Raw genomic sequence first — 144,179 nt, forward strand, 5'->3', positions numbered from 1 at the left:
TGTAGAAGACTTGATATACACTCAGTCAAGCTTTTCTTTTTGAGATTATACTGCACTTTGAATAAAGACTGAATTTCTGGCACAATATGTTGTGGGGTAAAACACTTTTTTTTTCTTTTTGGGAATTGAACTCAGGGGCACTTAATCACTGAGCCACATCCCAAGCAAATTTTTGTATTTTATTCAGAGACAGGGTCTTGCTGCGTTGCTTTAGGGCCTCACAAATTTGCTGAGGCTGACTTCAAACTCGAAATCCTCCTATCTCAGCCTCCCAAACAATTGGGATTACAGGCATTGTAATGAAGCAAGACACTTCATTTTTGTGGGCATAGTAAAACCCACCCTATATTTGCCTCCTGCCATATAGGGTAAAGAGGAATATCATAACTCCTGACCCAGGTATTTAGATCTCTTACTAGCCAGAACAAAAGGCTAAGCTTATTGTCCTGATTATATCCTTGCATTTCAACTCCCAAAGTTCTTCATAATTATGTTTTTACAAAATTGCCAACATTATTTGAACCTATTCCTGAGTTTATTCATTATTTATTTATGGAATGAAAAAATTATTGTTTTCTATAACAACTGTTTTGATTTTTTGATTATGGGTTTTAATTTTAACTTTATAAAATTCTTGTCAGTGATTATTGGTAATAACCGTATATAGGTTACCACTACTTTTCAAAAATTAACACATCTTTCTAAAGGATATTTCAATATAATTATAAAATTTTAACACTAAGTGTAGTGATGAACATAAGTGAACATATAAGATTATATATTTAGTATAAGTCAGGCTATCAATTTCTTATACAAGTCTTCAATTTTCTTTTCTTTTTTTTGGCTTTTCAAATTCATAAAGTTATATTTCTGTTGATTGCATCCTCCCAAGATTTTTCTTGGTTATAAATAGTATTATAGGTGAGAGTATTTTGTACTTGGCTATCATTTTTTCTTTCTCTTTTAAGGCCTTGTTTCTACATGGATTTTACCCCTTCCCAAGTAAACTACCACCTAAATGAAAGGTTCTTATAATCAAACTATAAAATATTAGCTTTTGAATTTTAAATATTAAAGAAAGACAAAAAATATTAGGTATGTGGGAGAAAATATGTGAATTGTGGGAAGTTTTCTGTCCAAATAATAGAAAATGAAGATACTGTGCACTGGGGAAAGGGTAAAGTGGAAATCAAAAATTCTTTTTCCTTTGTGTTTCTTAAAGAAGAGATTCTATGAACTTAAATCCCAATATAGTGGGGGAAAATACATGTTGGGTATTTCAAGAGTGTCTGAGGTACTAAAATAAAAAACTATATGGCTTAAGTATTTTGACTTAAAATATAGATTAGTTGTGAACTACCACTGGCTTCTTCACATGACACTATTTTCCCCAGGCTTTGGCTAATTGGGAAACAAACTCTTGGGCTCCAGGCAATAGACCTCTATTAGGTAGGTGCTGATGGGATAAATTAAAGATAGAGAGGGGTCAACTTTTTGAGGTGAAAAATTTCAGAAATGAAAATCTAGAATTGGATCTCATTCATATATAATTTCCATTGTTGAAAATCATGTTTAATATGTCAGCTCTGTTCTTCTTTCAGCATGTTTTCCCCCTCCCGAATGTTGTCTTTTTCTGGTTTATATTTGTCTTTAAGGATTTGTCTCCTTAACAATTTTAGGCATATTTTAGGAAGCAAAGGCATCTTGGGAGGTGAGTTGTCAGTTACATTACTCACTGATACATTTTAATTTTCTAAAGGTTCCATGAGATGAAGTTCATGTTTTTAAAATGTACTTGAGTGTGTGCCAGCAATATCAGAGTAATCAGTTAAATCCAATCCTATTAAATATCCAAATTTAGGACATAACTCTTATGCCTTTTAGTACTGTATCTTTAATTTGTGTATGAAGAAAATAGCATTTTCAATGAGGTCAATTTCAACCAAAGAAGAAATCACCTTGCCAAATACTATTCTGCCAATTTTCTTAATTCATTCAGAGGTTTTATCAGTTGGCTCAGATTTTCATAACAAAATACCACAGACTAGGTATCTTAAAGAACAGAACTTCATTTTCTCAAAGACCTGGAACATGGAAACCCAAAATTAAAGTGCGAGTAGGATTGATTTGTGAAGAAGATTCTCCTTTTGGTTTGTAAACCAGTGCCTTCTGGTTGTGTGCCCGTGTGACCTTTTCCCCATGCTGTCAGAGAGAAAGAAAGAGATCTCTTTTATAAGAATGCCAGGCCTGTTGGATAAGAAACCCTCACCCTCACTTATGATCTCTTTTAACCCTAAATACTTATAAGACCTATCTTCAAAAACAATCTCATTGGGCTGGGGATGTGGCTCAAGCCGTAATGCTCTCGCCTGGCATGTGTGTGGCCAGGTTCGATCCTCAGCACCACATACAAACAAAGATGTTGTGTCCGCTGAAAACTAAAAAATAAATATTAAAATTCTCTCTCTCTCTCTCTCTCTCTCTCTCTCTCTCTCTCTCTAAAGAGAAAAAAAAACCAGTCACATTGGAGGAATTCAATATATGAGTTTGGGGAAAGCAGAATTCAGTCCACAGCAGGGAATATTTCACAGTTGATAGAGATCATGACCCTAGCCATTCAGTACCGGCAAGAATGACCACAGCAGTGTCAAGAAGGCCTAGTGAAATCTTTACAAAATGATTTTTACTTTAAATATAATTAGTTTAGTGACTGTTTTGGCCTCATTAAGCCATAGTCTAAATCTTTTAAAAATTGTACTCTATTAGTTCTCAGTAGTAATATTTAATTCCACAATCTTAAAACTTATCAAATTAGATTTACAAAAAAAATTATATATAGAATAAAAGTAATAACTCGAATATTTCTCAGCTGGATGCTGGTACAATCTACAAGCATTAGCTGTCGTCTTCATGAACTATTGTTCTTGAGAAAAAAGATCAACTGTATCAATGTGGATTAAATGAAGTGCAGACCATAAGAAAGCTCTAATTTCTTTTCATTAGTTGAATATCTAACTTTCTAATTAAAAAGTGACCTTTTTATTACTGATATAGCTTATACTATTACTGATTCTTAGAATAGTCTTATAATTTTCCTTTGTTTTGGTTTACTATGATCAGTTCATCAAATTTAATGTATTTCCTATTTAAATATTCAACACAAATGTTGGCATTTATTTACAAGGTTAAGAAAACTCTCACATTTAAGAAAATACAAAATTATTTATGCAAATACTTAAATGTCTTTAAAGACTTTAACCCTACTGATGTTTCAGTTATGTTTATGAAAGTTTCTTGTCTGAAAATAATTCACCATCAAAATAGTTTTTCATCATTTGCCTAACTCAAATCAATGTAGGGCAGATGAGGCTGGACACCTGAGGAATTTTCAGGAAGCAGATTCATTTAGCTTCACTGGTCCAGAGCGGCTATTGCCTAAAAATAATTCTGGACCCTGTATCTGGAAATTCTTTTAGATTTATATTCAGTGGGGTGGTTGTGTGTCAGGGGGTGGGAACATAATAGTTACTCTTTGTCCCACATTTTTAAGCTAGAAGAGGTTTCACAAGTTTTGTATGCAAACTTGGCATTTACAAACTAGATTAAGCTAGGAAACATAATGCCTTCTGCAGAAGTTATTGCTGATATCCAGTTGACACCCTTTGAAAAATCTTTCTGATGAGAAGAGAAGCTTAATTATAGCAAGGGTCTTTTGGGTGGGGATACCTGGTCTGCTTCAAATTCAGCCTGCCAGTAAAGAGAATGAAGCTGAACAATATTTGTCAAAGAGAGTAAATTTGTCAAAGAGAGAGCCTTTGAACTACTGACCTAGTCACTAAACATAGGACATACTGGGTAGAAGCAATGTTTCTAAAATGATATCTGAATTTTAAATCAGAGGAAACTGAATAAGGTGAATTTTAACCTATTTCTGACCATGTATTGGATACATGACATGTTATAGATACTGTGGCAGTTGAAAATGTTATTTTTCTTAGTCCATAAAGCAGCCAAGCAAGAAAACCATCATGATCCATTTGGCAACTATGATATCATGTTGCCATGAATAGCAAAAGAAACATATCATTTTGAAATCTAAAAGTCTACTATTTCTAGCTACAGATGTTACCCTCGCCCCCACCCCCCACCACCAAACTTTGCCAAATTATGTGCCTTTACTTTTAGTGTAAAACACATATTCATTATTTGTGTTCATTAGTTACTTGGTATGCTATAGACAAGAGGGGAAATTTTCAGTTACAGTCCCCACTACTGTAATGGAACATCAATTCTATTTACTTACTGTACTTGTACTAGAAAATGCCCTAAAAAGAAGAAAAGGATAGGAGTGGAGTAAGAAAAAGAGGGATGAAAAGACTAGATTAGGAAAGGGGAGTCCAATCATTCAATTAGAACTTTGTCTAATTTTACTCATGGCAAATTTCGAATAAAGATCTGGGCAAGGAAAAGTATTAAAAGTAGTCTAAATTCCTTTAATAAATATTTTAAATATGAGAAAATAGTATGGAGAATATAAAGTTGATATAATATTCAGAGTTCAGTAATTACAATTGGATTTGTCCTTTGTAATTAAGATTCATTTTTTATCTACCTTCTTTTTATAATAAAAGCCTATTATTTTTATGATATTTAACAAAATTCAATTATCATGAATACTTTAGTAAACCAAATTTTGAAGTAATTAAACCTCATTTAAAAGACATATCTTAAAGTCTTGATATAAATGTTTCAAATTTTAAAAAGATACAAAAAATCAGAATCCTTTATATTGCTAAAAGGATAAATAATTTTCCTTACTGAGATATGAGTTAAAGTGAGCAAAATAAGCATTGAGATTATAATGTATTATATATCCAGGTATTTATATTTTTCATTATATTGTATACATTATTTTTTTATATACAAATCTACATACTAATGCTGCTATGTGTTTAGAATATAAGTCTTCCACTTTAACAGATGTGGCTCTTAATTGATAAAAGAATAATATGGAAATTGGGAGAACCTATAACCAAATCTGAGTTCCAGATTCTACTCTTTCAACTATTTACTACAATGGTACAGATAGGACAAGTCAACATATTGAGTTGTTTTATAAAACTCTTAATGGTAAACATTCACCCAGAATCTTAGCTCTGACTATTAATACAAACTACCTTGGACTAGGTGTCTTAGAAATAACAGAAATTTATTTCCCACTGTCTAGAGGCTGAAAGTCTGAGGTGAGGGTGAAAGTATGAGCCTTTACCAGTGAAGTCTTTCTTCTGGATGACAGCATCCCATCTTCTTTTATCCTCACATGACAGAAAGAGATTGAGAAAGTCTTCTGGGTTTCTTTTTATAACAGTAAAAATCTCATTCATGAGGTCACTACCTTCCGTTTTCTCCCTAAGAACTCATGTCATAATATCATCACATTATTTTTTTTCAGCTTTGAACATACCAATTCTTAGGGGATACACAGATTCAGTCCATTGCACAAGCTATTATAAGAACACAAGAAGACCAGGGAAAGCAGTTATTACATTTCTGACACTCAAATAATTTGATTGTTTTCTTGTTTCCATCAGCTCACATGATTTCAAGACACCATACCCTTAAACATCTATAATCTCTTCATTGCTTATTTCTTTAAGCTATTTCTAAAAAAGAAAAATAAAAGTATTTATTGGTTCAAGATTTTTACCTCACATTATAAACAGAGCTTTAAATGTGATTATACATCTAAACCATTCAGCAAAATTAAAAGAAAGACATTTTTCTTTTGCCCATTAACTGAGATCTAAAAAGTTTACTGAAATTCTCCAAGTTAATTTAGCCAAAAAAGCAGTAAAGGTGGGTGTCATCTCAATTATTTGGCTTCAACTAATTTCTTCAATTTCTAATGCTTTATCATCCAAGCAGATCTAGTGCTCTCTAAATAATGGAAGAAAATATGTGTGAACAGTTAAATCAGATTAAAGAGAATTAAGTATGATTTGAAAGTGGGGATATAATGAGTCAATGGAAACTGGCATTTTCTATCAGAAATGCCATTTTTAATGTATTTTAAATGATTTAGGGTTGTTAAAATTGATGTAGAAATTGGATACCTTGGTAATCATTTTCTTAGAAGAAATTATGAGAATTATGGATCAGGCACTTCTTGGTAACAAAAATAACAGGAAAGCCCTCACTACCTTGTATATCATTTAGTAGGAATCTAGCCTGATATTTTCCATAAAATTCAATAGTGTTTTTACTCTCAAAACATTAGCAAATGGACTGATTTTGAGGACAGTTATAATCATTGGGCATTTACCTGATAGACCTCATTAATTTTGAGAAAATTAGATTATGCTCACTAGTAAGGCTGCACCACTTCCTTAATTACAACAAAATTTCTTCCATTATTCTCAAAATAGTTAACTATAAAATAATCTCTAGAAAGCATTAGACTTTTTTGAAATCCATATGAATTTTATTTATCAAATATGTTCTAACTACTAACACTTAAATTTATTATTGTTCAAAGAATTTTCAAAATGTTCACTGAAAGCAATATGCTGCTAAATATATTTAGGTAAATTTTGTTGCCTTCAACCATTTTAAAATAACTTTTCCTCAGTAAACTTTAAATTACCAAATATTTATACAGAACTTTTCACTGATAAGATATTTGTTATTATGCTTTTGATCGTAAATATGATAAATACAAGAAAGAAAAAATAAAAATACAAAAATTAAATTATATGAAAATTTCAATGGGTTCTCTACCTCAACAAATATTAAACTGTGAATAGGTACTAGAAAATAATTATAAAATAATATCATTATGACTATGAGGCAAAAATATTCTTAAAATTCAAAAAACAGAGAATAGAATAAATTAAAATAATAATTAAATATTTTAATAAACTAAAATAATAATAATTAAATAAATAAATAAACTAGACATCATTACAATTTCAACCCCGTCTCAAAAGATATCATGAAGCAAAAGAGCACTAGAATAAAAAAAAAACATTGACAATGCACATATATGAAGAAAAGAGCTTATTAATTTTTTAAATTTAAAATCATATAAAATAGTCACCTTTGTGTATTATTCCACTCTTATAAATTATACCCTGAATAAGTAGAACATCATTTTATCCTTGTGGAATAGTTTTTAGCCCTATGATCCATCCACATTTAAATATAGCTCATAAAAATTATGCTTTATTGTTTATGATAAAAAATAACAAAAGTTCAATTCAAATTTGATCTTTGGAAAAATTTGGATTACAAAGTTAATATATTAAAACCCCAAGGTTAGATAGATATTGGCTGAATAATCACTTGAAACAATGTATTTAAACCTTGAGTTTGACCTTATTTTTCATAATTATAGACTCATTTTTTTTAGGAAATTTAAGTGATGGGAGAATGAGAAGTAAATAGTGTTTATTAATTTTCCAATGAGTTCTCTGTATTTACAGGTGATGGTTAATTGAAAGGTTTCCAGTCATGACAAAGGAAATAACATACGTTATTTTGATAAAAATTTGTGAATTTTAAAATTTTAATTAGTATCCTGAATGTTGACCAACTTAAATACTAATTTAACTTTGGCCTTTTAATCTCAGATGTGAACAACATGCTAGAGTGAAATTTAATTCCAATGTCAAATTTTTAAAAATTAAAATATATTTTTAATACAAAAATTACTTGTATATGTGCAGAATTTTTATTAAGAGCCATGAGAACACTGAGGACATCATCTGAAGAAGAACATCTAGCTACTCACACTTATGTCTTAAGGAAGTTATCAATGATCAGATAGACATTTAGTTAGGACAGGAAACTCTACTATGCTAATTTCTATTACTGACACTAAGAATTAGATGAAACATCTGAAAGAGAGTTATTATCTGAGGTAAAACTCACAAGATATGAGATAGGTTAAGCAATCTGAATGTTATTGATAATTATTCATAGTTATTCATAAGTGTTTTTTATAAGCTGCATGGATCAACAAATAGGTATTGAGCTGAGAATCAGAAAACAAACAAACAAACCAAAACCTCACATGAAGCAAAATAAAGCCACCAGGTTGTAACATTTGGAATAAATTAACGTAGCAGAGTTTAACAGACACTTAAAGGCCTATAGGGAACTTATCCAGGAAAATAACTGAATGTGCACCTATCTTTATTTGCTTCTGTGGCTCTTCAAAACATGTGTGGATTTTATCTACCTCTTATTCTAAATTATTTAGAGGCTTTTAAAAATCTAATTAGTCTGATAAATTAAGCAACTTTATAGTGTAGATCTCTATAGGTCCTAGAGATGTCATAGACACAAGGTTTTAAAATCTAAATCTCTCTTGTTATTTCACATACAAACTTTTGAAAGTAATATATACATATCAATTTTTTTCTCTGAACAAAGAATTTTATAGTTTTATTAAATTTACATGAGATCCTAAAGTTCATAATTTAGATTTAATATAACTTCAATATATATATCTGGGTTTCACAATTTTAATTTCAAAGGGCAATCTGATTTGCTTTGTCATCGAAACCTAATGGAACCTGTGGTTTTGTCCTTTGCATTACTTAAAAATTAATAATTACAAAATCAAAATTATGTTTGGCTTTCAGAAATATTTGTATTAGTTTTCTGTGGCCTCCTAACAATTTATTGGAAATTCAGTAGCTTAAAAAGGAGCTGTGAATTGTCTCATGGTTTTGTAGGTCAGATTTTCAGTGGGTTTGGGTGGTTTCTCTGCTTAGTGTCTCACAAGACCTAAATCACAGGTGAGATTTATCTGTAGGTCATAAGAAACAATCTACTTTAAGTTCAGTGATATTGTTAACAGAATACAAGTTAAGAATCTGTAAAGCAGGCATATTGTTATCTCTACACTCTTAAGGTTTGGGGAAAATTGAATGTATATAATACAGAATAACAGAAAAAAAGAGTACACACACACACACACACACACACACACACACCCCTTGGAGCTGCCCTCAAAGGAAAAGGAAGACCTAAAGAAGTAGCTAAACCTGTTTTGTTTTTGTTGTTGTTGTTTTGTTTTGTTTTTAACTTAGGTTGAACAAAGGGAAGCAGTTGTTGAAAAGTAACTAAATTATGTGAGGTGGCCAAAGGAAGACAAGACTTATTTTAAGAAATTCAGTATGTACAGAATTCTCCTGGGTGCGAATCTCCATTGAGAATATTTCTCTTCTTCCAGTATAGGGAAGGCATCTATTTTCACATGCGAGTTATTTTTATCTTTTAAAATATTTGATGAGAATATTAATAATTTTTAATTAATTTATTATGATACATATTTTTTTATTATATGATACATAAAAGCATACGAGGAACTACGCCTTTCATAGTCCAATAGATTTCAAAGAGAACAACATAAGCACCTTGAGATGGTGTTTGTGAAATAAGGTTTAATGAAGAATTTTTATGTTTTCATGTCCCAGGTCCTGTGATGACAGTCTAGACAAAAAGCACCCCAATTCCTCATGGTGCTTTGCCAAACTCTTTCTCTGAACTCTTTTGAGGTGAGTGGATACAGAAACTGAGAACTCTGATCTGGGAAAACAGGGCTGGCTTCCATACACAGTACAGGTAGACACCAGCCACATGAACTTAATTGAGCCTAAAAACATATGAGGAGGGATGGGGTTGTGGTACAGTGGTAGATCACTTGTCTAGCATGTGTGAGGCATTGGGTTCCATCCTCAACCCCACATATAAAAAAATGAATAAAATAAAGGTCAATCAATATCTAAAAAAATTTTAAAACAACAACAAAAAAAAGACATCTGGAGAAAATTAGGCATGGAGAGTATTTAACTCGGGGAATACAAATCGGGGAGGCTGGAGAGAATCCGGTAGTAATGATTAATACTATGGAAGCCAAAGATGACACTTATTTTTTAAAAATTTTATGCCTGCAGCATGCAGGACCAGGCATACAAATTTTGAATCTGAACATGAGGACCATCTATGTGTAACTACTGAACCAAGAGCCTGGGAAACACAGGTGTTGAGAATTTGAATGGACAAGTGTGTCCATACTCATGCTCAGACATTGACCTGGGGAGGTTGGGAAGAATGCAGGACCAGCTGCAGTAGGTCAGGAACCTGAATTGGCAGGTGCAACTGGACTCAGGGACAGGCCTCAGGAGGCCATGGAGGGTGGAATCTGCAAGGAACAGAGGCAGTGTGGAGCTGGCTTCTCCATTTTACCAGTGGATTCCTGGGGACACTCCTGAGGTATAGTCTTCCAGCATAGTTAAGCACCTGATGAGCTCTAAAAGTACCTGGATTTAATATCCTGAGAGAAATAGGTGTGCACTAAAGTACCTGGGGCCTCACTAAACCTAAGCCCCATGAATAAGGGCTCCACCTACAGGTACTTATCTCATGGAATCTAGCTGTGGCTTCACCCTGGAGCAGAGCCCACAGTATTAACCATTCTAAACTTCATCTTCTCACCGAGAAGGGAAGCAGAGATTTTTGAAGTCCAACTGGCATCTTGGTGAGCAACATAATAAAAAGAAAGAAGTTGACAACTGGCGGCCCTTATTGTTGTGTCCAGTACATACCTCCAAAAGAAACAGAAAGACAGACAGTTGACAGCTGAGTACAGACATCAAAGGTATATTGTCATTGACTTTTTGTCCACCACAATGGGAACAAATCCTTAATTTTGCACCAAAATTTTGTTTTGTTTAAATTCTATTTTTAGAATTTAAATTCTATTTTTTCTCCATAATTCTATTTTTTTTCCTTCCACATGACTGTCACATAATGTCACTTTTGCATTTCCCACATTCACATATTGAAATTGCAAATCCTCTTTTGCCATCCTATCTTTTCATTTTACCTCTTAATTGTATTCTTAGCATCTTTTAGCACTAAATGGTTTATAGAATGCCAGACCCCATGACTAATACTGTAGTAATGATTAATACTATGGAAGTAAAAGATAACATTTATGTTTTTTATAGCAGACATAATTCATGATTACTTAATATTTTTAACAAGGAAAACTGCTGATGCTACCAATTTAGTTTATTGTACAAATTACCACTGCAGATGTCATAATAGAAAACAAGTATTTGGTTTATTGTTATATATTGTTTATATAGGTCATTGCTATTATTTGACTCCCCCTAATCTGTGTGGTACTGGAAACCAACAGTGAGTTCCCAATAGAAACCTGCACAACAAAACATACTCATAAAATATTTCATGAAGAATATATTAAGAATAAAAATGAAAATCATGATAAGGAAAAGGTACACTACAAAAATAGTCAAAATAAATCAAAATAAGAAAAAAATCTTTAAATAATAACACTTAATTGGACTAAATTTATTAATCAAAATACATAGGCTGACAGACTGGATTCAAAAACAAGGCTCAACAATATGTTGTCTCCAAAAGACTTAGCACATACACAAAGACATTCACAGAACAAAGGTGAAATAATGGGAAAAAAACATATCACACTTATGGATCTCATAAAACAGCAGGGGTATTTATTCTCATATTAGATAAAGCAGACTTCAAGCCAAAGTTAATCAGAAGAGACAAGGAAGACCACTTCTTATTACTTAAGGGAATCATGCAACAACATAAAATAACAATCATATATATTTATGCCCCAATCAATAGAGCAACTACATACATGAAACAAACCCTTGACAATTTTGAGAATCAAATATACCATGACATAATAATACTTGATGACTCTAACATGCTTTTCTCATTATTAGATAGATCTTCTACACACAGACACACACACACACACACACACACACACACACACACAAAGAAAATTCAATAAAGATCCTAAAGAGGTAAAAAAATGTTATTAATAATTTGGATTTAACAGATTTATATAGAATATTTCATCAATCAATGATTGGATGCACTTTTTTCTTAGCAGCAAATCATATATTTTCTAAAACAGACCACATCTTAGGCCACAAAGCAAATCTTAGCAATTACAAAAAAGAATAGACATAATAACCTGCATTCTATTGGATCATATGGATCATAATGGAAAGAAATTAGAAATTGACTATAAGATAAAATACAAAAACTATTCTAACACCCACACACTAAATAATTCACTACTAAATAATGAATGGATAGCAAAAGGAATCAATGGTGAAATAAAAAAAAATACTTAGAAGCAAGTGAGTATAGACATTCAACATATCAAAATCTCTGGGACACTAATAGGGTAACTCTAAGAGTTTGCAGCATTGAGCTAATTCATTAAAATGTTAAAAAAATAACAAATAAGTAATCAAACATTACATCTGAAGGCAATTTAAAAAAAGAAATCAACATCCAAATCAATATAAAGTAGGAAGTATCTAAAATCAGGGCCAAAGTCAATGACATTGAAACACAATTATTCAAAAAATAAAAATAAATAAAACAAAAGTTTGTTCATTAAAAACATTTAAAATTTATAAATCCTTAGCTGGGCTAACCAAAAATAAAAAGAGAGAGAGAGAGAGAGAGAGAGAGAGAGAGAGAGAGAGAGAGAGAGAGAGAGAGAGAACCATAAAATTTTTAAAACACATTTTGAAAATGCAATTATTACCACAGACACTACTGAAATAGAGTATAATCAAAAACTAATTGGAAAATTTATACTAAAAAAAGAGAGAACATTAAGATATTGGAAAAGTTCTAGAGACATACAACCAACACAAGTTGAACCTGGATAATATAGAAAAATTTAAATAGACCAATTTCAAGTAAAGAAATTGAAGTAACCAGCAAAAGCCTCCTCACAAGCAAAAACCTAGGACTGAATGGATTCTTTGCGAAAGTTCTACCAGACCTTGAAAGAAGAAATAATACCAATCTTCTGCAAACTATTCCACAAAATAGAAAATAAGGGAATTTATCTAAACACATTTTTCAAGGTAGTATCACTTTTATACCAGAACCAGGCAATGATGCATCAGAGAAAGAAAACTTCAGACCAATATAATTGATGAACATAGATGCAAAAATTCTTAATAAAATACAAATTGCATAAAAACATATTTAAAATAGTGTACTATGATCAAAATTATTTCCTTACAAGGATGCAATGTTGGTTCCACATACAGAAATCACAAAATCATCTCAATAGGTGAAGAAAAAGCATTTGAAAAAAATACAGTATATATTCATGTTTAAAATCCTAGGAAAAATAGGGAAAAAAGAAACATCTAAATATTATTAAAGATACACACAATAAACCCAAGGTCAACATCATTCTAAATGGAGAAAAATTGAAAGCATTCACTCTAAAAACAAGAATAAGACAGGGATGACATCCTTGACCAGTCTTATTCAACATAGTCCTTGAAACTTTACCCAGAGCAATTAGGCAAAAGAAAGAGATTAAAGGGTTATGAAGAGTAAAGGAAGAGCTCAAACTATCCCTGTTTGCAGACAACATAATTCTATATTTAGAAAACACTAAAAACTCCATCAGAAAACTTCTAGAACTCATAAATTATTTCAGCAAAGTAATAGGATATAAAATTAACACCCATAAATAAATTATATCCCTATACTCCAGTGATGAATCAGCTGGAAAAAAAATAGGAAAACCATGCTATTTGCAATAGCTTCAAAAGAAATAAAATATTTATGAATCAACCTAACAACAACAACAAAAAAAGGTGAAAGACCTCTACAATGAAAACTACAGCACACCAAAGAAAGAAATTGAAGAAGGCCTTAGAGGATGAAAAGATTTCTCATCTTCTTGATAGGCAGAATTGATATGATCAAAATGGCCATACTACCAAAAGAGCTATATTGATTCAATGCAATTTTCATAAAAATTCCCATGATGTTCTTCATAGAAATAGAAAAGGCAGTCATAAAATCCATCTGGAAAAATGAGAGACCCAGAATTGCCAAAGCAATTCTTAGTGAGAAAAGCAATGCAGGAGCTACCACAATAACAGACCTTAACTTATGTTACAGAGCCCTAGTAACAAAATCAGCATAATATTGGTACCAAAATAGGCAAGAAGACCAATGCAACAGAATAGAATACATGGGGAAAAATGCACAAAAATAGAGTTATGGTGTAATAGACAAAGGCACCATAAACATATATTGGAGAAAAGGTAGATTCTTTAACAAATGGTGCTGGGAGAATGGAAATCCATATATAGTAGAATGAAATTTAACCCCTTTCTCTTAACCTGCACAAAACTCATCTTAAAGGGAATTATATACTTAGAAATGAGATCAGAAACACTGCACCTACCAGAAGAAAATATAGGCCCAAAACTTCAGCATATTGGCTCAGGAAGTAAATTCCTTAACAAAAATCCCAAAGTACAAGAAATAAAATCAAGAATCAACAATTGGGAATGGCATCAAAGTAAAAACAAAAAACTTCTTCACATCAAAGGAAACAATCAAGAATGTGGAGAGAACCTACAGAATGGAAGAAAATCTTTGCTGCCTGAACATTACATAGAAGGTTGATTTCTAGGATTTATAAAGAACACAAAAAAAGCAACACCAAAAACTAACAATAACCCAATCAATAATTGGGCAAGGGAACTGAACAGATACTTCTCAAAAGAAGAAATACAAATAGTCAACAAATACGTGAAAAATGTTCAAAATCTCTAGAAATTATAGAAATGCAAATTAAAATGACACAGGGCTTTTATCTCATTCCAGTCAGAATGGCAACAATCCAGAATACAAAAGTAACAATAAATATTGGCAAGGATGTGGGGATAATGGTACACTTATACATCATAGGTGGGACTGAAAATTGGTGCAACCACTCCAGAAAGCAGTAAAGAAAATATGGTACATATACACAATGGCATATTATTCAGCCATAATGAAGAAAGAAAGTATGGTATTTGCCAGTAAATGGAGAATATCATGCTAAGCAGTAGAGATTCCTGATTGAAAACTACCCAGGTACCTCTTTTGGTGGAAGCAATATTTCTAGAAAACTAATAATTCAACATTTTTGTGAAATTCTGCAAAATTTACAGTTACATCCCAAGGCTGGTTTTAAGTTCTCTTTACTTATTGGCTATAAGAGATTGATATTTCCTTAAATATTCTGAAGCAGACCTTGTGGCTGTCACATAACTTTAGTAATAATTAGTAATAATTAAAAAGTATAGTAATCATTAACAGATTTGAGCCTATCATTTTCTGTCTTCAGGTTTTTGTAGAAGCCACCTATTTTTCCCCATACATCGTACATGTCAGAAACCTTGCACACTAATATAAATGCTTCATGTGGATATCTGTCATTATTAATTCAAACATACTTTAATGATCATATAACTACAGAAGTGTAGATATAAGCTGTATTCCCCTAGTCTTAAAGTGTTGGAGTACAGGGGTAATAAAGTCCTTATGCCCATGTCATGAAAAGTGATACAACTCCAGAATCCCATTCGTAAGAAGTATTCAGTAGTAACTCTTAGGTCAGAGTTTCTAGATGATTTTTAAATGAGAATTCTAGTGTTAGTGATTTCTGTGGTATTTTTCTTAGTCGATATTGTAAAAGGGTGAGAGGAGCATTGAAAATAGTGAGGAAAATTAAATGGGGGTATGATTTAAGATGAATTTAATGATTAGTATTGGCAAAAATCTGGAATATTTGTGCCAAAAATGCCAGATACATTAACAAATGTCTTTTCTTTCCTTGTTTCTACTGATAAAACCATGGGCTGCCTTCCTCTTTTGAACTTTTAAGTTTGTTACTCAGTATTCCAAGCAATTATAGATTGCTCTATTATGTCATCTAGTAGTCTATCTCATGCCCTAGTTCAATGTTTTTATTATTAATTTGGGTTTCATTTCCCAAAATGTATAAATGTCTATGGCCTTAGCAAAACTTTTGTTAGTATATTACTGTAATATGTTCATTGATGCATTGTCAGATTAATTTTTATGATATTATTTTGAGAGAATATTTGATTTTGAATAACCTCAACTATATTTATTATTATTTTTGGCATTTCAATTTAAAAAAATAGGTTAAGTAAGCTAGAACCACTCATAGGAAATGTTGATAGAAAAAAATGGTATAATATGCAGGTTTTACTATGAAACAAATTAGGAGTCAAGTTAATAGGGAAAAGATAAAGGTGTTGTGATTGATGGGCAAGTGAAAGACTACTGCGCTATTCTCTCAAATTCTGTGTATTTTTGAAATTTTAAAAATAAAGTATAAAATAATTGTAATCATACATGTTAAAATATACTTTAGAAATATTTCTGATTGTTTCAAAAGTATTTTTATCTTTTGTTGCATTATATTGGAAAGAAATATTTCAAAATTCATGCTAAATGAAGGCTAGAAGTCACTTTTTGGCTTCCTGGAATAGTTTTTATACTTTATATTGATTTGCATCATGTTTTCTACGAATGTATTCCTCTTATTCTTTCATCTAAGCTTAAATTATAAGAATATAGAGTCAGCTATTAAGAAAAGTAATGTATCTGTCTGATACTGAGAAATATAATTATGTATTCCTATGCTCCTGTGCACACCAAATTAAGGACATTAGATGTATATTGTACAGAAACAGATACTAAAACATAAAAATAGGAAAATCTATTTTTTTTCAAGTTATTTTATTTCTTCCCATTAAATAAAAATTTATAGTATTTATGTGTACTGGAGGCAAATTTGTACATTTCCCCTCTTAATATCTCTAGCTAGGACTGAGAATTTATTTGTTATAAGACAAATTGTCAGGAGGAAAGTGTAGAAATGTATTCAATATAATTTTATGTGGTAAGAGAGCTGTTATAATGAAGTAAAGAAACATGGAAGCAGCATTAGATGCATTTTTTAGATGCATTTATGTACTAAGTTGAATAAAGAGAGGTGATTTTGGAAAATAAATATATGTGGAGATTAAAGAAGATAAGACTTTAACAAATTCTCTTTGCATAAAATTTTCTGTTTTAACCTTTCATTCTTGATATCCCTTTCTCTTTGTAGAGGGAGGGCAATCTCAGAGAAGGATTTTTAAGAAAAAGAAGGCAGACCAGGGTATCCTTCCATCAGTGTTTTTCACATGCTTTGAACTCAAGGGTCAATATAGAAAGTCTGACCTAGTTTTGGGTGGAGTATTCTGAACTCCTTCACATGCATTTGAAGGATTTTTGAAGACTTATACATAGATAATTTCTCTTGTTTTGGTTAAATGTTTAATTAAAATATGATGAATACATACTCCTCTCCCTATTCAATTAAGATATTTTATAATGTATTCTATGCTTTATGCTATATTTTTCCAGTATATGTTATACATTAAGAAATGATCATTAAGTTACCTTTTAAAAAAATATTATGTGGATTTTTTAACCTTTATTCATTTATTTGTTTTTATGTGATGCTGAGGATGGAACCCCATGCATCACTCATGCTCGGCAAATGCTCTGCCACTGAGCTCCAGTCCTAAATTATTTTATTTTTATTATCTTATTGTTAAAAGTACTATTCATCCACATAATTACATTACTTTTAATTACAATAATTAAAAGTCTTTATAAGTAAAACACATATTTACCCCCACTTTTGTTTCTATTCTGTGAATGAATTTATCTTGCAATTCACAAAGTTATGTGAATATTTTGTTGCTTTTGTAAATCTAAACAAAACTTTAGACCTATGAATGGTATTTCCAAACTCCTCTTATCCTGCAGAGAACAAATATTTAACAATAAACTCAAAGGAAGAGACCATAAAGAAAGTTAGTTTGAGTATAAAAATACTTTCTTTATTTTCAGAAATCACAAAAATTAAAACTCACATAAAATTTGGAGAAAAGTATCATTAATTTATATTTATTTTTAGATGTCTTTCATGTCAACTAAATTGTGAGTTACTTGATATCAGAAACATATCTCTATCATACTATATTTGGAAACAATGTTTTTGCTACTTCTGCGTGTCTTATTTTAGCTGATGTTCTAGGCTTTCTTTCTTTACAAGTATAGTAAGATAGCAAATGATCTTGGAAGATAGAGATATTATTCCCCTATGAAGCAAAGGTATACTTTTTAATATTAGGGGAATAAAGATAATGTCTCTTTCTAGACAAAAGTCAGGTAAGTTTGTTAACATCCTATTAAATGATCAGGAGTTTCCAAGTCTCTGGGTTTTCAGTTATTACACAAACTCAATGGTGATAGTATCCACCATAGGCTTGGAACACATGTGAGTCAGGGGAAAGTAATGCAAACATAAACATTATAATACTTACTATGTTTGGAAGCATAAGTCTTTTGGCTTGGATCTAAGAGTTTCATATCTTCTGGTAATATCCATAAAAAATGTTAAGTTTATTTGATACTTTACAAGCAGAGCAAAATAAAAGTTCTTACCAAAGCACATCTTCACCAAGTAAATTGCATATAGCATATGTTGAACAAAAAGCAAATTTTAATAAAGAAACAAACACACACACACACACACACACACACACACAACACATACACACACAACACACACATGCACACACACACATTGAGGTCAAGAATTTTGGGTTTTGCTCAGTTTTCATCCATAGTAACTGACTGTGTCTGGGCACACTGGGAGTCAAAAGCGACAAAACAAAAGAAACAAACAAACTAAGAAACAAAAGCAAATCAGCCACAACAAATGTGTTGAATGAGCAAATGAACTAGAATTCAGCTAATTGTATCATCTATTTCAACTGTTTTTACTGTCCAATAAAAATAGATAAACTTAATAAAGAACAAAAAAACGCTTTTAGTAAATTTGATGCTCAGAAAATATGTATTACCATTTCTTTGGACAAATTAATTCAATCATTGATGGCTTTTATTTCATTTTTGTATGCAATGAATGGCATAACTGGAATAAGTTATATTTGAAAACGAGCATAAAAAGAAAAAAGATAGCTGTCAAAATTTTTCCTTTGCATATAAAATGAAGTAATTTTTAATCCTTTTACATTTTTAATATAATTATATGAATAAATTAATAAATTATTTTGTATTTTTAACTCTTAAACAAAAGCATTTGTCTTTTTAAAAGGAGCAAAGTGATCTCAGTACTAAAGGTGTGCCCTTTACCTCTTTGTCTTTTCATGCTTTTGCAATGAAATGAAATTGAATGGAAATTGTTTTCATATCATATCTAATACAAAGTGGAAGTGAGCTCTCCCAATAAGTATGTCTGAGAAATAAGTAGGCACATCAGAATAGACACATGAAGATCAGAGTGTGAAATGAGAACTAGCGATAGTATTTAAGAATAAGATTTTATGAAATCTGCAAAACACTAAGATAGTAAGAATCTTCCAGTGAGTAATGAAGATAACTGCAAAAAAGGGTGAAAATAATGCTGAGAATGGCAAAGGAGGTCATTGAAGAGAGAAATGAAGCCTGTTCAGAACACTGAAATATTTTCTTTCAAATTAATTGTGTTCTGCAGACATTGTCACTTCATATAACAAAATATTAATGTATGCTCTCTTCCTTTCCTACCACCAAATATCTACAGACAATAAGCCTTATCTTAAAAAAAATGAAAGCAAAAGAAAAAGGGGCAGAAGCCCCCTTATAATAATTCTTTTTTTATTTTTATTTTTTTAAATTGGTTGTTCAAAACATTACAAAGCTCTTGACATATCATATTTCATACATTAGATTCAAGTGGGTTATGAACTCCAATTTTTACCCCAAATACAGATTGCAGAATCACATCGGTTACACATCCACATTTTTACATAATGCCCTATTAGTAACTGTTGTATTCTGCTACCTTTCCTATCCTCTACTATCCCCCCTCCCCTCCCCTCCCATCTTCTCTCTCTATCCCATCTACTGTAATTCATTTCTCTCCTTGTTTATTTTCCCATTCCCCTCACAAGCTCTTATATGTAATTTTGTATAACAATGAGGGTCTCCCTCCATTTCCATGCAATTTCCCTTTTCTCTCCCTTTTCCTCCCACCTCATGTCTCTGTTTAATGTTAATCTTTTCTTCCTGCTCTTCCTACCTGCTCTGTTCTTAGTTGCTCTCATTATATCAAAGAAGACATTTGGTATTTGTTTTTTTAGGGATTGGCTAGCTTCACTTAGCATAATCTGCTCTAGTGCCATCCATTTCCCTGCAAATTCCATGATTTTGTCATTTTTTAGTGCTGCGTAATACTCCATGGTGTATAAATGCCACATATTTTTTATCCATTCATCTATTGAAGGGCATCTGGGTTGGTTCCACAGTCTAGCTATTGTGAATTATGCTGCTATGAACATCGATGTGGCAGTATCCCTGTAGTATGCTCTTTTAAGGTCTTCAGGGAATAGTCCTAGAAGGGCAATAGCTGGGTCAAATGGTGGTTCCATTCCTAGCTTTCTGAAGAATCTCCATACTGCTTTCCAAATTGGCTGAACCAATTTGCAATCCCACCAGCAATGTACAAGAGTACCCTTTTCCCCACATCCTCGTCAGCACTTGTTGTTGTTTGACTTCATAATGGCTACCAATCTTGCTGGAGTGAGATAATATCTTAGGGTGATTTTGATTTGCATTTCTCTGACTGCTAGAGATGGTGAGCATTTTTTCATGTACTTGTTGATTGATTGTATGTCCTCCTCTGAGAAGTGTCTGTTCAGGTCCTTGGCCCATTTGTTGATTGGGTTATTTGTTATCTTATTGTCTAATTTTTTGAGTTCTTTGTATATTCTGGATATTAGGGCTCTATCTGAAGTGTGGGGAGTAAAAGTTTGTTCCCATGATGTAGGCTCCCTATTTACCTTTCTTATTCTTTCTCTTGCTGAGAAAAAACTTTTCAGTTTAAGTAAGTCCCATTTGTTGATTCTTGTTATTAACTCTTGTGCTATGGGTGTCCTATTAAGGAATTTGGAGCCCGACCCCACAATATGTAGATCGGAGCCAACTTTTTCTTCTATCAGATGCAGAGTCTCTGATTTGATATCAAGCTCCTTGATCCACTTTAAGTTAACTTTTGTGCATGGCGAGAGGAGGAGATTCAGTTTCATTTTGTTGCATATGGATTTCCAGTTTTCCCAGCACCATTTGTTGAAGATGCTATCCTTCCTCCATTGCATGCTTTTAGCCCCTTTATCAAATATAAGATAGTTGTAACTTTGTGTATTAGTTTCTGTGTCCTCTATTCTGTACCATTGGTCCACCCACCTGTTTTGTTTTTGTTACTATTGCTCTGTAATATAGTTTAAAATCTGGTATCGCTATACTGTCTGATTCACACTTCCTGCTTAGAATTGCTTTTGCTATTCTGGGTCTTTTATTTTTCCATATGAATTTCATGATTGCTTTATCTATTTCTACAAGAAATGCCATTGGGGTTTTGATTGACATTGCATTAAACCTATAGAGAACTTTTGGTAATATCGCCATTTTGATGATGTTAGTTCTGCCTATACATGAACAGGGTATATTTTTCCATCTTCTAAGATCTTCTTCTACTTCTCTCTTTAGGGTTCTGTAGTTTTCATTGTATAAATCTTTCACCTCTTTTGTTAGGTTGATTCCCAAGTATTTTTTTTTTTTGAGGATATTGTGAATGGAGTGTTTTTCCTCATTTCCATTTCAGAAGTTTTGTCACTGATGTACAGAAATGCCTTTGATTTATGCATGTTGATTTTTATATCCTGCCACTTTGCTGAATTCATTTATTAGTTCTAGTAGTTTTTTTGTAGACCCTTTTGGGTCTTCTAGGTATAGAATCTTGTCATCTGCAAATAGTGATAATTTAAGTTCTTCTTTTCCTATCTTTATGCCTTTAATTTCTTTCGTCTGTCTAATTGCTCTGGCCAGTGTTTCGAGAACTATATTGAATAGAAGTGGTGGTAGAGGGCATCCCTGTCTTGTTCCAGATTTTAGAGGAAATGCCTTCAATTTTTCTCCATTCAGAATGATGCTAGCCTGAGGCTTAGCATAGATAGCTTTTACAATGTTGAGGTAAGTTCCTGTTATCCCTAGTTTTTCTAATGTTTTGAACATAAAGGGATGCTGTACATTGTCGAATGCTTTTTCTGTGTCTATCGAGATGATCATATGGTTCTTATCTTTAAGTCTATTGATGTGGTCAATAACATTTATTGATTTCCGTATATTGAACCATCCTTACATCCAAGGGATGAATCCTACTTGATCATGGTGCACAATGTTTTTGATGTGCCTTTGTATCCGATTCGCCAGAATTTTATTGAGGATTTTTGCATATAGGTTCATCAGAGACATTGGTCTGTAGTTTTCTTTCTTTGAGGTGTCTTTGTCTGGTTTCGGAATCAGGGTGATGTTGGCCTCATAGAATGAATTTGGAAGAGCTCCCTCTTTTTCTATTTCCTGAAATAACTTGAAAAGTATTGGTATTAATTCTTCTTTAAAGGTTTTGTAAAACTCCGCTGTATACCCATCCGGTCCTGGGCTTTTCTTGGTTGGTAGTCCTTTGATTGCTTCTTCTATTTCATCCATTGATATTGGTCTGTTCAAATTGTGTGTATCCTCCTGACTCAGTCTGGGCAAATCATATGACTTAAGAAATTTATCTTATCGATGTCTTCACTATCTTCTATTTTATTGGAATATAGGTTTTCAAAATAATTTCTAATTGTCTTCTGTATTTCTGTAGCATCTGTTGTGATATTGCCTTTTTCATCCCATATGTTAGTAATTTGAGTTCTCTCTCTTCTTCTCTTCGTTAGCATGGCTAAGGGTCTGTCAATCTTGTTTATTTTTTCGAAGAACCAACTTTTAGTTTTGTTAATTTTTTCAATAGTTTCTTTTGTTTCAATTTCGTTGATTTCCGCTCTGATTTTAATTATTTCTTGCCTTCTGCTACGTTTGCTGTTGTTTTGCTCTTCTTTTTCTAGGGCTTTGAGATGAAGTGTGAGCTCATTTATTTGTTGGTTTTTCCTTTTTTTGAGGAATGACCTCCAGGTGATGAATTTCCCTCTTAAAACTGCTTTCTTTGTGTCCCATATATTCCGATATGTTGTGTCTGTATTTTCATTTATGTCTAAGAATTTTTTGATTTCTTCCTTTATGTCTTCTGTACCTGAAGCTAAATTTTGCTGGATACAGAATTCTTGGTTGGCATCCATTGTCTTTCAGGGTTTGAAATACGTTGTTCCAGGATCTTCTCACTTTCAGCGTCTGTGATGAAAAATCTGTTGTTAACCTTATTGGTTTGCCCCTGAATGTAATCTGCCTCCTTTCTCTTGTAGCTTTTAATATTTTCTCTTTGTTCTGTATATTGGATATCTTCCTAACAATGTGTCTTGGCATTGGTCTACTGTGATTTTGTGTGCTCGGTGTCCTGTATGCATCTACAATTTGTATATCCGTTTCCTTTTTCATTTCTGGAAAGTTTTCTGTAATTATTTCATTCAGCAGGTTACTCATTCCCTTGGTTTGAATCTCTGTACCTTCCTCTATCACGATGACTTGTAAGTTTGTATTTTTTATGTTATACCATATCTCTTGGATGCTTTTCTCATGATTTTTTACCAGCCTTTCTGAGATGGTTAGACTCTTTTCAAGATGATATATTTTGTCTTCATTATCTGACGTTCTGGCTTCTACTTGCTCCACTCTGTTAGTGATACTCTCATTTGAGTTTTTAATTTGGTTTATAGTTTCCTGCATTTCTAGAATTATTGTTTGATTTTTTTAATAATCTCTATCTCCTGATAAAGATACTTACCTTCTTCTTTTATCTGATTATGTAATTCATTTTCAATGAGTTCTTTCACTGTTTGAATTTGCTGTCTCGTATCCTCTTTAAGGTTCCATTCCATCTGTCTAAGGTATTCCTTGAGTTCTTTATATGACCATTTTTCTGCTGACTCTAGGTCCTCCTGAATATTTAGGCTGTCCTACATTGTTTGTACTCCTTTTCTTCCTTGCTTTTTCATGCTGCTCATGATATTTCTTGTTCTGTTTGACTGCTGAGTTACTGTTTATTCTTATAAATTTATTTGATGCTTGGGAGGAAAGATATTAGAAGGAAAGGGAAGATGTCACTGTCACCACTGATTTCAATGAAGTTATCTCCTCTGCCATGTTTTGGTGGCTTCAGTTCTCTGCCATGGTGGTATACCATGCAAATGGTGACAGTTCATTCCCTTTTGCGGGTGACCAATGCAACGGGTGGGTCTTGACTGTCTCTCCCAAGCCCCGTTTCAATCCTCTGGCCACTGCCTATGAAGGCTCGGTTGGCTTTTACCTCCGCAGTTCAGAATGGCCGAGCACTTGTTTCAGCGGGCTCGTTAGTGCTGAGTCACAGCAGTATGGCTGCGAGAAGTAGGCGAACTGGAGCTTGAATGCCCCCCTTATAATAATTCTGCCAAACCCCTGAGGATGTGATATAGCTCTGAGACTCTAATTTCAAATCAGAAGGTACAGGTTCTTTTCCAAAGCATAACTTGGAATTCTTCTTTTACAATTACAAAGTAAATAAATTAATGTAGACCAGATAAAAATACAGTGGACATTTTTAAAGTGGTATTAATGAACAAAGTCTAGAAGGACAAAAGATACAAGAACTCTGCCAGAAATGAGGTCTGCTAAGAGTTTTGTTTTTCTACATCACCATGGCTGGTTTCTGCATGAGAGTGGATCTAACCCATTTACTAGGTTCTTATCCTCTAGAAACTTTTTTCCCCAAAATATACATAGTATGAAGAAGACTCAGAAAAAGTAAAGGGATTTTATAATTATAATTATACTAGTTGTCTTTTTGTTTAATACTTAAATCCTTTAAATTAATGCATGTTAAATACAGATAGATCAAATAAGTACTAAGATCAATATAAGCACTATTATAGAAATGCCTCCATTTCTTTCTTCAGTGAAATTTTTGTCTCAAGATAGAATAACAGATTGAGTTGGTATAGCATATTCTTGGTTATCAAAAATACTCCTGTTGTTTTGGGATTTTGAATTGGTGAATATTCACAGTGTGTGGAAAAGCATGTTACACGCTGGATCTCAATCACACAAATGGAGTATTGTGTATGTATACGCATGACCTGTTGGGACACATCCACTTAAACTGCTTGTGACTGAATGTCTTTCTTCTTTGCCTGTGTTTTTATTATTCCTGTAATGTTAACATATTAACTTTAAAAAAAAATAAAAGGTATTTTAAACCCCCCTCCAAAAAAGGAGTGCCTCCAATAATCCCTAATAAAGAGACTGCATAATACTTTCCATCTAACAATTTTATTCCAATTGCCTTCCAGGTCCTAGAATGATCACTGAAAATAAAATGACAAAAAATATATGCCCTTTAAAACAGATATTAAGTAAAGAGATAAAAAATAGATACAAGCACAATGCAAAAAGTGACAGTTTGACATCAGTGTTGTAAGATACAGGACGATAATTGATAAGGAATTGTTAGTGGTTTTGAGTAAAATATTATTTTAAATGGGCTAGAATATAAAAATTTTTTAAGGTGGTGACATCAAAATTGAACCATTAGCAATAACACATTTCCATCCATGATAGAATATAGAACAAATAGATTGGAATGATTGTAGAAAATATAAAAATAGTGGCACCAGGTAAGGTTGAAAGGAGAGAACAGGCACACAAGATTGCAGTGTCTTTTTTTTTACCAGACATGAATGATTAATGCACCAAATATTCAACAAACATTTATTGAGTACATATAGGCAATAAATGCTTTGGACAGAAATAAAACCTTGGGAGGTAAAAATAGAATAGCTCCATGGGGGAATGATTTGTAGCTCTTATTAGGGTTCTAGAGACACATTACAGGGAATGTAGCATAAAGTCTTGAGTAGGTTTCTGGTTAATGTTCAGGCATTACATTTCTAGCATGTTGAGATTGAATTTTCTGCTGTAATGATCATGGTGGGCAGGGCCTGTTTGTGTTACAGTTCAGGACTGTTTGTGTTTTTTTTTAGTTCCACAGCAGGCAATGTCTGTTGGTGTTACCATTGGGCATCAGACCACTAATAATTTTTTCATCAGATTCTTGTCTCACAAACTTGAAGAATGAAATACAGGGGCAATGGAGGGTGAGCATGTAAAGTTAGTGAGTAGAAAAAAAACAGAGCTCTTGCCAAGTGAGGGGGTTCTGAGAGGGTTTTCTCTCAAAAGTTCTAGTGTAGAAGAGGCTTATGCTGATCTGGGTAAGTTGTTGTTCACTATGTATCCTACTCAAACATCACAAGAGTGTTTACTTTATGGTTCACTAGATTAATATTTATCCTGATCAAGGATTAGAAGTGTGTTAAGTTTATTGGTCCACTAGCTCATGGCGTTTTGTTCCAAACAAAATGAGGAATCTTTAGATGACTATTTTACATTTTTGTTTTTTCTCAGTGCTGTAGCAAGGACATTCTGGATGACTGTCAAAAGACTCCAGGGGTGGACGCCGACTGAAAAACCACAAGTTGATTTAAGATTTTTTTCTTCATTAGGGAAAAAAGTACAAGACCTTACTTAGTATAAGCAGCATTATTTTTAGAAGACCCACAAAAACCAGGAAATAAAAGCAAAAATAAACAAGATCAAAGTAAATCCAGAGGCTTCTGAACAACAAAGGAAATATCCAACTTAAGAGACAACCTCTAGAATGGGAAAAAATTATACAAACTATTCAAAGTCTTACACTAAACTTATATTTAGTGTAAGTATATAAGTGTGTTCAGTATAAATTTATACTTAAAAGTAAAAATGCAAGTTTCATGGTTAAAATAAATAGGTGGAGAAGCCCAAAATATATTCAATAAACAAAAATATTGATAGCCAATAAATTCACAATAGCATATTTAACTTATCAATGTATAACAACCAATTTAGAGAGGAAAAAATAAGGATACTACATAAATAGATTTGTGTAAATTTATGGCAGAATTTTGGTAAGAAAAACAAAAAAACTTATGTCATAGTTTTTTAACCAAAACATAATACATGTACATATTTATTCCATGGAAAAAAATTTTAAAAATGACAGAAACACTTATTTTATGCTATTCATTACACTGTATATTAGAACAATGAGATGAACTCTTAATTTTTTACTTTAGATAATTGAATTATCTGATTAGACAAAATATTTCCACACATTGACTTTGGAAAACCTACACTAGTATAGCCTGATAAACCTAAATCTACCAAACAAAGTCTATTTTTAAAAATATTTTGGGAGTTGGATCTGTACCTAAGAGGTAGAATGCTCACCTACCAAATATCACCCATAAATGCAATTACAAAGAATATGTTATGATGTCAACATTATGAAATGATAATTAATTTTGTATATAGAAAAGACTGTGAAAACAGATCAATAATATTCTTTATGTAGTGTTGTAAGTGCTTTGAATTAACATGTTTCTCTAGTGATAGAGAGTAAGTTTCCAATCAAATTTGATAATTGAATTGACTGAGACTGATGTATAAAAACTAAATTACCAAATATCAAATAATTACTAAATATCAAATATATAAATGTGAAATATGCAGGACTTTAGCTTTCTTTTTTTACTAGGTTATACTACAACTTTTTTCTGAATATGTGTATTAGTTTGACAATCTGATAAAATATAATGTTACAAATAAACATATGTATTTAATATTGATATCTGACTAAAAACATAATATTTTTATAAATACTAGCAAATATTCTCATCTCAATATTTTATTTTATTTTACTTTATTTTTTCAATTTAATTTTATTTTTTATTAGTTGTCCAAAACATTACATAACTCTTGACATATCATATTTCATAAACTGTAATTTTATGTTAACTAAATTTCCTAGGGTATTATTACACAATTGCATATAAAATATTCCTACCAAAGAAATAGTAATTCAGAATATTTTGATTTTTGTTAAAGTTTGAAGAATTAAATAGTTTATTAATTTGATTATTAAGGACTAAATGAATATTTATTTATTTATTTTTTTTTTTAAATTTTTTTATTGCAGAATCACATCAGTTACACTTCCATTGATTTATATATTGCCATACTAGGGTTTGTTGTATTCTGCTGCCTTTCCTATCCGTTACTACCCCCCTCCCCTCCCCTCCCCTCCCCTCTTCTCTCTCTACCCACTCTACTGCAGTTCATATCTCCCCCTTGTATTATTTTTCCCTTTCCCCTCGCTACCTCTTGTATGTAATTTTGTATAACCCTGAGGGTCTCCTTCCGTTTCCATGCAATTTCCCTTCTCCCTCCCTTTCCCTCCCACCTCTCGTCCCTGTTTAATGTTAATCTTCTTCTCATGCTCTTCGTCCCTACTCTGTTCTTAGTTACTCTAGAGTATACAAAGAACTCAAAAAATTAGATAACAAGATAACAAATAACCCAATCAACAAATGGGCCAAAGACATGAACAGACACTTCTCAGAGGAGGACATACAATCAATCAACAAGTACATGAAAAAATGCTCACCATCCCTAGCAGTCAGAGAAATGCAAATCAAAACCACCCTAAGATACCATCTCACTCCAGTAAGATTGGCAGCCATTATGAAGTCAAACAACAACAAGTGCTGGCGAGGATGTGGGGAAAAGGGTACACTTGTTCATTGTTGGTGGGACTGCAAATTGGTGCAGCCAATCTGGAAAGCAGTATGGAGATTTCTTGGAAAGTTGGGAATGGAACCACCATTTGACCCAGCTATCCCCCTTCTCGGTCTATTCCCTAAAGACCTAAATAGAGCATGCTACAGGGACACTGCTACATCGATGTTCATAGCAGCACAATTCACAATAGCAAGACTGTGGAACCAACCTAGATGCCCTTCAATAAACGAATGGATAAAAAAAATGTGGCATTTATACACAATGGAGTATTACTCTGCATTAAGAAATGACAAAATCATAGAATTTGGAGTGAAATGGATGGCATTAGAGCAGATTATGCTGAGTGAAGCCAGCCAATCCCTAAAAAACAAATGCCAAATGTCTAAATGAATATTTAAATACAATGAATATTTTATTATTATCAGAAACAATACATTAATCCCCTATCAAATTAGAACTTCTCATATTTGCTTGTCTCAAATAAATTTATGTCTCAGGTATAAATTCTAATGTTTGGGTGATAGGGTCAATTACAAGAATCTAAAACATTAAGAGACAATTGTAGAAAAGATTTTGAGTATTTTTAGGTGAAAAGTCACAAAATCTTATACTAAATATAAATAAGATAAACTGCATAAAGACCTGATAAAACTCAATATATATATTTTTTCCTCTGAGGAGCAGTCATCATTCTCTGGGTTAAAAAAAAAATATGAAGAAACTCATGTGATCCAGGTAAACCATGCTTCAGTATTTAGCAAAAAGAAGTAGGGTCAGCATTCTATAGAGATATATGTTAATAGTAGTACAATCCATGGTAGTCAAGTTTTGGAACCAGCCTAGGTGTGCATTAACAGATGAATGGAGAGAGAAGATATGGTATTTATACATAATGGAGTTTTATTAAGTAATTAAAAAGGGGATTTATGTTATTGCAGGAAATTGAATGGAACTGGAAACCTCATGTTAAGCAAAATAACTCAAGCTCAGAAAGTAAAGGGTCATATAATTTTCTCATGTGTAATTGCTATAAATAAAAATAAGAAAAAAAGAAATCTAATGAAAATAAAAGGGATACTAATAGAATAGAGGAAGGAGACCAAGAGGAGAGAGAAGGAGGGGTAAGAGGAGGTATTGAAGATTGAAAATTGATCAAATTATGTTTATGTGCAAATATGCCACAATAAAATCCACTACTCTATAATTATTATGCATCAATAAAATTAATAATAAATTGCAGACAAATTTTAAATCATTTAATATTTTTCCATACTTTGCAAAAATACTAGCCATCAAAAGGTGATTTTTGAACTATTCTTGTCAGAGTTTAATACAAAGTCACCCAGACCATTACAAATTCAACCCACTGAGATGGTTTGTTAATAAGTGAGGAAATGAAGTGCGAACTTAAGAGCTCTCCCCAATTCCCTAAGACAGAGTTATTTTAGTATCTTCCTGGGAAATGCCAAGGTATCACTGAATGATGTTCATGAAAAAATAAATTCTGGTGAAATTTAATGATTGGAGATTTTGTAATCTCTAAGTAATCACCAAGCTACCTCCATATACTTTTGATTTCTTAACAATTCTATACAAACTTCCCACCTTCAGTGAACCAAATCAATTGAAGGTTGAAAATGAACCTTCCAATGTTCAGGAAGTTTTCTTTCAGTTCGTGGTATATTATTACTCAAACAGGCCCTTTTGGAATTATTTTAAAATGAGTCGATTAATTTTTGCTTCAATACTTCATTTTGACAATTTCCAAACATATTCAGAAGTAGAAAGAATATTAAAGTTGTCTTCTATATGCACATCTTCCAGTCTCCCAGTTCCAAAAATTATCAACCACCTTTCCTTCCTTCCTTTTAAGTTTATCCCCCTCCCTCCCTCCCTTCCTTCCTTTCTTTCTTCCTTCCTTCTCTAATGGCTTCCATTTAGCCTGTCCCTTTATAATAGCCCTCACTCCACAGGCTGGAGAACCTATGTGGAGATTCTGCCAAGGGCTAAGTACATGTATTCTGTGACTGTAGAGATAACCATAAGATGAGTTCAGTGACACACAGAATGCATTGAGTCAGACCTTGACTAAAACTCCATTGATCACTTGACCTCTCTATAAGGCCCTACTTTGAGTGGAGAACCACAATAATTTTTGGATCTCCTCTGTGGGGAGCCACCCTGAATGAAAACACCTTTAAGTTTTGATGCACCCGGGGCCTTGAACAATTATTGCTTTCCACAGTAACTTGGGGCGTTACCCCAGCTTGGATAACAAGGCATGGCTCTAGGTGTAGGAGTCATCTGCTGGGTGTGGAGTTACACTCACCTGTTCCTTTGTAACCCTACCCCTTCTGCCTTTTTTTTTTTTTTGATAGAAAGTTCTAAGAAACAGGGTCCCCCCAAATAAAAGCCCACTTCCCAATATTCTCTCTCTTTGTGGACCTTCTCTTGCCCTGCTTTGGGGAGCCTGAGGCTGGGATACAGGGAAGACATCCTGAAGCTCATATGAAAGGTATTTTGTTTGTGTCTGTGTGGTATTTTGCATCACCCCAAGTTGACATGAGTGACTTTAGTTCCGCTGCCTGAGTGGCACTCCTGGAACCAAATGAGCTTGGAGTCAATGTCTATGAGTCTCCAAAAGGTGTGATCATTGCCTTTCTCCAAAATACAGTTACTCTGATTAAATGCCAAAGATTCCTTTAGGGAAAGATGGGACAAAAATTAGCAATAAAACATTTTGGTTCTATATAGGGTCCTTTCTCAAAGGGACCTGGCTGCCCCTTCATTCAAGGGTTTTGGGGGTCTATAAACTGGTATAAGTTTGAATATTAATTGAGAAGCTTTGATGTTCTGCTGTTATGATTTAAGGCATATATTGGTACTTTTGCCCTGGAATTTTTCTACTTTAAGAATTAAATGTGAATTTTGTGGGTTTTATGTCTATTTCATCATGGCAAACACTATAGTTAATCAACTAGCATGGTAAATCTATATGAGCCAGAGCATTTTGTTCATTTGCTGCCCATTATGTACAAATGAAGTCATAATTAGAGACAGGTAGTCAGTATAGATAGGTAATTGAGTTGGAGAGAATGAAGGCCAATTTGGGTTCAGGAAGTTGGAGGCCACCTCTGAGGAGTTTAAATGTTAATGCCTTTAGAGCCCTTCCTCCATCCTTAACAAGATAACTTGTCCCTGCTCCAACCTGTTGCTAAGGTAACCTGTCCCAAGAATTGCCCCATCCATACAGGGAGCTGTAAACGTTGTGAATTAATGTCTCCTGGGCTGCTTCCTGCCTGGATCGCTCCATTTGGCCCTTTCTCATGCCCATCTGCTTCTCACCTTTTGACCATCCTACCTGGCCATCTCCTAGGTCTAGTCACATATGCAGGAATAAGAGAGATAGGGGGAAGAAAGCAGAACAACAACAACAACAAAAGCTAGGATGTGTAAAAAAGGCAGAACACCCTCAGTTCTTGGGATACTAGGATACCAACTATGGCCTCCTTCTCCTTCCTGGGAGAAGTCTGTATTACCCCTTTTTAAATAAACCCTGGTTTATATACTTGTCTTAGCTTGCTTCTCTAATATTATACTTCAACCTGTCAGGAAACAGAACTCATCAGCAATGAGCTGTGGTATCACCACCATCTTACCTTCGGTGATTGAGTGCTTCCATTTAGTCCCTATCACCCTGGGATCCAATTATAACCATCACATTTAAGTTTCCTGATTGAGTGACTGTGTCCCATGGTAAAGTCTAACATACAGAGAAAGTAATAAAACAGTTCTTCCATGATGCTGATTCACCCCTCACAAATTTGTTTCTTAATGTGTTGGTAAATAGCCAATCTCCTGGACCCTTTCAGTGTGAAAAAGAAGGTCTTACATGGCAAATTCATTACAGGATCCTGTCTCTTTGGGTCTTTGAACCACATCATAAACCATAAACCAGAGGATATCAGGCATTGCCAGCTCATTCACAGTGGGCCATCTTTAAATCCATATGTTGACCAAACAACCAAATAAATATTTAGTAACACATTTTAATTCTGCAAGCTCTTACATTAAATGCAGAATTTCTGTTTAATTGGCCCATATTAATCAGTTCAGGCCTAATTTTATGTTCCTTCCATCATTTCCTCACATCCCTAAAATCCATTCTCCTACATGTTCCCTGGATCTCTGCTTGAATGAATTAGAAAATTCAAAAAGTTGTTTGCCTTGATAGCACATCTCCTCATGGGTTACACTCTATACCACACCTCTAGAGGCCTGCTAAGATCTAATTATAGCTCTAGAGTTTGGTGAGTTTAGGTTCTGAGGACTATCAGCATTATTATGCCAAGCAATTGCATCATGGAAGGTCATTACTATTTCCATAGGCAATGCAGGATTAGTTCACTCCAGAAGTGGAAAAACTAATATCACAGAGGATGGGAGTGTGGATGTTGCTGCCACTGAAAATGGAGAGGTCACTTCCTATGGAAAAGTAAGCACAATGGAATTAGGAGTTCAACATCCCCAGTCTGCTCAGGGTCCGCACACAATTCTCTATCCCAAATTACAGTATGCTGGTTTTTCCAAGCAGTGCCCACACTTTAACTGCAAATTCCCTTCAAGGATAGGAATTAACTTTGCCTTGCAAATCAGCCGATTTCAGGATGCATTTGTTTTTCAGGAACCTTAGCCCTATGACCAAAACAGAAGATTTGCGCACACTGAGAAGTCCTTTAGATTAATTATGCACATCTGAACCTGATAAATTTAATCTCTGAGCTCATTCTTCTTTTTTGGTGCTTGACGACATCACTGTATTCCTCAGTTTTCTAGAGGTGTTCACAAGATTCATGTATAGATTCAATAGACTCTTCTTCTTACAAGTGGTAAATTGAAAACATTGAATGCACTCACTTGGTGTAATCTTTTAAATAGTTCATATCATGAGCTATCAATTCTTATCATACTGCTAAAAGGAGAGAACTTAGCAAATTTAAGCCTAACCAATTTAGAAAGCCAACTCTAAACCCAATAAAACTGCAAAGGAAATTTATTCTTATAATTCTGTTTCTCTAGAGTCTCACTCCTGGAACCAGAATGTGTATTAGTTAAGAGTGCTCTAAAGTAACAGAAACAGTAACATATGTATATCTAGACTTATTTAGATTTATTTATTTAGAATGTATTAGATTGATTTACACACTCAGAACTAGAAGGAAAGGCCTCAGTTCAAGACTGAAGGCCTGGAAGCTCCTAAGAAAATCACTGGTGAGAATACACCATGGAAGAATGTAGAAATTACAGTCCATTGTCCTTGGGCAATTGCAGGAAGCCACGCATGACCCATGCATGGACCCAGAAATGTTTGAGCCATTCGTCAGGGGAGCCTGGTATCAGGAACTCCCAGCAGAAATCCACTGGTTTGAGAACTTGATTCACATGGTACCCTGTCCTAGCTCACAGCTCAAGTTCTAGGACAGCACTGGAAATTGGAGGAACTCACTAAGAACTAAACAGCCTGCTTACCCCCACCCATATCCTCCTTTTTCTAAAGACGAAAGCAAGCATGGAGACAAGACTCCTCACACACTGAAACCTTATACCTACCTAATTCCCTTTGATCTGTATCACTATAAATAAAGCAATCATGGGCTCCATCTTTTTTGGAGGCCATCACCCTCTGGTCGGCTTAACTCATCACTGCTCCCACTTTATAAAATATATATTCTGGTCTTTGGTGTCTATTTCATGGTTCTACTTTCATAGCTTTTATTTCCCAGCCACCCCATCCCTCTGACAGGAACCCATTTTCTTGCCTATGCAGAATGTGAGCATAGAGGCAATGGGAACAGCAACAGAGGACTACCCACTCAAAAAGAATCAAGTTTGCCTGCATGAAGCTTCCTCTTCTTACTTTTTTTGCCACATAAAGCCCCCAGCTGATTGAATAGTGCCACCCACATTCAGGGTTGGTTTCCCTCCTCAGTTTTCTCTGCCTCAAAATAATTATCTCTACACAACCCCTCCTCCCCACATATAGAAATCTCTTAATCCTAAACCCCTCTCAACCCAATCAAGTTGACAATCTAAATTAATCATCACAATGTTTGACTGTTAAAAAGGTATAAAGAACTATACATGTAAGTGGAGGAATATATAATATATGAATTCCCCATTCGCTGCCTTCCTGTGTACATATAGTATTTTCAATGTCCTATGAATACTCTTTATTTGTAAAATCCTTTAATTTTTCTATGATTGGTCTCAGGTATTGAAGATCATGGATTGATTATTCTAGGTGCAGTCTAGATCCAATCAATAATTATATATTTGAAATAAAATTTCCTTGATATAGGACTAAAAATTTCTTATTTGTTTTGTTCTTTATTTGGTGAGATTAGTCCATTTGGGGGAACTCTTTTTAAATATATGCCAGACAAAATTATCACTTTTTCAACTTATATCATTTTTTCTTTGAAATCTTTTCAATCCTTACCCTATACCTATAACTTTATTTTTTCCTTTTTATAGCCTGCTTCTTTTATATGGTTATTTTTCAGAAGTGATATATTTGTTTTTATTATTACAAAAAATTCAAGATGTGTGATGAAATTGAATTATCTTAGTGCTTTTTAAAATCTATATTTTCTCTTTGTTTTATATCAGAACACTTGCATGTTTTTTGCTATAAGCTGAATTAAAATTTTTGCCTATCTTATTATAGGCACATATTTCTTAAATTTATACTAGCTCTTTCTATATTAGAGAAATTGACCTGTGTAATCTAAGTTTTCCTTTTAAAGAACACTGTCAACTATTCTTTCATCTGCTATTATTTTCACTTTCAAAATGGTCACAAGTGTTTATGCATAGATAATTTTTTTTTATTTTGTCATGAGAACTTCCAGAAGTATAAAGTGTCTCTTTGTCTCTCTTAATATTGGGAATAAAATTTCTTCTAAGTCTAATTAAATTTTAATTTCTGAATTTCTTTTCACCCACTTCATCTAGTTTATAAGAAGAAATTCATTGGATTTAAAATGGTGCCAAGGTTGTTATCGTCATTGAAACTGGACCACTATGAATTGTATTATGGGATTCTTGTATTTTTAAAAAAGCTAATTAGCTTTGTGAATGACAAATATGTGGTTATTAAAATAACTTAGGGGTATATAACACATTACTGATAACACAATTCTCTTTTTACCCAAAAACCTGAAAATAAATATAACTAATGCTTATTTCCAAAGCCCATGATTTGTATAAGAATTGTGATGCCTTCACAATGGGTTAAGATATCAAGTCTTCAAAATTCAGGAAGACAATACATCTTAACCACAAATAGCATTTTCTAATATAAAAAGGAACTCTTTTCACTCTTGTTCCTTCTTTTAATTTTGTTCGTTTATTCCATTCTTCTCTTTCAGAGGCACCAGCATTAGCTGATTTAAACTGTTTTGTACCATGAGAACACTTTTATTTTTAATTCCTCAAGTGTTAACTCTACCTTACCTACTAAGGATAACCATATTTACTTAATTTCATCATCTTCAATGAGTACATTTCAATGTAATAGCACTTAATATTTATCAATTTTGCTCTTCAAATTGAAAAATGGGTCAAGCAGAAAACCCTCATCTTAACATTATTTTTGATGGTAACTAGTTGTAATTTGATCATTTTTAAAATAATTGATTTATAATTTTTCCATGAATCAAAAAATGATTCAACATGGATCAACATATTTTTTTATAACCTTACTGAGAATGATGATGTGGCCAGACACAGATTTAGATAATTTGAGACAGGTGCAATAATATGTGTATAATAAATCTGTTCTATAAAGACAATGATGTGAATCAAACAAGCCAGATATCAAGAACAGAATACCAGCTTCAACTAGGAAGACAAGTTTGGAACTGATACTATTTGAACAGGTGCAGAATATCTACAAGTATAAAACATGTCCATCTATTGAGTGGAACATATCCAGTTGGAATCAGTACTGATTTGTAACAGACGAAGAGAATCCACAAAACACCTGTTAGGTTTTCAGAACAGAAAATATGTTGGTGGTGTTAACTAGGTTGTCAGGTAATTATGAAAAACTATTATAAGGCAACAGAAATTTAATTTTAATTTTACTGTAATGCATCACCACACTGAACTAATTTCTCTAGAGATAAGGGTGATATGAACTTGCCATCAGCAAAGCAAATTTTCCATACAGATGTAGGGGGATCACATTTAACACAAATTGAAACTTCAAATTTATGGGCAAAACCATAAATTGCTCCATCAAATACAACCAAGTTGGCTAATTTGAGTAAATTCTTGTAATTGCTATTCAGTTCAATGTTAGAACTGAATTATCTGGTGATATACTTGCTCAAAGAAAGATGTAAATTGGATGTTAAATTTTCATGTTGTTTGTTTCTAGACTAATTACTTCTAAATACAATGCAACACAAAAACAAATAACAAAAGCATATATGGAGATACCAGACAGAAGTTATATAAATCAAAATCATTCTATTTTCAAAATAGAAAAAAATATATATTTATTCTTGTAGGTACTCTGAAATACTTCCAAATATGCAAATTTGTGCTTAATTTGAATACAAAAATGTTTTATGTTTATTTTAATACTATATCTTAGAACTATATGCATGTGAAATCTACAAAACCAAAGCTATAATATTACCAATAAAGATTTCTCAATTATTTCTATAATGCACTTAAAGCAGGAGAATCAGTCCCATTTCTCAAATATTATATGACAAGCATATAAACAAATATTTTTGAAGTCATTCTGAAATTGTTTTTAAAACATTTAATTTAAATTTTGTTTGAAAAATGAGACTGTTAAAAGGACAATGTACATGTTTGGAATCCTTATCCTAAAACTAAAACCAAACATCAAATTAACAAAAAATGTTTAATAACTACCAGGCAAGGATTTGTCTGGATACCTGAACAAAATTATTAAATTTCTGTGAATTTATAAGACATACTCGTTTGTGACAGGTGTGTAAATTCTTTTTTTAATAGATTTAGCCTCTAAAATTCTTGCTGCAAACAAAATGAATCACACAATCAAGCAATTAAATTCAAGATATTATAACTTTTGCAAATATGAAAGGGTATATTCATTTCAAAGTTGACTATCTCTGAGCATCTCTACTGTCAATTTTTTTTCTTTAGCTAATTATTTTATAATCAGAAAATTCACATGAAGACAGCCATAGAACCAGAGTTATGTAGTAGCATAGGACCAGAGTTATGTAGTCAACATTAAAATCCACTCCTGTTTGAAGCTCCAGAAACAAACCAAAGTACAACAAATATAAATAAATCAATAAATATATGCAAGTATAAAAGTTGCTGCTATTGTGAATGATCTGAGAAAAACTCTGATTGGCTGAGTCTAATTATAACCCATCCGTGGGGAACCACCCACTGGAATCTGTGGCCCTGCAGATGATAAATACTCAAAGTAAATGTTTTGAAGGGCACACACTTTCATCTGTGTAGTTCATTTTTAGTGTATGGAAAAATGTGTATTAATGAAGGAAGATATATAATATTCTTTTAAAAATACACTGAATGTTCCTTGATATCTGCGGCCTTCCTTTATTTTGAATCCCCACCTTTTTGTATTTGACAACCAGCCACCAGATTATCTCAAGTTATCTTTAAAAAAATAATCACTTAGTTGTTTAATCTGCTATATGTACTACTTTAATTTTAAATACTAATTATCATAAAAATTTCAACAAAAAATCTCAAGAATCACTGAATATGATGAGTTGAAGAAAGACTATGGTCAGACACATGTGAGAAGGTCAGAGTGCCAAATACCTTCCAGATTTTGAAAAATAAACTCAGCATAATAGGTTCAAATAATATAACCTCTTTAAAAATCCATTTTTGAAATTTCTTTCTTGCTTTTGGCATCCTATTTATTGTGAGAGTTCACCCTCCATGTAGTTATAGATTTCAGGAAATCATTCTGCTTTCTCTTTCCAGAGAGGTTTCACAATTGGTCCCAGCCACAGTCATATGATTATCTTTGAGAGTGATTTGGTTTAACAAAGGCGTGTATACCTTCTCTGTGGGATAGGACATCAATTATTTTATTTTTGCAGTCATAAATAAGGTTTGCCTCTTTTATAAAAACAAGTACTTGGAAACAATTTCCTGTCGTCTTTGCTGAACCAAATAATTGCAAGTGATAACCTGCAATTGCAGCAGTGGTCTCCTAACTGTTGGGAGGGGCATGTGAGAGAAGTTAACACCTGTGGTATTGACAGAAGTAGGCAATGAAAAGCATCTGAGTGCTTTATATATAATTAAACCAATGGCTCTCAATTTCTGGCAACTTGGACTTCTTTGTAACCTTCGATGTTATTGAAAAATCCAAAGAACTTCTGTTTTTGTGAATTGTGTTGGTTAATATTTACTGTATTTGAATTTAAAAATGAGAAATGTCAAACATGTTAATTCACTTAAAAGAAAATATATTCATTACAAACTATCATTAATAATGTTTTCCTGGGAAATAAGATTATTTTTCAAAATCAAATAATGGTGTGAGAGAGGCAACATTCCTTTATAATTTTGCAGATTTATTCAATACTAGGTTTATATCCAAAGGATAGATTATCATTACTCCAATAGAAATATCAAAGATAATGTAGGCCCTGAAGAGTCACTGTAAACTCCAGAGTAAAAGAGAGTGATACTAGTATTATTAGAAAAATAATTCTATGACACAAACATATTTTTTTGAAATTCCCAAGCATCTTTTATCTACATTATGAGAAATAGTTTTTCAAACTTCCCTTAATTAGGTACTTTGGAATTATTATTTTCGAAAAACTAAAAAATTTATTATGTATGTAACTTTTAATTGATATTTTGTTGTGACTGAAATAATTTTAACTAAAGTAACAACCAATATTATTTCCAGTCATGAGTCACAGAATTTGTTTTAATTTTAAAAGGTAGTTGCTAGGGTTGGAAAAATCTTTGCTATGTGTTCTTACTGTCAACTGTGCATATTTTAAGGTATGTGGCTATTTTCACCATGTTCACAAAGTTACTAAAACTGTAGGCAAGAAGAGGCAGTGGATTAAAAGCAAAGTGTAAAATAATTTGATTTTATTATGAATATTTAAAATTATGTGTTTACTGAATTATTTATTATTAGTGGGTGCTAAATAAAACACTTATTAGTGCTTATTAGTGTACTAGAGGAAAAGTCTGAATTGTCCTGAAGAAGGGGATCAAAATCAACATATACAGTAATAAATGCATACAACATTTACAGCAGCATAATTTACAATAGCCAAGTTATGGAACCAGTTTAAGAGTATCTCTCAACAGACAAATGGGAAAAGAAAATGTGGTATGTATATACAATGGACTTTCACTCAGCAATAAAGAATGAAATTGTGGTATTTGCTAGTCAATGGATGGAACTGGAGAACATTACACTGATGAAATAAGCCAGACTCAGAAGTCAAGGGTAGAAATCTCTCATATGTGGAAGACAGAAAAATTTTATAAAGCAATAAAAAAATGCAATCTCATGAAAATCTCATGAGATCAATAAAGTCCAATTAGGGAATCTACAAGGTGGGAAGAGAAGAAGGCATGCAACGTACTGGGGAATGAAATCTACCAAGTTTGCTATGTCCATGTATTAATATATTATAATAGATCTCACTTTGGGAATGAGATTGATAAACCATGTTATGTGCATATATGAATATGGCATAATGAATACCAATATTATGTAAAATAATAATACATCAATAAAATGTATTTAATCTAAATATCTGACTAGTGCATGTTTATTCATATATGTATATTGTTATTTATTTAAAGTTATTTATTTATTTAAATTATTATATAATATGATTATTACCTCAATTATTTTTATATGTTTAATTTGTTTAGTTGGAGACAAATAAAATTGTACAGCTAGATATAAGCTTGATCTCAAAACACCTCTAATTAAAAAAATATGTGAAATGTTTCTAAATTTTTAAATTATGCAAAAATAAAATGAGTTTAGAAATGTATAACTAAGTCCACTCAAATGAAAGATTCTCATCTGTATTTATGTCCTTTATGTTTCAAATTGCTATGAAATACTAAGTTACATGGATGAATTTTCCTGGATACAGAATGCTTTATGTTGCAAGTCTAAGCTTAAATTTTAAATCTTGTAAATTTGAATTTTAAAATAGCTTAATCACTACTGAATAATGAATTCAAATTTACAAATGTATATGTCATATATTTGCACATAATAATGTTCTGGGACTGGTAAGCTTTGTTGGAAAATAGAACAGCAAGGAGCAAACACCTCAATGTTGGCAATTAGTGCTCTTGTAAATTACATTAAATATCATTTGAAACAAATGATTTCTTTTTAAAAAAAATGTTTTAGTTGTAGAGGAACACACAATATCTTTATTTATTAATTTATTTTAATAAATAAATCAGTGCCTCACACATGCTAGGCAAACACTCTGCCACTGAGCTACAGCCCCAGCCACACTGAAATCAATGATTTCTTAACATAGAAAATCATAGTTAAAGTGAAAAACAAATATTTGCATATTAAGGACAAAAATATATTTGATTTATGATTTTTATATTTTACATTGATTTTATTACTTTAAAAGTATTGCATTACTTTGATATACAATATTGTTTAATATTTTTGAAGTCTCTTTTCTGGAAATAAAATAATAAACTAATTACAAAAAGTCAGATTTATGTAGAAAACTGGTCTCTGAAGTATTTCTCCAAAGTAATTTTGAAACCTAAAGATGTCATATTTAATTGAATATGTCACCACTTATTTCAAATTTGAAATAAACTAATTCTTTATTATGCAAAATCAATAGTGTCTATCTTTTCCTGATTTGACTGACATCAATTAATATAAGCAAATTAGGAGAAAACTGTTAACAGCTGCAGTGAACCTTAAACTAACTTATCTTGGACACTTGAAACTCATCAAATTGGTGACCAAAATAATGCTTGCTAAATATTAAGTAAAATAAATGTATTTTAAATTTTATTTTCTAATGTGATTTTTGAATTAAATGTTTATATAAAGGTTTTATGTTGGAAATTTTATTTAAATAATAATGAAATATATGAAAGCTTTACAATGTTCTGAAATTCTGGCAACCACAAAATTATTTCTTTATAGAATTAATGGCAGTGGGTTTTTTAAACAATACCATTGTGATACTGTATCATTTTATCTTGCTCTTTAAATTCTTAAACATCTACCAGAATTCACAAGGTTTCTTTTTGTTATGTATATTAAAACTACCATCCTATTTCTAGTTTTGATGGCTGCTTCATTGTTTTGACCAAGTAGAATACTCTTCCTCTCTGGAATGTTTTACTGAGTGCACAGTTTATTTGATTCCATCTAAAAGCAAATCTCTGTCTTTACTTTCATGCATCTTTTCTAAAAATCTATAACCTCAGTCTGATCTAAATTTTTAATGAGAAAACATTAGAAGAATCTTAATTGATGGACATTCTACAAAATATGTATACCTAGTACTCTTCAAAAATGCCAACGTCATGAAAATCAATAAAAAATTGCAAAATTTCCATAAACTTAAAGACATGAGACACAATGGCTAAATGTAATGTAGTCTCTTAAACTGTACCATGGGCCAAAGACTGGACATAAGTAGAGCTATAGTTTGCAACTGGAATGTCCCCCAGAGGCCATGGTCTCTGTCCCTAGTCCATGATGCTATTGGGATATAGTGGAACTTTAGGAGGTAGGGCATCTTGGGAGGTTTTCAAACTATTGGAGGAATGCCCTTGAAGGGAATAGGAGGACCCTAGCCATTTTCTCTTTCTGTATTTTCCTTCTTAGCCATTAAGTGAACAGCTTTACTCTGCCAAATGCTCCCCACTCTGATCTGACACCTTGACACAGGTAGAAAAGCATTGGGGTCAGCAGCCCATGGTCTGAAACCTCTAAATCTTAGCCAAAATAAACCATTAAAAAATCGGATTATCTTAAGTGGGTGTTATAGTGACATAAATGACTAAAATAAACCATTAAAAAATTGGATTATCTTAAGTGGGTGTTATAGTGACATAAATGACTAAACTATCGAAAACTTGGTGGAATCAATAGCTCATTAGTATTATATGTCTGTTAAATTCTTACTCTGAAGGAATATACTAAGAATATGGCTACTGAAAGCAAAGTTAAGGGTACAGAGGAGTTCTTTATTATTCCTGTAACTTTTTTGTAAAGTCTGAAATTATTTCAAACAGAAAGTATAAAAAGGTAGCTACAAATAAAGTAAAAATTTCCAGTCTTGCAACTTTTCCTAGGAATTTATGCCATCTCTAACTCTGAGAATACCAGAGGTTGAGAAGAGAGGGATAAAATGAACATTGATGTATGACTTTTTCAGTGCCAAAAACCTTGAGTTTTCTTGGCTAAAGTCTATTTAATGTGGCAAAAAAGAATTATAAATCTTTGCACACTTTAATATCTATATTTTGGCAACTTTTTTTAAAAATTCAGACTTTATTTTTAGCATGGGTAAAATACTGGAGAATAAGGTAATCAAATCCCCTATCCCTATAATACTTACATTCTACTGGAGGAAAGAGGAAAAAATAAGCAGGCTGATTACTGATAAAATTATGGAATTCTAATAACTTGCAGAAAGAAAATAGATTCTTAAAAGGCAATGAAAGAAAAACATTTCGGACCTATATTGAGACTCTATAGTCTGATAAGTCAGATAAGTTTGTAATTAAAAAACAAGATATTTGTGATGTGCATAAAAATTCATAGAATGGAGAGAATATTTTCCCTGATAATACATTGTGATCATAAAGTTTACTTTTACTTAGCTCTTAATAAGAATTCAGGATCTGAGAAACAAAAAAAAAAAAAAAAAAGAAAGAAATTCTAACACAGAAAAATTTTTGGTTAGAGTACAGAGAAATTGAAGGGAAACAGTGGGAGGTATTTGAATTTGCTGCCATTCCTACACAAAAATTTACACAGCTGTTGGATAATAGATATAAAGAAATAATGACAAAATACAGAACTATAAATTCAAAATATACAGAAGTCTTTAAAACCTGACCTAATGAATATGATTTCATCTATATGTCATATTAGTATAAAGGTTTTAAAGTACTAGTTTCAAAAGATATAGTTAATAGTGTGATTTTAAAAAAGAATGAAGACAAAGTCAAATATGTACATGACAATAATAATGACAATTTACCAATCAATATTTATGAATTAACTCTATGTGCAACAGTTTTCAATGTCCTTCATGTTTAATAGTATACTTCTGATATAGGTATATATTACTAATTTACATATGTCCCATATCAATATTATATCCATGAGACTGACAATAATTTCTATTATTTTCTTAATGTAAGAAAATAAATCCAATGATGGCTAAGAAATTTTTCCAATATCAAATTTACAGTTTGTCTCTTAACCAAGAAGAAGTGTAGTGGGAGAGTATGTTTGATCCAGAATAGTTACAATAAGAATGGAAAGAAGAGCAAATTAATATACTGTTATAGATAGAATTAGTGGAATGTTACAAATTAATATACTGTTATAGATAGAATCAGTGTAATGTGGTAAACTTTTAGAGTTGAGGTTGTGGGTAAATTCTTAAGAGTTGAAGATGAGAAGGAACAATTGATGACACCAATGTTTGAAGACTGTGATAAAACCATCAGAACAAAGAATTTATTCTGTTTTGTGGGACAAAAGATAATAGGCTCTTGCCTAGCATGCTTGAGGCACTGGGTTTGATCTTCAGCACTACATAAAAATAAACAAGTAAAATAAAGGCGTTCTGTCCATCTATAACCACACACAAAAAAATTTAAAGATAATAGGCTCATCATAGCAGAGGCTGAACTAATGGGGTGAGTTTATTGCTGAATGTCTTCCTTAGATCCCTCTGTAAGTCAATAAACGTTCAGACATATTTGTGAGTTTTTTAACCTCATGTCATATTGTAAGAGTCACCCATTTTGGGAAAAATATGGCTAAAAAAGTATGTCAAATTTATGTTTTTTGAAAAAATAATTACAATGTCATCTTATTTTCTTTTAAAGTATAAAATCTTCATGAGAGATAAGGTAGTAATAAAGATCTCATTCTTCTTTCATTTCCTGAAGTATTTATTCAGTGTTAAAATATTAAAATAGGCTGGTGCCATAGTCTTAATGCAAGCTGTAATTTAATAGAGAAGATATCAAAAAGTCAGATCTCATCCTCTATTCACACCCTTGCATTCCCGTCATTAATAACCTAAGAAGCACACATGATATATGGATTAGGAAAGATGTGCTAGACCACTGAGCTCATCCGGAACACTGTGTCTTTCAGGAGTGATATCTTAATTGATTAATGGATATTTCAGAATTTGAAAGGTATATTTTTAATCATTTACAAAAGGAAACTCTATAATTGTAAAACACCTGTAAATTCAATATATACCTCTTTTCAAATACTATTCTGTTTTTTTTTGTAATTTCTATTTTTAGGGAACTATGTCTATAATAAGACAGATTGATACATTAAAATTAATTTCAATTTACAAGGAATTTCCATTGCAGGCGATTTATTTATTTATTTATTTTTCATACCAGGAATTGAACCCAAGGGCACATGACCACTGAGCCACATCCCAGTCTTTCTTTTACTTTTTATTTTGAGACACAGTCTCATTAAGTTGTTTAGTTGTTGAGGCTGGCCTTGAACTTGTGTATCCTCCTGCCTCAGCCTCCTGATCCACTGGGGTTATAGGAGTACATCATCATACCAAGTTCAGACCTCATGAAGTAAATATTATAATGAGGTTTCAAATGTGTTAGTTCATTTTCTTATAACATTCTTGGATCTTTGAATGTTTTAAATTTCACTAGTTATGAATATTATATGCATTTTTATTTTTATTTGTATAATTATAACTTTTTAACCATTTATTTGCCTTCAATTTTTTTTTGCTGCATAAAATATTCCCAAACATTTTTCACAGTATAAAAAGAAGAGAGGATATAATTGTGTATGTCATCCTCTATCAGCTTGATGAAAGAAATTGTAGAGGAAAAGTCAAACTTCTTTCTCTCCTCTTCAGTCATTTCAATTTATCAATGGTAAATCTTATTTTAATGCATAGGGACAGTGCAAAAGTTTGAGTTATACTGAGTTATATTAGTCTATCTTACATTGAGATTGAACTCCTTTTTCTCCATTAAGCATATTTCAATGTTCTTTAATGATGCTATTCTGGAAGAGCAAGATCAAGGATAGTCCAACATTGTAGGTTATAGAAAAGATTCATAGCTCTGGACCAATAGTCTGAAGGCTGATCATGAAAGTCCTATCCTTCTGTATAACTCTTTTCCTGCAGAGCACCACATAAAATGATCTCCCTTGCTTGCAGCTTTCTTGGATAAGTCATATCATGTAAAGAAATAGCACAAATTAACTCATTTAATTCCTACAAAATCATAGAAACGTGTTTTGGTCCCTCTTTGCAGAGTAGAAAAACCATTGTGGCATTATTTTTAAAAAGTATGTTCATAATTTTGCTCTCAAATTTATTTAATGGTAATGTCTATTCCCTTTTTGGTACCTCAAGTTATGGTAATCCTGTTATTGTCTCTGATGGCACACTCCAGTAAGACATTGAGAAAGTTATTTTCAAAATATTTGGAAAGTTTGATTGTTGCTTTAACACTAAGTTAATGATGTCCTACTGCCCCCATTTAAATAGGATGTGAGAGTCAAATATCAGTATTACTAGAACTTATCTCTCAGGAAGCATTAATCTCACTTTAGTAATATTATGTTATTTTTGTTGTGGTCATTGCAGTAAGATAAAGGTAACTCTAAAAATCTGCTTTCTATCTATGTCCAATGAGGTTCTTGTTAACCTAGATTTTACAGCATTTTGAACACTTAATATTAAAATCATTTCTCTAACTTGAAATAAAACTTCAGCTGAAAAATAAGCGTATTTAGGTAACCTACTAATGTTAGAGTGACTCTACATCAACATTATTTCCAGTTTTTTAATGGGGAGTTTTTTTTCATAACATTATAAAGACCTTTATATCAACAAGAGTTTTAATAAAACAATAATAAAGCATTTTCTTTGAGAAAGGAAAGAAAAACAAAAACAAACAAAAAGACTAATCTCTCTGGCTCCTGAAACTAGATTAAAAAATTGGTTTATAAGGCCAGATAATTCCTTGAGGCCACCCCTCTATGATAGCTAACCAGTGGGTCCATTAGAAGGCACAGGCAATGCAATCATCAAAATATTTTTCACTAGATTATGATCATTGAATTACAAGTGGAAAAATATCATGTTTGTATATTGGAAAAGGAAGCATGAATAGATAGCTAAATAGATAAATTTGACTTCTCTAAAACTAAATTTAATTATGAGAGCATGAATATCTGCTTTAGAATTGCTATGGATTTTTTCACACAGCTCTTTTCAATGTAAGAAACAATTGAGTAAAAAGAAACAAATCATGTCAGAAAACTTACTAAAAAATTCAAATAGAAAAAAAGATGAAAGAGCCTCATTAAAGTCAAAATGCTATTCTGAATTATTTAGGATTTAAAAAGACTATACATGCCATTATCTTTGTATGGCCAAACACTGAAAAATAAAAATCTCCCCATGAGTTACATTAAGTTCTTTGAAAATGTTCTGCAAATAGAGTATGGGTATAGTATTGTTATGAGTCATTACTAAAAACCCATGTCCAAAATACTAGAAAAACATTTCTCATATTTATACAATAGAATGATAGGTGACATAATCCCCCACATTTGGGTAAACAATTTTAGTTATTTGAATGAAAAAAATCATGCAGGATATATACAACTTGGTATAAGTGTGTGTGTGTGTGTGTGTGAGTGTATGTGAGAGAGAGAGAGAGAGAGAGAGAGAGAGTGTGTGTGTGTGTGTGTGTGTGTGTGTGTGTAATCAGGTTCTTAACAACTGAACTTAATGATCCCAAAGGGAGATTTACTGTTTGAAATACCAGGATTTATTACTTTAAACAAGTTTTAAAAAACCGCATAAATTCTGCAAGAAAATTAGTATTGGAGGATTTGAATTACAATGTTATTTCTGCCTCAATACCACCTAGCATTGTTTATATTCATAATATTTAAAAAAGTAGCACTTTCCAGGAGCACTTCTACATATATCAGAAGATGTATAAAAGTAAGTAAAAACACATTTAATCATATCACTGTGATATACACATCATTATAATTATAGTTAGCATCTGTTCAGTTATTTCATCATGTGTATCCTCCCATAGTCCCACTGATAATTTTAGGTAGTATATCATCAATGTTGATCGACACAGGATAATATAATATGTGGTCCTTGCTCTTCACTACATCAAATATTCACTTGGCCTCAAATTGGACAAGTGACAACTTCCAAAGAACAAACATAGTGATGCTACTACTTATATCTCTTTCACAAATATGCCCTCTGCACTTAAAAATATTGGTTAATTTGTCATTATTTGGGTAAAATGAGTTCAAATGGCATGCAGTGGTAAGTATGGAACTTTTCTTCCTTATCAGGGCATTGTGAAAACTTCCACTAGATTCAGTTCTAAGGATCAGCTGCACAATATATTATGATCATAAAATACTTTCTCAACCCCTCTATTACTTTCCTATTAAAAGGTTTTCATTTTCTTTCTAGTTTTTTTCTTTTGCCTTCACTAATACAAATAATTCTTGAGAGTGTATAAAATGCTGAGAACAGAGCTTTTCAATATGATATTCTTTTGTTGTTGTTGTTAAACAACCAGAGTAATTGAATTTCTGAGAGAATAGGTACATATTTAATACAATAATTTTTTAAAATATGTTTTTATTTATATAAGATAAAGTCCTAAAAATGTGATTGCTCAATCAGTAAGTACATTTGTAATAAAATTATTTTTAAATTATGTTTCTATTTCTATAGTGCAGAACTCCCATGATGTTATTGCTGGGTAAATGTGTATATTTCTTAACGCAAAAACTTCCAAGTACTGTGCCAAGAATATCTAGAATTCAGAGAAGGTTTTGAGTTGTTATTTGTGTTGTTTTTTAAAACGGATGAGGGAATATTTACAGTGCAGTTCATGTGGGTTCCTTTTCATGCTTCAACCATAGCAGGTCTGCTTTTTAAATATTTTATATATTTCTCTGGCAACTGTTGATAGCTACTCACCAGAATATATTTCCTTTTCCCTGAGCACACACCAACTCCATATTTCTTTGTTTTTCTGGCTATTACTTGTGACCATATGACAGAGTTATAGATACTGGAATGAGAGCAGAAAAAAAAAAAAAAAAACGAGAAAGGTAATTTCTAACCCCACCTTACAGAAGCCTCTTGCACATACTCTATGATCTATTAACCTTTGGGCTAACCCAAGTCATGATGGAATTCGAAGCTACACGTTGTAGGTTAGAGAAGCTACGTTAGCCTAAGTGATTGTGGAGAGAATAGTCACCATGCTGACCTGAGAAACTCATAGAATAATGTGTAAGCAAAGAAATACATTATGTTTGAGTCAAAATGCATTTTGGGATCAACTTGTTAAACAGTTAATGCCAGCCTAACTAATAATTGCTCTCTAAGATTTCACCAGGGGAAAAGCTTTCTGAAGTCAAATATTCTGTTTTGTTAATACTCTTCTCAGTGTTTAATGTAAAATAATCAATAATTGAATTGGGTAACAGTAGTGATTACAATGATGATTTAGAAATCAAATGAAGCAAGCATTTTTAAAAATTGCAATTATATGCAAGGAGATCCATGAAAGTAGAAGGGAGAACAGTGGAAGAGAGTAAATGGATCAGGTGGAGGAAGGGCTGATAGGAATGAGGAGGAAATGTGAAATGAATTTGACCAAATTATGCTATGTGCATGTGTGAACATATTACATTGATATTCATTTTTATGTATAACTGTTATGGTTTATATATGATGTGTCCCCCAAAAGCTCATATGTCAAACAATACTAGAACAATCAAAGGAGAAATGATTGGGTTGAGAGTCTTAAATTAATCTCTTTTTAATCCCCTTGTAGGAATTAGCTGGGTATTAACTCTAGGCATGTAGGTTGAGTGTGGCTGGAGGAAGGAGGTTAGTATCATTCTATTTGTCCTTGGTGAGAAAGAGCTCTTTTTGTTTCCTTTTGACTATGTTCTGAGTTGCTTTCCCCTAAGATGATATTCTGCTTGACTTTGGGCCCAGATCAATTGGCATCAGCCATCTATGGACTGAGCCCTCTAAAACTGTGAACACAAATTAAACTTTTCCACCTCTATAATTGTTCTTATCAGGTGTTTTGGTCATGGCAGAAAAAAAAACCCTAAAGTAATAACTATAATTGCCAAATAACAATAAATAAACAAACAAAAGGAAGACCAGTCCTTTCAGGAAAAGGATCAGGAGCAGGAGAAAAGTACAAGGTATTGAAAAGGATAACATTTTGTTATATGTGTTTATGAATATGTCAAAAGAGCCTCACTATTTTGTATAACTACCACACCAAGAACAATTAAAAAAAAACAGTGCAGTGTGATCGTATAAGATAGAGATGTAGTAATTGTTTCCATCTGGGTACAAAAAAAAAAAAACCCAAAAAATTTATTAATTTTTATTTTAATTTTTATTTTACTATCTTATGAAAGATATCAACATGGTCCGTATTTTAATAAATTGTGTTTTGGAGGTTAATAATTGTGTGATATTCTTATATAAAACACAGGAAAATCAAGATTAACATGTGAACACTGTTAAACCTTGTCACATACCTTAATAGAAGTGAGAGTAATATTTGGTAATAAAGATGAAAAGAAAATCTTATCTGTCTCCATGAAATATAAGTAGATTACAGCTTATATTTGGTAGATTACAGCTTATATTTTTTTAATATTTTTATTTCATCATTTATTGTGTAATGGAGAAAAATTAGATTTGTCTCCAAAAATTTGGAAAAAGAAAAGTATGATGATCTTCTCCTTCTTTCTTTTCTTTTTTTTTTTTTCTTTAATAATGTCATCCAAAAGACATGAAAGAGATACAAGTAGAGAGGGAGGCTAGGTGAGACTTGAGGTTCATGTGAGGAAAGGAGCTAAATAAGGTGTCAGCTGCAGGTATCAAGTTAGGTTAGATATAGGGGCATTGGAGATATTGGTAGACAGAATCTCAATGATGGAGAAGAGTTACAGATATGAAAAGGAGAAAACATAAGATGAATACTGCAGTGCTGAGTTTAATTGGAATTATTAGTGTGAACTCATGGTTTTACACACAGAGATTCATAGTCGGCACATGTGAAAACACATACATATGTGCTATTCATAATTATGCACATTAATGTTTGTCTATGTATATGTATATAGATGAGCACACACACACAGAAACATGCGTAAGAACATTGTGTTCACTCTGTTCAACAGAATGGACACAGAGCACAAAGCAGCAGTTAACAAAGTAAGTGCTGAGATCTTGGTTTCTGAATTTCTCTCCCCAAAGGAATCAGATCTCCTTGAAGAAGAGTCTATTTCTAATACTGAACAAAAAAAAAGTACAATATTAGCCTGCTATATCTCATGCCAAGAAGTATAGACATTCTCAAAAGAAAGAAAATAATTAAAGTGTAACAGAAATACATAAATCATTTTAAAATGGTTGTTAAAGAAATGTTGAACTTGAAATTTTCTTTAAACTATTATAATATACATTGCAGGGCTTAAAAACTAGTTTATATTAATAATGTGTTCTACATAAAAATTGAAAATAATATATAAAAATTATTTTCCAAAATTGAAAATTATTTCTACTTCTATATACCTAATAAATTATAATTGTCATGTTTTCTAATATGGAAATAGTAACAAAATATATAATTGGTATTACATTAGGATAATCTTTTAATAGGGTCAAATGAAGGTTGTCAATGGATTAGAAGAAAGTATCTAAAAAATCAACTATACCTATATGTTCACTCTATTTATGGCAAAGGCAATAATGCAGTGTTAAAGGGAAAGATGAAGATGGTATTTTTAAAGAAAGTGTTTTGATTCCCTATCTGCACATCATATACAGAATGAATTTTAAAAAACAAAAATAGTGGGCTGGGGATCTGACTCAAGTGGTAATGCTCTCGCCTGGCGTGTGCGGGGCGCTGGGTTCAATTTTCAGCACCACATAAAAATAAAATAAAGATGTTGTGTCCACCAAAAACTAAAAAATAAATATTAAAAAATTCTCTCTCTCTTTCTCTCTCTCTCTCTCTCTCTCTCAAAATAAAATAAAATTAGTAAAAGAATAAAACTTTCAGGGGAAAATGTAGGAGAACATCTTAAGGACCTTGGGATAAAAATTGCTTTCAAAAAGGGCACAATATTTCTGACAATGAAAGAGAAAGATAAACTTTATTAAAATTATTGAAAATATTTGACATAAATTACCATTAGAGAATAGAATACCAAAAGACTAAAAGGAAGAAATACTAAAAAATATGTATATTATTCAAATGACTTAACATGAGTTTGAAATTATCTACAGATCAATAAAAACAAAAGTTACACCAGAGAAAAAAGTACAGAATATTTGACTGAATGCTTCATTAAGATGATATCCAAGTAACCATGAAAATATGAAAAAATTTTCAATATCATTATCTGTTAGAGAAGTGCAAATGAAAACCACAATGTGATACCACTACATATATTTTTTTAAAGAGAGAGAGAGAGAGAGAGAGAGAATTTTTTAATATTTATTTTTTATTTTTCAGTGGACACAACATCTTTATTTTATTTTTATGTGGTGCTGAGGATGACCCCAGTGCCCCGCGCATGCCAGGCGAGCGTGTTACCGCTTGAGCCACATCCCCAGCCCACTATATATACTTTTGAGTAATAAAAAAGCAGAAAATGGGAAATTAAGCAACCAGCACTCTCTTGTGCTGATGTTGAGAATGTAAAATGATATAAACACTTAGTAAAACTGTGTATAAACAGACAAATAAAAAAGCATAGGTGTTTTTAGGCCCTTTTTTCGGATCCATTGATTACCTTATGAATCTTTAACGTATTAAAAATAATGTTAATATAGGGCTGGGGATGTGGCTCAAGCAGTAGCGCGCTCACCTGGCATGCGTGCAGCCCGGGTTTGATCCTCAGCACCACATACAAAGATGTTGTGTCTGCTGAAAACTGAAAAATAAATATTGAAATTCTCTCTCTCATAAAAAAATAATAATAATCTTAATATTATACCAATAATGAATTCTTATCATTTTCATATTAGAAAATATGACAATGTTAAATACATACTAGGCATGAACTTATACACAAGAATACCTAGCAATCCATTTCTAGTTATATGCCCAATAGAAATGCCTGTGTATATGCACAAAATGACATGTATTTAAATATTTATAAGCAGTGCAATTGTATAATCCATAACTGTTAACTATGTGTATCATTAGGAGAATGGATAAATAAATTATGGTACATTGATAAAGTGAAATAGTATGTATCATTGTACAAAAATGTTACATAATATTATGAGATAATAGAAATGAAATACATACACTCAAAATTCAGCAAATGAAGCTAAACTTTAAACAATTCGTTGCATTATTTCATTTATTTAAAGTATAAAAAAGTCAAAAATAATCTACTGGTTATAAGGCAGTAAAGTGAAAACCTCTTTTAAAGTATAAAAGAGTCAAAAATAATCTACTGGTTATAAGTCAGTAAAGTGAAATTATTGAGAAGAAGGGGCATGAGACCTCTACTCTACTATGTTGTAGATGATGATTATTCTCAATTTAAGGGCTAGTAACAGAAATGTCTTTATTCTGTGAAAAAAACATTGGAATGTATAGTTATATATGTAGATTTTTCTATTTCTACATATATTTCAATAAAGATTTTTTTAAAAAAATGGAAATAGGATGAGAATTAATTATTATTATGTACCAAATGAGTCCCTACTATAAACAAACACAGAAAAGTATGAGTCCTACACATTTGAACTCTAACATTATCTATAATTATTTAATAATATATTTGATAGTCTTATATGATATGAAAAAATTCATATAATTAAATTATTTATTTTAACATTTTCATTCAATTTTATTGAAAGTTTCTCTTTTATAATTGTCACAAAGTTAACTTAAGAAAATAAATTTTTTTTAGTATTTCTCACTATAACATTATATTTCTTCTATAAAAATGTATTATAACCAGTAAATGATATTAAACAATCTACACTAGCAGACACTAACAGCATATAAAATTGGCGTAATATTAGGGCAATTTTATAACAGCTTAAAGATAGATAGTTAACCAATAGATTAGAATAAAGGGTCTAACAATACCAGTATAGTTTTGTGATACATACCTTTTGTAGCTATGACATTTAATTTTTAAATATAGATAATTAAAAATCTAATGGAAAATGTGACTTTACTTTTAGGAATTGCATTTATCATCTATTAAAAAGCAGTAGAATTGACAACTTTAGTGAAACATTATTTAAGCTGAACATATTTATGCCTCATGGGCTATTTTGTTTTTCATGCTTATAGAAATTAAATGCTAAAATTAACCTTTCTCTTTTTGAAATCTTTTATAGTGCATGACCCCAGGAAGAAGTCAATTAACTTCTTTGAGAAAGAAGATAAGGTGAAAGAATTCTTCAAATTTCATACTAAAAAAGGGAAACAAAACTCCTTGATCACTTGATTTTACCAAGCTTATGGAAACAATAACAGTCATAAACTTTCCAAGCAACTTGGACAATTAGGCATTTTAAAGAATTCTTAATAAAGGTTTCTAATAAGTGCCTTCTCGGGAATTCAGGTGACATCCTGAGTCAAAGTCTGACATGGAAATAGGGAAATTGCCATTGCAATCACTCCCACATAAAAGATAGCTCAGGCCTCTACCTAGTTCACATCAACAGGACAGGAGTACATAGGGGTTTTGACTGCAGCTGGCAAAGACTTGGAAGATCAGTGTTCAATAGCATCACATTTTGATAGTTGGATATAAGAGCCAAGGACCTAAAGAGACATTTCTCAGAAGATGATATATAATCAATCAACAAATACATGAAAAAATGTTCATCATCACTAGCAATTAGAGAAATGCAAATCAAAATCACTCTAAGATTTCATCTGACTCCAGTCAGAATGGCAGCTATTATGCATATAAACAATAATAAGTGTTGGAGAAGATGTGGGGGAAAAGCTACACTCACACACTGCTGGTGGAACTGCAAATTGGTGCAGCCAATATGGAAAGCAGTATGGAAATTTCTTGGAAAATTGGGAATAGCTCTCCCCGTCCTCAGTCTATACCCAAAGGACCTAAAAACAGCATACTACAGGCACACTGCCACATCAATATTTATAGCAGCACAATTCACAATTGCTAAACTGTGTAACCAACCTAGATGCCCTTAAGTAGACGAATGGATTAAAAAATATATGGCATATATACACAAGAGAATATTACTCAGCAATAAAAGAGAACAAAATCATGGCATTTGCAGGTAAATGGATGGAGTTAGAGAAGATAATGCTAATTGAAGTTAGACAATACCAAAAACCAAATGCTGAATGTTTTCTCTGATATAAGGAGGCTGATTCATAGTGAGACAGGGAGTGGGAGCATGGGAAGAATAGATGATCTTTAGATAGGGTAGAGGGGTTGGAGGGGAAGGGTGGGGTCATGGGGTTATTAATGATGGTGGAATGCGATGATCATTATTATCCAAAGTACATATATGAAGACATGAATTGGTGTGAATATATTATGCATACAACCAGAGATATGAAAAATTGTACTCTATATATGTAATAAGAATTGTAATTTATTCCTCTATTATATATAAATAAAAAATAAAAATAGAATAACATTAAAATTAAAAAATCACATGGCATTTAAGAACACAGTCATTATTATTTTCTGTCTAGTAATTCATGGAATCTGGCAAGTAGTCTGAATCACCTTTATTCAAAATAAATATTGAAAGACTAAGATGAAATATATCAAAATAAAGAAATGATGGCAAATAGATATAATTGAAAAAGGGTGGAATAGTAGAGGCATTTGACTTCTATCAGCCATACATCAGAATATGCCAAATTACATATGCTTACTGCAGAATGTTTAATAAAAGTAATGTAAAACACAGCAATAAAAATTTTTCACATGTAGAAGTCATCTCAGAAATTGCATATTAAAGTAGATAAGTTGAGCAATATGCAGGGTTTTTTTGTTTAAAAACTCTGCCAGAATTATTATACTTAATGATTGAATTCTCTACTAGGAATTTAATGCTGTTATCAGTTGTTCCTAATAATTTTCTCCTAGTTTATTGATTCATTTGTTACCCATAACTTTAGAATAAACATTCTAATCAGCAATAGAAAAATAAATTCATTTGGTCTCATTCAAAACATATTCATCATATGTTAGGAAATCCAGAAGGCTATAGGAATTCACTAGAAATGAAATTGTAATTAAAATGGTAATGGTGTTAATCCTATATTTTTAGAGCTCTGTCACTCTCATTCCTCTCTCTGTCTTTGTCTCTCCCTCTATCTGTCTCCCTATACAAATATATAGATGTGTTTGCATTTATATCTCTATTTATCATATTGTACAAGGTCAGCAACCTGTTGCTCATAAGTTAAGATTCTTACATTTTTAAATGACTAAAAATAATTTTGAAATGAATGCTATTTTCTGCCTTGTAAAAATTATGAAAAACCTAAATGTCAGTGTTGAGTAGTTGCAAAAGTGTAGGTATCCTTGAAAAAACTAAATTATTTACTACCTATTTATAAAAGTTATTTGCTTCTGATATAATAACTCATGATTCTATGCCCTGTATCACAGTGTTCTGGATCAGCCAGGAATAAGCTCTCTAAATAACAACCCAGAAAAGGAGGTCAAAGAAACACTTAGTGGGTTTCAAGAGATACGCAAGACAATTTCTTCTGACACTGCAAAGTACATAGTAGAACTTATTTTCTTTAAATATTTTTTGAATTATTGATGGAACTTTATTTTATTCATTTATTCATATGTGGTGCAGCGCACATGCTGGGCACATGCTCTACCACTAGGTCATAATTTTTTCTAAGCACTTTTCTAAATTTAAAAAATTAATTTGAAGGCTACAAAATTTATAATACATAACATTGACAAATAAATATTTATATTTGTTAAACATTTTCATATGTCATTGTAAATTAATACATACATAATTACACCTATCATACAGAGAGCAGAGGACATGATGGTAGGTGTGATAGTCTAAATAATAGTCATATGAAAATAGATTATATATATTGAAAGATTTTATGCAAATATAAATACACACACACATACACACACACACACACACACACACACACACACACACATATATATATATATATATATATATATAAACATAATTCACATCAAAGAGATCATTATATTCTATAACACTAAAATGGAGCTGAAGAAGTGACAGGGAAGCAGAAAGTGAGTATTTATAAATGCATTTATAAAAGTGCAAATAAAATAAAAGCAGCATTATATAAATTCCATATGGTGGACTTTAACACAAACATTTTTATTGTAATGATTTTGTAGTTAAAGTTTATAGAATGATAATATTTAAAATTATTACTATCTATTTAGTCATTGTTTCTTACGTGAAAATACAATCCTTTGATGGATTTTTGAAGGTCCACCCTATGATTCAGAAATTTTTAGGTCAGATTTCATAAAACTTTACATATATTATAAAAAGACACTTTAAGAAAGGTCAACAGTGATTTTCAAGTATTCAAGAGTCCCATTCTTTGGCTATTAGGAATTGACAGAAATAGTGAAAGCTGTGTGCCAGTATATAATGTTGGTATGTCACATGGTTTAGCTCTTTGCTATAATAATGGTGTTTTCATTTTAATATGTACAATAAAATGCAAAAATGACTCACTAGTTCTTCTACGTGATAATGATTAGGTAATATCAAATCACATTTCAGCTGAACTCCCAAATGTTTTATGATTACTTTATGGTTTGTCACCTTATTCATGTTCACACTTTGTCATTTTGCTCCTTAGACATTCAATTTCCTTTTGTCTTACTCTGTTAGTCATATTACCCTTTAAATTAGTAATGTAATTGGATAGAGTAATAACCAAGACCATTTCTTCAGAAATGAAATTGTACATGTTGTGTTTTAAGTTAGTTATTTGTAAGTTATGAGTTTTATAGAAAAAAGAAAGCTATCACACATTAATAGTTTATTGCTGTACTTCTGAACATTTTCGTGTCATAATATGCTTTTAAAAATACATCATTTCCACATACACTAGGTAAAGAGTTGATCCATTTTTTATCCATAGGTGATTGGCAAGGGTTCTCCAGCTAACCAAGGACTGAATAAACCACACTGAAGACTGTGGGGGCATAAATATTGACAGTCTTAGACTGAAATCTTCCAAATAAATCCCAAGAAAAAGGCTTGAAGGTAGATAGTTTATTTAAGAAGAGGCATCAATGAATTGGAATGAGGGACCAGAGAATTAAAAGGGAAAAAACGATGCATTTAACTTTGTTGTACACTACTGTAAGCCCTTGGGGCTTAGTCACACAGCGCACACCTGATGTACAATAGAGAGTAATGTTCCCATTAGTCCAAGGTATCATCATGGGCATTAGCAGCACTCACTGCTCTATTGTGCCTTCCATGAGTACTCAATGGATTTCCATACCCCTTAGTTATATTCAAGAAAAAGCCTATGATAGGAAGGGAGAGGTATAAAATGAAGCCCTGAGATGAAGTTACACCTATGCAAGGCGGGTTGGAATATTTCAGTAACTTCTCCCCCACAGTGGCCACTGTTAAGAGGATTTGCTATTGCATGCAACTTCATCACTGTTCCTTTCAACTGAGTTGAAAATATCTATGCTATTGCAACTTTTAGCAACTGTCTGTAATAAAGAAGCAGGGCTGGGGATGTGGCTCAATGGTAGACTGTTTGCCTAGCATGTGTGGGTTTGATTCTCAGCACCATATGTAAATAAATAAATAAAAGGTCCATCAACAATTTAAAAAATTAAAATAAGCAATGAATAAATGTTATAAAAACACATAATTCATTTTCAATTTCTTGCCCTTGTACTTAGCCACAGATAGGCTAAAATGGTTGAGTCAGGTTTCAAAAGTGTTACAGATTTGAAATGTCACATTCTGTTGCAATAAAACTCAATAAATTTTTGTGAAACCTTATTAACTACATAGTTATCTTTGTGTCAAAATAAAAGATTCCTTTGTGTTTTTTATTAGTTGTTCAAGACAATACAATGATCTTGACATATCATACATTTGATTCAAATAGGGTATGACTTCTCATTTTTCCATGTGTACAGATTGCAGGATCACATTGGTTATACATCCATGTGTATACATACAGCAATCCTTGTTTGATGTGGCAATGTTCACAATTTGATATTGAATGAACATACATGGTTTTAGTATTCCTCCTATCTCGTGTGTGGTTTGAGGAATTGTGACCTGTAATATCCACTGAGCGCTTAGAATCTTGTTTATGATTTTAATGTATGTTAAAATTTCTCCTATTGTCATGTAATCCCTAGGTAGTTTTAATTCCTGCAAAGTTGCTGCATTCAGTCAACTTTCTTGGCAGTAGGTCTGCTTCTAAAACTACTGAATTTTAAAAGATCACCACTTGATTTTTGTTTTCCATTTTTAAAACTCTCAGGTAATAATTCTTACTCATTAGAATCACCTCTTGCCTCATTTCATAAAAATAAGATCTCACTAAGATAGCATATAGCGTTTTAAATGAAACAATGCTTCCAATAAAGATTTACACATTTGAATTTTTGAAAAACAGGCGAGTATAAGTAATGAAAATACACTCAACGCATTAGAAAAATACTACTAAAATGGAAAGAACACTAAAGCAGAAGTCATAATAGAGTTCTAATTTTTTTACATAGCTAAAAGTCATAAACACCGCATACTTCTTACATAGCTGAAAATTTTAAATGTGATATATACTTTCTGTATATAATTCCCTTCTCATAAAGTTACAGTTATGATAGATACTTTCTAAAGACTTGCATAATATATATTCATATATTATCAATTTATGATTATCTACAAGTGAAACGAATCATCTAGTCTTTATCATCTGTGAACACATGAAAGTTGTACCTAACAGTGTATAGACTGTTCTCATCACAAATAAGATAGATTCATATATATAGATACATATTATATACATGAATACATATTCATTCTCTATATTCATCTCTCTATATATTTAAAGCATATTATTTCAACTGACTGAATTCTAATAGTAATGATTATTGAGCACTCACCAAAATTATAATTCATAGAGTAGAAGAAGACAGAGCAAGCAATCTATGTGAAATTCAAACCCAATAAAGGAATTCTTTATACAGTGCTTCCTATATTAATTCTATCATAAGTAATTTTCATTTAGCAACTCCAGTGATAGAATTTCACTTCTAACAAGAAGAAACTTAGCTAAGGCACAGGACAGCCTATCCCATTCTCAAAGAGCTTCAGCTGTTTGATCCAATCAAGTGTATTTGTTGATGATTTATAGCAGTCCCAGAATATTCCTAAGCATTTGTAATATTAGTCCCTATGTTGAACTTCATAGGTACTGGGTTCATTTCTTTCCAATTGTATTATTTGATTAATGACTGAAATTGATAGGCCTTCTGATAATAAGAATTTTTTTTCCAAATAAATTGAGATAGTGACCCACACATCTTTGTTAGAGTCTTCATTGTTAATTTTCTGTTCAGAGAGGTAATCTGAGATCGTTTTGAATTCTCTAGTGGCCTACTTGGCATAGAGGAGAAAATGACAAGAGTATAGATACATTCTCTGTACAGTTGTCTTTCTCTGCAATTTCTCAGTGTAGCTTTGACAGGTAATGTAAGTTTGCCCTATTCTGTGGGTAGTTAGACGACACTTGCTTCATAAATTGTCAGCATGTTCTCTCTTCAAAGTTGTAAGGATGACCTTAAACAAAGACAAATGTCTTGTTAGAATACTAAAATTCTTCTACAAAGCTTTAGCCTTCAAAATATCAAAATCTTTTCTTAAGAACACATCCAGAACATTGAAACTCAAACAAGTTAAAAATAGATCTAAATTAGTGATTTCCTGACTTTATATAATACACATTGAAGTTTTCTTAAAATTCTACAAGGTTACTCTAAATACAATTAACATTAATGACATTGGGTTAAACTATTTATCAAACCATAAGAAATCTATATAACAAAAATACTTTGGTATGTCTCTCCAATTTACAGCTCCCTTCAATCCTAAATTACTCTGGAGCACTCCATAATTTGAAACTTCCCAGGACTTGTTAATAGTGCTCTACATTCTCTCTCTGGACTAAAATGTGTCTCAATTTGGGATTTCAAATTTTAAAAGATATTGCATATTTTACATATAACGATACAGGATAAATTAGATACAACATATGAAAAATGTAAAAAAGTCTCTTTACTCCTAGACTGTGTGTGTGTGTGCAGTTTATTAGTGAACATTGTGGATACTGCTCTTAGTTCCTCAAAAGAATATCTTGTCTATTAATAAGTGCACAGGTAATTAAGAGAAGGGCAGGGTTGCATCATAGTTTTCCTTTCTGCAGTATTTTTTAAGTGTGATAGAGAAACCACTAACAGCGTTCAAATTATATTGTACACTAAAGGAGATGAATATTTAATAGGAATTTAATCCTTAAAGTTGTTAATTTGCTACTTCAACTAATACTTTTTGAAGGCTACTGTGTAGACTGCACTGGGAATACAGAATTGAAGAGAAATATATTTACTTTGAAGGTACTTTTATTCAATTTATTATAAGCAACAGCCAATAAAGCTGTTATCCATAAAATAATCTATGATTTTCCTGGTTTTTTTGTTTTGTTTTTGTTTTTGTTTAATTTGGTAGCATCTATAGTATTTGACTATACCATATGACAAGTACAGGGAAGGTAGATATTCTCTACAAATTGTCAGCATAAATCCAATTTATTACATATATATTTTTACTTTATCTTTGCTTTGGGGAATTACTTTCCTTGTGGAGTGATAACTTTGCTTGTAAGATTCACAGATAATCACTCTTGATCTACAAAATAACTCAAAAGCCCTTAAGGTATTCGAAAATTTCATTACTGCATAAAATTCAACACAATAAGAGTGCAAAAATTCAAAGCCAACAATATAGCTACTAGACAGAAAAGAAATACAGAGAATCAGGGAGTAGTAGGATACAAGATTTCTTTTATACTTGGGTCATTTTTTCAAAAGAAGAATTATGCTTTTGATAGAGAACTGGTATTACCAGAGCAATAGGATAGAGGTTAGACTATTTATTTATTTATTTTATTTTTTTAAAGAGAGAGAGAGAGAGAGAGAGAGAGAGAGAGAGAGAGAGAGAGAGAGAACTTTTTTTTTTTCTTTTTAGTTTTCGGTGGCCACAACATCTTTATTTTATTTTTATGTGGTGCTGAGGATTGAACCCAGTGCCCCGCACATGCCAGGAGAGCCCGCTACCGCTTGAGCCACATCCCCAGCACAAGGTTAGACTATTTATAATTGAAAACTTAGATGCTAAATATACTTTTTCTACATTGCATGATATTTTAAGTCATTTATACACTTTGATAAATTTGAATATGACTACTTTGATACTTTTAATATAGTTGCATTTTTTGTATCAGTGTTATTTTATTTTGTTTTGTTTTTAAGGAAAATTCAAATGTTCTAGTTTTTAACAGAGGGTTTTGTTTCTTAGATACAAAAATTTGGATTAGTTCTCTAGAAGTGTTTTCCCTGAGACAATCAAGTGGTCTGAAAATATGATAATTTTACTCCTTAGAAAATAAAAGCCTGTGGTATAGAGTAGGTGTCAGGAAGTTACAACTTGCTGTCTGTTCTTGTAAATAAGGTTTGATTGAAGCATGATTATTTAACCAAAGGCAAAGTTGAGTGTTAGGAGAGTGATCTTTTGGTTTAGTCTGGAAAATCTAAAGTATTTACCTTTACCTTTATTTTCGGATACTTTCAGTAAAAGCAAAGAAGTGTTTATTGCCAAAGAATAGAATAGAAATGAATGTGTTGAATTTACACTATTAAATAAAAGAAGAAGAAGAAAGAACGGAATAGAGAAAAGAGGAGAGATCACGAAGTATGAGGTAGACTACATGTAGAAAATGTTCACCCACTTGTGACTTTCAGAGTGAAGGGCAACTGGTAATGAAAGCCACAGTAAGACACATTCTTTAATTATACATTAAAATTAGAGACACTTTGGATGCTATATATAAATGCTAAGAGTGAGGCAGAATTTTGATTTAGTAAATAAACCTAATATGTTAAGGCTACCCTGAAAACTAACCTGGTTTTAGGGAAAACAATGAAAGCACAGTTTGTATATAGGTCAGTACTTAAGAAATATACAAGTCTTAAACATGAATTGGAACAGGAGATTTAAAAAAAAATACCAACAATTGACAGCAATATATTAACCAGTGGGTGTTAGCAAGCAATTATCTGTAAGACTTCTACTCAGAATCCATCAACTCCTACTCTGCTGGATTGCTATACAGAGCAGTAAAATTCCACAAAATTGTATTCACAACAGCAGCCTTCCATGAAGAACTGTGGCCCATACAGGGAGAAGGAGGTATAACTTGGGATACTATTCATATTCAGCTTCCCACAGAGCCTTACAGAAAAACTGGTTTAGTTCTTTGAATTGACAGCATCAAAGTTGTGAGCATCGCAAATCAATGTTGTATTTTGTGGCTTTTAAACATCATGTAAAGTTTGATACTTTATGTTTTTGATCCTATATGGATAAACAAGGTTTTTATTACATAATTTCAAACATCAAATATAATTATAAATTATTAGTATATTGTTATGTCAAAAGCTGTCCCTGGTATTTTAGTGATTTCATTCTCTGCTGACTTTGATCATTTTAAAGAACTTCTTTTAATACACTTAAATATTCTTTTAAAAATACTTCAAAACAAATTACTGTTCACCTTTTTTTGATTACAACTAGGAAAATTTGCGACTTTTTGAGAAATAATTCTGAGCTCCTGGCTCTAAAATTAGGTCAGCCTGAATTCTCTTTGGTATGGTAAACTCAGGGAAAAAAATTAAATTTTACTTAAAATAAAATATTTTTAAGAGCTAAACATTAATTAATCATTTAAAGATATACAGAAATATTAAATTTTTATTAAATATATATATATGTATATATATTCATCTACTCAGAATTATCTTCTCCTAGATTTCCATTATAGCTTAATTAATAGCTAGCTCATATATCACTAACCCATTTGTTTTATTATTACATTATTTGTTTATGTTCTATCTTTCTGACAACTGAGAATCTTGAATTCATTTACCATGTCTTATTCATCTTTGCAGAATACTTAGAATATTCGAATTCAAGTATTGTTTCTGAAAGAAATGCAGTTAACTGATGCAAAAAGAGGTACAACTAAGGGAGGCTTCAAATTCTATTAATTTACTTCTTTTTTCATAAATGTTAAACATTTCTAAAAATTCTATTTGTGGCTTAATCTACTATGCTTATAAATAAAATAAAATGTTTTCTTCTAAGTTTAAACCATTCTCCATTAATTTAACTTCTCTGTCACTTAAAATGTCTCCCTTGGTTACACTACAATAAAAAGTATCTATCACATTGATAAGTACTTAAACATTTTTAAATATCTCCTAAATTAAGTAATATCTTGCAGAAATGATTTGGAAATTTGGAGATAAAAAGTTCCTTTTTGAGTAATGACAACAATCTAATATTGGATATTATTTTCACATTTAGGTTTGTTATTATTATTCTAATTTAGTAGTGGAAATATATCTCCAGAAATTGATTCTAGATATTCCAGGCTTTCAATAGAAAATACTAACATTTCTTTTACCTAATGGTGTCTCCAGCTGGCACAGCCAGATACCTGAGCTGACACTGGGGACTGTCTGCAGGTCCTGCACTCCCTCCATAAATCAGAGAAGTCCCATTCTATCAAAATAAGATGGACTGTAGCTTTGATTGTGAATGTGGTCAGCTGGAGCTACCTGATCACTAATAAAAGGCATCTGTAATCAACAGTCACCATGGCCTCTTGTTGAAATATATAGCAACAAAGGAAGAAAAGAAGCAAAATGGAAATAGTGTTTACCAGCACCTTAGAATAACGCTGCTCAGGACCAGTTCAACACTGAAAGTGTTTACAATGTGAGGAGAGTGTTCATAGAAGCCCATTGTGTGCATATCCATTCACATCTTTGTTAAATCATTTAGCCCAGTATACTTGAGTGCATAGTATATTGCATTTCATTCCCTTCGAGTTTCCTCAATATTGTCTTTAAATGTCTGCAGAGTTGCTGCCCCTTTCTTGAACTATGAGTACTGCAATCTTTTTTAAGTCTCAATATAAGCAGAGCTTTTTGAGCTTTAAATCTGAGGGGAACTCAACAGGACTGGTTGAAATATGCAATGAACATCGAGAAAACATCTTGCTGTAGAAGCATAATTATTTTTCTTCTCCCTTTTAAAAGATTTTTCCTTTTGATGCTAGTTTCCTTCCTTGTTTACACATTTTCAACAGTTTGAAAGGAAAAGACAATAGTAAGGATTTCAAAATGGCAGAGAAATTTGAAAATCTTATATACATTTATGGTTTTGATCTGGGCTCTGGGTATATGAACTTAAAACCATAGGGTTGGGGAGGCGATGGCTTGGCTTTTTCTGCTGTAGATAATGACTGTGACAAAACTGTAGCCATCAAGAAAATTGTCCTTACTGTTGTTCCCCAGAGTGTCAAACATGCTTTCCATGAAATCAAAATCATGAGAAGACTTGGCCATGATACATATTGTTAAACTGTTTGAAATTCTTGTCCCCAGTGGCAACCAGTTAACCGACTGTGGACTCTTTTACTGAACTGAACAGTGTTTACATTGTTCAGGAGTGCATGCAGACAGACTTGGCTAATGTGCTGGTCCAGGGCCCTTGACTGATAGAGCATGCCAGGGTTTTCATGTATCAGTTGTTACGTTGGCTCAAGTGTATTTATTCTGCAAAATACTGCACAGAGATCTCAAATCAGCTCATCTTTTCATTAATACTGAAGAGTTGGTGCTGAAGATAGGTGACTTTGGTCTTGCTTGGATCAAGGATCCTCATTATTTCCATGAGAGTCGTCTTTCTTAGGTTTGGTTACTAAATGGTACAAATCTCCAGTCTTTTACTTTCTCCTAATAACTATACTTAAGCCACTGACATGTGGGCTGCAGGCTGCATCTTTGCTGAAATGGTGGATGGTAAAACCCTCTTTGTAGGTGCAGGTGAACTTGAACATATGAAACAGATTTTAGAATCTATTCCTGTGGTACATTAGTAAGATCATCAAGAGCTTCTCATTGTAATTCCAGTTTATATTAGAAATTACATGACTGAGGCACAAAAACCCTTCACTCAGCTCCTCCAGGAATTAGTTGAGAAGCAGTGGATTTCCTGGGACAAATTATGACAAATATTTGAGTTGGTTGACAGCAGAAGAAGCATTCTCTCATCCTTACATGAATATATATTCTTTTCCAATGGATGAACCAATTTCAAGCCATCCTTTTCATGTTGAAGAGGAAGTTGATGATATTTTGCTTATAGAAGAAACTCACATGGTACATGGGAAATGTACCATGATTGTGAGTTTTCAGAGTCTGATTGTCCTATACATAACAACTTTGATGGTAATGAAGTTTTTAGCTTGACACAAGAGCTCTGTCTGATGTCACTGATGAAGAAGAAGTACAAGTAGATCTCAAAAACATTGGGATGGAAATCAAGAAAAATATCTAGAGGATTCTGCTTTTGATACCAATTACCCTACTGAGCCTTGTTGGCAGTACATAGGTCATTGTGAAAACAAATATTGTGGTCTAGAGTGCCACCATGCTTGTAACTACAAAATAAGGTCATCATCATATTTAGTAATTTAGTTTGGAGAATAATAAAGTTATTCATTATTATGAACCCAAACTTATTATAGATGTTCCCAACTGGAAAGAACAAAGCAAAGAAAAATCTGATAAGAAAGGCAAGTCAAAATGTGAAAGGAATGGAATGGTTGAAGCCCAGATAGCACTACAGGAAACATCACAGCAACTGGCTGAACAAGAATCAGAGAATTGATTTTGATTTTTTTCTTGCAGGAACTATTCAACTTAGTTCACAGCAGGAGACTACTAATAAATTAAATGACTTGAATAGCTCAGTGTCCCAACTAGAGTTGAAAAGTTCGATATCAAATTCAGTAAGCTGAGAAAAACAGAAAACAGGAATGACAAACTTGGTTCAGTTAGAAGCTTTGTATCAATCTTCTTGGGACAGCCAGTTCGTGACTGGCAGGGAGCAATGTTTTCTCGTCAATCAGTTTTTTTTTTTTTTTTTTATTGGTTGTTCAAAACATTACAAAGATCTTGACATATCATATTTCATACATTAGATTCAAGTGGGTTATGAACTCCCATTTTTTACCCCAAATACAGATTACAGAATCACATTAGTTACACATCCACATTTTTACATAATGCATTATTAGTAACTTTTGTATTCTACTACCTTTCCTATCCTTTACTATCCCTCCTCCCCTCCCCTCCCATCTTCTCTCTCTACCCCATCTACTTTAATTCATTTCTCTCCTTGTTTTTTTCCCATTCCTCTCACAACCTCTTATATGTAATTTTGTATAACAATGAGGGTCTCCTTTCATTTCCATGCAATTTCCCTTTTCTCTCCCTTTCCCTCCCACCTCATGTTTCTGTTTAATGTTAATCTTTTCCTCCTGCTCTTCCTCCCTGCTCTGTTCTTACTTGCTCTCATTATATCAAAGAAGACATTTGGCATTTGTTTTTTAGGGATTGGCTAGCTTCACTTATCATAATCTGCTCTAGTGCCATTCATTTCCCTGCAAATTCCATGATTTTGTCATTTTTTAGTGCTGCATAATACCCCATTGTGTATAAATGCCACATATGTTTTATCCATTCATCTATTGAAGGGCATCTGGGTTGGTTCCACGGTCTAACTATTGTGAATTGTGCTGCTATGAACATTGATGTGGCAGTATCCCTGTAGTATGCTCTTTTAAGGTCTTCAGGGAATAGACTGAGAAGGGCAATAGCTGGGTCAAATGGTGGTTCCATTCCCAGCTTTCCCAGGAATCTCCATACTGCTTTCCAAATTGGCCGAACCAATTTGCAGTCCCACCAGCAATGTAGAAGAGTACCCTTTTCCCCATATCCTCGCCAGCACTTGTTGTTGTTTGACTTCATAATGGCTGCCAATCTTACTGGAGTGAGATGATATATTAGGGTGGTTTTGATTTGCATTTCTCTGACTGCTAGAGATTGAAAAAATTGACAAAACTAAAAGTTGGTTCTTTGAAAAAATAAATAAGATTAACAGACCGTTAGCCATGCTAATGAAGAGAAGAAGAGAGAGAACTCAAATTACTAACATACGGGATGAAAAAGGCAACATCACAACAGATACTACAGAAATACAGAAGATAATTAGGAATTATTTTGAAAACCTATATTCCAATAAAATAGAAGATAGTGAAGACATCGATAAATTTCTTAAGTCATATGATTTGCCCAGACTGAGTCAGGAGGATACACACAATTTGAACAGACCAATATCAATGGATGAAATAGAAGAAGCAACCAAAGGACTACCAACCAAGAAAAGCCCAGGACCGGATGGGTATACAGCAGAGTTTTACAAAACCTTTAAAGATGAATTAATAGCAATACTTTTCAAGTTATTTCAGGAAATAGAAAAAGAGGGAGCTCTTCCAAATTCATTCTATGAGGCCAACATCACCCTGATTCCGAAACCAGACAAAGACACCTCAAAGAAAGAAAACTACAGACCAATATCTCTAATGAACCTAGATGCAAAAATCCTCAATAAAATTCTGGCGAATCAGATACAAAAACACATCAATCAGTTTTATTGTGAGGTCAGGAAGGATGAACAGGCTGAGAAAGTAAACACTTATACCAGTTACTTGGACAAGTTCTGTAGCCGAAAAGAAGATACTGAGATGCTAGAAACTGAGCCAGTAGAGGATGGGAAGCTCGGGGAGAGAGGAAATGAGGAAGGATTTCTCAACAACAATAGGGAGTTCCTCATTAACAAGCACTTTGAATCCATAGACCTCCTACCATTTCATAGTTCAGTGGGGTCACCACTTAAATCAATCCAGGGCATATTAACACCTTTTCCTGTGAAACCTTCCCCCTTGAATTTCTCATAAAACATACTGAAGCTGGGTGCAGTGGTGAATGCCTATAATCCCAGTGGCTTGGGAGGCTAAGGAAGGAGGATCACAAGTTCAAAGCCAGCTTCAGCAAAAGCAAGGCACTAAGCAACTCAATGAGACCTTGTCTTTAAATAAAATACAAAATAGAGCTGGGGATGTGGCTCAGTGGTTGAGTGCCCCTGAATTCAATCCCCATTACTCTCCCACCACCACCAACAACAAAAAAATAGAGAAGCATTCTGAAACATATGAACTAAAACACTCAGCAAACATTTCTCTTTATATTCTTCAAGAAGTGTGTTTGTCTTTTTTTGATTATTATTATTACTAGTATTTAAGTTATTTTCTACTTGAATCAGATGGTCTGATTTTGTAAGGATTTTTATTAGTTCTTGGTTTTAAAATCCAGAATTTTATTTACATGAAGTAGTTTTCATTTTAATTGCCATGTATTTTGCACACACAAAAAAAAGAATAGAGAAAATAATGCAATGCTCAAGGAGAAAAATAAAGGTGCTAAGACAAGTAAAAAACATTCTCTTATAGGACAATGATCTGTTTTACAGCAAACAAAAATCTCGCCTTGAAATTTACACAGAGAGAATGTGCATAATTGCATGAATATATTTATTTTTTCCCAAAATATTTTTTATTCATTAGTATTTTCCAGTTTTCCATACTGTACAAATTTCTTAAAACACAGCAGCAACTAAAAATGAATGCTGGATTTGGTACACATGTTATCTACTTCAGGGTAACAAAAATTTATGGCAAAACATATACCACCCATAGGGCTTCACAATATGCACTTCTATTTAGCCATCATTTATTGTAGTAAACTATTAAGGCACATTGTTTATAAATGATCTGGTATTCATCCTTTACAGTGAAGTGTTAATACATCACATCTTATTTAGTTTAGCAAATCAGTAAATTTTCTGTATTTAATTATAAAATTCGTTTAGTTTTAAATTTTTATTTATAACTACACATTTTTTTGGCCCTATGGCTTGTTGCCTACTTAGCTGAATATATAAGATTAGCATATCCTAAGGCTGTTCACACACTTAATTTACTTAAGTATTCATTTTCAGTAAAGTACTCACTGTGTATAGGAAAAATTAGGAATTAATTTATTATAAGATGGTCCTAAAAGTTTTAATTGTGTTTATTTTTTAACAACATTGTAATGTTAGACTTGTATGCATGGAAGTAATTAAGGTACATCATTATTGTAGCTTAAAAGTTGTACATGAGCCAGGCATGATGGCAGAAGCATGTAATACCAGCAGTTTTGGAGGCTAAGGCAGGAGGATTTTGAGTTCAAAGCCAGCCTTAGCAACTTACAGAAATCCTAAGTTACTCAGTGAGACCCTGTCTCAAAATAAAATACAAAATAGGTTGGAAATATGGCTCAGTGGTTGAGTGCCCCTGAGTTCAATCCCTGGTACCCATCCCCCCCCCCCCGAAAAAGTTGTACATGATAAGTCTTTTTTTATTTGCTTGTTTTTACTGTATGTTTTTACCAAATTATTTATTCCCCATCCCAAGACAAGTGTAAGTAAAATGAAATTAGATGTAAAAAAAAAGAAAATTCTATCATTCAAAATGCTATTTAAAAGGCAATTGTATGAAATAAGAGTATACTTAAATCACACTGGAAGCACACTATTTATTGGTTGAAAACTGAAAATCTATGGAAATATTTCTTCTTAGTGGTAAAAATATAAGTTTTAGAGTAAACCTGCCACTGCTTAAAAGCCACCAGTTCTTACTTGTGTGAACTTGGTTCACTTTACCTATAAGCTACAGGTCCTCCTTTGCCCTTAAAGGGGTATTGAGAAATGATAATTTCACAAGACTATTATAAGACTTAATTGACAAAATATTTTTATTTATTTATTTTTATTAGAGCTTCATAGTTATAAGTAGTAGTTGTGTTCATTATGACAAACTCATATATGTGGAAATAGTATTTTTTAAAGGGGTTGAAAATGGCATACAGTATATATATAAATATTTTTAATATGGTAGCTATTTTTGCAACTGTTGTATCTTTTATTCTGATTGGGCCACTTCATGTAAACTGTCAATGTTTCTCATTCCAGTTAGAAAATGAATCAATAAACATTCATTGGCATAAATGAAAGTAAGAAAAGTAATTTCATAATAACATTTTAAAATAAAACCAATAAAAATGAGAGCAAGAACCAGAAAAATAAAAGTGAATTTAATATTTACTTTGCTGAATTTATTTATTTATTTGTATTTTATCTATTTATTAAACAAAGTAAATATAATACAAAGAATCATTTATGCAGGTTTTTGAAATAATTGTTTTAGGTGGAAGAAGAGGTAAACTAGATAGTAACTGAGGATGCAGCTACAAATCCTATGATTTAAGGAATAATAAAAGCAATAGTCTTGAGTACTGTTGCTTAGTTGGGAGACCACTACCTGTGATGATGCTATGAAGTATCTCTTTTCTGACACCTAAAGGGAATGGCATCAGGGTGCCTATAGACTGAGCCTAACCAGTCCTGGGCTATAAAGAGATGTCTAGCACAGATAAAAATAGAAGCAATTACCTGCTGGCCTCCTATTTTGATTCAATCTAACAGAGGCTCTGATTGGTCAAAACTAATAAGAAGCTAGGCAGTAATAGTGTTAGAAAAATGTCATTTTTTCCCCTCATTCTCATTTCAAGCATAGAACAGATTCGAATGAAATGATGTGGAGTAGAAATAAAAAATAATAATCAGTAGTTTCTTGTAACCATTAATCAGGGAAAAAATAATAAATAGGCTCTATGTTAACTAAGAAAAATTTTAAAAAAGATGAGTTTTATTTTAGCAATCATAAAGCAATCAGAGTAGAGAATAAGAACTGAAGAAATTCAAGTAAACTCCATTTTCCTTGAGAAATCACTAACACAGGCCCATGGGAAAGTTAGCTAATTATGTAGGAAGTACAAAGGACAACAAGCTGTCGAATTGGCATTCTCCAGAACTAAGGAAACAAGAGAGAGAAATAAAAATAATCCTGAGACAGGAAATCAGAGCACATCACAAAGGTAGGATATGAAGAAAATGGCACATGTTTTAAGAAAAGCCATTGGAAATCAGCACATACAAAAACAGCAATGTGGCTTAAGAACCTCCCTGAGAGCTCTGAAAACATGTCACCCAACTGTGTGAGGTACAGCTATTCACCAGGAAGAATATCTCATCTCCTGAGAGAAATAGCAATACTGGCACATGAATTTATCCAAAATTTATTATCTTTTTAATGAGATGACCACTATTTTAATTATTTGTATATTTTTGTGAAAGGTGAGGTTTCTTTTGCAAAAATAAACATATAGAGCCTAGAAAACATATTATAAACACAAGCTAAACCTTTGGCAATGTTCAAAATCAATATTCTTTGGGTTGTGTACCATAGAATTCACCTATAACAGTAATTAGCTCTTATTGTAAGGGGACAGATAGATGAGAATAGTGGGAATATGAGACTAAGACAATGAGTCTATAAAATGGGCCCACTGTGCTGAACCCCCACATGCTTTCTTTGCCAAAAACAATCTGCTTGCAGCCCCACCTGGCCTAAGCAGGAGTGAAGGTCAGGAAGTCAGTGTACATAATGAATGAGGGGATTCGAGAGAAGATAAGCTCTGGTTATCAAACAGAGAGAATAACGCATTGTTAACCTCTGTGATACTGCTCCCAGTACTCCAGGCTGCTAACAATTAACCTCTGTGTCTCTGTCACATGTAAGGGAATGAAAGAAAAGACAATCATTAAGCCAAGGGTATCTGAGTTCTATAAAAGAGCAAGTCCCTCCCATGGATACCCAGCTCTGGGGCCCCTTCTCTTGGAAGAAGAATGTCTCTGTCCTTTTCTTAAATAAAACTTGATTTCAAAGCTTGCTTCTGCATTTCTTGGGTATTTAACCTTCAACACCAGGGGAAAAGGACCTCTTCCTGACCTGCAAGATCAGTATCATTATCTTTAAGACCCTTGGAAGACAGCAGAAGTCACTAAAGTTTATTCAGATTTGAAATCACAATAACAAAAATTTGGAAAATATAAAATTATCACTTAGCATTTGGGAAGTTCCCAGAAAAATACAAGAAACCAAAGAGTAGGGACAATGTTCGGTAAAAAGTAACACTTGAGAATGCTTAAATTTAATTAAAAATTGATTTTTGTAAAATGGTAAATAAAGCAAAACATACTTGTGGAGAGGTAGTTATGAACTTATATGTTTAAGCGAAATAACAAGGGTTCAGATCTTAGTACCTGCCCTAAATATTTGTGTGAATTTGACTGCTTAACTTTCCTGTCTCTCAATTTACCATTAGGCTAGAAATAATCAGCCAAAATGTTCTTATGTCATGATTCAGGATCCTGTTCCTGATGAGGGTCCAAATTCAGCTATAGCAGATCTGCTTTGGTTGGACTTTTAATCTTTTCTGGAGCTTAGCTACTCTCAATAAATTTCTATTCCAATCCTCTCCTTTCTGTCCTTGATACTTGCAGGAGACAAAAATCTTTTAATACAAGGTGAATGAAGCCCTTCAGCTTTCACAGTTCACTTTCAATGAAAAATTTGCTGTCCTTCTCTTTCATTATTCTTTATATAACATCAAGTGATCTTAAAAACAATCACACAGTTCTACTGCCCTTTTAGTTACATTTTCCCCCATCTCATAATTCTCAAAATTCTAATAAAACAAGTAGTATATTTTTCACCTCTAAACACACCATCTCAGTGCATTACTAGTAAAATTATAACAATTGCCTTTTTTTTGTTATACAACCTCTGTGGCCTATCGTTAGTTACCCAGTCCTTCTGCCAGGGAGTGAAGTGACCATTGCCAAAATACCAACTTAGCAATTGCATTACACTATCATTTCTGCTAATATGTGTGCCAACTTGTTTACATTCATGGGAGACAGATGGGGAGCTTTGAACTCTGCACCAAAGAGTAGCCCATGATTGAGATATGGCAATAAAGCATCTTACCAAATCATTTCTTTTAATCACAGGTCTGAGACTTCCATGAAAGAGTAAGGCAGGTTTATTCTATGAAGGTGATTACAAAAGAAATTTGATAATCAAGGACAATCTTCCTGCTGCATTATAAGAAGGTGAAAAAGGAGATCAGCATGGTATTTCATAATGGCCTTTACATATAGTAGGAAGGAAATTATTTGGATCCAAACTTGTATAATCACTTAAATAAGACATTATTAATATGAAACAATTTAATGCAAATACTTGATGCCTTGAAAATGAAAAAAGGACACAATTGATAAAAACATAAAGAAGGGAAGAAAATGAGAAAGAATATGTGATTTCATATACCCAGTTTCTAAAAGTACAATAAAGTTCAGATGTATTACAATGTGGAATATGAAGTGAAAAAAAAACACAACATATCAAAATAGCAAATAATTCTGAAAACAGAAGAACAAACTGGATAGAAATTGTGAAAGCAAGTTAAATTTTTATTTTTTGGAATGGGGTATAGATATACATATAACCTTTTTAAAATTTTTTATTCTACTTTGTTATATATGACAGCAGAATGCATTACAATTCATATTACACATATAGAGCATAATTTTTCATATCTTTGCTTGTATACAAAGTATATTCATACCATTCATGTCCTCTTCATACATGTACTTAGGGTAGTGATGTCCACATCATTCCACCATCTTTTTTTTAGGTCCTCGCCCTCCCTGTCCCCTTTCCCATCTAGAATTTGTCAAACCTTCCCATGCTCCTCCTCTCAACCCCACTATGAATTAGCCTCCTTATATCAAAGAAAACATTGAGCATTTGTTTTTTTGTTTTTGTTTTTTGATTGTCTAACTTTACTTAGCATTATATTCACAACTCCATTCATTTACCTGCAAATGCCATGATTTTATTCTCTTTAATTGCTGAGTAATATTTCATTGTGTATATATACCACATTTTCTTTATCCATTCATCTACTGAAGGGTATCTAGGTTGGTTCCACAGTTGACCTATTGTGAATTGTGCTGCAATAAACATTGATATGGCTGTGTCCCTGTATTATGCTGTTTTTTTAAGTTCTTTGGGTATAGACAAAGGAGTGGGATAGCTGGGTCAAAAGATGGTTCCATTCCCAATTTGCCAAAGAGTCTCCATATTGGCTGCACAAATTTGCAGTCCCACCAGCAATGTATGAGTGTGCCTTCCTCCACACATCCTTGCCAACACTTACTGTTATTTGTATTCTTAATAGTTGCTATTCTGACTGGAGATGAAATCTTAGTTTTGATTTGCATTTCTCTAATTGCTAGAGATGTTGAACATTTTTTCATATATTTGTTGATTGATTGTATATCACTTTCTGAGAAGTATCTGTTCAGTTCCTTGGCCCATTTATTGACTGAGCTATTTTATTTTTTAAATTTTAGCTTTTTGAGTTCTTTATATACCTAGAGATTAGTGCTCTATCTGATGTGTGAGGGGTAAAAATTTGCTCCCAGGCTGTAGGCTCTCTATTCACCTCACAGATTGTTTCTTTGGCTGAGAAGAAGCTTTATAGTTTGAATCCATTCCATTTATTAATTATTTATTTTAATTCTTGCACTATAGGAGTCTCATTAAGGAACAGGGGCCTAATCCAATATAATGGAGATTTGGATCTACTTTTCCTCCTATTAAGTGCAGGGTCTCTGGTTTAATTCCTAGGTCCTTGATCCACTTTGAGTTGAGTTTTATGCATGGTTGCCGCAGTCCGGCTGCAGCAAAATAACCAGGGGTGATGAGCAACTTGTGTACGTTGATACAGCAGGAGTGGAAGCCATTTATTGTAGGACCGGAGTGATATTTATACATGCCACACAGCTTATCTTAATTAACATAAAATAGATACAGCAGTCAACCAATAAGGAATCTCCACACTTAATGACTCCCTGGTGTTACTTCACAAACCACTCCCTCTGGCATTTTGCCAGGCGCCATCCAGACTTGTTTTTAGATTCTAACATTTCTCTGGCAAAATGCCAGGTGCTATCCTGACTTGTTTACATACTCTAACACATGGTGAGGGATAGGGGTTCAATTTCATTTTGTTGCATATGGATTTTCAGTTTCCCCAGCACCATTTGTTGAAGATGCTATCTTTTCTCTGATATATGTTTTTGGCACCTTTGTCTAATATAAGATAATTGTAATTAAGTGGCTTCGTCTCTGTGTCCTCTGTTCTGTACCATTGGTCTACCTGTCTGTTGTCATGTTTCAGGAATTAACAGTTATTAATGTTACTATTGTTACTATTACTCTGTAGTATAGTTTAAGGTCTGGTATAGTGATGCCACCTGCTTTACTCTTCTTGCTAAGGATTGCTTTAGTTATTCTGGGTCTTTTCTTTTTCCAGATGAATTTCATGACTGCTTTTTCTATTTCTATGAGAAATGTCATTGGGTTTTTGATTGGAATTTCATTAAATCTGTATAATGCTTTTGGTACTATGGTCATTTTTTTTTTAAAGAGAGAGAGAGAAGAAAAAAAGAGAGAATTTTTTAATATTTATTTTTCAGTTTTCGGTGGACACAACATCTTTATTTTATTTTATGTGGCGCTGAGGATCGAACGCAACACCCAGGAAATGCCAGGCGAGTGTGTTGCCACTTGAGTCACATCCCCAGCCCAGGTAGTATGGTCATTTTGATAATATTAATTCTGCCTATCCAAGAGCAAGGTATATCTTTTCATCTTCTATGTCTTCTTTAATTTCTATCTTTAGTGTTTTTTTTTGTTTGTTTGTTTTTTTGTAGAGGTCTTTCACCTCTTTTGTTAGGTGTATCCCCAAAGAATTTATTTTTTATGAGGCTATTGTAAATGTGGTATTTTTTCATTTTTATTCCAGAAACGCCTTTGATTTATGGTTGTTGATTTTGTATCCTGCTATTTGCTGAATTCATTTACTAGTTCTAGAAGTTTTCTGATGGAGCTTTTTGGGTCTTCTAAGTATAGAACCATATTGTTTACAAATAGTGCTTAATTGAGTTCATCTTTTCCTATTTGTATTTCTTTAATTTCTTTCATCTAATTGCTCTTGCCAGTGTTTCAAGAACTATGTTAGATAGAAGTGGTGAAAGATGCATTCCTGTGTTGCTCTAGTTTTTAGAGGGAATGCTTTCAATTTTTCTCTAATTAGAATAATGTTGGCCTGGGGCTTAGCATAGATAGCTTTTACAATGTTGAGATATGTTCCTATTATCCCTAGTTTTTCTAGTGTTTTGAACAAGAAGCAGTGCTGTATTTTGTTGAATGCTTTTTCTGCATCCATTGAGATGATCATGTGCTTGTTATCTTTAAGTCTATTGATGTGATGAATTACATTTATTGATTTGTATATGTTGAGCCAAACTGGCATCCCTGGGATGAAACCCACTTGATCATGGTACATCATCTTTATGATATGTTTTTGTATTCAATATGCCAGAATTTTATTAAGAATTTTTGCATCTATGTTCATTAGAGATATTGGTCAAAAGTTTTCATTCTTTGATGTGTCTTTGTTTTTGTCTTGCTAAGGATTGCTTTAGCAATTCTGGGTCTTTTATTTCTCCATATTAATTTTATGACTGAATTTTCTATTTCCATGAGGAATCTCATTGGGATTTTGAATGGAATTGCATTAAATCTGTATAATGCATTTAGTAGTATGGTCATTTTCACAATATTAATTCTGCCTATCCAAGAACAAGGTAGATCTTTTCATCTTCTAATGTCTGATGTGCCTGGTTTTGGAATCAGGGTAATATTTGCCTCATAGAATAAGTTTGGAAGTGCTCTCTCTTTTTCTATTTCCTGAAATAAATTGAAGAGTATTGGTATTAATTCTTCTTTAAAGGTCTTGTTGAACTCGGCTATGTGTCTATCTGGTCCCGGGCTTTTCTTGGTTGGTACAATTCTGATGGTGTCTTCTAGTTCATCACTTGAAATTGATATGTTTAAATTGTGTATATCATCCTGATTCAATTTGGGCAAAGTATATATCTCTAGGAATTTTTTGATAGCTTTGATATTTTCTATTTTATTGAAGTACAAGTTTTCAAATAATTTCTAATTATCTTCTGTATTTCTGTAGTGTCTGTTGTGATATTTCCTTTTTCATCACATGCTTAATTTGAATTTTCTCTCTCCTCTCTTCCTTAGCATGGCTAAGGGTTAATTAGTTTTATTTATTTTTTCAAAGAACCAACTTTTTGTTCTGTCAATTTTTTCAATTGTTTTCTTTTGTTTTAATTTCATTGATATCAGCTCTGATTTTAATTATTTCCTGTCTTCTGCTTTTGGTGTAGATTTAGTCTTCTTATTCTAGGGCTTTAAGTTGTAATGTTAAGTCATTTATATGTTGACTTTTTTTTTCTTTTACAGAATGAACTCCATGCAATGAACTTTCCTCTTAGAACTGCCTTAAAGTGTCGTAGAAATTTTGATATGTTGTATCTGTGATCTCATTCACCTCTAATAATTTTTAATCTCCTACTTAATATCTTTTGCAATCCATTGTTCATTCAGTAGCATTTTATTTAGTCTCCAGGTGTTGAAGTAGCTTTTATTTCTTTTTTTATTATTGATTTCTAATTTCATTCCATTATGATCTGATAGAATGTAGAATAATATCTCTACTATTTTGTATTTTCTAAGAGTTTCATTGTGATATAATATATGGTCTATTTTAGAGAAAGATTCATGTGCTGCTGAGAAGTAAGTGTATTCATTCATTGAAGGATGAAATATTCTATATATTTCAGTTAAGTCTAAGTTGTTGATTGTGTTATTAAGTTCTATAGTTTCTTTGTTCAGCTTTTGTTTGGACAATCTATCCAGTGGTGAAAGAGGTGTGTTGAAGTCAACCAGAATTATTGTGTTGTGGTCTATTTGACTCTTAAACTTAAAAAAGAGTTTGTTTGATGAATGTAGACACGCCATTTGGGGGGGCATATATTTTCAAAATTTTTATGTCTTGTTGATGTTCCCTTAAGCCATATGAAATATCCTTCTTTATTCCTTTTGAATAACTTTAGCTTGAAGTCTATTTTATTTGAGGATGGAGACCCCTGTTTGTTTCCACAGTCCATGAGAGTGGTATGATTTTTTCCAACCTTTCACCTCTAGTCTGTGGATGTCTTTTCCTATGAGATGACTCTCTCAGAGGTAGCATATTGTTGTTGTTGTTGGGTTTTTTATTTTTAATCCAATCTGCCAGTCTATGTCTTTTGATTGGTGAGTTTAGGCCATTAACATTCGGTATTATTATTGAGACATGATTTGTTTTCCCAGCATTTTGTGGTGGGGGGGGGGGCGGTGGGGATATTTTACTTGACTTGGTTTCTCCTTTGATTACTTTTCCCTTTAGTGTAATTACTACCTTTGCTGATTTTCATTGTTATTTTTCAATTCCTCTTCATGGAATATTTTGCCAATGATGTTCTGTAATGCAGGCTTTGTAGTTGTAATTTTTTTTTAACTTCTGTTTATCATGGAAGGTTTTTATTTCACCATCAAATATAAAGCTTAATTTTGCTGGATACAAGAATCTTGGTTGACATCCATTTTCTTTAAGAGCTTGATATTTGTTCCAGGATCTTCTTGCTTTCATAGTCTGGTTTGAAAAATCTGCATATAATCTAATTGGTTTCCCCCTATTTGTAATCTGATTTTTTTTTTCTCTTGGCTTTTAATATTCTCTCCTTATTGTGTGGGTTAAGCATTTTCATTAGATTGTGCCTTGGTGTTGATATGTTGTGCTTTTGTACATTTGATGTCCTTTAAGCCTCATTGAATTTGGTTTTACAATTCATTCTTCATGTTTGGAATTTTTCTGATATTATTTAATACAATAGATTGCTCATTCCTTTGATTTGGAACTCTATTTCCTCCTCTATCTCAATAACTCTTAAATTTGGTCTTCTTATGTTATCCCATATTTCTTGAATGTTCTGTTCATGGTTTCTTACCATTTTCCCTGTGTTGTCTACATTCCTTTAAAGATTATATATTTTGTCTTCATTATATGAGGTCCTGTATTCCAAGTTGTCTTATCTGTTGCTGATGCTTTTAATTGAGTTTTTAATTTTGTTTATTGTTCCCTTCATTTCAAGGATTTTTTTTAGAACTTCTATCTCCATATTGAGGTAATCTTTTGCTTCCTGTATTTTTTATGTAGCTCTTTGTCAAAATGATCTTTTGCTGCCTGCATTTGCTCTCTTATATCATCCTTTAATTCACAGAACATTTTAATCATGCACATCCTAAAATCCTAAACTTCTGCTCTGTAATTTCTTCTGCTTTGCTTGCCATGGGTTCTAATAATGATCTTGGTGTGTTTGGAGCACTTTCTTCCTTTGTCTTTTTGTATTGATTGTGTGTCTTCCCTTCTAGCACTGTGTTTTTACCCAATAGGCTTATAGTGTCCTGGTAGAGATTGAATACTTCTCCCTTGAGGTGAAGGACAATATTATCAGATCCTGATATAAACAGTATATACACTAGAAACAAATGTTTTTATTAAGACATTTACAGTTTGGTCACAATGTATAGAAATGGTGAATTCAATTATTATCTACAATATACTCACTAGGTTTGTGAAAGTGTTTACACTTTCTGTTGGTAAACAAAAAACTGGGGGTGAGGAGTAGGATGATATGCTGATGAGGAAGTTGGTGAGGATAAAGAGTTGTTATATTTTAGAAAGTATGAAAGAAAAATCTAAAGAGGAAGATTAGTATCAGGAGAAGGGAGAGAAAGTAATTTTGGTTAGACAAGTAGTGGGAAGACACTAGAATACATAAAACAAACACAATATACATTGAGAAAAATCTTTTAAAAATGGTAAAATAGTAGAAACTTGTGGGATATATACATATAAATATGTATATATATGTATATGTATGTATATATATATATATATATATATATATATATATATATATACACACACATACACACACACACACTCAACACAGCTGTAATATACTATTCAGACATCCCAGTTTTCAAACTCCTAATTCATGCAAAGTACTTGATTTCACATATATTGGGGATGTAAGGGCAGGAGAATAGAGAAGAAGAGGGGAAAAAAAATCTTGAAGGAAAAAACAAGTTTTTTTTTTTAAATCTTTCCTGCTTCCCTTCTCATCTAATAAGTGGGGTCACCTGTTATTAGCTGGTATCTCCACCCTCAGGGTGGTGAAGGTAACCAGGTGTCACTGTGCTGGGATAGTGGCTGCTGGGCAGTGGGGGGAGTTAGAAACTGATTACCTGGCCAGAAGATGTTTCAAAACTGCTAGTTGTCCCCCAATGAAGATGGTGATGAAGATGTCCCAAGATGGAGGTGCCTGCTTTCAGCAGTGAATGGGCTATTGGGTCATATGGGGGGAGCCGCTGGGAGATGGCATTGGAGGATGAGTTCAGAGAGGAGCTTGTGGAGTGTGTGGCTGTTGGCTGACTTTAGAGCCTGTGTAAAGGTCCAGGGTGTAGGCAGGCTACTGCACATAGGGGACTATCTCTGCTGATGTAAAGTCCCAAGATGGCAGTAACCAGGGGAGCCCCACATTGGTAGATGGGGGTCCACGTGGGAGTGGTGGCTGGAGTCTTGTGTGGAAAGCTGCTGGATGTCCTGCATGGGAGTGGCATCAGTAATTTCTGCTCTATTGGGTGACTGAAAGTTTTATGTAGGTGCTCACGGTGCCCACTCAGGTACCCAATAGTCCTGTGTGGCGAGTGATTGGGAGACCTACTCTGATGGTGAGGCCTGGAACCCAGGAAGGGTATGTTGGCCATGATTCCCACATGAGGAGCAGGAATTTCACTTGCAGTATTCTCACATCCCAGGACATGGAGCGACACAGAATGCTGCCTCCCTCTGGCCCACTGTCTTGGATCTCCTATAAGTAATATTAAATAATAAAACAAAACAATGTTGTCAGCCTATGACTTAGAGTTATACAAATAACCAACATGTAAACTTAAATTAAAAGTTTGTAAAATATTGAAATTTTAAGGAATAACTAGGGATAGGAGTTGGTAGAATGAGAGACAAATTTTTCATACTGTTTTTATGCTAGTTTTTTTTATGTAATTAATATACATTTTAAATATAGCAATGATTATGGGGTTTGAATAGAGAATATTTGTAGTTCAGTAAAATAATAAAAATTATTAAGGATTAAGTTTTGGGCATTATTATTTATTATATTATTACTTGAAGTATACATTTTTTTATAATAGTATTTAATGTTATTAAATAATAAATAATATTAAATAATATTATTGCATGATTGGATTTTGAGAGCTGTAATCTATTCAGTTCATTCTACTTTGAATGAACTGACTGGGTGGTAACTGTAGATTGGTAGGACATAATTGGAAGAGATGGGTCACTGGAAACTTGCCCTGGGAGGGTACATCTTTCCTGCAGCTCCTTCACCTCCTTTCTTCACCTCTTGCTCCCCCATTCCCATTTTGAACTGAGAAGCTTTCCTCCACTGGATCCCTTCCTGATGATGTGCTGTCTTACCTTGGGCCCCAAGCAAATAAATTGGCTGTCTGTGGACTAAGATCTTTGAAATTTTGAGAGCCAAATAAACATTTCTTTCTCTAAGTTGTTCTTTTTTTCTTATTTTTTGTTCTTTTTAGTTGTGCATGATATTAAAGTATAATTTGACTTATTTATATAAACATGTAGTACATCTTATTCTATTTTGGTCACACTGATGAAAAAGATAACAAAAACATAAATTGGTATGAGGACTGGCGTCATTGCTGTGACTAATCTAAATGTGATTCAGAAGCCATTGGAGCTAGTTTGTGGGCATAATTTTAAAAAGTTTAGAGACACAAGCTGAAAAAGCTTTATAATCTTGTAAATTGTTAGTGGAACTTAACAGTTGTTGCTGGTGGGAGTTTAGAACATCACAATGCTGATAGGAATGCAGACAATCCTCAAGAGGCTTCTGAGGGAAATGAGGACTCTATTGGGAATTAGACTAGAGACTACTCATGTTATATACTACCACAGAACTTAGTTAAATTTTGCCCATATCCTAAGACATGTATAGGCTGAATTTGAATGTAATGAACCAGTTTAAAAATGATAGACTAATTAATCTGGTAAAGAAAATTTCAAGGCAGCACCACATTCAGTCATTGGCAGTGACATTGCTGGGAATCTTAGCCAGGTTTACTGTTAAAAATGTAAGCAAAAAAATAGAGTTAAAAGGATTTTAAAAACTTGAAGTTTGACCAGAAAAGAAGATTGTAAGCTGGAGTCAAGGAAGCTATGTTTATTAAAGTAATTACAGCCATTAAACCAATGCTAAGTATTTTGTAGAGAGACAATAGAAAACACAATTCCAAGGCATCTCAGGAATTTTCAAGACTTCTCACTGTAGGCTCAAGGATAGAGGGGATGACCCTTTGAGAAAAGACTATGAGGATGACCTGTTTGCACCAGGGGTCCTAGTAAGATGTTTCACTATGCTGAGCTATGCATGCACACTCACACTGCAAGTGTTCCCAGGAGACCCAGGTATTGTACAAGCTGGTAACAGATCTTGCTGCCATCCACTCAGTGCTGGTTCTGCAAGAATACAGGACACTGAAGTTAGGGGTCAAGGAGGTTTTTTACAGAGTTTTCAGAGGAAAGCCTGGGAGGCCAGACAAAATAAAGTAATGTTGAAGTTCCTACAGGCTGCCACTAAGAGGGAAATGTGTAAAGCTGTGAAGGTGAAATTCAACCTGGAATAGAGACTCAAGGAATTAAGAGATGCCACGAATGTGGGCTATCTGCTGAGAAAAGGTGCTGGCTATGGAGAGAGCCAGGCTGAAAGAGAGATCATGACTGCTAAACCAGCAAGGCCAAAGAGGTGGGACTGCCCAATTCCTTTGAAGAGAATATTATATCACTTGGAACCCAGCGATACCAGAGTTAGAGCTACAGAAAATGTTTACCCAGCTCAATTTATGTCTTAATTTGGTTCTATATCTTCTTTCTGTGTCCGTATTCTTCTGTTTTGGAATAAGAATGCATACTCTGCACAATTATATGTTAGATACATGTAACTTGCTTTTGAATTTTACAGAGGTTCACAGCCAAGAGTTAGACTTGAGTCTCAGAGGAGACTTTGTATTTGCACTTTGGATAATGCTGGCACTGTTAAAACTATGAAGACTCTTAAAGGAAAATAAATGCCTTTTGTATTGTGAAATGGACATGAAATTTTGGAAGCCAGAGTCAGAATGTTATAGTTTGTGCAGGAATATTAAGAGGTGAAATGAATGGAGTAGAAGACATGTAAGCAAATCAGTCCTTTCTGGTATGAATGGACTAACTGGTTGGTAACTGCAGGCAGGTGTAGCATGGTTGGAAGAAATGAGTCATTCAGCATGTTCCTTGAAAGAACCCATCTTCACTGTGGCCCCTTCCCCTGACTCTCTGCTTCCTAGCCACCCTGAGTTGGAGCAGGGCTCCTCCATCACACCTTTTCACTGTGATGTTCTTTGTAACCTTAGGCCTGGAGCAGTGTGGTTGGCATACCATGGAATGAATCCCTGAAACTATGACCCAAAATAAAAAATTTCCTTCCCTAATTTGTTCCTTTCAGAATTTTGGTCACAGCAATGAAAACCTAATTAACAAAGAAAGCATAAGACTTCATTTAAAATATTCTTTATAAAGAGCTAATTCAAAAGTGAAAAAAGGAAGTGTCTTGAATAGAATGAAAGTTTAGATATTAAGGAAATTAAAATGAATATTATACTATATAGGGCATGAAAAGTATAGGGAAAGAAGCAAAAGAGGAAATGAGGGGAGGGAAGAGATGCAGAGGAGAAAGAAATGCAAGAGAAAGAGAAAAAGAAGAAGAAGGAAGTATAAAAATGAAAAAGAAGGAAAAACAGATATCAAAAATAAAATCAAAATATATAAAATTGGATAAATTATGCAATATCAAATTAATGGATGGGACTGCCCAATTCCTTTGAAGAGAATATCATATCCCTTGGAGCCCAGAGATGCCAATCAACATAGAAAACAATATCTATGAAATCAAAAGCAATACTGCAAAGTTTAGAATTCCTCTTGTTCTGGTTCCTCTATTCCTACGTACCTCTGCTCAAACATTGACTCTGATAGTTTTGTGGTATGCCTGGGTAGTCATGTCTTTTTTTTTTTTTTTTTTTGGCTGGGAGGAAACATCACTGGGTCATTGCAGAGATTTAAACCCCAACAGGTACCCCATTCACTCTACTTCATTGTATTCCACTGGTGGCAGGAAGGGACAGTGATGGTAGGTGGCATAGGGAGATCCAGGTGGATGTCAGCCCCAACTTTTGCCTGTATGCACCTGTGTAGTTTTGGACACATGGTCAGGCAGCACCTTAATTCCTCTTAATAATGAATATATAAACTCAGTGTTAAGAAGATACTTCATACGTGATAAGAATGAAACCATAAAATATGCTTTGATCTTAGCACGGCTTATTTAACGTGGTAGGGATTATAGTGATCTTTGCAGTTTTCATTTGGGTTCACTACTCATCTCACATCTTTTATTTCTACCCACCTTTCTCTTCATTTTTTAAAAAATTAATTAGTCCAAATTTGTTAACTTGAATGCGTTTTGATGAACTGTATATAAATGGAGTACAAATTTGCATTCCTCTGGCTGTACATGGTGCAGAGTCACACCAGTAGTGTAATCATACATGTATATAGGATAATAGTGTCTGTCTCATTCTATGGTCCTTCCCATTCCCACAGCTCCACACCTCCCCTCATTCCCTTCTGGACAATCCAAATTCCTTCATTCTTCCTTACCCCACCCCACATTATAGATCAGCATCCGCTTATCAGAGAAGCTTTCTCTCAAATATGTATGTCAAACTTACCATTTGAATCTTCACAAAATTTAAAAAAGGAATGGTCAATCTAAATAGTTTAGATTATAAATTTAATCTCTTGTGGAGCAAGAAGTTGTTCTTATAGAGTTAACAATTTGGGGATATTTTTAAAATCTGTGAGTTTTAACTTTTACTTCCTGAACAATTGTTTCTTTTCCTTATGAACTTGAGTCCATTTTTATGTGAATTTTAGCAAATGATAATGGTATCCATAATTTTGTGCTATATCTGAACTGCTGCTATGTAAATCAAGAGTAAAATGTCATAAAGTTAGACAAAGCATGAAGAACTGATCTACAAAGTTCTTATTAACAAAGTCCCTAATCTTGGCTACTAGGGATATCATTTGTTCTCTAGTCATGTGATTTTTGGGGGGGGGGGGATTTAAAAAATCTTAGTGATACTCCTTATTAGATATTCCTTATTAGATAAGAAATATTTTAAAAAGATATATGATGTGGGCTGAGGATATAGCTCAGTTGGTAGAGTGCTTGCCTTGCATGCACAAGGCCCTGGGTTCAATCCCCAACACCACAAAAAAAAAAAAAGAAAAAAAAAAATATATATATATATATATATTTATGATGCAATCAAGTAGTTTAATTCTTTTAAGTTTTATTTCCTCTGGGAAGGCAGAATAGAATGAGTTTTGGACAGAATACAAAGTTTATATTGAAAGAAAAATAAAATAACATAAAAAGAAATGTTAAAAGAGACTAGAAAACAACACTAAATCACTTGCATGAATGAACAAGTATTTAAAAAGTAAGGAATAAAACCATTAAGTAAATTTGAGACAAACTTTAGAAACATTTGTTGCTTTCTTTGAAAGAGTAAATTTGCACTGAAAATAAAAATGAATGAAAACAACCTTTAGGTGAGATGCTTCAGTATAACTTGACACTAAAATAGTAGAATGCCTTTTTGCAAAATGGATTGCTCTTTTAACCAATGACTTGTAGAATGTGCTTTTTCCTTGCACTTATTTACATACATATATATTACTAACATAACCTTGGGAGTGACAGTGGAATGGCATAGAATCAGTTCAGAATGTAGGAAGGGTCATTTTACATGTGAGCTGGCAGAAATTGCCCACTGGCCATCAAACTCAATTAGGATTAATACACAAACATGCACACATGCACAAATACAACCCTATATAATCCAAATATTACAAATCCAGGTTCTAAATTGATTTTGTAAAATGTAGCTTGTGAACAGAATAGAATTGAGTAGAAATACTTCTAGAAATGTTAAGAGCTCTTCAGAGGTCCCTTTAGATAGCTCCCAAATAGCTTATTTAAGGAGGAAACTTAACTGTTTTGTTAACATAATCATATACTTTGGAATTTCTAATGCTGTGGTGCACAATAACATTATTTCTTTTGTGTTAAATTGTTTCTTAAATGACCAAATGTCTGTCTCAGCTGTTAAAGATTGTTCTGGGGGGCTGGGGATGTGGCTCAAGTCCTGGCATGTGCAGGGCGCTGGGTTCGATCCTCAGCACCACATAAAAATAAAATAAAGATGTTGTGTCCACTGAAAACTAAAAAATAAATATTAAAAAAAGATTGTTCTGTTTATTTCATACAAGATAAGTATAATTTTTTGAGTAACTAGGAAATTATTAATATTTTTAACATCTCATCACTATTAATTGGAGATTTACCTTCATCAGACAATACATGTACTCTAAAATCTAACTGAGATAAAAAAAAAATTTACTTGGAATTTCAAGGTTAGCATATATTCATTCATAAGTTTAACATCCATTTCTCAAAATAAGTATAATGCCACCAATTCTCATATATACATTGAATATCCTAACATTATCATTTTCTTCTTGTCTTTTTTGTCTGATTCGTTTGACACAAGCACTTCCATGTCTGGCATAACATATGTAAAACGTAATGGAACATTTTCTTTCATTCATTAACTGTTGTGCATTATTTGCACTGTGGCCACAACCATATTTTTAGACTAGCTATAATCTATATAAGAGAACACTTTGTCATAACACTTAAAAATTCGCAAATTTTATGTGCCTGATTATAAAAACAATTAACAACCATACTCAGTTTATATATGAACACTGTTTTATGTCTAAAGTAACATGAACTATAAGACAATCTCTCTCAGAGATGTAACAATGTGCCAAACACCTTTGACAATAACATCAATTCAAAATGCCTGCATTTAAAAAAAATGTTAGATTCTATGAATTTCAAATTAAGCTATATAAGAATAATCACTAGAAGTGTGAGAATTTTTAAATCAAACAAATAGTCCACATGAACCATTTTTTCTTTTTTTTATTGGTTATTCAAAACATTACAAAGATTGCAGAATCACATCGGTTACATATCCACATTTTTACATAATGCCATAATAGTAACTGTTGTATTCTGCTACCTTTCCTATCCTCTACTATCCCCCCTCCTCTCCCCTCCCATCTTCTCTCTCTACCCCATCTACTGTAATTCATTTCTCTCCTTATTTTTTCCCATTCCCCTCACAACCTCTTATATGTAATTTTGTATAACAATGAGGGTCTCCTTCCATTTCCATGCAATTTCCCTTTTCTCTCCCTTTCCCTCCAACCTCATGACTCTGTTTAATTTTAATCTTTTCCTCCTGTTCTTCCTCCTTGCTCTGTTTTTAGTTGCTCTCATTATATCAAAGAAGACATTTGGCATTTGTTTTTTAGGGATTGGCTAGCTTCACTTAGCATAATCTGCTCTAATGCCATCCATTTCCCTGCAAATTCAATGATTTTGTCATTTCTTAGTGCTGTGTAGTACTCCATTGTGTATAAATGCCACATTTTTTTTATCCATTCATCTATTGAGGGGCATCAGGGTTGGTTCCACAGTCATTTTTTCTATTACTACTGATGAATTAGCACATGCAACTGTCATATCTTTGGCTCACTTTTTGACTTCCAATGTCTCTTGACGAACTGCACAGTACTAAAAGATGATTTCTTGTCTGTATTCATTAAAGATAACATTTTCACATGTCTAAGTTGGTTAAGTTTTTTTAAAAAAATTAAAAGAAAAACTTGGGTTGGGAATATAGCTTAGTGGTAGAGTTTTTCTTCAGCATGCACCCTGGGTTTGATACCCAGCACTACAAAAATGAATGGATTTTTAAAAAAATATTTATTTTTAGTTGTAGTTGGACACAATACCTTTATTTTACTTATTTATTTTTATGTGGTGCTGAGGATTGAACCCAGGGTCTGGCACATGTGAGGCAAGCACTGTACCGCTGAGCTACAACCCCAGCCCAAATGAATGGATTTTTTAAAGTGTTCAAAATAAAACAAAAATAACAACAAAAAAACTTTTTTTTTCCAAATTAGGAAAACGAATTCTCTTTTTTCAGGGAACTTTTGTTAGAGAAAGCATCAATTAGACTCTTTTACAAAAATTATCACAAAAATTATTACTTATTGATCCTAACTGGCTTAAAGTTTATGTTTAAAATATTTGCAGTGAAAACTTATCTACAAAAATAATTTCATATTGTAAACTTGCCCATAGATTTATTTCAATGTATTTAGAATCATCATATTATTGCTCACCACCACATTCATATCTATTAATACAAATAAATTTAACTATGATCTTTAAAAGAGAAAAAAATAAAACTGTGTGTGAACAGTTAAGGATTTAAAAATTTTTGGATTAAATCTGGAAGACCATATTTTTCTTCCTTTCAGATTTGGTTTATGAGAGTAAATAATCTACATTTTAAAAACTTCTACATATTCATCAATTCTGAGCAAAAATAGCATTACTTGTTCTTTGAAATTATTATGAATGTTCTCTGCAGATCATTGTAGAACAATTCCAAGATTTAGAATATTACAGTCCAGAAAACCCATGATACAAGACAAACATTACAGAATTGAGACAATGAGATAGCTAATTCTAAACAGTAGAGCACCTATTAAACCCATGCTTGATGTTTTTTCTTAGGGAAATAAATCAATATAAGATGCAATATAAACAGCATGGAAATAAAGGGCATAGATCAAAATGATATTTTTTTAATGAGATGGAGCCTTTTGTCTGCCACTAATGACAATACAATCATGCCAAAGACAGCGTCCAGGTTTTTAGCCTTCAAGAGTTTATTCATTCAAAAAAAAAAAAAAAAACGCAAAACAAAATAAAACAGACATTTATGTTATCAACATGTAAGTCATGAGGGATTCAATGTGTCTTATCTTTAATAAATTAAAATAATTTAATTTCTCAGACTTTTCTATTCAACCTGAAATAGGTGGCCTTATATCGATGCTGTAGGGCAAACAATGATGACTAACCCCTGTCTACAACTACAAATTACTTGGTAAAGAGAACATGCATGGTACAGTGAAGAGTGTGTTTATGCTTTCAGTGAAATGAACTGGGATAGGCCCTGGGACATTGAAATATAATCTACATTACCCTACTTGACATTGACTTACATAAAACATAAAAACAAAAATAGTATGAATGAGCAGGTAAGGGTAAAATTCACCAGTTAGCAGAATAAAGAAGACACATGTAATATATAAGGCATGTTCATAGAGGGAGAAATGAACTTGAGCGAGGGCAATATTTACTGACATTCCATGGTTTATAAACAATCTTCATGTGTTTCTTCCTGTTACATGTCACCTGTTCTCTTATTGTTTAGATCTTCAATCTTTACTCAACCTTACTTCACATTTGTTTATTTTAAAGACTGCATTTCACCCTTAAATTTTGAAATGTGCACACATAATTTAGACATTGCTAGCAACGAAAGAGGGAGAATTCTCCATAGACTAACTTTTCTTCACACACACACACACACACACACACACACACACACCATCTACATTAATGCATATGAATGTCAACAAGAATGTTATCGCTGGAGCTGTAGGCACAAAGACATAGCCTTGTCTCAGCTGCCAATGTGAACAGCATCCCTGCTATCCTGATGACAGCACTGTGCCAATTGCCAAGTGGGGAAACAAATTGTGAGACTTCTGCAGTGAGTTCAGACACTCAGTGGGACTCAAACTTACCTAAGACCCTAGATCCTAATTTAGGTACATAGAATATTCACAGATTGTAAGAAAGTAAAACCTGAAAAAATGTAATCAATGGCCATAAGATAATGTATTATTTGAGTTAGTTAAACAGACTACAGCTCTATTTCCTTTCCCCAAACTGTATATTTTAGAATTACTGGACACAACGTTTGTAACAATGCATGACATATGTAAAGAATGTACTTAAATATGAAGCAGTTTGTCTAAGTGATAATGAGCCATATAGAAAAAAAAACAGCCATATAGAAAATAGTGATTAGTCATACAGGAATGGCCATTAGAGCAAGTCCACTGCTTGACTCTGACTGTAAGATATAAAAGTCCTAGTTCTTCGCAATGAAAAAACATTTTTTACAGAATATTAAATCTAATGATTTGGCCCCCACAAGTGATTCCATATGGAAGAAATGATGTTAATTTTAAAAAGCAGTAAAAATTTATGGATATCATAAAATATATTTTTATTATCCATACATTTTGCTGTGCATAGGTATAGTCAGTTTTCCCTTGGTAGCCATGGTGGGATTGTTTGTAGGACTTTGTGCATATAATGAAATCTATAGATGTGCAAACCCTTTATATACAATGGTGAGGTTTCTGAATACAACCTATGTATGTTCCCTGGAATGCATCAAATAATCTCTAGATTACTAATAATACTTAAAAAACATAAATGCCATGTAAGCAATTGTCATAGTATATTGTTTAGGGGATAATGATGAGAAAAAAAATTGTCACATGTCCAATAGTGATTCATTTTTTTTTCCAAATAGCTTCTACCCATTCTTCGTTTGATCCATGAAATATATTTCTTTGAAATATGTTCTAAGGCTATAGCTGCTGGCTCATAGTCCATGATTACAGTTCACTCTAGTAGATATTATAATGCTAAACAACTTTTTAAACCGACTGCTACCAGTATACTCTCCTACGTAACACTATTACCTATCTTCAAATTATTCATTCATTCTTAATTCATTGGATACATAGTGCTATAATGTTATAGTTTCAATTTGTATTTATTTATTTTGCTTTTCATTTACCTTTATTTTATTTATTTATTTGTGGTGCTGAGAATTGAACCCAGTGCCTCACACATTCTACATGCTAGGCAAGCACTCTACCACTGAGCCACCACCCCAGCTCTTAATTATATTTCCAATAAGATTATAATGTTGATTGTTATTGCTTTAATTTTAATTTATTCAGGATGAATGAAATCAAAACTACCTAAATGTCCATCAGACATAGACAAATATGTTATAGTGTGTTTATACAATTAAATACTATTTATTGGTAAGATGAACAATTTCAAATACATATAATCATATTTGTTGTAAAAATCTTACAAACAATGTTGAGAAAAAGAAGCAAAAAAAAAAAAGACTGCGCATGGATTGAACTGGTTTATATAACATTTTAAACCAGACAGAAGTAATCTTCAGTGTTAAATATCAAAATACTCCCTTACATGGGGAGCACTGAGTAGTATTGAGTAGGTGTTAAGGAGTAGTAATAAGAATGATGGAAATAAATTCTATGTCCTATAATGTGATTGTCGACAAGTGTGTGTTTATTTTTTGACTAATCATCTAATTTCAATTTTTAAAAAGGCACCTACAGCCATCTAATTCTAGACAAAGGTGGCAACATACACTTCAGAAGAGGCAACCTCTTTAACAAATAGTGCTTAGAGAACTGAATATCAATATTAAAAATAATTAAACTAGATCACAATTCCTCACCATGTATAAATCACCACGTACAAATCACCATGAAACAAGCAAACGAAAACAAATCAACTGTTGGGAAAAAAAAAAAAAAAACAGGGGAAATAGTTCAGGATATATACACAGGCAAAACTTCCTAAAAAGTACTGCAATAGCTCAAGAAATAAGAGCAAGAATCAATAAATACAATAACCTCAAATTTTAAAGCTTCTATAAAGCAAACAACAGAGTGAAGAGAACCTACAGAATAGGAGAAAATCTTTGCCAGAGAATTAATATCCAGAATATATAAAGAACTTGAAAAACTCAAAACTAAAATAATAAAATAAAATAAAATAAAAATAACCCAATGAGTAAATTGACTAAGAACTGAACAGACACTTCTCAAAATTTCAAATGGCCAACAATTTTAGGCAAAAATGTTCAGCATGTTTGGAGAACCCAAACCAAAAGGAAACTGAAATTCAATCTCACTCCAGTTAGAATGGCATTCTTTAAGAATACAAAATAGCAATAAATACTTGTGAAGATACAAGAAAAAGGGAATTCTCATACCTTATTGGTTTGAGTGTGAGTTGGTACAGCCACTCCAGAAATTAGTTAACATTTGCCTAGAAGCAAATGATAGCCAATCACTATTAATACATCTAGTGTCATTTCTGAGTTTCTAAATACTGTGTTCTACAAAAAGAACCAGAGCTCCTGGAAGAAATGATGGATTCTTGGATTAAAACAATTAAGTGGGGGAAATGACCAAGGAATAATCTCAGAATGTGCCCTTATTTTAAAATAGTCTTTGTAGATATGATTAGGTTACCTTGAGGTCATAAGGGGTTAAGGTGGGCACTGAATCAATGGCCAGTATCTTTTTTTTTGGGGGGGGAGGAGGCGGGGGATACCGGGTATTGATTCAAGGGCACTCAACCACAGAGCCACATACCTACCCCTACCTCTATTTTGTATTTTATTTAGAGACAGGGTCTCACTGATTTGTTTAGCAGCCTTACCTTTGCTGAGGCTTACTCTTTGAACTCCTGATCCTCCTGCCTTAATCTCTCAAACCACTGGGATTACAGAGTGTACCACTGTGCTGGCCCAAAGGCAAGTGTCTTTATAAGGAGAAAAGAAGACATATAAAGATCCATACAGTGAAGAAGTTCAAATTAAGGTGGAGCAGAGATTGGAATAATACAGCCACAAGCCAAGAAACACCAAGAATTACTGGCAGCATTTAGAAGCTGGAAAGAATTGAGATTTTTTTTTTACTCTTTACAGTGAGTATGTCACTGCTAACAGCTTTATTTGGGACATTTAACTTTCAAAACTGTGAGAAAATAAATACATTTTGTTTTAAGCCACCTAGGTTTTAATACTTAGTAGATCAGCCCTTTGAAATTAATACAGATAGAAACAGATTATTACCCACTGAATGAAATAATGACTTCATGATGATATGAATAAACATACAAATTGGAATTTGAAAAAGCATGGAATATTTAAAGAACATCAAATTATCTCCCTACATGTTACTTTATTAACTTCAGAAGGAAAATGTAATATTACAAAAGAGAAGCCTAACAGACACCGTCATAAGTGATTGAATTTATGTCAGTAATCAGATAAATCTAAATCATGTGCAACTGGATAGGATACAGGGAGAAGATTATCCCACTCCTGTATTGTTCTTGCTAAAGATGAACAATCTAAATCTAATCACCCAGAGACAAGAGAAAAAATGAAGGGACATTTTGTAAAATAACTGGTCTTGAAACTTTCTCAAGGTCACAAATAGAGACTGAAGAACAATTTCAAATAAAAATAAAAAAGAACTAAAGAAAATAAGACATTTTAACAAAATGCAATATATTATTATGAAATAAATGCTTGAGCAAGATAGGACAGTACAGGTGCAACCAGAAAATGTACAATGGAGTCACAAGTTTTTTTTATCAATAATATATCAATATTAATATTGATTGATTTACTGATTGCACCAGATATTGAACCTGGGGACTACTTAACCACTAAGCTACAATTCCAGCCCTCTCCTTTATTTGTTTGTTTGTTTTGAGACAGTCTCCCTAAGTTGCTGCGGCTAGCTTTGAACTTGCTTCAGCCTCCAGAGCCTCTGGTATTACAGGTGTGCATGACCATACCTAGCTCACTGTAAACTTTTGAAATTTGATGGTTAGGATATATTGTAATCATGTAGGAGAACATCGTCGTAGAAAACACATGCTAAAGTGTTCAGTGTTGATAAAGCATTATGTTAGAAACTCATTAAAATGATTCAAGGAAAAAAATTGTATTATACTATATTAAAATAAGACACATTTGTGTATTATGTATATGCATTAGGTATATTTATTAAATGATTATAATATTGTAGGTACTATTGCAGAGGCTGCCAGAAACACTGTGTAACCTAAACAAATATCCCTTCCTTGATTAATTTTCCCCAAATTGTAGTCAGAAATCTTAGAATTGCTTCCATAACTTATTATATGTGGCAAGTCAGTGAATGATTTTCAGCTCTCAGAATGATCATTTATTCACATGAAATAAGAAGAAAAATTAATGAAGTAGAAATTCATGATGCAATTTATATTACATATAAGGTAGATATCTTGTTAGAGTTTGTTATATATATTTTACATGGATTGTTTATAAGAGAATTGATGAACACATTTTCAGTCTTTAACATACTGATTACTTTTAATGAACTCCCTTACCTCAGATATTTATATAAAAGACTATTTTAAGTATATGTGAGTATGTATTTTGTAAGATAACATATGTGTTATAAAATAAATACATTTTCATACATATATGAACAGTAGAATTTCAAGTAATCATAATATCTGAAAGGAAGAACCAGTATATACTTCGATCACTGCTACTTATTAATTTCTATAGATTCATGACAAGAAATGTATGCAGAATATTAATTGTATTCTTGAGCAATAGAAGCATCTACTACTGTACCTCAGGGCTTTTTAAATTATAATTTATTTTCAAAGGTGATATGTAATGGAATATAAGTACTCTTAACTCTCTTTATTGTGCTTTTTGTTTTGGGGATAATCATCACTACTGCTTTGAAGAGATCATCTTAGTGTAATGAAAATGGTACAAATACATTATGAGAAATGCCATAAAGTAATAATTTACCCAGAAGAGAATGAAATGTTTATTCATATAAAATATTAACTGGTAAGTTTTTCTCATGGTTTACAAATGTATAAATTGAACTATGCTGAATATACAGAGCAAAGGGAATAACATGGCAAAATGAAATATGACAGTGCTAATGAAACTTTAGCCTAGTTTTTCTCATAGAACTTATTTACAAGTATTACAAGTTTAGAAACAACTTCTGTCTGTGTATACTTGATGAAAATTATTTTTGTGCCATTATTTTATGTTTTTCAGAGAGTCCAGAAATACAACTGCTCCTATTTAACCTTGAAGTAGCTTTTTTCCAGAATAAGCACCTTGGAATTGTCTTGAAAAGCATGTATCTCCCTCCTTGTGCATTCATATTTTTGATGTGAATATTTGTATTCTCACAAAGGTCTGTGAAAATGGATCACGGTAGGCCAGGAATATTGGTGGGAAACACCACTAATGATACCTGCTTCCTCATTTCAGTGTTTCTGTTGGGAGCCCAGAATGTTATAGGCTAAGTTGGAGCACTTAATCACAAGAGGCATGGTGCACACAATTAGTGTAATGGACTAGAGGGATGAAGTGTCATTTTGAAGGTTTTGACTTTAGAGGCATTTGTCAACAGCTAATTGCCATGTTTCTAGAAAAACTTGGGCAGCTTTCCAAGTTTTAGGTATGTTTGACAGGAATATGAATCAAGTCACTAAAATTGAAATTAATTGCCTTTCATTACTAGAGAATATACTTTAATCAAGTCACAGACTCATAATGCCTTGATTGAAGGAAGAGCTGGTACCAAGTAGGAAGAAATCTGTAATACTATCACAGATATTTATTGTAAGTTGTCCTCTAGGTCTTCTTTAATATCTGAGATAATTCACTATGGCTACCATCCACAGAAAAAGGAAAAATACAAAATATGTGAGATAACATTTTAACAAAGTGGGGTTTTATGAAGATCAGATAATCAATTGAATTTTGAATTGAATCTATCTTATATATGATCAGGTTTAGTTGCCACAGTTCTGAATGACTAACTGAAATACCAATAAGTGAGAAATTGCAGAATATCCACATTGATCACATAGCATTTAAAGTGAGGACTTTTATGATAGGGCAAAAGTGAAAGCCTTTACAACTTTTTCTACTTGGCAAAATAGTAAAGCAAATATTACATCATATAACTGGGGAAATGGTTGAGATTATTTGCACAGCATAAAAATGTGAAATATTCAGAGTAGTGATCTATCACATATCCATTTATCCTTGGCCTGTCCAGAAGGCATAAGGATATCGGAGAATGATTGTGGATCATTGTAAAAAATAATCAAATGAGGATTCCGACTGGAATTCATGCTCCAGAATTACTCCTAGAGCAAATCAATACAGTTCCATCCACCAGATGCACATCTTTTGAACTGGCAGAGGTTTTTTGTTTGTTTGTTTGTTTTTTCTATACTAGTTTGTGAAGTCAGGAGGAAGAGATAAGGTTGGGCAGATAGGGAAATAAACCCCTGGGTGACGTCCTGTGTAGTAGAGCACTAACAGTACCTGCGGATATTTGCTGAAAAATGTACAAAAAGGCTGTTTGACTGTGGTTCATGCCCCTACAAAGAAGGAAAAATACTTCATCAATATTTTGATTGGACTAAAGGCTGCATGCATATCTTGTAGATCCTGAATGCCTTACCCATGACTGGGCAGGGCCTGACTTCCTTAAACTTACAGATCTCTCTTTGGGTATCTCTTTCTTTCAAACTCTCCCTCTTTGAGAACTTTGCTCTCTTTCTATTAATCTGTTATTTTGCTTTCAGCTTTGTGTCCTAAAATTCATTAGACAAAGAACCCAACCTCAAACTCCATGATACATTTGCACAATCTACCAGAAGCTATTTATTCCCATCACACAGAAAAACTATAGCAGACAGAGCAACATCTTCTGTTCTTACCTCAGAGTCATTCTAGTTGTTTTACTTTCTAACTTACATAGTTTTAGAGATTTCAATTATTTTGACATACCACAAGAAGAATATACTTATCCATTAATCTTTTATGTTGAAAGCTGATTAAACACCATGTTATTGTTGTAGTAGTTGTTTTGGTTTGTGATACTGTTTATTGAGCTCAGGGGCACTCTACCACGGAGCTACATGTACCCTTTTTTTAAATTTTGGGACAGGACTTCAGTTTCCCAGGCTATTTTCAAGCTTGCCATCCTCCTCCCTCACCATATGAAATTGCTAGTATTACAGGTATTCACCACCACGCCTGGCAAAAAATATCATGAAGTTTTAGTAAGATGTATTTGTCATAGAATCAAAGATTAACTATCTTACCAGTACCACATCCAGTTATTCAACATCTTAGAGGATTACCTAAGGGTTTGTAGTATGAAACATCTGGCCATATTGCCTAAAACATGAAGAATAAGCTGTTAAACCAGTGTGACCCTTTATTACTCCTGCCACTATGAAGGACCTATAAAATCCCACTCAATGGAGCTATTTAGATTTTTGAGACAAAATATCTAACATTTAAATATGCTTCTTTGGCCAATTTGTTGAGTAACAATTAATGAGTACTAGTATAACTCCTAGAATAACTGATTGAGAAGCTTGGCAAATTGTTTCACTAAAAAAAAAAAGTAAAATTTGAGAAACTTTTAAAACAACCATTTAAAGAGACTAAATGTTGACCAATGGCTTACAAGAAATCAAGACACTTTCACTCAAGAACATTCAATAGTGGTGGCATGTTAGCCAGGGACTGATCTCATTTCTGCCCCTATTCTCTGCTCTTTGGCAAAATGTTCTACCCAGGAGAGTACAATAGGACAGATCTCAATGACAGATAGTTCTTCCTTTCTGTAGGAGCATGTTGACTTTACTTGGGATGTACGATGGATATCCCATGCACAAAAACAGTGATGAAAATCATAGTAACTTCAGTTATAAAAGTATAGCATGGCCAAAGTGTCAGCTCACCTGAGGTCATGAAGCAGGCATGGGCAAGCAAAAAAAAAAAAAAAAAAAATCAAATGACCCTAGATTTTAACATGGAAATCCAGGGTATCAAATAGCCAGAGTCTTGCTATAATCTTACTTACACAGGTTTGTATGGTCTGAAAAGCTCTGATCATGTGCAAACTGAACATTCATTGAAGATGGCTTAGTGAGCTTCTCTTCTCTGGCTGAATGTGTGGCTTTGGGTACAAGAATGTAAACTAAGGGAACTGGAAGTGTGCATGAACTTTGAATCATTCCCCCAATATGTACAAGAAAACTCATCAGATAATATTGTAAATCATACTATATGAATATGTCTCAGCACAAGCTGTAACCAAATATTGGCAGATCATTAATGAGCACTGAAAATACAAGCTGAAACATAAATACAAAAACAAAAAATGTCTGAGCAAAAGAACTAGAGGTTGCAAACTGCAAAATAAAGTGACACTTCATATAGTCTAGGCAAGTCACTACACAAGTGAAACCAAACAAAAATAGCAACAAATATTCCATAAGTGTGTAGATGCAGGTGGGGATATTGCAATACATTATATAAAAATCATAGTTTTCCCCACATCCTTGCCAACACTTATTGTTGTTTGTATGCATAATAGCTTTCATTCTGACTGGAGTGATATGAAATCTTATAGTGGTTTTGATTTGCATTTCTCTAATTGCTAGCGATGATGAACATATTTCATGTATTTGTTGATTTATTTTACATTATTTTCTGAGAAGTGTCTCTTCAGGTCCTTGGCCCATTTATTGATTGGTTTATTTTTTTGTTTATTTATTTTTTGATATTTAGCTTTTTGAGTTCTTTATATGTCAAAAATATGCACTGGAGAAAAGATAGCCTCTTCAACAAATGATGCTGGGAAAACTGAAAATCCATATGCAACAAAATGAAATTAAACCCCTATCTCTTACCATGCACAAAACTCAACTCAAAATGGATCAAAGACTTAGGAACAAAACCAGAGACCCTGTGTCTAATAGAGGAAAGAGTAGACACTAATCTCCATCATGTGGGATTAGGCCCCAACTTCCTTAATAATACTCGTGTGGAACAAGCATTAAAATCAAGAATCAATAAATAGGATGGACTCAAACTAAAATGTTCCTTCTCAGCAAAAAGAAAAAAAAAATCTGTGAGGTGAATAGAGAGCCTACATCTTGGAAGCAAATCTTTACCCCTCACACATCAGATAGAGCACTAATCTCTAGTGTATATAAGAAACTAAAAAAGCTAAGCACCAAAAAATATATATATATATATCACTCCAGTCAGAATGTCAGCTATATGCATACAAAAAACAATAAGTGTTGGCAAGGATGTGGGGGAAAAGGTACACTCATACATTGATGGTGGGACTGCAAATTGGTGTAGTCAATATGGTAACCAGTTTCCATTTTGACTACTAATTATTTTGCTTTTCTTTTTTCATTTGGAGTTGTCCCACTGTGAATGGCCTCTGCATATCATTTTCACATTCCTGTTGTGTTTGTTTTTTTTTTTGTCCATGACTCATCAAATTATTTTTATATGTGCTTTGTGATGTTTCACTTAATTTTTAAGCCAAAAATTCTGGTTTCAACCTTGATTACTTCTTCCATCTTTTTACTGAATTGTTCATTATGAAATCATATTTTAAATGTCCTAGCTCTGAAATGAATGCATTACAAGTGTGTGAGATCCATTTGAATCTGCTAACTTGCTTTTTTCTTGTTAGTCAAGTAGCTTCTGTCAGCACCAAGTGCTCTGTTTTCCTTACTCAATATTATTTTTAACTACTTTTCTTGATACTTGGAATTCTATGGATTTTTTATTATTATATTTTAACGTTTAGGTTTTATGTCCAATCAATATAGCATGACTTAACTCTGAAGAGATAGCACAAAAGGCATTTTTTTTCTCCTATAAAGGTGAGGATGCAGAATGGACAGTCATTCACATACTAGAGCACTAGAAGGAGTAGATACCCAGGTTTCCCATGCGTAAGTCCTAGGGGCTAGGGATGGACCAGCCTACTTACTGGCTTGCCTGCTGTCCTCATTGTGTTGACCTAATAATATGCAAATCAACACATCTAGAGACTCAAGCTTTCCCCAGGATATAATACACTCCAGAGCTCTAGTTCGACCCAAGATGATTTGTGTCCTCCGTGATGTTGTAGATATTCAGGAAAATTTTCAAGTTCAGTATAAATAGGAGAAAGTAAAATTCAGCTTTCAATATTTCCAGAATTTATGCTGTATTTTCTTTCCATAATTAGATATCCACTAATTTAGATTAGTTCATAGTTACTTGAAGATATGGAAGTCTTGAAGTATCTTATCCAAAATTGCTGTCAGTATACAAATACCAAGTGAGAATAATTGACTTTAAAATAGATTACCAGTAAAGTGAAAATTGGTAAATGCTATTTACTTTCAATGAAATGTAAATGTGTTCTTTAACCCCCCTCCTGTGTATTCCATTATTATATTTTAATTTGTCAGTCATAAGAATAAAATTCAAAAAGAGAACACATAAAGAGGTGAGATAAATATAAACTTTGATATTCATTTTTTGTATAACTTCAAGTAATGGAAGCCCAGAAACTTTAAAGGTTTTAAATAGGAGTAGTGTTGAGAATTATGTTGAGAATGTATAAAATATCACTGGCAGAATTTATAAAATATCACTGGCAGAATTTTACAAGATACAAAAAATTATGCCAGTGATATTTTATACATTCTCTCACTCAGACAATGGGGTTTTTGCTTGACACACATCTTCCAAATCTCAAAGAAATAAATGTTTTTTAAATGTATTGTTTTCTTTTACTCAGGTTTATGTTCTATATGGTTTTTTTTTCAAAATTCAGAATTTCCTGAGGTTTACCAAACAAATGTAAACAACATCTAATTTTATTTTATTTTTTGCATTTTGTATTAGTTCATTTTAGTTATACATAATATTAGGATTCATTTTGACATCATTATATAAGCATGACATATAATTTGCTCTGATTCAGTTCCTAGGACTTTTCCTTTCTTCCCCTTCTCCCTTTTCCTGTTCCCTTTCTTCAAGTCTAACTTATCTTTCTTCTATTTATAGTTGTTTTGTTCTTTTTCTATCTTTCTTCTTTTTTTTTAAAATCCCACCGAAAGTGAGATTCATGTATGTACATAGGAAAATTTGGGCAGATTTATTCCAGTGTCCTTACCTTTTCCCCTCTTCTCTCTGTCCATCAATCCTACTCTTCTACTACATTGATCTCCTTATTGATTATTCTTTTAGTAATTCTTTCTTTTTTTTTAAAGAGAGAGAGAGAGAATTTTTTTAATATTTATTTTTTAGTATTCGGCGGACACAACATCTTTGTATGTGGTGCTGAGGATGGGACCCGGGCCGCACGCATGCCAGGCGAATGCGCTACCGCTTGAGCCACATCTCCAGCCCTTAGTAATTCTTTCAAATAGAATGTCAAAAATTTTACTTCCTACCTTAAAAATTCTGGGGTAAAATAAATACTGAATGGCAATAATTCACATTTAATTTTTGCTTATTTTCAACCAGGGGTTTTCAAATTATTAATGTTATACTTTATTAATATATAATAATATTATTTAGAAAGTTGACAAACAGTTCTTTTTAATCACAAGCAATACATCTTATAATCAATGTTTTGTTTAACTTCTATGGATTGGCGTTACTACACTTTTCATGTGTCATGTTATGGGCTCATTACTCCATGCAGCTAAGGCTAGCTACCTACTATGTTTAAGTACTTGGGCAACTTCAGGATAATTTCTACAACTAAACAACACTACAAGGAAAATCTATAGCCACGTCTAAAGATATAGTGAATTTTTTTATAGTAAATTGTAGCAAGATATAAAACTTGACATTTTTTTCTGATTAAATAAACTTTGTAACTACAACAATTTAATTAAATAATTCATAAAAATATGCAAGTAGAAAAATAAAAATTTAGCAATAACTTTTAATGATAATTTGGTAAACAGTCCTAATTTTTTGACTGTACTATATTCCTGAAAAGTAATAGATTTATAATTGAAATAACTGAGTTTCCCTTTTACTTTTAATCTACCTTCATCTTTGAATTTGAAGTTTGTTTCTTGTATAAAGAATGTAGTTGAATCATTTTTAAAGTCTTAATCTACTCTATCAGTTTAGTTTTTCCAATTGATATATATAAAGAGATAGTCTACCACTTTTTGTTTGTTAGTTTCCTCTAATTCCCATTCTTTTGTTTCAGTTCTATTGCCTCTAGGCAATATATAAAAATATTTTCTGGATTACATCTTGATTCTATTGTTTTTAGTGAATGAAATGGATCTCTTCATGTCATTTTCATAGTGGTGATTCTGGATGTTATATTATAAATACACGATTTATTACAATCTACTGACATCAATATTTAATATTTGAGGGGCTAGGATTGTGGCTGAGCAGTAGAGGACTCGCTTTGCACGTGTGAAGCCCTGGGTTCGATTCTCAGCACTACACAGAAATAAATTTAAAAAATAAACAAATAAAATGTATAAAAAAATATACTCTTTAAAATATTTAATATTTAAGCAAAGTTTACTTACATTTATTTCCCTTTTCTCACTTGTAAATATTTTTTCAGAAGGTAATATAAATTTTATTATTGTTATCAAATATGATACATAAAACTCATGAAAAACAAGAACGCTTATGGCATGTAGTCTTACTCTGTTCTTTCTTTTCTTCCTTTTCTATAAAACGTTTCAAGATTACTTTTATTATTATTTCCTTTCTACTTAAAAATTTACCTTTGGCTAATTTTCAAGGTTACATTTCTTTCTATTTTCTTCATTTGAGATTTCTTTTTCATTTTCTTAATTCTTAAAGAATAGTTTCATCCAACATAGGATTCTTTGTTAAGAACTTTTTTTTTTTTTTTTTTTTTTTTTTGTGGTGGTGGTTGTTTTTGTTTTTTTTTTTTTTTCCCCCACTATTTCCTTCAGCATTATTTACCTCGTTGTTTTCCAAGGTATTGTTTTTTTTTTTCTTTGTTGATTTTTTTGTCTTAACTGTAACATACTGTGGTTTGCTCAGCTCCTTGAATCTATGTTTTTATCTTTCACAAAATTTAGGAAGCTTTCAGTTATTAGTTATAGAAATTTTCTTTCATCCTCACACTTTTTCTCCTTTTTTTTCTGGGGCTCTGATGATACCAAAATGTTGGATCCTCAATTATTATCCTGAGTTCATGTAAATGGTTGTTTGATGTATATTTTCTTTTGATTGGTGAAGTTTAATTTTTCTTCTTCAAATGATTCTGTCTTTTGTCATTCCCAATTTATTATGGAGTCCATCCAGTTAGGTTTTTCTCTTTTTATGTTATTGGATTTTTAATGCTATAATTTCCATTTAGTTACTTTTTCAAATTCTATTTCTTTGCAGATACATTTCACTTTGTTTCCAAAGATTTTGTAATTGATTTATAAAAAAAAATTATAAAAATTGCATTTTTATAATGGCTAATTTAAAATCTATTTAAACTATTTTACAACAAGATTCACATTGAAACTACGTTAGATTTGTAGAAAACACTGCTTATTACTATAAATTATAATTTACAAGTTAATGTTAAGTTTGACCAAACATAATTTAGTCATACAAAAATATAATAGTTTCAAAGGAGTCAAAAATAGAAAAATGTATTTGTAGTTTTAAATAGGATAGCTTTAGCTACCTTATAGCTATATACATAAGATATATCTTTGTGCCTCTTATTAAGTAATAATATAAGTAAATAAATTATATTCTATTTTTACTCAAGAGAGAAATCACTTTATATGTCAGAAGCATTGATATAACAGATCAAGTTGTTTTTACAAAAGACAATAACAAATTCTAAAAGCAGGAAACAAATTTTAAAAAGAAAAATTACTGATAATTGAATATAATAATGTTTTGAACTAGCTTCACTTAGTGCACACATTTCATAATTATGCTTTTTAAATGTATTTTTAGCAACAACATTTTCTGTTTTTCTAGATGAGTTCATTTTATATCCCTATTTAACCTATGAGAAAACAAAGTGGCCATGTAAACTAGAGAGATATTTAATTATATGTATGTATATATACCTATATATGGATATTATCATTGAATTGAATGTCATATAATTACATAGATTTAAGTAATTAAATTGAATATAGTATCGGTCATGGGTAAAATATACCTAAACTATAATAAAAACCTTATAGCAATACTATAATAAAATAACAAACATAATTTCAAAATTAAAAATACAACTACTAAAATTACAATATGTTCAAACATTTTAAGTTTATAATTGTTCAGAGAGGCTTTAAACATTTTTATGTTTTTTGTTAATATTAAAGAGAATTCTCAGTGCTGCTACGAAAATAAAAATTTCTTCACCAATTTAAAGGCCAATACTAAATGTTGCTAGTTAGGAAAAAAAAATTTTAGTCAAAAGACACTGATTTAACACTCTATTTTAAATTCCAGCCTGCCCCCCACCCGGAAAATGCCATAAATCTTTCGCAAACATTGAATAACTCTGCAAATAGTTCTTGGAGTTTAGAAAACCTAAGAAAATATGGCTGGATTTCAACTGAGTCTTAGAAATTCTGTCCTATGTAAGTGTCAGAAAGTATACCTTCACCTCTCTATCTAAACATTTCCCCTCTTGTTGAGCAATTCTCCAAATAGCCACATATTTTATCTCTACAGACACAATATCAATGATTTGATAGTTAAGAAAATTCACAAGAAAGTGTCCAGTTGTTAGATCTTAAGCCTTCCCATTATGTTGTTTCATGAAGATATTTCATTAAATATGAGGGTTCCAACTAAATTTGTAGTCTGTGCCAACAACAACAAAAACTTATGTGGAAACATCACTATCCCAATAATCAGGAAATGTTGCAACTGGCTTGAAATCGTCACTGTATTTTTCTTTCTCATGGATTATATAATTATCTGAAAAGTAGGAGATACTCCTACTTTTTTCAAATAAGTCTAGTCCAATCGAAATTATCAAGTAGAAATATTTTGTCTTTTTTCAACTTTAATATCTGACAAGATTATATTTCTCCTATTGTACTTACATAATTTTTGGTAAATATGGCTTAACTTTCTAAATATTCATAGTGTAGACCGAGGACCTCCAGCATCAACATCATTTGGAAGCTGTTTGGAAAAAAGAATGTCAAATTCCATTGCCTTCCTACTCAATCAGAATCCACCAGTTAACAACCCCCCAGGTGATCCATATGTACACTATATTTTGAGCAGCACTGATCTAGAGACCCAGGAGCTGTCCATCATTGTCAACACCAAACCATAACTAACACTTTGTTTTATTCCTAAAATATATTTTTCAGCGTTTGTTGAAAACTAGAAAATACAATTAGAAACCTACTCATGTATCTGTTCATGATCTGCATGTTGTGCCTTTGCATTAAACTATTATGTCCTCACTATTAAATGTGGAATTTGAAAGAGGATTTATAATGATTATATGGAGTTCATGGTTGTTTATTCCCAAAACATTAACTTTGTGGGGGTGGATTCAACACAACATCATGGTGAACAGAAACTTTTTGTTCCCTATGCAGTAAGAGAGCTTCTCCAACTATACTCCCAGAGTGATTCACAGCTGTATTATATATTCTTCACTCTGTATTTGAACTAGTTTTATGTATGTTCCTCCCAAGAGAACAGAAGATGGGTTTTATTATGTTGCAATTCGAGTGAAAAAGCCTCTCATTGTTTCTACACTTGTCCTTCAGCAACTCAAATTCTTCCTTTTTCATGGGTCCCATGTGTATATACAAATGGTCCTGTGTTGCCTATAATTCTTATTAGATTAAACAACACGTTCACTGAGTTAGCTTCACTGTCACACTAGTGATTATGATAAATCTTACCATTCCTTTGTCCAAGGTGTGATCCAGAGAACACTTCCCACTCATAATTAAAGTTTTCCCTAATTCCTTTTAGTCTCACTGTGTCACAAAAATGGCTTCATCTGTTCCTGCAGACCTACCTAAGGTCAATTTCTTCTTCTTCTTCATTTTTGTTTTCACTTTTTTTTGTTTGCTTTTGCATTTTATTCATGAATACCAATCTATATTTTACATTAGAGATTTCCCTGATAACACACAAAATGATGACCAGACTCTTCTAATTCCCTCAATTCAGAGTTACTGTTATAACGTTTTTACAAACAGACATCTTACTGCCTGCCAAAGACTGAAAAAAAAAAATCTCAATTCTTCCACTTCTATGTGATAGAATTTATTTAGACTCTTAAGAAGGCAAAATGTTTCAAAGTATTTGATTTTCTAACCTTTTCATGTACCTCCTTTTAACCCACTGCAGTGGGTAAGTTTTACCCACACTCATGTACCTTTTGGAGTTAGAACTCTTTGTACTCATCTTGAAAATTAAGATGCTCCAGAACTCTGGCCTTTGAAATTTGTTATGGGTCACATATTTGGAATTTAGCAAATGAAAGAATATGGGAATCGTATGTACAAAAACTATACTTGTAGACCATTTTCCTTTTTGAAAGGGATATTTTTGTACTTGTCTCTGAAAATATTTTTTCTGGAAGCATGTGTGCAAGGCTTAGGAGCAAGACAAGTTGTCTGTGTCTCCTGCATAAACATGTGAATATAAGGATTGTCTGACCATACAGAGAAGGCTTTCTGAAGGTGGTGATTTCTAAAGTGAATTTTGAATTGTGATCATAACTTTCTCTAAAAAAAGAAGGATTAAGAACATACTAAATGATGATAGCAGGAAAAGAAAATGAGGCCTGAAAACATTATCCCAGTATTTTTGAAGAAACTGCATTTAGTATAGATTCAAATAGATATTAAACAAAAGATAAAGTACAGGGTGATGATAGAACATTCTGTAAGACCTTGGATATAAATTTATATTTTATCTACCTTAATTGAACCCAGATGCAGGACTGTAGGCCAGTTAAATTATAATTCCCTGGGAGAAGCGTACTACAGCAGATGATTGATGCCATATCTGGAGCACTTCTGATGTTGCCACCAGAACCAAAACAAACAAAATAAAATATCAAACAAATAAAATAAAAACAAAGAATCAAAGAAACAATCCCTAGGGTAATTATTTGTACAACTAAGTTTGAAAATGGTCCTAATAAGAGAGACAACTATTTGAGGAGTTTTAAGGAGAGAAGTAAGTTATCTATACTCAATGTGATGTTTAAAATTGAACACACTAATAGAAATATGAAAGATTAAAGGTAAAGAAGAGAAAAGGTTTCATCTTCAAATTTTTATATACTTTATTTTTTAAGTCTTATCCCAATGGAATATATGCTACATGAATTTATGGACTCTTCTATATCTTGTTCATTTATTTCTCTATCTCTAGTGGTTATAGCAATATGTGAAAAATCAGAGTTACCCAGAAATAGTTACACAATTAAATATTGTCTAGATTTTATCAGACAGATGAGAGAATTCACTAAGTTTTAAACATAATTTAGTACAATTTTGAACAAGCATGATTGTAAAATTCCAGGAAAAAGCCATCAACAACCCTAAATTTTTATGTTATTTAAAATGTTGTAGCTCTCTTAAAATAGGGATGGCTTAGAAGATTTTAGAAGTACCACTCTGGCTGCTCTCTGGAGTATAACTTGATGGAGTAAAATATACTAAATAAGAGTCTATATAAATTGATAGAAATGTATTGGATAGATAGAAGTAAATCTTCAGGTTCTTCATATTTTTAGATTATAGATGAAAGCGAAATCTCTGATAATTGGATATGAGATGTGAACAATAAAACGAAGCATTTGTCAAAACCAATAGAATGTACAACACTGAATGTGAATTCTAAGATAAGCTTGGACTTCACAAAGTGATGATACGTTAAACATACTGCTTGGCATAGGATGTTGATAGTGAGAGAGACTATAAATTTATACAGCAAAGGGTACGTCCACTTTGTACTCAATTTTATTGTGAATCTAAAACTTCTCTAAAAATTCCCTGCTAATTTAAAATAGTTAAGATAAAAGATTAGCATTTTCCTTAAGCAGTTAGAAGAATGGAAGGAGCTGCTACATGAGAAGATTAAGTGATTCTGAGAAGAAGTGTTTACTGCTAGGTTGAGAATCATGAATTTAATTTTGTACAAATTAAGTATGATACAAATATTAGATATACAAGTGGAGGTATTAAATCAGAAATAGAATTAGAATCCAAAACGTCATAAATGGATAGCAAGGTGGTTGAATAGAGAAACTTAGCATTCACCTGCTCCTCACAAAGGAGATCCAAAACAAAAGATATATAGCTATATAGTGAAATGGGTAACCAAGAAGAACATGGGAATAGTAGAGTTTTTAAAATCCAGAATCCTGGGACAGAAGCATAGCATGAAAGCAAAATATCTCATTACCTGCTACCCCAACTGGTAGAAGGGAATCTCCCCTCTGTTGCAGTAAAGATAAAGGGTTAAGTCCAATAAAATTCTATCAGTGCAGAGACTAGAAATCCTAGGTATTGGAATATTTGGTGACTCTTACAAACTTAAAGCCTACATAGATAAGAGGCCTAATATCTGAAGAGTAGTTAAGCTTTAGAAAAGAAATTTACTTTATTTCCCATAAATTCCCAGGATTCTATAGCCAGTTGCCTTCTTCAGAAGACTCTTATTATCTGAATTTGGAATTTTCTAGGGGTCAGAAACCTTTGCATATTCCCATGTTCGGAATGCTATAGACTTTCTACTACCTTGACTCAACAAATATCTGCCTCATAGGCCAGATTTGGCTTGGTGAATGACTCTGATACTAACCTGTGAGGACCAGGTGTTGCAAGGTAGCAGAGAGATGAAAGTACCACCCTCAAGAACTGGTGGATTAGGTAGACTGGCCTCTGAGACAAGTGGTGTGGCTAGTGATGTGTGGTTCCATACAGTTGCCCAAACTGAGTCTGTCTGCCCTTGAATTTTCTGCCACACTTCTCCCCATGAATACTTCTTACTATCAAGGCAGTTGTGAGTTTCCACTGCTCCTTTGCCCATAGGGGCAATGCTAATGGGGCTCTGTAGTCCCACTCCCAGGATATAGAATCTAAAAAGATTCAGAGAGAAACTTTGTCTGGCACCAGCTGCATTCAATGCTTGCTTGTTCCTATGAACATCTGTCACAAACCTCCATCACTTGATTCCTGGTAGACATGATGACTGAAATTATCAGAAAGAGGAAAAAAGCTCCAAACACTGCCCTATCCCCAGGCATGCACAGCTGGAGGGTCTGAAGTTCCACTCCTGGGAGGGTATGCCCAAGGTGGTAAAAGAAAGAAATAATATAGCTTTTGCAGACATAGAACCTATGTGGCTCCCTTGAATTGCCCCCTTACATTTTCTGAACATGCATAACTAACAGGACTTGGTGTGAGTGCCCCACAGGGCAATTCCATAATTTCATCCTCTTGCTCTTCATCTTCTTCCTCTTTCCATGACATAGTCCAACCCCTCCAATGTGAATCGGAGGGAAAGTGTTTTAAGCCCCATTCAAGTAACAGACAATATCAACGGTGCCTGAAGAAACTCCCGTCTCCCAATAAAATCCACCATTCCTAGTGTAGGATTTTAACCACACAGGGTACATTCCAAACACTCTGCTGTTTGTATCATACCTGAATCAACTATTGAGTGTCTCTACTCTTGCATGACCTATAGAGATAGTGGACTTTCCAACCCAAGGTGTGAACTGTGCCCGAGTTCACTAATCATAAGCCAAAGACATTACAGCAAGTTTACACTATGGTGAGCAGCTGGAAAAAAAGCCAACATCTCCCAACAAACTTACACTCCAAAAGAACTTCAGGAGACAGCTACTTACTAAAAAGCTCTCCCCTAGTTGGAAGAGAAATCCATCCTACCATATGTGCAAATCTCAAAACAGGAAGAGTAAAAATAAAAACAATAATAACAACAACAAAGTAATGATGTATTTTAAAGAGCATCACTTAATAATAAATTACAAAATATTTAAATGAATGAAGCCGTGCGTGGTGGAGCATGCCTGTAATCCCAGCGATTTGGGAGGCGGAGGCAAGTCAGTCATGAGTTCAAAGTCAGCCTCAGCAACAGTGAGATGCTAAGCAACTCAGTGAGACCCTAACTCTAAATAAAATACATAAAAGTCTGGGGATGTGACTCAGGGGTAGAGTGCCCCTGAGTTCAATCCCCAGTGCCAAAAAGAAAAAAAAATCAAAGAAAAATGAATAGATGAAATGAATTAGAACAAATTATATTCCATGCTTTTATAATTATGTAAAAATGAATCCTTTTGTCTTGTATATCTAAAAGAACCAATAAAAATAAATAAATAAATTCTAATAATAAGTATGAAAAAAACAAAATGGACGAAATGAATAATAAACAATTCAAAATAATTACCTATAGATATCACTACTCTAAAGGTTATGCAAGAATAGAGACATTCAATAGTTGATTCAGGTCTGACACACCAGAATATTTGAAGTATATATACCCTGTGTAGTTAAAATCTTACACTGGGAGTGGTAGCTTCTATTGGTAGATAGGAGTTTCTTCAGCTGTTATTTTAAAAGCTTAATGAGATTAAAGAGAATACAGATAGGTAAAACAAATTTTAGAAAGAAAATTCAGGTACAAAAATTAAGCAAAGAGATAAGAATTTTGAGGAAAGAATCCAGAAGAAATATTGAAACTGAATATCTCACGTAGTTATAAAGCTCAGCTAAAAAGTTTAGTAACAGACAAGACCAAGTGCAAGAAAAAAATATCAGAGCTTAAAGACAGGTCATTTGAAAAATCACATTCTGACAGAAATAAAAACCAATGGAAAAATCCTCAGCAAATACTAGGAAATCAAAATACTAGGAAATTCAATAGTCTATAAAGATTATCATATACCATAATAATCTAGTTGGTCTCATACCAGGGACTTAAAGATGATCCAATATACACAAATAAAAGTATAAGTGTAATTTTTCAAGAGGATGAAAAATTAAAATCATATGATATTCTCAATAGATGAAGAAAATGCCTTTGATGATAATATTCTGTATCCTTTTATGATAAAAATCCTGAATAAATTAGAAAGAGAAAGCTATACCTTAACATAATGAAGTTTAAAAAAAATACAAACACATAGCAACATTATATTGAGTGTGGGAAAGCTGATAACATTTTCTCTAAAACTAGGAAAAACACAAAAATGTGCCCTCTCACTGCTTTTTGTTCAATATAGGAGGAAGTAAAATTATCCCTAAAGATTATATAATTCTACACATAGAATAACCTAAGGATTTCACCAAAAGACTATCATAACTAATGAATGAATTGAGTAAATCATCAGGATAAAAAAGTCAACATACCAAAAATCAATAGTTTTTCTACAAACCAACAATAAAAAGAAATCATGAAAGTAATCTCATGAAAATAGCCACATGGAGAAAAAAAATCAACAATATTACACCTAGGAAAAGTTAAACTAAAGATATATACACTCTCTATACTGCAAATTACAAAACACTGAAGAAAAAAAATGAAGACAGAAAAATATGGAATTAACTATCTATGTTCATGGATTACAGGAATTAATATCATTAAATGTTCATGCAACCTAAACTGATCTATAGAATCAATGCAAGCCCCCATAAAAATACCAATGACATTCTTCATAGAAAAATTAATCCCTGAAATTCAGATAGAAGTACAAAAGACACAACATAGGCAAAGTGATCTTAAGTAAACAGAGCAAATCTGAAGGTGTCATGATACCTGATTTCAAGACACAGTACATAAACCTAATAACAAAGTCAGCATGATTTTAATATAAAAATAAACACATAGCTCAATGAACAGAATAGAGAACTCAGACATAAACCCAAATGTCTACTTTCTAGTGACTCTTGAAAAATATGCCCAAAACATACATTAGAGAATGAACAGGAAAACCCTATCTACATAAAGTAAACAGATATTGGACTCCCTCTTTCTCAAATATAGGAAAATCAACTCAACATTGATCAAAGTTCTAATTATAAGACATGAATTCTGAAGCTACCAAAGGAAACGTTACAAGAAACACTTCAAGATATTGGTATAAGCAATGATTTGCATAGGATATAGAAGCAAATTTGATAATACAAATTAAATCAAACTGTAAAGCTTCGGCAAAGCAAACAATCAATCAAATGAAGAGAGACTATGGGAGGAAATATTTTCCAGCTATTCAAGTTACAGATGATCAATATCCAGAATATATAAAGAACTAAAATATTTAACAATGAAAAACCCCAAGTATTCCACTTCAAAAATGGGTAAATGTTTTAATATTCTTCTCCAAAGAAAAAATACAAATGGTCAATAAATATATTTTAAAATGATAATTTTTTATTAACATCAAAGGAAATTATAATCAAAACTCTGAAAAGATTCCATCATCTCATCCCATTTATGACTATTATATTTAAAAAAATGCAGGCCAGGATTTGGAAAAAATAATTGTTATACACTGTAAGTAGAAATATAAATTAGTATAGCCAATAAGGAAACCAGCAAGAAGTTTCCTCAAAAAATTAGAAATAGAATTACTGTATCATCCAGATATCCCATTCTAGGGTGCATATCCAGAGAAAATGAAATCTGAATACAAGAGATATCACTTTCCCATGTTTATTGCCATACAAGGCACAATAGCTAATTAAATCAGACTATGTGTCTGACAGCAGATAAATGGATAAATATGGTATATATATACAATGGAGTACTATTCAGTCATAAATAAAAATAGAATTCTGTCATTTGCTGTGACTGGATGGAATTGCAGAACATCATGTAAAGTGAAGTGTCAGTAAGAAATACAAAAATAGTCTGTTCTGTATCTCATATTTGTAAATCAAATTAAAAAAAAAACAACAAAGTGTTTTTAAATGAAAAAAATAAAAGGCTAAGGATGTTTTTAAGTGATACAACACACTGGAGTTCAATTCTGTGATGAAAAGGACTAGAGAAAACCAGATAGAAAAGAGAAGATAACTTTTCTAACTGAATATGTGAATATGCACTATGCTTTTTGCTCATGGCTAGAGATACAGTTTTACTTCTTGATTCTTGGAGGTGTGGTATCTACTCAGAGTTACATAAATGAACTCTGTGTAATTATGCTGTTAATGTTACTGGGTGATGATATATTAGTCAACTTATATGGATAATGCTGAAGTATTAGCCATAAAAACTGAGTTCTTTAAATTCACAAAACTGAATTTCTGATTTCCACACATTTTCAATACATGTTTGTTAAGTATGTCTTATATGAATAAAAAAGGATGTTTTAAGTTAAATTAAATAATCAATTTTGTTAAATTCACCTATCTATATAAAATAAAATTCCAATTATGTCACTTATAATAAAAATTAATATATTCAATCATGCTAATTTAAAATATTTATAGAAATATCATATATACGTGTCTGTATATATTGGATATACATAAACATATATTTTTCATCTGAGAATATGTTTATAAAGCATGCTAAGTAGTATTCTAATTATTGTAGGGAAATTTAGCTTCATTAGCCTATGGAGATATTGAGATTTCATTAATGCATAGTTGATATTCAATTTTACTTGAAAATATTATAGTGTTAAATTTAGGAAATAAGAAACATCAATAATATATTTTACATCTCTAAAGCTATATATATGTACACAATAGGCAAAAAATTAAAATAATTCCTTGATCACATAGAATTAGTGCTTTATATCTCTCATGTAATACCTATTTGAAATTGTTCACCAAAATTAAATGTTCTTGAAAACAAACATCAGCAAAAAAGAAGAAAAAAAGCTACATGTTGCAAATAGGATAAATTTCCAAACTGATATCTATAGATTGTATGAGTTAGAGTGGAAAAGCAAAACCAAACACTGAATTTTGAATTAAAAGTCTACATTAGTGTCCCAGCTCTGCAAATTAGTTTTATTCTTAATTAACTCACAGAGGTTTTATAATAGATTAAGTGATATGGTGTAGAGTGCTTTAAAAAGTAAAAAATCATGAATATATTATATACATAAAAATATACCCATTTTTTGCATAAAATACTCAGAAATAAGATGTACAAGAAGATGCATCTGATATAAAACTGTAGAAAATATCAGTTCTATACAGAGGTATTATTAAAATATATTTTATGTAATATAACTAATATATGATAGCTACTTAAATATAAAGGTGTTTAGTTATATTTAAATCATATATAATAATCCATATGTATATATTTGCTGTTAACACCACTAACACCATTAATGCTTGAATTTTTTTCTTATTAACTTTTTGTAATTGAACTCTAGACACAAAAAGACCTCAAATGAAGTGAGCATTTAAGTGGTAGCAAAGAAAAAATGTAAAGTAACGAGTCCATCTCCGAGTTATAGCTCTATTAATAACGCTCACCTGTTTCCACATTTTAGTGATATTCACATCCCAATAAAAAGTATGGTCATAGATCATAAAAGAGGCTTAGAGATGTGTAGTACTTTATATTGTCAAATACAAAAAAATAAAATAAAAAGAACCCAAATCTATTTCCTAAACTGCACAAATATATTGCTTTGGGTAAAAAATATGGCACAGTAATGTTAGCTGTGGGAAAAAAGTTCATATAAAAAGCAGCAGATTCCTTCAAAACCAGTAGCTACTTCTTTGTAAGCCCATCGCCATTTATATTATATGCTCTCTAACACTTCTTCACACCTTCCTTCCCTTGACAGAATCAAATCCCCTTGAGACTCCCTCAAAAAACTTTTAAATTTCATTTGCTTGAGGATCAGTCTTGATTTGATGTCATGAGAACACCCTAACTGAGCCCTCTAAACCCAATGAATTCTCTACGAGTGTGCGATTCTTTTTCTTTGAGATAACACTATTTATTTTATTCTCAGAAACGAAAGACCTAATATTTTTATATTATCTCTCATGTTAATTTTTTGTTAAATAATAATAAAAATTCCAATTGTAAAAGACTGAGAAAAGAATATTTTGTTTTGTTTTGTCACCAGTTTAATAGAGAAAGGCTTAGAGAGGGTCTGAGAAGAACGTTTGCTGCCTGGGGCAAGCACAAGTAATGAAAAGGTTGCAGAAAGGGTAATTTCCAAACAAATGATTTTTCACAAGTTTCAACATTATTTTAGAATTAGATTTACTTTCACCTGAGTGGGAACAAAGAGGAGTTGCATGGATGGGTATAAACTTCAATAGGCAGGAATGATGTATTCATTTGTACCCTCCTACTTTTTTTTTTTTTTCATTTAACAGTGGTGAATACATTGTAAAAAAAAAAAATCCATTCCTAAAAGAATAATAAACTTAGGAATTAAGGTATATGAGATAGTGGTTCTCAAACTCTACTGTAGATAGAAATATCCAAGATGTCCTGTTTCAAATGCTGAGTTTCACCCCACATGGTGTTTACTGCTCGTAGATGTTATTTAATGATGAGTGCATAGAGAGCAATTGCTTTGGCATGTGCTCTGAAAACATGTATTTGAACACCTGTCACAGCACCTTTAATAATATCTAACATGCTTTAATGAGGTATAATATCTTGGTGAAGGCTCACAACATCCATCATGCAACTGATACTTCATTATATTGACATTCATTTTCATGCTGTAGGAATTGATCAGATAATTGAAATAATATAATCACACTCATTCAATAAATATTGCATAAGTGTCTCTCACATGCTTGGTAGTTTTCTAGATGGTTGGAAAACAGGAAAGACAGAGTCATTTTTCATATACTGGAAAGGGGTAATACAGAGGAAAAAATAAATATGAACAAACAAATATGAGAATAAAATTGGCAGGCAGATAAGACCTAACTGGGAATTCAGATTTGAGTATGAACTGAATAAAAAGAAGGACCTTAGCCAGGAAAAAAAGAAAAATGCTCCAATATTTCAGGCAAGAGAAACAGCAAGTGTGAAAGGCTCAAGGCATTTATGTTAAAAGCTACAGTTGTAACTCTTTGAGCTGGATGTATTTTTTTTTAATAGCTGGATATTTTTTGTTCTCTTCTCAAGCAGACATGTACAGCTGGAGGGGTATGTCTTGAATTTCTAACAGAACAGGATGCTCATACTAATTATCAAATAATGCAAAGATATTTTAGTTTCTCTTTGCAGCGGAAGAGGGTGCACTTTAATCTGGTCAAAGTGCAAGCATATATGTCACTAAACTAGAGCCAGAATCAAATGCATATGGATTTATCAAATACTCATTTGTTTGTTTAATACTTTAAATTGAGGAAGTTATAGATAAAGAGAAACAAAAATCACTGTTCTCCATATGTAGAAGCTGAGCAGTTTCAGTATCTAAGCAGTGATTGGAAAACATCTGAGTCTCATAAAGGTTGGAGGGAGAAATTACTAACTCGATATTTAAATACACTGCCAAGTGTTCATTTAAGCTGCCTCTAGACAAAGAAACCTGTGTCTACATTCCTTTGGCTTTTGAGATCTATGGAACACTCAAAAGAAAAGAGTGGATATCATGTTATAACTTAAGTAAGAATAAACATGTTGGAGGCTAATTATATGTCAAAAAATGGCTTAATATAGTCTTTCAAATAGACACCAGTTAGTTAATAACTACAAACTAAAAGTACTTCTTTCTAAGTTTTTATCCTATCTTTTATGTACTAACACATAAAAGCCAATTTCAAGAGTTACTTATAAGTTACTTTGAAAAAGGCACAAAATGAAATTGGAGCTTTGTGGATCCTTAATATTTCTAAAAACTTAAGGAAATAAAAAGTGATCTGAGATGTTAATAAGTTACTCCTATCACAGAATAATTTTAATTAATCTATAACTTTAGTCCAGAATTAAAATTTCTTGATCTTCTCGTGAAAAATGAAAAACTATGAGCATCACATTTTCAAAATGAAAAGTGATCTGAAACCTAGGACACCCATCTTTTAATCTGTTTAGAAATAGAGAAAAAGATGCAGCATCAAAGTCAAAAGCTACAAATTATTTCATTCTCTTGTTTTATCCGTGTTTTCCCCCAAGACTCCCAACGTTCGAAACTGAAGCCATTTAGCTTTTGTTGGCAGGCTCAAGGCTTAATCTGATTACTGGGGAGAGATGATGTAGATCAAAGCAGTTCAAGGTTCCTCCTCACATCTGCCCTACTATCTATGAGGACCTCTTTCATTTTTTGCCTGCACTTTTGTAACCAAAATCATTGACTTTATATTACTTTTTCAATCATTCAAAAACTCTGGTGTCTGGTTTTTAGGTTCCTTACTATAATTGAGGCATGTTTTCTGGACTAGAGTTCTCACCCTTGTACATGTCCCCAAGAAACTTCCCTCTTCTTTTTTTTTTTTTTTAGGAGATATATGTATGGGTCACTCTCTTGCTATCATGCAAGTTTCTTCATCTACCCCTCAGCTTTTGGGGTTATTGTCTACTTTCAAATTACTTGACACAGAGTTAAGTTTCCACTTTTAGTTTGCTTTTTGCACAAAGTGCTTATTGAACCTGATTACAAATAATAATCATATGATAGATTGAAATACTAATTTCTGAGGCTCACAAGTCAAGCCCATTGAATTGGAAACCAATTCAACATCACATTTTTTTTTTTTTGGAAAAAAACCCACTGTGGTGATTATATTGCAATGATAATCCTGTATTTATTTATAATTACCTAAGAAACTTCAAAATTTATCTCTGGATCACATTTTAGGTATATTTGATCAGAATCTTGGGAATAGTCTCAGGTCTAGTCTCATCCTGCCATGTGACTGTAATTTATAATCAAAGTTGAAGAATTAGTATTATAACACAATTGTCAGGACTCACTGTTCTAGATGTTCAGTCATCTAATGCAAATACTTTTTGAAAATGACTCTATTCTACTTGAGCCTGTCTCATTCCTGTTGTTTATGTATGAGTTCAGTCATTCACTCATTACATGTTTTTTTTTGTTGTTGTTTTTGTTTTTTTTGAAGAGAGGTGGCAAGTATGATGCTAGGCTTCACTGCTTGTCCAATCTTGATGAACTTCCATAAACTCTGGAATATGACTATTATGGAAGGATGATAATTTTCCAGCAAAAAATTCAAGGAGGATTTTATAATATAATAAATTCATGAGATCTTAAGCAGGAGTTTGTTTTCTAGTGCGACAAGAATGTTGTTGCAGGGCCTGACCTTGGACCCTCATGGAGAAATGCTTATCTTGATCACTGTGCAGCATCGAAGTTCTAACATAGAATGCTGTGTTTTGGAATAGATTGCTGTCAGAACAACAAGAACATCGGCAATGTCCATTTCCTTGCTCCTTTGACAAGAAGTTATCCCCCTGTTGGTACAAGTTCAGCCTATGTGGTAGTTTTTGAACTCTTGGTTTCTGGACTCCCATAATATGATCACCTCTGGCCTGTCATGACTGTTATATGTAAATTGGCAATAACCTACTATAAAAGCTATTTTTGCTGTACAATAAAGCAGACAGTGTTCTCTGAAACTGTATCCAGAAAGGGTTTTTCCATGCACTCAAACTCCCCACAGTTGATGCTGGAAGGGCTGGCTCCTGGGAAGAATGTAATGGTTTTAGTAACTTAAGCAAGGCAAACATTTTGCCATTAATAAGTCTAATGTTGTATATATTTTATAAATAAAGAAACAAAATTAGTTTAAAAATAGATAAAATAGGAAGAGTAAGAGGCAAAAGATCTTGCAGAAGAAAAATTTAAGAAAAATAAGCTATTCCTTGGTAATTAAAATAAATCATATTCAGGGCATGATTGATCAAGGAAAACTTCTTATGTTCAAAATATATGGGCCATCTGTACCATTTTTGTTTGTGTTTTTTTTTTTTTTTTTTTTTTTGTTACTTCATGGGGCATTGACAAAGAAAGTCTAGAAATGTTTTCGATCACCCATGGGGCACAATCATAGATAGAGTGTCAATTGAATCTAGTACATAGTCTGGGGGTTTTGTTAAACGTTCTACAATGCAAAGAACAGTCTCTCACAAGAAAAAGTATTCAGCCTAAATTGTTGATAGTAATGGAACAAAGCAATCTTGAGCTATAAATAATAGTAGTCTAACAAGTGTCAGAACTGATGCTGAAGAACATTACTAAACAATTGGAATCACAGAGACAGAAATCTGATTTTAAACAAAGCCTTGATATATTTATATTCCATTCTAGAATACCCATGATAGGAAAAATGGAAGAAAAAATATAAATATAAATAGGAAATAATCCAAATAACACTGACAGACACATATCACCAAGCACCACTTTCCATTAGAACTTTCTGTAATGGTGGAAAAATTCTGTAGCTGCATTGTCTAATAATGTTAGCCACTATAAACTTATGATTTTTGAGAATATGATGTGAACCTACTGAGACAGTGGGAATGATGAAGTGAAGTTTTTAGTTTTATATAATTTTAATTAGTACTTAATTAAACAGTGTGAACTGGATATGATAAAGGGTCCACCAATCAAATAAAATCATGTGAAATAAAAGTAGAACTAAGGTTCAAAGAAAGGTAAGGCATGCAGATTTTAACTCAGGTAAACAAATATGTTTCTAGGGCCAACGGCTGTAGAGATAGTTTAATGATTTTGGAGGTAAGCAAAATTTCATTGCTAGCTCACATATGCATTGTGGCCTTGTAAACATTCTGAGAAACTCAGTATAAAGTCCTTTCCAAAGATTTCCGTGACCTATTTAATACTTTCTGAAAAAAAAATGTTCAAAATTTCTTCAGGTTGATAGTGCCTTTAACAACTTAGTATTTCTATTTTCACAGTACCAATAGAAAATTAAGCTGTAAATTCCATATATCTCAGTCTGTTCAGACTGCCATTAAAAATACCATTAACTGGATAGCTTATAAACAACTTAAATTCAATTATCACAGCCCTGGAGAGTGGAAAGTCCAAAACTGACTTGACAGAAGATTCACTCTCTGATGAGCACCAGCTTCCTATTTCGTGTATAGTGATTTTTTTCTGTGTGTTCATATGGTAGAAGAGACAAAGTTGCTCTAGGTGGCCTCATTTATAGAGGCCCTATCCTATTAATGAGAACACCACACTCATGACTTAATCATATTCTGAAGGGCCTACCCTTAATGCCATCAGTTTGGAGGTTACAGGATTAGGATTTCAACATATGGATTAGGAGTGGAGAGATTCAACTGTTTCATCCATGGCAACAAGTAATGTTTATGCAGTGTTATCTTCATCATGGTATCATGCAATGTTTTGGGGAGGCACTAGAGATTTAATCCAGGGGTACTTTAACCCTGAGCCATACACTCACCTCTTTTTATTTTTCCATTTTTATTTTTGAGATAGGATCTTACTATGTTGCTTGGGGCCACACTAAGTTACTGAGTCTGACCTAGAACTTGCAATTCTCCCACCTCAGCCTCCATGTTGATTGGATTACAGTCTTGAGCCACAATACCCAGCTATGCACTATTTATTAAATAGGTCAAAACAACTTAATTGTAGTAGATTCCACATGGTCCAAAATGTCATTGTGTTTAAATCAAAAATTTAGACCAACACAGTAGCATCTAGGCTTCTCCATGGTTTGTAAACTGTAATTCCATGGTAAATTACTTCCTCTTCAAACAAGGGTAGGCACTGATTTTCAGCCTTTCCAATGTTTCTAAAAGCTCTTTAGTTTAAATTATTTTATTTAATGGCATTCTGCATATGCAATTAAATTTGAACTGATACTGGGTGAACTTATCAATCACATCTTAAACAGATGAGAAAAGTATATTCTTGCAAATAACCCATAGGTGGCAGAACCCGGATTAAAAGGCAGGTAATGTTCCTCCATTGTATTCTATACCCAAATACTTGGAAGGAAAGTGTAACTCAGTGAAATTCTTTAATAGAATCATAATAACTCATGTTAACAGTAGTGACTCTAAGTCTTGAAGCTAGGTGTGTCTAATTATAAAACTCAACATTCTATAATAACTATTCCCTATCAATTATTTAGTGATAATAGAGAAAAGTCTTTCAATGTAGGAGTCATTAACATGCAAGTATCCTCCTGTGCTTATTGTATGAGGTAACCATACTGGACCTGTACAATTTAGTAATAGTTTTGGGCTCTGAGCTCTGATTAAGCCCAATTCAAGGAAAATACACACACATAATACACATATGTGTGTGTGTGTGTGTGTGTGTGTGTGTATATTGGCATCAAAGTGAACAATTTAGTTTGATATCAACTGTAATTGCTTACATTTTTTCCAATCTGCATGTTTAATAGAGTAATAGAAAAATTGTATTTCTAGCTTCTGCTAGGAATTTTCTGGGACACAAAATTTGCCTTGCTTTAAACTATAAAGATATGAAGTTTAAATAATAAAAATTTGTTCATGTTTTAGGATTCTCTAGGTTTTATTTCCAGAATAATGATTTTTTTCATAATTTTAAATCTAATTTATATGTCACATATTCAATATAACAGATTCTTGCAATGTTATTCCAAATTAATTTATCTTCATTTGTACAACTAAAATATACCACAGTTTCCCAGTTTTCTTATTTGTGAGCATCTCTTGATTAAAACATTTCTCTAAAATTTATTTTCCAGGAAAACTTAACAATAAATCCCTTTATCTATAGAAATTAATAACAAAAAAATGCAGTATTAAATTTTTTCAATATGAAATAGAATGAATCTTCATTATTCATGAATTCCATTTTATAAAGCTTGCCTGTCACTAAAATTTATTTTAACTCCCAATCAATACTTGTGCCACTTTTTTGGACAAGAATATAATGGTAAAAAATTTGAGTTACCTGATACACAGATCTTAGTTGAAATAGAATAAAACAAAACTGGATCTTCTTGCATCAACTCTAATAATATACTGTGCATATTTTGTGTTCTATTTTAAAGCCATGTTTTTTCATTAGAAATTTTGATATTTAAAATTGCTCAAGATGTAGGTAATGTTGAACTATTTTCAAGTGTTCCTAAGTAAAAGGTAACTATGATCTGTGTTTACAAAGGATCTAACTCAAGATTGAAGCACTTTTCATAATGAATTCGGTGTTAAAGAATCAACAACATAAAATCATATATTATCCTTAGAAATAAATGCATAAAATAGGGTCATGAATTGAATAACTTATGAAAATATAATCAAAGGTTCACAGGAAAACATATCTATATTTCCTCTAGGAGCAATAATTCAATATTTACTAATCTGGGGTTTGCAATGAACATTTAAATGTAATACTGCAAATAATGACAATCAACTATATTACAAATTAGTTTCTTCAACCTAAAGCTGAAATTCTGCTGCTAAAGTTTAATACATCATTGATGAGACTATTCAATATTGAGCCAATTTTTATTCATTTACCACTAAAGTTGTGGAATAAAGTTGTGTAAAATTTCAAACATTTTTAAATAATAAATATTATATGGTCATATTAATAGATGCAAATGAAATAAGTTAACATCCCTTCATGATAAAAGTCTTTAAAAACAAGGTATAGAAGGATCTTTACCTCAATATAATAGACAATAGATACAATAAACTCAAAGCTAATGTCACATGGGGGAAACACTGAAACATTTTTGCTAAATCAGAAACAAAACATGAATGTCGATACTATATTTTATTCAATATAGGAAAGAAAAATATATACAAATACTAAATTTTCACATTACTAAATGAATAAAACTGTCAGTTGAGTGTATTATATCCGGCAAAACTACCCTTTAGAAATGAAAGGGGGCCAGCAGCATTGGCACATGCCTGAAATTGCAGTGGCTTAGGAGGCTGAGGCAGGAGGATCCTAAAGCCAATCTCAGCAATGGCAAGGCATTAAACAACTCAGTGAGACTTTGTCTCTACATAAAATACCAAATAGGGCTGAGGATGTGGCTCAGTGGTTGAATGCCCCTGAGTGCAATGTTTGGTACTGAAAGAAAGAAAGGAAGAAAGAAAGAAAGGAAGAAATGAAGAAAGAAATAAAAAAGAAAGAAAGAAAGAAAGAAAAAGAGAGAGAGAGGCAAAAACTTTCTAAGACAAATAAGAACTGACAAAAACATATCTCTATCAGGCCTCTTCTGTAAGAAATTTTAAAGTTCTTCAAATAAAAAAAATATTCTAGTATATATAACAAAAATATGGGACAGTATAAAACCCATTGCTATGAATAATTATACAAACATATACTGACTATTCTAATATTGTAAATACAGGGCAAAAACCATTCATGTCTTTATTATGAAGACAAAAACAGAAAACTTAAAAACAATGATAATTACATGAACATGTGAAAGACAGGCAATATAGAAAGACACAAAATGGGGTAGCCAAAATCTTATAATATGAGGATGATCGAATTGAAGGATAGAGTCTTATTAGTCCATTTTTCTTGTTTGTTTGTCTTTTGTTGTTGTTGTTTTGTTTTGTTTTTGCTCTTGAATTTATAATCTTGATCAGTTACTATCATTTGAACAAAATCTGTTTTTTGTAAGCTTCATGGTAAGCACAAAGTAAAAATCTATAACTGATAAACAAAATTGTATGGAGGGAATCACACACCACTTGAGCAAATCACTTAACTACAACAGAAGAATGTAAGAGTTGGAGAAAAAATGAGTAATAACAAAAATAAAAATTAAGTTAAAATGGCTACAGCAAGACTATTAGTAATTGCCTTGAATGTACATGGAATAAATGCTTTAATTAAAGATACAGAGTGATGGAATGGGTTAAAATGAAACTAAATATTGCCTAGAAGAAACTCACTCACCTCTGAGGACCCACATAGACTGAAAGAAATGGAATTAGAAATTCTAGGCAAATGAAACCTGAAAGAAAATAGTAGTAGCTATACTTTTATCATATAAAATATACTTAAATCCACAGCAGTTAAAAAAAAAATACAAAGAAATTCATTACATGATAATAAAGGGGTCAATCCAAGAATAGGAAATAATAATCCTAAATATATATGTACCAAATATTGGAGCAATTAAATATATAAAGCAAATATTAATAGGTTTAAAGAGAGAATGATTTCATTGCTATAGTAATTATATGTTGTATAAAAATGACAACTTTTAGCCAAGGATAGATCATCCAGAAAGAAAATGAACAAAGAAACAGCAGAATTAAATTATACCATAGACCCAAAGGACTTGATAGACATCTACAGAATGTTTCACCCAACAGCTACTGAATACATATTATTCTCATCACCATATAAACATTCTTCTCAATAGGTACAGGCCACAAAATAATAACTTTTAATAAGTTTTAAAAACTGAAAATAGATTATTTTTTTCTGATCATAATTCAAGAAAACTAGAAATCTAAAAGAAAAAAAAATAATTGCAAACTATGCAAATACACAACTTAAGTTTGATTAACCAGTGAATTATGGAATAAATAAAGATGTAAATTAAAACGTTAAACAAATGAAATGAAAACAGAGATATAGTATATCAAAACTTATGTGATACAACAAAAGTGATACTGAGGAAAGTTAATATCATAGACCTTGACATCAAAAAAGGACAAAGATCGCCCCCCAAAAAAACAATCCACTGCTGTATCAAAAAAACTAGAAAAATAAAAATAAACCTAATGTGACATTCACAAAAGAAAATAAAAATGAGAGCAGAAATAAATGGAGAATTTAAAAAAAAACACAAATGATAAACAAAACAAAGAGCTGTTTCTTGGGAAAAAAATAGACAAATCCTTAACTAAACTAAGAAAAAAAGAAAAAAGACTCATATAAATAAAATCTGAAATAAAAAAAGAGACATTGAAAGTGACACCACCGAGATCCAAAGGAAAATTCAAGATTATGATAAGTACAATAAGCCAAGAAATTTGATAACCTAGAAAAAATGGGCAAATTCACAAACAAATACATCTTACCAATCCTAAAATATGAAGACACAGAAAACATGAAAAAAAAAATCAATGTTAAATAGTGAGATTAATCAGTAAAAAAAAAAAAGAAAATTCCGTCAAAGAAAAGCCCAGGAATATATGTCTTCACTGCTATGTTCTATCCAACATTTAAAGATGAACTAATACCAATTCTACATAAGTGATTTCAAAAAGTACAGATTTCTTCACTATTACACCAGCATTAATTGATATCAAAACTGAATAACGTCTGGGTACGATGGTGCACACCTGTGATCCCAGCAGTCTAGAGGCTTAGACAGGAGGATTGCTAAATCAAAGGCAGCCTCATCAATGGTGAGGTGCTAAGCAACTCAGGGAAATTCTGTCTCTAAATAAAATACAAAAATAGGGCTGGGGATGGGATGTGGGTCAGTGGTTGAGTGCCTCTGAGTTCATTTCCTGCTTCCCTCCCCCCCCCCCAAAAAAAAAAAAAAAACTGAATAAAGATACAATAAAAAAAGAAAATTACAACATAATTCTTCAACAAAATACTAGCAAACTAAATTCATCAGCACCAAAAATTATTATACACTATGGTCAATTATTCACTATGATTCATCCCAGGGATTCAAGGGCGGATAAATATATGCAAATATGTGAAAATCAATAAAAAGTATACCACATCATCAAAATAAAGCTCAAAAACATGACCATCTCAATAAATGCAGAGAGACATTTAATGAAATTCCACATGCCTCACTAAAAATGCTGAACAAATTAGTTATAGGAGGAATATATTTCAACATAATGAAGGTCAATAGCTAATACTGTACTAGACCAAGAACTAATATCATTTTAAATACAGAAAATTGAAAGTTTTCTAAGATCTGCAACAAAAAGGACCTTCATTTTCACTTTTACTCAATATAATGTTGCCGTTCCTAGCCATAGCAATCAAGCCAAAGAAAAAAATAAAAGAAATCCGCTCAGTTTCTGCACAGAACCTCTGCCAGAGCTCCTATGTAGAGCCCCATCTACCAGTGTGAGGTTCCATTTTGGGACACGGAAACTGCTGCCAAAGTCCCCTTCATGTGCTATCCTGCCTGGGGAACATGGTTTAGAGACAGCTGCCCGCCACAGCATTGCACACCACAGAACTGCATCTTCAAACACGCTGCCCAATGCTGGCCCACATGGATGACCCATTTCTGAAAGTGGCCGCTTCCATCTTTCGATACCTTTGTCGCCATCTTGGGTTATCCTAGCTACTGTCATCACCATCTGTAGTTGGGCAACTCCCAGCTTGGGACACCTGCTGATGCCAACATGAAATATCAAGGTACTGATATAATTTATCAGAGATATATTTGTATTGCTATATTAATTGTAACACTACAATAGCCAAGAACTGAAACAATCTAAGAATTGTGAATACACAAAGACTATATGGTGCCTGTACACAACACAATACTTTCCAACCATCAAAAAGAATGCAACCCTCTCATTTGCAACAAGGTTGGAACTAGACATCACCATGTTAAGTGAATGTCAGGCACCAAAAGATAAGTACCACATTATCACACTCATGGGATCTACAAAAATTAATCTAATAGAAGTTGAGAGTGGAAAAATGGTTCAGAGAGAGTAGAGGATGTGCAGGGACTGGGAAAGGTTGATCAATGAGATATAGTGAGATAAGAATAGGAATTTCTGGTATGTTATTTACTAGTAGGGTGACTATAGAAAAACAAAACTGCATTGTGCATTTCATAAAGCTAGAATGGATGATTTTTAAAGATTTTACTATAAAGAAGTGATATTTGAGGATACATATTTCACGTGATTTAACATTACAGAATATATATATGAAATCATTGTATATCAAAATGTATAATTTTGTGTTCATATATATCAGTGAAAATACACTTTTAAATAAATTTACAAATATTCTCTCAATTGCATGATACAATGAAAAAATTTAACCAAATTACTACTTTGTCTAAGACGATGCAGCTGGAAAGACTTAGAGTTAGATATAAAGCCATGTCATAACAACAAGGCACTAGAATATGCCATTTTGGCATACTGCTAAAAATTCTCACATCTAAAATTAATTTATCCCTATGTTAACACCCTGTGATAACCATTATTAACTCTACTTTATAGATTGAAAACTAAGTTTCAGAATAATTATCCAGGTCTAGAAAATGGGAAATGCAGGTGAGCCAGAACTAAATTCCATTTTTTCAATCTCTAAATTATTTCTAATTATGAAATAGAAGAATTGAAATAATTTTTTTGGTTAAGTCATTATTGTACAACCTCCTTAATGGTACATGAAATGCACTTAAAAATAATCACGTGGAATCAGAATTTTTAAAAATGCTTTACTTCTGCCTGCTTCTGAGTTATTGAGTTAATATATCACCAGGACACACTTGCTCTAATTATGTAACAGTGTGATTCATCACCACAAATACACTATCACACTGATAATGTATTACTCAATAAAGTCAGAACAGCTGGCAAGCATAACCACAGTTAGGCAGTATATAAGTTTAATGCATTTTATTATTTAATTTATCCAATCCAGGACAAGAGAAGATAATATATTTGTGAAACCTCAAGAGAAAACATAAATTTTCCAAATTAGCCTTTCTACTGTCATTTTCTTAAGGGAAAATGTAAAAACAAAATGGTATTTATTTGCAAACCTGTATTTGCTTCTCTGTTTTATATCAGTCATGATAAAGTCTCTGTGCCATGACCTATTTCAATAACTCCAGTGTATTTAAAGTGTCTAGTTTTTTTATATATTCTAAAGATCTATTTCAACTTTATAAATAGAAGAAGCTGATAGCAAAAGAGATTTAAATGTTCTTTATATTCCCCAATATTATTATTATTCACAAATAAGTATATGCTAACTTACAACAAAGACTATAGCTTACAGAATCGATTTCCTATATAAATTTCGTAAAATTTTAAGTGGCTCAATTTTTCTTATTTCAAAAGTGGACATCAGATGTATTAAAACAATAATTTTGTATAAAAGTAAGGACATTTTTGTTGGATTTCCAGATATCATATATGGAATAATAAGCTCTGAAATCCTAGACAAAAAGAATTTTCATCTATATACTGGCTTTATTTTTGTTCCTAAAACAATGCTTAAATAAGTTTCTTACTGAATATTTCACTACAATTCCCATTCAAATACTTTTCATACTGACCTTGCTGAGGGCAGACTGACTACCATTTATTTTTATCTTCTTTGTGGTCCTCCTTTGTCTGTCACCCAGAATTAAAAATTTTTTTGACTCCTTGCTCCATAACCAGCTTAACTGACAATAAAACTTGCTTTGGAATATAGCTAAAACCTGATCTTAGTCATAATAGTTTTTGAGTCTTTCTTTGAGTACTACCTTCACCAAATAGGAATCATTTGAGTCACCCCCAGGCTTGGAGTTAGGGAAAATTTCCCTAACTGGATCATGCATTTACTATCCTAAATGCTGAGTCTTAGTTTCCTCAAATGACATCTTGTTCATTATCAACTGCATATGTTCTATGTAGTTCAATAGCAAAGAGAAATTAATAATAATAATAATAATAATAATAATAATAATAAGCCCTTTACATTGGGAAATATTAGAAGACTATAAGGGATTGTTTGGAAATTGTGTGTGATATGTTGGAAATAAAGTTGGCTTTGACTCAAAGCAACCAGCTTCAGTATTAAATCTACTTACAATGAAAAAGTGCACAACTTTTCTGATATCCCCTTAAAATAGAATCCATTAACACACTGCTATTCACTCTTCTCCTAAGTAGCCAACTTTAATTGATCCAATGCAGTGTTTCTGGGTTTGGGGCCACATGGGTAATGGGTCTATAAACCCAGGGTACATAGTTTGACAAAGGGCCACAACTGGTGCACTCTAAAATCAATCAATGTCAGAGATACTTAAGTCAAGCCTATTCCTAGAAATCCTGAAAGTCCTTTGAGTTTGATTCTTAAAATGCTAGACCTATTTGAGCATTGATTAGACATTAAGGCAGTCTATCTCCTTCTCTTGGAATCAGTCTGATGATTCTGTCAGCCTTCATCCAAGTTCTCTTTCCATTATTGTTCATATATAGTGTCTTATGCTGTTTATGATGCTATAAGAGAAATACCATAAATTTGTGGTTTATAGAAAACAAACATTTATTTATTTTACATTTCTGGAAGCTGGATAAATATACAATCACAGCACCCTAGGAATCTGTGGGCCCTTATTCCTCAGAGACAGAAACTTCTACAGCCATCTACTTGGTACAAGGGGCAAACCAGTCTCTTCAGCTTCTTTTATGAGAACACTAATCCTGTTTATGATACTCAGACCTTATGATCTAGTCACCTCCAAAAGGCCACAACTCTTGGTACCATTTTATTAGGGATTAGGCTTCAATATCTGAATTTTGGAGAGACATAAATATTCAGGTCATCATATCTGGTTCTCTTAGAAAATACGTACATATTTAATCCTCTGTTGGTTCTGTTTCTCAAAAGACTCATACTAACACAAGATCTGACAAGACCAAGAAACTTCACCAGTTGCCCTCTGAAAAAATCATCATAAACGAGATAGAAATGATGCATCATCATCATCATCATCATTATCATCATCATCATCATCATCATTAAAATGATGCTACCTAGTTCCTGAGGCATAATAAAGCCCCAGATACATTATTTGAAACTTTTGACTTATCAAATGTGATAAAACCTTTTATCATTTTGCAAAAATATACAAAGGATTAGTAAGATATTAAGTAAATAGGTACATGCAGTACAACCAATGGATGGAAAAGGAAGAATTTAACCCTGACCTGCCTAATTCAAAAGCAGAGCTCCTGAGAATTTCTATATTATCTAACCATTCTCACTTGTCTCAAAATCCAATTCAATCCTTATTTTCAGCTTTTTCACTGTCTCCCCACTGCTACTATTTCTGGGTATCATTCTGTTTGTGTTCCAATTATAGCCAAATACTTCAAAAATGATGAAAATCAATGGCTCAATTAATATGTAATTAACTAATGAACCAACACATTGATAATGGACAAGATGCTTTTTTAAAAAAATACACTAAGAGATTTTCATATCTTATTCTTAAGTACTCAGCTTAAATGTTTATGAGAAGAATTTTTTTAACTTAAATAATTGGCAAATATTTCTCAGTTTTGATGACAGTAGAAAGAAATTAATGATAAGAAACAAACTGAATGTCTGGAGTATATTTTTTAGCCAAAAATAAATTAACTTGTATGAATAAAAAACATGTCACTTTTACAAATGTGTCTCTTCCAGATTTATGAATGTTATTTTGTTTATTGCTGTGGACATTATTGCTTGCCAAATTGCATCCCCACGGTGTGAATGAATAAGAGAAATACAAATGTGTTCAAAGCTGTCATATTTAACACAAGAAAACCTGGAGCTTGAAATCGTCATTCAAATGACTGTCTGCATCCACTGTTTATTATGCCAGAAAGGTGCTATTAAGCATGAGGTTTACACAATGCAAAGAAAGACTAATGGATTTTCTCACTTTAAAGAAGGTAAAACATGATTTGTTAAATATAATCTCCATCTAAGCTGAAACTAAACTTGACCAATGTGATAACCTGAAATCATTGTATTACATTCATTTCATTCTCTCCACTAATTTTTATTGTGCATTAATGTGTGCAGGACATTTTGAGACTCAGATTAAAAGAAGTTTAGTATTACATCTGAGAGGTAAGATGTGCATACAAATAATCACATGCATAATTTAAAATTATTAACAGATCATGAGAAGGAGGGTTCAGATAAAAATGGCAGTTTGAATGGAAGCATCTAAATATTTGTTTCCAAAGTTAGAAAAAAAAATTAAATGAGCTTAATTCATGGAGGTAAATTTAAATAGATATCTCCACCAATGAGATACAGTTAATAAGTATATCATGATGCTTGTTACTTGCTAAATGTAACCTTCTTCTGTGGCACATCCACTTGCTTATGTGTTTTTTCAAGTGTTCATCGGATTCTAGGAGAAATATTTGAAAATAATTGAGGCTAAGCAATATTTGAATGCTTACATGAATATCATTGTAGATATCCAGATAACAATAATAAAATTATTTCAGAGATTTTGCCAAAAAAATTATTCTTAATGAGAATCTTCTATATTTAAGCACAGTTATAATTCTATAGAAAATTTACAATATTATTTTTCATAAAGTTTACTTAATATCTATTTTTAAAAAGAACTAAAAATAGATTATAAATAAACATGTGTCTTCTGAGACAACAATATTTATAACTAAAAACTGCAAATAATGCTGGGTGCAGTGGTACAAGCCTGTAATCCCAGCAGCTGTGGAGGCTGAGGCAGAAGAATGAATGGTAAATTCAAAGTCAGCCTCACCAACAGGGAGGCACTAAGCAATTCAATGAGAACCTGTCTAAATAAAACACAATATAGGGTTGCAGATATGGCTCAGTGGTTGAGTGTTCCCGAGTTCAATCTCTGGTACCCCCAACCAAAAAAAAAAAAAAAACAGAAACAAAGAATGCACATTCTCTTTCATGCTTGGTTACTGTTCAGGTCTAGAGACTTTAGAGTTATTGCAGGCACAGGTGGGAGGGAATGCAAGGAAGAATGTGGTACAAGACATGTAATCATGGGTGACCAAGAAAGAATAGCTTACTCAATTCCTACAAAGACAAGAAGTTTATAAAAATTTATTATTACATAATGTTTTAATATTTTGTTCTATTCGATAGTTTGAATATTTTGTTCTATTCAATATTTTATGTTAAAATACTGCTGAAAGACAAAACATTTAGAAATGTCAGCCAAATATCTATGTGTATATGTCTATATATGTATGTATATATAGTTGATCTGTGAAGATATATGTATATATTTTCATAAGTCCTTGACTAGAACTCAAAATTTAAAATACAATAGAAAACACAATAAATTTACATTAACATTCTGAAATTTATTAATATCTGCTGAAACCTGATTATTTTATTTATTTATTTATTTATTTATTTATTTATTTATTTATTTATTTTGTGGTGCTGGTGATTGAACCTAGAGCATTATGCATGTGAGGCAAACACTCTACCAACTGAGCTAGACCCCCAGACATTAAAACTTGAATTTTGATACCAAAATGTTTTTGATGCCATAATGTTTTAATATTTTTCAGTATTTTGAATATTTTGTTCTATTCAATATTTTGTTTTAATCACACATTTAAAACAATTGTAGGCCAAGTTGCTAAAGCAACATTAAGTTTGACCTGAATCTCTCTTTTTTTTGCATTTCATGTAAATTCAAAATTTATATATCCATTCAAAAGAAAATGTTACAAAATGTTAATAAAAATTTATTGTATTCCTTGTTAAGAATGGTAAGTCATTAATCATGAATAATTTTAGCATAGTTTTGTTTTTTGATTATTGGGTTAAATTTTTCAGAAAAATTAATGATGAAAGTACTTTATCAAGAATTCAATCACTAATAACATGAAGAAGAAACATGGACCTGTAATCCCTACTAGGGAGGCACAATCAGGAGGATTGAAAGTTCAAGGCCAGCCTTGGCAATTTAGCATGATCTTGTCTCAAAATAAAAATTAAAAGGCATTCAGAAGTCAGTCAAGCTCAATGGTAGAGCATCCTTGAGTGCAATCCTCAGTATGAAAAGAAAGAAAGAAAAAGAGAAAGAAAGAAAGAAATTTTATGGTATTCCTTTCTCTTTTGTCTGCTTTCTTTATTTTAATTGATTTTATTTTTTAAATACATGACAGTAGAATGCATTGCAATTCTTATTACACACATAGAGCACAATTTTTCATATCTATATATAAAGTATGTTCACACCAATTCATGTCTTCATATATGTACTTTGGATAATGATGTCCCTCACATTCCACTATTATTGCTAATCCTCTGCCCCTTCCTTTCTCCTCCCACCCCTCTGCCCTATCTAGAGTTCCTCTATTCCTCCCATGCTCCACCTCCCTACCCCACTATGAGTCAGACTCCTTGTATCAGAGAAAACATTTGGCATTTTTTATTTGGGGATTGGCTAACTTCACTTAGCATTATCTTCTCCAATGCCATCCATTTACCTGCAAACGCCATGATTTTATTCTTTTTTATTACTGAATAATATTCCATTGTGTATATATGCCACATTTTTTTATCCACTCATCTATTGAAGGGCACCTAGGTTGGTTCCACAGTTTAGATATTGTGAATTGTGGTGCTATAAACATTGATTTGGCTGTGTCCCTGTAGAATGGTATTTTTAAGTCCTTTGGGTATAGACTGAGGAGAGGAATAGCTGGGTCAAAATGGTGGTTCTATTCCCAGTTTTCCAAGGAATCTCCATACTGCTTTCCATATTGGCTGCCAATTTGCAGTCCCACCAGCAGTGTATAAGTGTGCATTTTTCCCCACATCCTCACCAACACTTATTGTTGTTTGTCTACATAGTGGCTGCCATGCTGACTGGAGTGAGATGATATCTTAGAGTAGTTTTGATTTGCATTTTTCTAATTGCTAGAGATGATGATCATTTTTAAGTATATTTGTTGATTATATATCCTCTTCTGAGAAGTGTCTGTTCTTAATATTCATCACTGCATCAAGATTTTTGAAACTATCAGACTTTAGCTATTATAATTACATGGAATTTTATTCTGCCATCAATAAAGAAAACAAAGCACAAAGAGTGCTTGTCCAGAAATGGGAAAATAAAATCTGAATTGATAATGATATTTATAGGAGTAAGTTGTTATTCTGAGTTGGGACAGAGCAATAGGTCATGGACTGAAATTGCAAATCAGTACTATAAATATAAAGAAGAGTAACTGGGGATACTAATATTTCAAATTGATAGAAAATTATCAAATTCTATATAGGCTCCCTAAGTTGGATATATTCAGGAAGTTAGATATTTCCACAAATAGTTATAGAAATTAAGATAGAGTCACTTGCCTATAATGAGAGCTATTGTAATCCTTTTACTGGAAACTAGAAAAGAAAGGGAGAAACTGCAAATAGGTTATTATGAAATGTAAGGAGGAAGCTGTAGTCACACAAATATCTCAATATCTAATACAATCATCATTACATAACTAAATTTAAAATAAATTTCATAAGGGTCTTGGAAGAAAGGATGTATTATATAACTGAAGTCTTAGTCAATAAAACTCATGAAAGTGAAATACATATAAATTTACTACTAAAATTATACTTAAGACTATTTTAAACATTTATCATTTTTTTAGTCTACACATATTACCCAGGAATATAAAAATAGTACAAATTTTTGCAAAATAAGGGAGTTTTTGTTAAATTCTTAGTAGTCTCCTTCTAATCAGATATTCAAGTTAAGCCTATATAATGCAGGTTTATTACTTAAAAAATGGGGTTTCTACTGAATAGTATTCTGAGCTTTTTTAATTAGAATACTTGACAGAGTAGTTCAATTACCAATTACACTGGTATTTTTCTATTACGTTCAATGTGTTTTTCATCAAATGATCTTAGTGTCTTTCTTGTCAAAACTCTGAAAGCCAGGTTCATAGGCGTCCCAATCAAGGTGCTCACACTTGTTTTTAGTTAAGATTATTTTAGTTATAAAGAAACAGAATCGTACATGTATATAGGGTAATAATGTCCATCTCATTCCACTGTCCTTCCCATCCCCAAACTCATTCCACTCTGCACAATCCAAAGTTTTTTCATTCTTCCCTCCCCCAATACTCCCCCACCACCACTATGGATTAGAATCCACTTATCAGAGAAAACATTCGGCCTTTGATTTTTGGAGTTTGGCTTATTTCACTTAGCATGATATTTTCCAGTTCCATCCATTTACCTGCAAATGCCATAATTTATTTTTTTTATGGCTGAGTAATATCCCATTGTGTATATGTACTACATTTCCTTTATCCATTCATACGTTGGGTAGGTTCCATAGTTTAGCTGTTGTGAATTGAGCTGTTATAAACATTGATGTGAATGCATCAACATAGTATGCTGATTTTAAGTCATTTGGGTATAAACTGGGGAGTGGGATAACTGAGTCAAAAAGTGATTTCATTCCAAGTTCAGCAAGGAATTTCCATGTGGCTTTCCAGAGTCATTGCACTATATACACATATGATTACATTACCAGTGTGATCTCTATTTGGCCAGAGGAAGAAGTTGTGTCCATTTATGAACAATATGTAAAAATGCATTCTATCATTTATAACTAATTAGAATAGATTAAAAAAAAGAAACAGAATCTTTGTTCTATGTTAAAAATTTCAGCTCAGAATTATTCAAACAAGCCAATTACGTACTGCCTGGGAAAAAAAAGGGTGGGGGGAGACCAGATGGATTTCATGAAAATTTTAAAATTTTGTGCCTCAGAAAACAGTAGCAAGCTAGGAACAGAAGTGCATGCCTGTAATATCAGTAGCTAAGGAGTCTAAGTCAGGAGGATCACAAAATTAAAAGGTTGTCTCAGCAATATAACAAGGCACTAAGTAACTCAGCAATGATCCTGTCTCAAAATAAAATATAAAAAAAGCATGGGGATGTGGCTCAGTGTTAGGCACTGCTGGATTCAATTCCTAGTACTAAGAAACAAAAACAAAAACAAAACAAAAATAAGCAAAAAAAAAAAAACCCCACAAAACACTATTAATGGAATAAATAGGCAACCAAGAGAATGGGAGAAAATATTTACAAATCATGTATCTGAATAACATATCTGAAAATCCAGAATATATAAACAACTCCTAAAATTCAAAAGCAAAAAATCAAATCATATGATTAAAAAATGTTAAGAAACTGAATAGATATTTCTACTAAGAACATATTTTTAAAAAATGGCCAAGAGGCACTTTAAAAGATATTCAATATGACTAATCATTGAGAAAATGCAAATCAGAAAAAATGCTCACCATCTCTAGCTATCAGAGAAATGCAAATTAAAACTACTCTAAGATACCATCTCACTCCGGTAAGAATGACAGCCATTATGAAATCAAACAATAACAAGTGCTGGTGAGTATGTGGAGAAAAAGGTACACTTGTACATTGCTGGTGGGACTGCAAACTGTTGCAGCCAATTTGGAGAGCAGTATGGAGATTCCTTGGAAAGCTGGGAATGGAACCACCATTTGATCCAGCTATTCCCCTTCTCAGACTATACCCAAAAGACCTAAAAAGAGCATACTACAGGGACACAGCTACATCAATGTTCATAGCAGCACAATTCACAATAGCTAGACTGTGGAAAGAACTCAGATGCCCTTCAACAGATGAATGGATTAAAAAAATGTGGCATTTATACACAGTGGAATATTACTCAGCATTAAAAAATAGCAAAATCATGGCATTTGCAGGGAAATGGATGGCACTAGAGCAAATTATGCTAAGCGAAGTTAGCCAATCCCTGAAAAACAAATGCCGAATGTCTTCTCTGATATAAGGTAGGTAACTCAAAACAGAATAGGAAGGAAGAGCATGAGAAGAAGATTACCACAAAATAAGGAAAAGAGAGGGAGGGAAAGGGAGGGAGAAGAGGAAATGCACGGAAGACGGAAGGAGACCCTCATGGGTTCACAAAATACATATATGATGGTGTGAGGGGGAAGGGAAGGGGGAAAAAAAGAGAGAGAGAGATAAAGTGTCACAGTAGAATGGGTAGACAATAGGGATGGGAGGGGAGGGGAGTAGAGGGGAGGGGGAAAGGGAGGGCAGCAGAATACAACTGACACTAGGATTGCTGTATGTATACACATGGATGTATAACCAATGTGATCCTGAAATCTGTACACATGGAAAAATGAGAAGTCATACCCTATTTGAATCAAATGTATGATATGTCAAGATCATTTTATTGTCTTGAACAACTAATAAAAAAACTGCAATGGGATACCATATCACACTTGTCAGGGTGAATACTATCAAAACACAGGAAATAGCAAGTATTGGAAAAAAGATGTGGAGACACTGGAAAACTTGTCCATGTGTACTACTGATGGGAATGTACAATGATACAGTTACTGTGGAGAAAATGGGACCACACCAAAATTTAAAGTGGTACTACTATCATACTGTGTAGCAGTACCTCATATGGGCATAATATTCAAAGGAATTAAAGCAGTGTTTTGAAGAGATATTTGTATGTCCATGTTCATAGAAGCCTTATTCACTGTAGTTAAGATATAGAGAGAATCCAAGAACCCACTGATGAATGAGTGGTTAGGCAAAATGCAGTATATACATAGAAGGGAAAATCATTCCTCCTTATTATAGTTGGGGTATGATGTGCCATATGTTAATGCAGAAATGTTCACAGGTGATGATAACAAGCTATAATCTAATCAGTGGATTGATTAATCCTGTAGGCAGGTGAGGCATGGCAACAGAGAGTAGGTTGCTGAGACAACATGTCCTTTGGAACAATATTTTGTCCCTGGTTCCAAACTCTCTGGCTTTCTTCTTCCTGTCTGCCATGAGCTGATAGCTTACCTCTGCCATTCTCTTCCTGCCATTCTCTTCCTGCCATTCTCTGCCTTATGTGGGGCCTAGAGCAATGGAGTCAGCCACCATAAATTAGACCTCTGAAATTGTGAGCTCCCCCTCCCAGATTTTTTCTCCTTAAAGTGGCTCTTGCAGGTATTTTGGTCACAATGACAAAAAAAAAAAAAAAAAAAATGGAATTTCTAGAAGAATGGTAGAAATAAGGGATACCATAATTAACTTGCCTCTATTACGGATCCTTGTATAGATTATAGGAATTTGACTAACTATCCAAAATATATATCAAATTTTCTGCTCTGTCAGAAAATTTTCACTAAAAGATTTCTGTGTTCATGAATTAGTTTGTATATCTTACACAATTTCTAAAGAATTTATCTTATATTACCTTCTGAAATATTATTTTGTTTGTTCATGTTTTCAAAATAGATATAAGAACAGATATATTTATTCATAATCTATTGCACATAATCTATTCTATTTATAGTAAAATTTAAAATATTTAATAATGCAAGTTTCTTTCCCATTAATAAAACAGATGACTTTCAGTAATTCTAACCAATTCATATTTTTGCTTGATGTCTTATCTTATAATTACTACACTGTATGTCAAATTGGTGAAAGAATTGTATTAATTATTGGTGAATATGTATCCCCAAGCAACATAATACATTTTAATACATGCATATATACACAGATACACAGATTTAATTTCATACATTCTAAAATCTCACTATTATTTGGAACAGAATTAATTTAAAGATTAAATCATAACAAGTAAATCTGAACTGACTAGAGCTTCCATTTATGCAGCAGAGTTTGCTAGCCATGTAACTATGTTGTTTATTTAGTGGATTAAATACATAAATTCATGCAAAACCAAATTAAGCATATAGTCTCACTTAATAAATGCTATATTCTATAATAATAAAGGTAGTATATGTTATTTATTTAATTAGTGCAAAAATCCTATGAATTAGGCTTATTTTTTATTTTTATTTTTTCATTGTACAAACTAGGAAAGCACAGAAAAGGTAACAACTTCTATATTGAAACATTGGTAAAATAAAATCAATATTCAAACTCAAGTCTATGGATTTCTAAGTGGCTTGATTTTTCTGTGCTACGAGAGAAAAAACAGCAGAATTCCTGGATGTATCATACAAAAATTCATGTGTTGAGAAATCTAATGGGCCTTGCTCGGGTTTCTACAGTATGTTAAATGAAACTCCTAGACAAAGAAAAAGACAATGACTTTCAGTCTCAAAGGCAATATATATCCTTTCGATCTTATTCTCTTGATACAGAATCCCAAGAAATTTTCCAGTTACAAGAAATGACAAATATTTACCCTCTGATCATTTTCTGCCTTCTCATACCATTTTCTTGAGAACTCAAAGGAGACCTATTTGGGGGGGACTTCCCTCCTATGTCCTTACAATTTAATCAGAGACTTTTCCTGGAATTTAAATCTGGAAACTAATATTTCTTGCCTATATGTATGAAGTTCAAGAAAAGCAATATCACATAGAAGGAAATCTGGGCCAGGTCTATGGAAAGAGATAGCTAAAACACAGAAGAATGAAACAGATAAAACAGCAGAAAAATAATCCTATAAAAATCCTAAAAAATTCTATAGAAATCCCTCAGAGAAATACTGAGTCAGAAAATAGAGGGAAAGAGAGAGAGAGAAAAGAGACAGAGAGCAAAGTTAAGAGTGAGGAAAAGAAAAGAAAGAAGAAGAACAACAACAAAAGACTAATATCCTTGGTTCTTCATAGACCGATCTGTTCTGGATTCAACCTTTGCAAAAGCAGTATCACAATAGTGGCTTTGGGTCTTATAAAATGCAGCCATACCATTCCAATGAGTATCTTTTTTGCATTAATCTAACTTGCTATGTATAGTTCATTTTGCAGCTGAAGGAGCCCACAGAAGAAACAGAAATACCGTACAAAGCAAATTCAGTTTTGCAAAAGTCAAAAGATGAATGGGTTTTATAATTTCAAAATAGTGATTGTATTTACAATTGCAAATGAATGTACTACATTTGACAACAAATTGTACTAGATATATTTTTCTTATCATGCTTATTTTACATTTTCCAATTGACATGGGAAAACCTCTATGTAGATCCAGCTTACTCACATGTAATCTGGTAATTATAACACTATAATACAAAATCTGAACTAAATTACAAAAAGCAATTTCCACAATAATTGGAAAAAATGCTCCTGCATATTTATTACTCTAAGTTCTCCAAAGATGATTCTTTTTACATTTCCCTACTTCTTGGAAACTGTGAAAATTGGAGGATAATAAAAGAAAAGCAGTGAGTATGACAAGTGTGCAGTGGTGTTATAAACACTCTCTTTTTTTCCTAGCACTTCATTTTCAATCTATTTCCAAAGAAGCAATCCTCTGACACATATAATATTCCAATACATCTCATGCTCTGAAATGTTGGTGTATTTGGCACTCAATTGTGTCAAATTATCATGAGCATGCAAATTTTTAAACACATCACTGACATGATTTTCAGGAAGCAGTTCATGTACAAGAATTGTGCCCATTTAATAGCATAAAATAAGCTGGGAGAACGGACATGAATTTTGGAAATATTTTCTGGTTTATTTTAAGCAATCAATTTTACTTAATCCTTTAATTTCTAACATAAATAATGAAAGGGCTAAAAATAATACAGAAAAAATTAAGGTATAAATTTATCATATTATTTTTTTAAATCATACCTCAACAAACAGAATTCAAAAACTTATGTTTTGAGTTGAAAAAATTTACAAATCAGTTTTATAAAAAATATGATACTAAATAGAGCATTTTTTCAAACTAGTGGTGGGAATATATTGATCAAACCTGCTTGTCTCTCCAGCATCATTGTTTACAGCTATCCATCTGAAACTTCACAGTCCAGCTGTCCAAAACTCTCAGATTTCTCTTTTTACAGCTCTCTATAGAGCATGTTGCTTCAGCATTCTACCTGGGTTCATATTGATTTTTTTTCAGGGCTTTCATCCTTAAAGCTCTTTTTAACACATCTCCTAACACTTTCCAAACATGTCATTTAATGCACTTTTTTATTATCCCATAATACTTACTACCTAGCTTTGTCATATCAGATACTATATTATAAGAATCTTTATATACACCAATTTATTCCAAATATCTGGTAGCTCTTTAAAGATGGTCTATTTCTGCCCAGTATTGTAATTCTGTATAAATTTATGAGATCATATTGATTCCTGTTGTGGGAAGATAGTAAAAAAATGCATCCATACTTCTCTGTGGCATTCCTGGTAACAACCTCAATCACCCAAATCTGCTCCCATCTAGATTAGATAAAAGGAAGACTACTTTCTTGCCCCTCTCACTGACAGCAATCATACTAGTTAGATTTCCTTCTTGAGTTTTCCTTCCTCATGAGAAGATCTCTAGCATGACTCACTTAGATGCTCTCTACTTCTGCACTCAGATCTCTAAAACCTTACACAGAGGACCTCCTCTAAGGAAACCAAAGCAACCATCATAGTCATCACGTAGTCATCACGATTCAATCTAATGGTGACTTCATATTTGAAGCTCTTAGTTGTAAATAGTGATGTTCCTTTGGAAGGTACAATTTCGCCTTCTCAGCAAAACTCACTGTTCCATTCTTATGATCTCATGTTAACAAGACATGAAAGAAAGGGAGAAATTTATCTAAGTACTACGTCAATATTAAGGCTTCTAGAATCTACATCCTTCTAGAATTATGGAAAACAATATTTCTAGCGTTTATCTTTAATTAAATAAATACACAAAAGATGTCAGTACTGTGATCATTGTCTGGCACAGTGTGTCATCTATACATCACTCTCATTCCACATCTAATTTAAAAATTTCAACTTAAGTCTGTTCAAGAAAACTTCAGGATCTCAACTCTATACTTTCCCAATTGACAGATAGAGCAACTTACATAAGTAAGCACATATATCTATAGATTCCATTGCCAAGTAGTACAAGATGGAGAAGAAAGAACAGGGTAAGCAAAAAACTTCCCTTGGGCCACTGGTCTGAAAAATTCAGGGCTGAAACTACCAGGTTAGCCCAACTAAGGACTAGATTATCAGGCAGTTTTCTAGAGGATCAAATAACACCACTAGAAATAAAATAAAATGGTTCAATATAGATATTTTTCCAGATTTTGCATTCAAATGTGCCACATGGTTTTGGAATTGCCACTATGCTGCTTGGGGTGTTCAGTGACACACCCAACTTCTGGATAAAAACAAGTAGAGGCAAAAAACTGTCTTGCCACGTGAATTTTTCATTTTTGGATAATAGTTGTATACTTGGAACAAGAACGAAGAGAGGAACATAAACAATGATCTACCATTTAATATTAACTGTAATAATTTGAATATGGTAATATTTAACCCAGTTGACATGTAAGGAAATTAACCAAATAGGTAAGGACCTTGCCACATGTCTCTCTATATTACATAAAATAAATGGATCTCAAACTCAAGTTAAGTTAAACTGAATTCATGCCTTGTTTCCACATAACAACTTTTAAACTAATATAAATTAATGTATAAATTGCTATAAAACTTGTCCATCTTTATTAGGCAAAATTTAATTATTGATTTATATGTTAATGATCAACCCAAAGCCTATTTGCCCCATGATCCAACAAGAATCACTGCCCAGATGTAAACCTAACTTTACATATAAACTCATTTTCAATAAAGGAAAAGGCCACCATAAGAAACAATACTGAACCAAATACCTATATGATGATGAAGAGCTATATCCCTCTGTAACTGTAGAGGAGAAGGAAGAGACTACAACACACTGGTCTTGTGTTTAAGTGATTATAAGCTGCTTACATATACTAACTGTATCCAAAAAAGACCAGAGAATTTTTATGACAGCCTTGGAATTACAAATAGGTGGCATATCTGGAGCTCAAGTCATCTTTCCCTAACTCCCAAAGGACAGAAGTGAGCTAAGTTAAAAGCTAGTTTTTGTTATTTATAGCAAAATCAATATATTTAATAAACAAGAAAGTAACCCTAAATCATAAATATTTAGGAGCTCTATGAGACTCTATTTTGCAAGTAAATTACTTACATGAATAGAAAAATATATTTCTCTCTTTCAGCAACAAACAAATCTTTTATAATGAAAAAGAATTATAATGTTATTGCAATACATACTAGATTAACTGAAGGATTGTAAAGATGCTACAGAGTGCTCTCCTGTAAGACCTCCCTGTATCAGTTGTATCAACCCTAATGTTAACACTTCATTTGACAATTTATTTTGGTAGATTTATGTAAACTAAGAAATGGAATGGATGGAACACTTCTATATAAAACTTCAGACCTAC

The 144,179-nt window shown here is 32.5% G+C and overlaps 1 pseudogene; it reads left to right on the plus strand.

The window, feature by feature from the left end:
• Positions 1 to 65,521: 65,521 nt before the first annotated feature.
• Positions 65,522 to 69,204, plus strand: LOC143407901 (mitogen-activated protein kinase 6 pseudogene; annotated as a pseudogene).
• Positions 69,205 to 144,179: the final 74,975 nt, after the last annotated feature.

This window comes from Callospermophilus lateralis, chromosome 10 (genome assembly GCF_048772815.1).
Source record: "Callospermophilus lateralis isolate mCalLat2 chromosome 10, mCalLat2.hap1, whole genome shotgun sequence".
Classification (NCBI taxonomy): Eukaryota; Metazoa; Chordata; class Mammalia; order Rodentia; family Sciuridae; genus Callospermophilus; species Callospermophilus lateralis.